Genomic DNA, 144179 nt, shown 5'->3' with positions numbered 1-144179 from the left:
AGCAATGTAGTAAAGGGTTAGAAAATGATGGAGTCTTTTAATGTATTTTTTAAAGGCTTCATATTAATGGAATAGACTCAGTAAGATGAAAAAACCTTTTATATTTTCTAATTAAGTGCCATGTCCAGGGTTTAGTTGGAGAAAATGATGTGGGGGCACTCATTTCCTCTATATGCGTTCAATATAAAATGGCTGCAGGGGTTTTGGGGTGTCAAAATTGATGGCAGAAAGAGCAAAGTGAGGTATAATATGATACATGAAATGGTCAGACATGCAAAAAAATGTACCACATCCAAAACATATTACCAAAATACAGTTATCATAAAATGTGTAAACCTCAATAAGTGTCTAAATACAATCCCTAATCTTAGTGTGACACCTGAACTGTCTTTAAACCCTAAATCTGTTTTTCAGTATGTAAGGGGGGCCCAACTTTTTCCACATGGCTATCACATGCAGCTAGGCTCCTCCTGTTCCACCCAAACCACGTACTGTATGTGCAATGGTGTAGATCCTAGACCTCCTCTTACCATCCTTCTGGTCATCTCCCATTTAACACCTTCCCCTCTGGAGTACTCGCACCCATAGGCCTATATTTGAAATGTGGTTCAGATGGAAGCTCCAGAAATCCAGCCAACCAACTGGAGCCCATGAGGCATAGGGGCACAGGTCACCTGACACGTGTTGCGTGAGGGGGTTCTCTCTGACCGTCAGATGGAGGACTCTTTTTCCTCCATCACTATTCCAGCACCAGCAAGGATTGCACCAGTAAAGTACATAACTCTCTTCTCTCTACAAATATTGACTGTATTTAGGGATGGGACTGATGTTTGTGTCGAATTTAAGTTTGACTTGAACATCGGGTGTTCGCCTGTTTGCCGAATCTCAAACATTATGGGGTGTTTGCACCAAATTCGAGTGCTGCAGAATGCCCCATAATGCACTGTGAAATTGCAGTGCATTGACATTTGATGATTGGCCAAAGCATGCACCTGAACTGCATGCTTTGGGCAATCACAATGTGCTATAGTGCGAGACCCATAATTGGCCTAAGGCAGGGTGCCTTTGGCCAGTCAGGGGGCTAAGTCCACACCCCACACTATATAAGGCTGCTTATACAGTGGCCGTATGTACTGTGTTGGAGTGGACTAAGCTAGAGATAACTTGAGCTAGATTATGCAGGTTAGTTAGCAGTGTATTAATATCTCTCTCTCTCTCTCTCACTATATATATATATATATATATATATACATATATGTATACAGTCTAATATATATATATATATATATATATATATATATATATATATATATATATATATATATATATATATATATATATATATATATATATATATATATATATATCACAGTGCATTCAGTGCATGCGAAACATGTAAGTCACGGCAATAGAACAGTGGACGCTTACACAGCTGACTTCAGGACACCTTTCCCCTTCAGCTCCGGCACAGCAGTGACGTCACAGAAGGCGCATTGGCGCACTGAGAATATCAACCCTGCTCGGCTTTATTGTTTCCTCTGGGGCCGTTTACATCACACATGTTGCCTTTCTATCCATCCTGCTGACCACCATCCAGCCATGGCATCCATCTGGAGCTGGCAGGTTTTGCCAGCAGCCAGTACGCTCCCCCTCTGGTAACTGAATATTCTCAATATATTATTATATATCTCTTGTGCACATGCACTGACATATATAAATGTGTCACGCTATGTATGGCAGAGTAACTAACTGCGATGCAACCTTCTAATATTATAAACTTATTATGAAAATATTTCTATCCCCATAAGGTGCTAATCAATAAGGTTACAAATGCATATATGAATATACATATAAATACTTGAAAATAAAATAAAAATAAAAATAAAAATATAAATATAAATAATAAATGAAAATCAAAAATCAAAAAATCGAATAATTTATAATCCCAAGAAATGCATATATATCCAGTGCCTGATGATATAAAGTCTATATATCTCTAATATCCAATTTCCAATAATAAATTGCTCATGCTCAGTGAATATAACGTGAATGAAATCAATAAGATGCCATCAAGTCCATAAACATTTTTTTTTTAAATATTTTAAAATTATAAAAACAAAATTGGAATGAACAAAAAAGCAAACAGTCCTTCTTTAAAGTGCCCAGTGACTTCGTGCAAAATTGTGCTCTTCTCCCCCGTCAGGTGTGCCCTCACCTTAAGGGCTTAAATTTTAAGTCTGAAATGATTAGTATCAGCCAGGGGATCTTGATGCTTTCTTTTATTCCTGTAGTGGCTTCTATAGACACCTCTCACTGCAAGCCTCCTCCACACTTTGGCTGTACACCTTCCTCCAAGAAATCTCCTCCAAGCCTCCTCACATATCCCATAGGGAGAGTAATAAAGGCACACAATAGTGAATTTTCTCACTTTCATTTCCTTGGATGGTGATTGATGTTCAAACCACCTCCAGGCAAGCCTCCCAGATCATTGTTTCCCCCTTCTCCACTATGAGGTCACTGGTAACGTTCACTAACGTTTATTTTAAACTTTGACTGTTCAACCATTTTTTTACTTTATGGAATGAATAGCATTGTTTATGCATACAGTTCTATGTTGGAATTTATTTGATCATTCTTTCAGAGCGCTGCATTTTGTGTTTTTTCTTTGACTGTCACATCTCTTTGCATGCTGTGCTGGCTGCACTGGGTCCAGTTATCTGATTAGAGCACTCTACTTGGCCCCTAGACTCGCAGCTCTCAAGGTGTTCCGTGTTTTTTTAGACTATATGTACAGTCAGTGCAGGCAGTGTATTAATATTATATATACAATCTATATACATATATATATATATATATATATATATATATATATATATATATATACACACAGTATCTCATAAAAGTGAGTACATCCCTCACATTTTTTGTAAATATTTTATTATATCTGTTCATGTGAGAACACTGAAGAAACGACACTTTGCTACAATGTAAAGTAGTGAGTGTACAGCTTATATAAGCTTGTGTACATTTGCTGTTCCCTCAAAATAATTCAACACACGGCCATTAATGTCTAAACCGCTGGCAACCCGGCAGTGAGTACACCCCTAAGTGAAAATGTCCAAATTTAGCCCAATTAGCCCATTTTCCCTCCCGGTGTCATGTGACTCGTTAGTGTTACAAGGTCTCAGGTGTAAATGGGGAGCAGGTGTGTTAAATTTGGTGTTATCGCTCTCACTCTCTCATACTGGTCACTGGAAGTTCAACATGGCACCTCATGGCAAAGAACTCTCTGAGGATCTGAAAAAAAAGAATGTTTGCTCTACATAAAGATAGTCTAGACTATAAGAAGACCCTGAAACTAAACTGCACCAAGACCACACAGTGATTTAACAGGACAGGTTCCAGTAGAAAAAATCCAAACTCGTGAAGAAAATCATATATGAAACAAAAAAGAATAGCAGCTTCCCATAGTGTAGATTGGCGAGGACTGGGACTGTAGACTGGGTGAGGTTGTCAAGAGAAGCACGGATTAGGAATGCAATGATAAGGAGTGCTGGACATGACAGTGTGGATGAGGGACATAGAGGGTTAAGCTTTGTGGGTGGAGCTGATAGGAAAGGTTTGCAGGAAGAAAGTTTAGTGTAGGGGAGGGGTCATATAAAAGGGAGAGGTGTGGCTTAGAGGATCATTTGGATCCCAGCGTGACACAGAGGAGGCAGTTTTTTCGCTGCTCCTCTGCGATGGCCGACCTGGAGGGAATCTTCGCGCGACTGCGACGGGCGACGGAGGTGCACGGCGCGGACTGGCTGCGGGACCATGTGGGGGACCTGGCGGACGGCGCGGAGGATGTCGACGGGACGGGTGAGCTGCAACTGCGCGCACGGAGGTCTCGGCCTCCGGCGTGTTTTTCACCTCGGCCACCTCGTGACTCCCGGAGCCCGGGGACGACCGTTCGGTCCCCCCGGCAAAACGTCTGGTACTCGGCTCTCCCCGGTCCGGGTGGTCGTTACGCCGCCGACCGGAGGGGGGCGGGGCTTCGCGGCAGCATGGCGCTGGCTCCGGGCCTGGTCGGGGCCCGGTGGAGGGAGGGGGGCGGGTGGGAGGCTTGGGGTCTGGCCTTCATGGGGGGGAACACATGGCGGGCGATCCACGGCCTGGGGGCTCTGGGGCTGGGACCAGCGCGGTGGGGGGGCGGGGGGTGTCTCGGGGGGGCCGCATTTTTGCTGGGGGGGCGGGCGGGTCGCAGGGGGCCGCCAAGGTGCCTGGCAGGGCCGGTTTCAGACGCCGGCATGCTGGGGGCGGTGGGGGGATGCGGACCTTGCCGGCCGTTTCCGGATCGCATGGACCGGGAGGACCGCGCTGAGCACAGGGGGATGGCGGCGTCCCCGGTGCGCGCTGAGGAGGTCGGGTCCGGGAGTGAGCTGTCTCAGGAGGAGGAGCTGTCCTTTGCTGCGCCTGGACCGGTGCAGGTCGGCGGGGCCCCGGTGGGGCCAGGTAAGTTGCATGATTCTGCGTTGCTGGCGGAAGCCTTGCGTAGTCTGATGGGGGTGACACAGGGGGGTCCTGGGCCCACGGGGTCCCGGGACGGCATGGGGGGGTTTCGGCTGGTCCGTCGGGGGGGCGGGGCCAGTAGCCTCGGGGGGCCCTCGGGTCCACTGCAGGAGCTGTTGGAGGGGTTGCAGGCCCTGGTAGGTAAGTTTGCTAGGGGCTCGGGGTCGCCACAGGTGGGCCCCTGGCTGAGTCATGGGGTGGGGGCCGGGGGGTCCGGGGCTGCGCCTGTGGTGGACGCCCCGACTGCGGTGGCGTCGGGGAGTGTGGACGCGGGGGCTGGGGACTCCCCCCAGTGGCCGCGGGGGCTGGGGACTCCCCCCGGTGGCCGCGGAACCGGTGGCGCGGTCCGATATGGTTAGGCTCGCGGATGCTGCCCGGTGCGAAGTTTATGTTTGCTTCGAGGGCCCGTTGGGGGCACATTTGAAGCAGGAGGTGCGGGACAAGATCGGCAAGGGTGAGTATGTGGAGATTTTCTCTTTACTCCCCCTCGAGAAGTTTAACTTGGATAGGGTCAAGCCGGACAGTTCCAAGAAGGACAACGAGGAGAAGCGTAGGTATCGGCTGATCCCGCGCACATTTGCGAATTGGCTTCAGGCGTTCGCTATCTTGGCTAGCGTGATAGGGGAAAAGAACCCCGAGCATTGCTCGGCGTTGTTTTGTTACCTGGACGCGATTGGTGAGGCTTATCGGGTGTATGGGGGGTTGGCGTGGCTGCGCTATGATGAGCAGTTTCGTCAGCGTAAGGCGGTGCGGGCGGAACTGCGCTGGGATCACAAGGACATAAGCCTCTGGATGAGGCTTATGTCTGCGGCGCGGACGCCCACTCCGTTTCTTCAGGGGGGGGCCGGGAGTGCGTCGTCCTCGGGGCTGCCGGCCGGAAAGAAGTGGGGGGTGTGCTGGCCCTTTAATGAAGGGGCTTGTAAATTCGGGGGCGCGTGCCGATTCAAACATGAGTGCTCCGGCTGCGGCGGCAACCACCCCCTGTCCCGCTGTTTCAAAAAGGGTAAGCGCGCCGGCGATGCCGGTCACAAAAGGGATGACGCCGGTGAACCTGGGAAGGATGCTTCCTTTCCTAAATAGGTATCCGGATGGTGAGGCGGCTCGAGGGTTGATTTCGGTTTTCGGGACGGTTTTAAGATTCCCTGTTCTTTAGCGGGGGTGCCGCCGTTAGCCAGGAACTTACGCTCTGCTTTGGATCATCCGGGGGTGGTTGATGACAAATTGGGTAAGGAGGTGGCGCTGGGCCGGATGGGCGGGCCTTTCGAAGTACAGCCGTGGGGGGACCTGGTGGTTTCCCCGTTGGGTGTAGTTCCTAAGAAGGAGCCGGGGAAGTTTCGCTTAATTCATCATCTGTCTTTTCCGAAAGGGGGGTCGGTCAACGATTTCATTGACCCGGAAGCGTGTACGGTTTCCTAGACGTCTTTTGATGCGGCGGTTCGGTGGGTCAGGCGGTATGGTCGCGGGGCTCTGATGGCCAAGGCGGATGTGGAATCGGCGTTTCGGCTTCTACCGGTCCACCCAGACAGCTTCCGGCTGTTGGGGTGCCATTGGCGGGGCAAGTTCTATGTGGATTTGTGCCTGCCCATGGGTTGTTCCATTTCCTGCGCCTATTTTGAAGCTTTTAGCTCATTTTTGGAATGGGTGGTGAGGGATGTTTTAGGCCTGGAGTCGGTCATCCACTATTTGGACGACTTTCTGTGCGTGGGCCCGCCTGCCTCCAATGTGTGTGCGATTCTTCTGTCCACATTGCAGCACATTGCGGGCAGGTTCGGGGTGCTGTTGGCGGGGGACAAGACGGAAGGCCCGGTTATGGAATTGAGTTTTTTGGGGATAGTGATTGATTCGCTGGCAATGGAGTGTCGATTGCCAGAGAATAATCGGGGGCCACCGCCGGGGTGACCGGACCGTGGCATGAATTTTTGGAGTCGTATAACGGGCGGGCCATGTGGATGTCGGGGCCAGTTAGCAACTTCGATGTGGAGTTGGTCACTGACGCGGCTGGGTCTACGGGTTATGGGGCATTTTTTCGGGGCCGGTGGAGTGCTGAACCTTGGCCGTGCTCCTGGGAGGTTGCGGGGTTGTTGGGCAATTTGGTTCTGCTAGAGTTATTCCCGGTGGTGTTGGCTTTGGAGCTGTGGGGGGAGGAGTTTCGTAATTTGAAGTTGCGCATCAATTGCGATAACATGGGGGTGGTGCAGGTCATTAATCGGATGACTGCTTCCTCGTCCCCGGTCATCCAGCTGCTACGGCAGCTGGTTTTTCGATGTTTGCGGCTCAATGTTTACGTTTATGCAGTGCACATACCTGGGGTGGAGAATTCCTTAGCTGACTCGCTCTCTCGTTTTCAGTGGGACAAGTTCCGGCAGCTGGCGCCGGGAGCGGAGGAGTCGGGGGCGCCCTGCCCCGGGTGGATGTGGGAGCTGCCCTTGGAATCGCCGCAGGTTGGTTAAAGAGGTCACTGAGTGAGGCTACATGGTCCGCTTATTCTAGGGCGTGGGCGGAATGGTGGGCGTTACTGCGGGAGGTTGGCGTAGCTGGTCGGGGCTCCGACCAGCGCTGGGTGGTCTTGTACTGGGTGGCCCGGAACATAGAGATGGGACTGTCGTCTGCGTCTATTGAGCGGAAGCTGGCGGGGTTGGCATTTTTGTTTAAGATGTGGGGCAAGCCGGACGGGACGAAGGATTTTTGGGTGCGGCAAACGTTGAAGGGGTACAGGAAAGATCGGAAGGGTCGGGATGCGCGCCGGCCGGTGTCGTTTGACAATTTGGTGGCTATTTGTTCTCGGCTGGTGGACGTTTGCTCGTCTGCTTACGAGACCGTTCTGTTTACGACAGCTTTTTTGTTGGCATTCTATGGGGCGTTTAGGGTAGGGGAGTTGGTGTGTCGCTCGAAACGGGTGGCTGGGGGTTTGTTGGATCAGGATGTGCAGGTGGTTGCTGATCGGGTGAGTATACGGTTGCGCAGGTCCAAGACGGACCAACGGGGCAAGGGAGTGGCGATTACGCTGCTCGCCCTTCCGGGCTCGGCTGTGTGCCCGGTGGCGGCGGTACGGGCTTTCCGGGCGGTGCGGCCTGCGGGGTCGGGCCCCTTTCTGGTGCATGCGGAGGGCTCTTTTCTATCCAGGTTTCAGTTTGTGTCGGTTTTTCGGCGATGCCTGCGGGCGGTGGGTCTGGATGAACGGGAATACACGTCACATTCTTTCCGGATCGGGGCGGCTACGGAAGCTGCACGATGTGGGCTGGAGGAGGCGGTGGTTCGCCGGATTGGTAGGTGGGAGTCTAGGAGGTTCCGGTCCTATGTCCGGCCGCAGTTGATCCTGGGGTAATTCGGGGTGCGGCTGGGGGTGTTGTTTGTTGTTGGGATTTCTGGGGGGAGTACTGTGATTGTAGCATTACTTTGGTTGTTGTGTTATTTCTTTTGTTTTATTCCAGATGGAGGTTCTCCACGCCTCGTTTGGATCCTGGGGCATTCGTACGTGTGCTGGGGGGCCAGGAGAGGTGATTCTCTACCAGCAGGCAGGCAATTGGGTATCCCCAGGCGGGTGGCTAGGGTGATGTGGTTGGGGTTCCCGGGTATGCGGTGGGAGCGTGTTATGAGGTAGGTGGAGCGCTTCGCTTTGAGAGACAGGCCCCCGGATGTGCTGGTTGTTCATGCGGGGGGCAACGACCTGGGCGTTCGAAAGGTGAAGGATATTTTAGCGGACATTAAGGCGGATGTGTTGCGCCTGCGGGTCCTTTTCCCGGGCACCATTTTGGTATGGTCGGACATTGTGGCCAGAACGGTGTGGCGGTGGGCTAGGTCTTTGGCCAGCATTGAAAAAACGAGGATTAGGGTGAATAAGGTGGTTGGGAGGTTTGTGGTGCAGAACGGGGGCATTGTGGTTCGACATCGGGAGTTGGAGGTGAATGTTGGTCTTTATCTTCGAAAGGATGGCGTTCACCTATCGGATGTGGGTATTGACCTTTGGTCCTTGGGCTTGCAGGAGGGGATACAAAAAGCTCTTCGGGTGTGGGGTGGCCCTCAAGGTTGAGGGGGTCACCCTTTCGGGCTGTGGCGGTGTGTTTTCTGGTGGTTTCTGACGGTAGACAGGTACTCAGAAGGGATCTGAGGGTGTGGGGGGCTCATCAAACGATCGGCCCCTCTGGGTATTCCTGAACGTTGGAGGGAATACGGTTATGTTCACTGGCGGAAGTTGTCTCCGACCGGTCACAGGTGGAGGCCTTTGGGAAGTTGGTCAGGTGTACCGCAGTGATTTGGTATTGGCTTAAGTGGGGTCACCGTCAGAGATCACCAGAATGGGCAGTCAATGTTGTTTAATGTGGTTTAATGTTAATAAAGTTATTTATATTTATATATTTATATATACCGTATTTATATATATGTTTATATTTGCAAGTTATTGGAGTGAATTTTGAGTTATGTTTAATAAAGGCTGTTGTGGCCAGTTTACTCCAACCTATGGTGTGGTCTCGTTTCTAATAGGGGAAGGTATGGGTAAGGTATAATATAAGGGGAACATTCAGACTACACTAGTCAAGAGAAGCACGGATTAGGAATGCAATGATAAGGAGTGCTGGACATGACAGTGTGGATGAGGGACATAGAGGGTTAAGCTTTGTGGGTGGAGCTGATAGGAAAGGTTTGCAGGAAGAAAGTTTAGTGTAGGGGAGGGGTCATATAAAAGGGAGAGGTGTGGCTTAGAGCAGGGCTCGACAAAACCCGGGCGCCAGGTCGCATTGGCGACTAGAAATAGCGACCTCGCGCCTGGGGCAGCACAGCTGGGGGTATCCTGTCTCTGTGGACCCCCCCAGCGTGATCGCGTCGGGCCGTTCCGCCGACGGCTGAAAATTTAGGCCGCGGCTTTGAGGCCTTCTGCGGTCCTATGATTCCTTATGGAATCTGGCGCCCTCTTGTGGTCGCCGTTGGTATGACAAACCAGCAATGTTAATGAAGCTTCCTCTGCCTGTTTTATATTACCTGCCTCTTCTTCCCTTTATTTAGAACCCCCTAAACATTATATATATTTTTTATTCTAACACCCTAGAGAATAAAATGGTGGTTGTTGCAATACTGTCTGTCACACCGTATTTGTGCAGCGGACTTACAAGCGCACTTTTGTTGGGAAAAATAATTTAGTTAATAAAAAAATAAGACAACAGTAAAGTTAGCCCAATTATTTTTTATATTGTGAAAGATAATGTTACGCCGAGTAAATTGATACCCAACATGTCACGCTTCAAAATTGCACCCGCTCATGGAATGGCGACAAACTTTTACCCTTTAAAATCTCCATAGGCGACGTTTAAAAAAATTCTACAGGTTGCACGTTTTGAGTTACAGAGGAGGTCTGGGGCTAGAATTATTGCTCTCGCTCTACCGATCACGGCGCTACCTCCTATGTGTGGTTCGAACACCGTTTTTATATGCGGGCAGGACAGGGCGCGTTTAAAAATTATTATTTTTTCTGCTTATTTTAACTTTTTTTTTTCCACTGTTCTTTTAAAAAAAATGTTGTGTCACTTTTATTCTTATTACAAGGAATGTAAAAATCCCTTGTAATAGAAAAAGCATGACAGGTCCTCTTAAATATGAGATCTGGGGTCAGAGAGACCTCGGATCTCATATTTACACTAAAATGCAATTGAAAAAAAAATTGTCATTTGAAAAAAAAAAAAAAAATGTCCCTCTAAGAGCTATGGGCAATGACTTGGAGACGGGGGGGGGGGGGCGGCGACGGCGCTGCTATCTTCCCCTCACTCGTCTCCATGTCAGGCCAGGGACAGGTCCGGATCGCCGTCACGGACCTGGCTCCTAACTTTTTAAGCTGGCTCCTAGATTCCAAGCAAATTTGTCAACCCCTGGCTTAGAGGATCATTCGGATCCCAGCGTGACACAGAGGAGGCAGTTTTTCCCACCCTCCCGCCCTAATGTTATGTGTTTGTTTTGTTGTGTCGTTTGTTGCTGGTCTTTTCTTCTTTTTCAGGTTTCGTCGTTTGTCACGGCAGCTGAAGGTTTTCCTGTGTTTGGCGGTGTGTTTTCTGGTGGTTTCTGACGGTAGACAGGTACTCAGAAGGGATCTGAGGGTGTGGGGGGCTCATCAAACGATCGGCCCCTCTGGGTATTCCTGAACGTTGGAGGGAATACGGTTATGTTCACTGGCGGAAGTTGTCTCCGACCGGTCACAGGTGGAGGCCTTTGGGAAGTTGGTCAGGTGTACCGCAGTGATTTGGTATTGGCTTAAGTGGGGTCACCATCAGAGATCACCAGAATGGGCAGTCAATGTTATTTAATGTGGTTTAATGTTAATAAAGTTATTTATATTTATATATTTATATATATATTTATATTTGCAAGTTATTGGAGTGAATTTTGAGTTATGTTTAATAAAGGCTGTTGTGGCCAGTTTACTCCAACCTATGGTGTGGTCTCGTTTCTAATAGGGGAAGGTATGGGTAAGGTATAATATAAGGGGAACATTCAGACTACACTAGTCATGTTCCCTGTATTGCTCTTTTTTACTATGTGATCAAGTTTTTACTTTTTGTTTTATTGTACATGCTGGTTTTATGCCAATAAACAGCAATCTCTATATTTTTTCAATCTACACTATAGGAAGCTGTTATTTTTTTTTGTTTCATATATGATTTTCTTCACGAGTTTGGCTTTTTTCTACTGTCAAACTATTCGCTGGAGTTCCCCTCCTTTCCATTTGTTTGAACCCTTGGAGAAGAAGACTGGAACCTCCGAGATGGTGTTGATTACTCCTTTATTGGCCTGAAGACCCACAGCCCCTCCACTGGCTGACGGACCTGTTGCCGTACAACCCTCGTAGAGCTGATGATCCATCTGTACATGCTTGTATGACCTAGTGTATATACACAGGTCCAGTGGTTTCCGGTAAGAGTACCCATTCTTTTGTTCTTTTCCACTCACCTTGATGTCACTGACGTGAAATGCCTTCGGGATCACCCCTTGGTTCATACACTGTGAAATATTACATCTGAGTTCCATGTGGATTTCAAGGAATAATTCACTTGTTTATGATTTGGACTTTATAGTGTCCTTTCTGGTGTTAGTCACTTCACCTTTCTTTATTTGTAGTAATATAATACATGCATTACACAAATCCCACTTACCCCGCAACTGACTCCACCCTGAACAACCACTGCCAAATGACGGGACCGAAACAAAGTCCCTCAAGGAAGAGATTGCCTAAAAAGCGCAAGGGAAATACAGACGCCGCCTCAACTGAATCACTGCAACACCAATTGGGCACTTCCTTACCTCATCAATCACACTCAGCTCACTCCAAACAGGCACCTCCTTCACTCTCTACTATGTTTCACCCTTCATCACATGTATCTCGTGGCCCTCAATTAACGGCCTCTCACACTATCGTGTCCACGGCACCTTCTACTTTGATCACTGCTCCTCCTATGCATTTAGACACCTCCACTAAGGTGAGTAATGCTGATGTAATAATTTCTCCTTCAGGAACACCTCTACCGGCTGATATTAAGCTAGCACACATTTTTTTAGAGAAGGACCAGGATTCTATTCAAATTTAGAATCCATAGCTAACACTGAGAATCACAACCTTACTGATGAAGAACTTTCGATCATCAATCTGGCTTCCCATGTTCTTTCTGAATCTGAAACACAAGATTTCTTAAATTGGGTTTAACTTTTTGTCCTGATTCCCACATTGACAAGTTCCATATTATCAAGGACCTACATTTGTTCTTCTTTATAAGGTCATTTTTGATAAACCAGCTCAGGTACCACAACCACCAAACTTTATTCCCAACATTTCAGAAAATATTGAAGAGCATCAGGCATTGGAGGATTTGATGGATCTTTGGGAGGAGGGACATGTCACTGACGATGCTCCCTGGTTGGTTTCTCCACCGGGACTGTCGGTCGCGGGTGTGTCCTCTCCCCCAAGTCCTTCAAACCAAAATCAAGGATGTTCCCACTCTTGAATTCTAATCCCAATATTTGGGCTTTTATCCAACAAACGTCTAACGCTATTGAGGACTTAAATTTCACTTCCTCGGGACCATCTAATCTCACAACACAACAAAAAGATGCCATTAAATCATTTCAAACAAACTCCAAAATAATAATTAAACCTCCTGACAAAGCTGGAAACCTGGTAATTATGGCACTATTCCAATATGAGAACATGTGTAAAAATATTTTGTCAAATCTAGATTGGTACCGACCCATCTCTAAAACTGTTCTTGATCATTTTTATATCAAATACCGTACTATTATTCTCAAAGCCTATCAACAGCATCATTGATCAAAACACCTGGCACTTCCTAAACATCAAGGACCCTAAGACCCCAATGTTCTATGCCTTACCTAAAGTATATAAGTCCCTCACTGAACCTCCTGGATGACCGATTATTTCGGGTTGCTCCAGTCTCACCGAAAATGCAAGCTCCCTGGTGGATAGTTATCTTTACCACGTGTGACCTCACTCTTTTCCTACATCAAAGATACAATTGATTTATTAAAAACCATTGAGGGCATAACCCTCACTCCCAACACCTGGCTTTTGGCCCTTGATGTTGAGAAATGTATACAATGCTATCCCTCACAACTAGGGTATTGAAGTAATCAAAAGTCATCTAAATGAAAGAGGTCCCTCTTCATTTAAGTAAAGTCAGTTTGTACTTGACTTACTTGACTATATTTTGAAACATAATTTTAATTTTTTTTATTTTTTTGGTTTGGTTTTTTTGTTTGGTTCTTCCCACTGCCTCCAGGTGTAGGGGATTGCTATGGGGACTAAATGCGCCCCATCGTATGCCAACCTGTACCGGGGGTGGGAAAAAAATGGATTTTCAAGAGATGATTTGGCTCATTTATTGGATAACGTCATCTCATGGCATCGTTATATCGATGACATACTTATTTTTTGGTCAGAAACCGAGTTAGAACTAAGGCAATTTCTAGGGTTGATCTGTATCAATGATGAACAGAAAAATAAAAAACAGAAGAAATACTCCCGAGACACAAATGATTATAAAACTAATAATGTGTTTGGGTGGCAAAAATTATTTTTAGTACCACCTCCAAACCAAACTATCCCCTCTATGGACACAGGGACTATTTCTAATCCTGGCCCCTCCTTATCTCAGAACAACACCGTACCGTCTAGATCTTACAGTGAAGTGGTCCAGAGGTGGTCAGATAAAGGAACACAACAACGAATACAACATTATAGTCCACATACTCCGAATAATCAAAGGAGGGGTAGGGGAGGCCAAAGAGGGAAAAGAGGAGGACGAGGTCCCCCAAGGGGTTATTCCCATCAGAGGAACACTTCAACCCATAGGGATTATAATGACTCTCCTTACTATCCCCCCTCCCGAGAGTTAAATTCTTCTAATTATCAGAATCGGGTATTTCAACATCAGGAAGGTATACCATCCACACAGAATAGGTTTGCACCTTTACGAGATATGAGAGACCCCGACAGCACTTATAATGGACATGCTCCTTCCCCCTACCCCTATAATTTACCCACCATTAATTATGAACAACAGGGTTTTTACGAGGACCCGTACACCAGAAAAAGGGGCCAAGAACCAAGATAGGATGTAGAGGTGGAAGGAGACTACAAAGGCGGAAAGCGAAGAAGGCTTTGATAGGCCAGGGTGTGTTCAATTTGAGTACCAAATCTTTTACTCATGATGAGTAGGGATGAGCTTCGTGTTCAAGTCGAACGTACGTTCGAGTCGAACATTGGCTGTTCGTCCGTTCGGCGAAGTCCGAACATTTTGGTCCGTTCGCATCAAATTCGTGTGGCGCTCACGGCCCACAATGCACTGCGATGGCGCAGTGCATTGCTGGCTCATGATTGGCCAAGCATGCACTGTGACCCCGCATGCTTGGCCAATCGCAGCGCCAGCAGCGAGGAGAGCCATGATTGGCCACAGGCAGGATGCCTGTGGCCAATCATAGCTCAGGCTGTGTAGTGCACGCCCCACACTATATAAGGCCGCCATCGCGGCGGCCTCGTGTAGTGTGTTGGCGTCTGAAGCAGTGGGTGTTCTGTGTACCTTCAACACAGTACACACTGATCGTTTTCGGCCGATTTTCTATCTTGCTGTTGTGTAGTGGTTATTGTCTGCGTGCCCTGACCGCAGTATACACCGCTATATTCACCTCACCTATATAGCTAGTGATCTATCTTTTATAATAGAGCTTGCAGTCAGTAGTGTTAGGAGATAGTGCGTGCTGTCTGCGTGCTCTGAACCCAGCACACACCAGGAGAGGCTTTCCAGGAGAGCAGACGTGTGTGGAAGAGCTCTGTGGAGAACCACGGCTGTTTTGGACATCCGGCCTTATGGCGTCGGCCAGCCCAGGCTCGGGGCCTCTTTCCCGGCCTGGGTCTCAGACAACCCCCCCTGGGGTGAGAGACCTCTCCAGGGAGGAGAAATTGTTCTTGGTCACACAATCTGAGTTAATGGACTGGACCTGGGCCCAGCCGGGAGAGGGCCCAAACAAGCTCCAGAAAAGGAGAGAGAGGGTAAAAACCCTTATACAGAAGGCCGTGGCGACTTATGCACAGCGATCAGAGCGACTGGCCGACCTACGAAATCGCAGGGACCGCTCAGCCAGCAGCAAGCGTGGTGAATATAGGGAGACCATAGACGGCCTGAAGCTTGAATGCAGGGACCTCTGGCGGCTGCTGGGCGGTCTCTGCGAGCGTGGAAAGGGTGAGCGAAGTTTTTTGGCAGACGTGAAGAAAGAACTTCTAAAGACCAGCCAGGAAGGAACCCAGGCGGTGAGACGAGGAAATGCCCCCCTGAAGTCCCCCCTGAAACTCTCACCTGATGTAGCAGTACAACAGACCCCAGTGGAAGCAACATTTTTTGGAGACGACCAATCCATGGCCGGTCAGGAATGTATGACCCCCGGAGCTGTCAGTGCGGAGGGTCCCCGGGTTCCTGTGTTAACACCTGCCATGCCTATGGCCGCAGTCCAGGAGGATCCGGGTAGGGTACCCGATGAAGCACGTAAAAGCTCCGGTGGAATCGCAAGTCACAAGAAACTGATGGTGGTCCTCACCAGAGAGCCGTCGGAGGGGCCAGTGAAGGCCAATGGTCAGAGGTCCCCAGCGGATAGTGCAGTCCGACCCCCCTCCGGGGCCCCCCCGGTGACCCCAACAATTCCCGCCAGACCCATAGCGGTGCGAGGAAAACCGGCCATAATGGCGGCCCCCGCCGCGGCCTCATGGAGAGAGGGGGAGGTGCTGATGGGAACGGACACATGTGCAGTCTTGGATAGACATTGTGGACAAGCATCCTCTGCTGACACTGGGAGGAGTGGTGGGATGGGGGCGGGTGCATCACTTCCTGTTCCGGGTGACGAGACAGGAAGTGACCTCATCGACTTCCGGGAGCCGGAAGTGATGTCAGTGGTGACCCCGGAAGTCCCGGGAGGGCCTAAAACAGAAGTGGGGACACCGGGAATTCAGCCAGGGGGGCCGTTGGTGTCGCTCGTTGGGGGAGAGGAGGCGTTGGTATCGGAGACCTCCCTGGAAAAAACAGCTTTAGCGTCCTCTGGGGATTTTCTTCCAGCAGGACAAGTATGCTGGGGTGAGTCCCCAATGGGGGATTTGAGGAGCGAGTGCTCGGCCCTGGATTTCATACGGGGTTTGGAGGGGTCACAGGAGCGGGGTCCTGAAGAAATGGAGGTGGCTCCCCCCCAGGATCATATGGGTGTAGGGGGTACTGCTCCTTCCCCCGTGGTAAGGAGTGAGATGCCGGTTGGTGGGGATGCGGTGGGTAGAGGTACTGAGCCAGGGAGTCCGGTCCGTCAGGGGTCTGGCCCTTCCCCCACAGACCCAGTTTTCATCTTGGGCACACAGGAGGAGGCAAACCTCTTAGGTGCCCTGAAGGCTGGGCGCTCGTTTGCACAGGTGGCAGGTTCCTCTGTCCCCCTGGGTCCCCTGTACGGCCAGTTTGGCGCCCAGAATTTCCGGGCTCCCCCTGGGGATCAGCCCCAGGGTGCGCAGGCCTGGACGAGGGGTACGGGGGGCCCTGAGAGGCGCAGACGGAATGTGGTGCAGCTCAGGTGGGAAGGGACGTCTGCATGTCCCAGCAGGGGTCAGGTCATCGACTATCTGCTGGGGCTGCGCTTTAAAGTTTCGGACTTATTTGCAGTCATACACCCCACAAACTCGAAGGAGTTTGATGTGAGTTTCGTCTCCTTGGTCTCCATGGAGCTTTTCCTGACACTGTACGAGCTCGTCAGGAAGTCAGATCCGTGGAAAAGTTTCCGGGTGATACCTCTTTCGAGGCAGGAGGGGATAAAGAATGTGACTGTACTGGTCAGGAACGAGTCCCTCCCACCTGAGGACATCGCGACCTGGCTGGCGCGGTACGGGCAGCTCCAGACAGGGCTGAGGAAAAGTTTGGATGAGCGCGGGGTCTGGACAGGTGCGTGGTTGGTCAGGATCCGGCTCAAGCGCCACAATAATACCGTGGCGCATGTACCTGGCAGCGCCTTTATAGGTAGAGACCGGATCCTGGTCTTCTACCCTGGACAGCCCCGTCGCTGTTTCAAATGCGGCAGTCCCGCGCACCTCAGTGCGGACTGCACAATGCCCCGCTGTGTGAGGTGCAATGGTTTCGGCCATTCACCTGAGGGTTGCAGGCTTATTGTCTGCAACCTCTGTGGGGAAATGGGACACCCCTTTAGTCGGTGCCCCAAGGCGTTCAGGGGGCGCCAGGCTGAGGGGGGTGCCCCAGGCCCGGAGGGTGAGGGGGTCCCTAGACGAAGTGGGGATCCCAACCCCTCAGGGTCACAGAGGGAGGGTTCCCCCCTCCCTCAAAGGGTCAGACCCCCCAGGCGCGGATCAAGGACAGGAACTGGCGTAGTTAGGGAGCCGGCGAGTTCTCCGGCCCCGTCTGACCCTGTGTCAGATGGGGCAACGGTAACAAAAACACCTGGGAAGCCGGCCAAGGCGAAAAAGCCCTCGCCCAAAAATCACCCTCCCCCCCCTCCCCCTGTTTCCCCCCCGTCCTCCTCCCTTTCCCCTGCTCCCCCCCCTTCCCCTCTCCCCCCCCTGGTCTCCCCCCTCCCAGCTTCCCCTTCTTCTCCTTTGCCCCCTCCCCCCCCCCTCCCTTCAGTAATTAAATCTGCGGGTAAACCGCATCCACCCCTGGATCAGGCGGCTATACTAATGCCCCCTCCGGCCTCTTCGGTGGTCGTGAGTGGTCGGCAGGCTAGTGCAGGAGGGGTGACCCCGATGGACATCTCAGGGGCCGGTAAGGGGGTTAATAAGAGGATTAAGGAGATGTCCAGTGGGAGGTCCGATGAAGAGAGTGGGAGGGAACCTCCCAAAGTGGAATGGGAGAAGAAAACTAAAAAGAAGAGGAAGAGGAAGGTTTCGGGGAAGGAGGGTGGTGAGGACCCCCAGCCCAGTACGAGTTCAGGGGCAGGGGGGGGCTCCTCACTGGCCCTATGGAACAGATACGGGATCCTTTCCTCCTCGGACTCCGAGGAGGATTGATTTTTTAGAAATGTAAAATAGAGAGGAACGTAAAATTCAATCACTAAGGATGGCGGTACCCGCTCCAATACGCCTTGCGACCATTAATGTCGCAAGTGTGCGTTCTGCGGCGGCTAGATTTTCAGCCTTTGATTTTCTCGGCCGGGTTGAAGCCGACATTTTGTTTTTGCAAGAGACCTGGCTGGCATCTGTGGCAGAGATGCACCTAGCGAAGAGGGAGTGGAGACATGGGCCCTCCCTCTGGTCTCTTGCGGCTGAGCCCTGCAGTGGTGTTGCGGTCCTTTTTAAGACCGGTTCGGTGGCTTGTCGACGAGTGATTGAATTGGAAATCGGTAGGTGTTTGATTGTGGACGCAGTCGTGAGAGGGGAATCCCTCCGCCTTATCAATTTCTATGGACCTCAGTCCCAGAGGGGGAGGAAGGACCTTCTCACGCTGCTGAAACCATACCTGTTTACATCCCAGCAGGTGGTCTTTGGTGGTGACTTTAACATGGTCACCAGGTCAAAGGACCGGGCAGGCACCTCAGGCCCTCTGGGATATGATAGTATCTTTTTGAATAGAATAGTGAGGGAAGCTGGGTTGGTGGATGTGCACGTTCGCCACTTCCCCAACCTCACTGGTTTCACATATTCCAGAGGTAGTTGTAGGAGTAGGTTAGATAGGTTTTTTTTGAAGGGGGACTCGTCCTTTGCAGCTCCTGCGCTGCATGCGGTTGAGTTCTCTGATCACCGTATGGTGTCGGTCACTCTGAATGTGGCGGACACCCCTCAGAAAGGGAGGGGCCTGTGGCGACTAAACGGGTCGCTACTTGAGGACCCTGAAATCAGATCGGCCTATGAGGACTTCTTTTTGGAACAAGCCTCGCTCCTTGAGAGCGGCTGCTCCCGCCAGGAATGGTGGGAAGTGGTGAAGAAGAGGTCGGAGGGCTTCTTCCGGGAAGTCTCGGGCCGTCGGGCAGCATCCCGGTATCAGGCCTACCAGAAGTTACGCAGGCAGCTAGATCGCTTGGTTTCTGATGGTGGCCCTCAGGACCAGATCTTGGATCTGAAGCTCCAGATGAAGGAGTGTCAGTATGACCGTCTCGCCTCCCTGGTGCTGGAGAGGGATTACGGGAAGTTCACCAACCCAGATCCCTACAAAAGCTGTGGGGACGCGGTGAGTGGGAAGGTCATACATGGACTGAGAGATCCCTCGGGTTCCCTGGTAAGGTCCAAGCCAGGCATCCTGGGGATCATCAGAGCCCATTTTTCAGACATCCTTCGGAAGAAGCCATTGGATCTGAGGAGAGCCAAGGAATTTCTTGACGGGACTCCACTTGAGGTGGGGTCTGACCCCCTAGACTCCTTGGTGGAAGAGATCTCAGTGGCCGAAATTGAGCAGGCTATTGACTCGTTGTCTCTAAAGAAGTCGCCGGGGCCTGATGGGTTCACGGCAGAATTTTATAAAGCCTTTAAGAGCCTTTTGGCTCCTCCTCTGAGGGAGGTGTTCAGTGAGTGTTTGGCATCTGGCCTGCTCCCTCCCTCGATGAGAAGGTCGGCCTTGATCCTTCTGTCCAAGGGGAAGGATCCGTCCGTGGTTGAGAATTGGCGTCCTATCGCCCTTCTCTCCACGGATAGAAAGATTCTGGCAAAGATTTTGTTTACGCGTATGTCTGCGGTTGCGGGCAAGCTGCTGTCTGCCTCCCAGCACTGCACAGTTCCCGGCCGTAGCACCTTTAGTGCAGTCCTTAACGTCCGGGAGGCTGTGGAGAGGTGCAGGGCAACGGGTGATGGGCGGTATCTGCTGGCATTAGATCAAGCGAAAGCTTTTGATCGGGTAGACCACGAGTACCTCTGGCTTCTCCTGAGTAGATACGGCCTGCCTGATCGATTTATTGATTGGCTCAGGACTTTGTACAGAGGGGCCGAGAGCTTCCCTCTGGTCAATGGTTGGGTGGGTCCTACCTTTCCGGTGGACTCTGGTGTTAGGCAGGGCTGTCCGCTGAGTCCCCTGCTCTATGTCTTTGCAGTCGACCCCTTCGTAAGAAGGCTAGACTGTGGGCAGCTGAGGGGGGTCCTGATGGAGCCCGGCAGTGGCCCGGATAAGGCGGTGAAGGTGGTGGCCTACGCGGACGACGTCTCGGTGGTGGTGGCTAGCCGAGAGGAGGCCCATTTTGTGGAAACACAGATTGGAGGCTACTCCGAGGCGTCTGGTTCGTTGGTCAACTGGGACAAGAGTGAAGCTCTCTGGTTGGGAAGGGAGGGTGAGCAGTTTGCCCTCCCGGACGTTTTTCCCCCGCCCCGACCAGAAGTTAAGATCTTAGGCATTTATTTCGGCCAGGGTGATTATCCCAAGCTAAATTGGGAGCGCAGGTTGGTAAGTGCCACCCAGAAAGTCAACGCCTGGAAAGGCTGGAAGCTGTCGTTGAGGGAAAGGGTGAGCCTGGTTAAAACCTATTTGCTTCCTGAGTTCCTCTATGTCAGCTACGCATGTCTGTTGCCAGAGTCACTCTATGCGCGGGTCTGCGGTCTGTTTTTTCTGCTTTTGTGGGGAAACAGACTGAACCTGATAAAAAGGGAGGTCACGTATCGACGGAGAGGGGAGGGCGGTTTGGACATGATCAACCCCACGGTTTTCTTTACTGTGGTGTTCCTGAAGTTCAATCTGCAATCCATTTTTGTGGACGAGCCCTCTCTGTGGGAACGTTCATGTAAGAATTGGTTCCTGGTGTTCCTGAGCAGGTGGGAGGGGGGCGGTCGCCCGGGTGACCTTCGGAGGTCCCACGGGTACCTCCCCGCCTATGTCCCAACCGCCCTGAAGGTACTAAGGCGGTGGAGGATAACGGCCTTAGAGGTAGGCTCCCTGGGCCGGCGTGAGCTGTACCAGAGGGTCATGGCTTCGGACGTTTTGAGACCACTAGCCTTAAGGGACTGTCCAGACAGGGTTCTCAGGGAGGGACTAGCCCTCCTGAATTCCAAGAGAATTCCTGCCAAGTTCTGGGATCTCGCATGGAGGGCGTTCCACGGACGACTCTATGTGAGATCGAACTTGAAGTACCGGAGCCCAGAGGACAGAGGCTGTCCTCGCCCTGAGTGTGGTGGGGTGCTAGAGACCATGGACCACTTTTTGGTCGAGTGCCCCTTCAACTTGGGGGTTCTGGGGGAGGTTGGAGATGCCATTGGCTATCCCCGTCTCCAGGCCCTTGCCTATCCTGAGAGGGTGTACGGTGACTTCAGAGCCCGGAGGGGTTTTGTGTTATCATCACTGTATTTAGTTAGTGTCATATGCCTTTACTACACTTGGCACGCTCGGTGTTTAGTGTCCACTAGGGGCAAGTTCCTGCCCATGCATGAGGTGGCGGGTGATATCGTTCGGGAATTGGGTAAGGTGAGGTTTCTTGAGGGGGAAAGAATGGGTAGGGAAAGGTGTGCTAGGTTGTGGAGAGGGTTCTCTTTCCGGCCACCTTGATGATCTCCCCCTTCTTTTCCTTAGGTGGAGGTCTGTCTATCCTTTCACCCCCTTTTTTTAGCTTTTGGGCAACTTAATTTTAAAAACATGGTATGCACCGTCAGTTTCGTTACGTTCCTGCCTATAGGGGGTATGTAATATAAATGTATATAGTTTGAATAATGATTAGGAATTTTTTTTTTTTTTTTTTTTTTTTCTTCCCAGATGATCATGGGATTAAGGATCGTCTGATATGGGCAGTTTGAATAGATCCGGTCTGTCCAAAAGCATTTATGCAAGTTGTTCTTTAGTTCTTTTTTTGCTCAAGTATGAGTTTTTCTTAAGTTCTTGATTATGTAAATCAGTAGCAGTTTTATTTTAATAAAAATTTCCACCTACATAGCTGTTCTCTATTTGAGCCCACTTGCCATCTGCAGGAGTTATTGGAAGTTGTGTGTGCCTCCAGCACAGCACAGTATACATCTGTATATACCCCTTTATCTCTGGTGTTCTCTGGTTATTGTCTGCGTGCCCTGACCGCAGTATACACCGCTATATTCACCTCACCTATATAGCTAGTAGTAGTGATCTATCTTTTATAATAGAGCTTGCAGTCAGTAGTGTTAGGAGATAGTGCGTGCTGTCTGCGTGCTCTGTACCCAGTAGTGTTAGGAGATAGTGCGTGCTGTCTGCGTGCTCTGTACCCAGTACATACCGCTATATCCACCTACATAGCTGTTCTCTATTTGAGCCCACTTGCCATCTGCAGGAGTTATTGGAAGTTGTGTGTGCCTCCAGCACAGCACAGTATACATCTGTATATACCCCTTTATCTCTGGTGTTCTATAATAAAGGCATCTGCAGGAGTTAGTGGGTGTTGTGTGCCTCCAGCACAATATACACTACCCAACTGCTGTTTTACCCAACTCCCTTCAGGCCATTACCATGTCTGGAAGGCCAGCAAGGAGAGGCAGACAGGCGCGAGCCGATAAAAGAGGGCAAGCAGGCTCTGTGTCTAGAGACAACAGTGCTGGTCGTGGACGCGGTGCATTGTCATCAGCACGTGGCCATGGGACATGCTTGTCCTTCTTTTCTTTTCCCACCACGTCCTCCTGAGGAGTCTCCTGAACTCTTTGAGCACAGTGTTGGGTACATGCTCCAGGAGGATGCCCAGTGTTTTGTGGGCTCTGATGATGACACTCAGCTAGAGGAAGGCAGTAGCGTGAGCGCAGAGAGAGGGGATGCTCAAGAAGGACAGCAATCTGGCAGCCATGTTCCACAAGCTGCAGCATACTGCCAGGTTTTCTACAGCGATGAAGAGGGAGGGGATGATGAGGGCACTGACTCCACGTGGGTGCCTGGAAGGAGGGAGGAGGAGGAGGAGGAGGAGGAGGCACATGTCCAACGAGGCAGGATGCCCTCCGGGGGCCAGCTTAGGGGCAGCACACCGACTGAATCACACCGCAGAGCTCCGCCTGTGCAGAGCGCTGCCTCTGCGCGTTATTCTAAAAGTTCTTTGGTGTGGGCCTTTTTTGAGACGAGTGCATCAGATCGCACCGCTGCTATTTGCAACATATGTCTCAAGCGTATCTCACGTGGCCAAAACATCAGCCGCTTGGGCACCACATGCTTGACCAGACATACGTTGACCTGCCATGCAGCTCGTTGGCAAGCGTACCTCAAAGACCCACACCAAAGAACAAAGCGGACCTCTCCTTGCTCCTCATCAGCTGGCATCTCCAACCCCACTAGACCTTCAGTCCTCTCTGAAACCTGCTCTGAGAGGAATGAAGGTGCAGAATTAGGTGTGTCACAGCCAAGTGCTTCCGGGAACTCTGCTAGCGGTACACCCACGTCCGATTATAGCAGGCAAATGTCCCTGCCCCAGCTGCTGGACCGGCGGAAGAAGTTCACTCCCAGCCATCCACATGCCCAGCGGTTGAATGCTAGCTTGGATAAATTGCTAGCACTTCAACTGCTGCCTTTTCAGTTGGTAGACTCGGCCCCCTTCCGTGAGTTTGTACAATGTGCGGTTCCTCAGTGGCAGGTCCCCAAACGCCACTTTTTCTCACGGAAGGCGATTCCGGCTCTCTACCGACATGTGGAAGGCAATGTCCTTGCCTCGCTGGACAGGGCGGTCAGCGGTAAGGTGCATATTACCGCTGACTCATGGTCCAGCAGGCATGGACAGGGACGTTACCTGTCTTTCACGGCCCATTGGGTCACTCTTCTGGCAGCTGGGAAGGATGCAGGACAAGGTGCAGTAGTGTTGGAGGTTGTTCCGCCACCACGCCTCCAAAATGCTACTATTGGTTGTGACACACCTCTCTCCTCCACCCCCTCCTCTTCTTCTTCCTCCATGGCCTCTTCCAGTGCTCTGTCCTCAGAACCAGCGGTGCTCCGTAGGCGTTCCAGGGGCTACGCAAGTACGCAGGCAAAACGATGCCATGCCGTGCTTGCGCTGGTTTGTTTGGGGGACAGGAGTCACACTGGGGCGGATGTTTTGTCAGCTCTGCAGGGGCAGGCCGAGAGGTGGTTGACGCCACGCCAGCTTAAGCCAGGAATGGTGGTTTGCGACAATGGCACCAACCTCCTCTCCGCCCTCCGACAGGGACAACTGACCCATGTGCCCTGTGTAGCTCACGTCCTTAACCTGGTGGTGCAGCGGTTCTTGGGCAGGTACCCCGGCATACAGGATGTCCTGAAGCAGGCCAGGAAAGTCTGTGTGCATTTCCGCCGATCATTTAATGCCTGTGCTCGGCTGGCTGAGCTCCAAAAGGAGTTGAACCTGCCCAAGAACTGCCTTATATGTGACATGCCCACCAGATGAAACTCAACATTGGCCATGCTGCAGCGGCTGCACACGCAGCAGAGGGCCATCAATGAGTACCTGTGCGACTACGGCACCAGGACAGGGTCAGGGGAGCTCGGTTTTTTCTCACCACGCCAGTGGGGCATGATCAGGGATGCATGCACTGTCCTGTCACCGTTTGAGGAGGCCACAAGGATGGTGAGCAGTGACAGTGCATGCATCAGTGACACTGTACCTCTTGTCCACCTCTTGGAGAATACGCTGCGTGGAATAACGGACAGGGCACTTGAGGCAGAACAGAGGCAGGAAGAGGAGGACTTCCTTGCCTCTCAAGGCCCCCTTTATCCAGACAGTGTTCCTGCTGTGCCACCCATCACACAGGAAGAGGATGAGGAGGAGGAAGAGGAGGAGGAGGATGATTGTGTCAGCATGGAGGTGGAGGCTGGCACTCAGCAGCAGCAGCAGCAGTCTTGTAGGGATGATTTACAGTCCCAAGAAACACGTGGACTTGTACGTGGCTGGGAGGAGGTAGCTGCGGATCATGTTGTCCTTAGTGACCCAGAGGACTCCGGACCGAATGCCTCAGCTAACCTACGCTGCATTGCCTCCCTGATCCTGAAAAGCCTGCGGAAGGATCCTCGTATTCTTCGGATCAAGGAGAGGGACCATTACTGGCTGGCCACTCTCCTTGATCCACGGTACAAGGCTAAGGTTGCCGACCTTATCTTGCCATCGCAGAGGGAGCAGAGGATGAGACATCTCCGGGAGGCCTTGCAGAAAGGTCTGTGCAACGCGTTCCCAGAGACTGGGAGGTTACAAACTCCTGGTCCTGGACAACGTGTTGCTGAGGCATCGGTCAGAAGGAGCGATGGAGAAGGTGGCCGTCTGACTGATGTTTTTAGACAATTTTTTAGTCCGCAGCCCCAAGGTATGATCGATCCAGCACCCATCGCCAGCGTCTGATTTACATGGTACAGGAATATCTAGGGGCAAGGTCAGACTTGGACACCTTTCCCACCGAAAATCCTCTGGCTTACTGGGTCTTGAAGATGGATCACTGGCCAGAACTTGCACAGTATGCAATTGAGCTACTGGTCTGTCCTGCATCCAGCGTTCTTTTGGAACGCACCTTCAGTGCTGCTGGTGGCTTTGTTACCGATCACAGGGTGCGCCTGTCCACCGAATCAGTTGATCGACTGACCTTCATCAAGATGAATCAGTCTTGGATCACCCACAGCTACCAAGCACCTGAAGCTGATGTAACCGAATAATTTTTTTTGAAATACCACATCCCTTTAAGACTGCCTATGCTGATGCTGAGTGACTGTCCTGTTATGTTGATTGTCTATCCTCTTCCTCCTCCGCTGATATGTTGGAAGAACATTTCTGGTTCTGGTTGATGCCATCAGTCCAATTTTTCTGCCCCTGTTTAACAGGGGCGTTTAAGTACAATTTTTGATGCAATGCTTTACAGCAGGGCTAATTCCTGCAATCAAACAAGAGTATATGGGAGAGGTTGCAGTGTGGTGGCACCAGCACCAGTGCCTAAGGCCCAATTTTTCTGCCCCTGTTTAACAGGGGCGTTTAATTACAATTTTTGATGCAATGCTTTGCAGCAGGGCTAATTCCTGCAATAAAACTAGAGTATATGGCAGAGGTTGCAGTGTGGTGGCACCAGCACCAGTGCCTAAGGCCCAATTTTTCTGCCCCTGTTTAACAGGGGCGTTTAATTACAATTTTTGATGCAATGCTTTGCAGCAGGGCTAATTCCTGAAATAAAACTAGAGTATATGGCAGAGGTTGCAGTGTGGTGGCACCAGCACCAGTGCCTAAGGCCCAATTTTTCTGCCCCTGTTTAACAGGGGCGTTTAAGTACAATTTTTGATGCAATGCTTTGCAGCAGGGCTAATTCCTGCAATAAAACTAGAGTATATGGGAGAGGTTGCAGTGTGGTAGCACCAGCACCAGTGCCTAAGGCCCAATTTTTCTGCCCCTGTTTAACAGGGGCGTTTAAGTACAATTTTTGATGCAATGCTTTGCAGCAGGGCTAATTCCTGCAATAAAACTAGAGTATATGGCAGAGGTTGCAGTGTGGTGGCACCAGCACCAGTGCCTAAGGCCCAATTTTTCTGCCCCTGTTTAACAGGGGCGTTTAAGTACAATTTTTGATGCAATGCTTTGCAGCAGGGCTAATTCCTGCAATAAAACTAGAGTATATGGCAGAGGTTGCAGTGTGGTGGCACCAGCACCAGTGCCTAAGGCCCAATTTTTCTGCCCCTGTTTAACAGGGGCGTTTAAGTACAATTTTTGATGCAATGCTTTGCAGCAGGGCTAATTCCTGCAATAAAACTAGAGTATATGGGAGAGGTTGCAGTGTGGTGGCACCAGCACCAGTGCCTAAGGCCCAATTTTTCTGCCCCTGTTTAACAGGGGCGTTTAAGTACAATTTTTGATGCAATGCTTTGCAGCAGGGCTAATTCCTGCAATAAAACTAGAGTATATGGCAGAGGTTGCAGTGTGGTGGCACCAGCACCAGTGCCTAAGGCCCAATTTTTCTGCCCCTGTTTAACAGGGGCGTTTAATTACAATTTTTGATGCAATGCTTTGCAGCAGGGCTAATTCCTGCAATAAAACTAGAGTATATGGCAGATGTTGCAGTGTGGTGGCACCAGCACCAGTGCCTAAGGCCCAATTTTTCTGCCCCTGTTTAACAGAGGCGTTTAATTACAATTTTTGATGCAATGCTTTGCAGCAGGGCTAATTCCTGCAATAAAACTAGAGTATATGGCAGAGGTTGCAGTGTGGTGGCACCAGCACCAGTGCCTAAGGCCCAATTTTTCTGCCCCTGTTTAACAGGGGCGTTTAAGTACAATTTTTGATGCAATGCTTTGCAGCAGGGCTAATTCCTGCAATAAAACTAGAGTATATGGCAGAGGTTGCAGTGTGGTGGCACCAGCACCAGTGCCTAAGGCCCAATTTTTCTGCCCCTGTTTAACAGGGGCGTTTAAGTACAATTTTTGATGCAATGCTTTGCAGCAGGGCTAATTCCTGCAATAAAACTAGAGTATATGGCAGAGGTTGCAGTGTGGTGGCACCAGCACCAGTGCCTAAGGCCCAATTTTTCTGCCCCTGTCTAACAGGGGCGTTTAAGTACAATTTTTGATGCAATGCTTTGCAGCAGGGCTAATTCCTGCAATAAAACTAGAGTATATGGCAGAGGTTGCAGTGTGGTGGCACCAGCACCAGTGCCTAAGGCCCAATTTTTCTGCCCCTGTTTAACAGGGGCGTTGAAGTACAATTTTTGATGCAATGCTTTGCAGCAGGGCTAATTCCTGCAATAAAACTAGAATATATGGTAGAGGTTGCAGTGTGGTGGCACCAGCACCAGTGCCTAAGGCCCAATTTTTCTGCCCCTGTTTAACAGGGGCGTTTAATTACAATTTTTGATGCAATGCTTTGCAGCAGGGCTAATTCCTGCAATAAAACTAGAGTATATGGCAGCGGTTGCAGTGTGGTGGCACCAGCACCAGTGCCTAAGGCCCAATTTTTCTGCCCCTGTTTAACAGGGGCGTTTAAGTACAATTTTTGATGCAATGCTTTGCAGTAGGGCTAATTCCTGCAATAAAACTAGAGTATATGGCAGAGATTGCAGTGTGGTGGCACCAGCACCAGTGCCTAAGGCCCAATTTTTCTGCCCCTGTTTAACAGGGACATGTAATTACAATTCTTGATATAATATTTCACAGGAGGGCCCCTTCCTGTGCCCACCCAGAGTAACGGTGAGGACTTATAGTGTTGTGGCACCAGCACCACAACCACCAAAGGTAAATTTTTCTACCACTGTTCAACAATGGCATGTAATTACAATTCTTGATATAATCGTTCACAGCAGGTCGCTCCAGCGCCCACCAAGAGTCACTTTGAGGGCTTACAATGTTGTGGCAAAACCAACACCTTGTTCCGCCATTTCTGCAGAGCATATAGGGCAGGCCCCTACTTTCAAACATCCAACTTACAAACATCTCTTACTTGCAAACGGAAGGAGACAACAGCAAGTGAGATGAAAAAAGATGGACGACAAAACAAATTATACAGGGGTGATAACCCTTCCCTATGTTTTCCAAAAAGCTTAAAAATAGTTTTTTTTGACTGGAGCTACACTTTAAAAATGTACCAGTTGAAAATTACAAACAGATTCAACTTAACACAACAAACCTACACAGTCCCTGTCTTGTTTGCACCGCCTGTATACTGCTGTTCTGAGTATATAGGGCCTGGGGGCCACACGCATTTCCTTTTTTTAATATGGGTACAGGGTTCCCCTTAATATGCGTACAAGACCCAAATAGGCTGGTAATGGGCAGGGAGGGCTACCCATGCCATTTTTCTCAATGATTTTCAACCATATTGCAGGAACCAGATATAACATTAAAACCGCAAGCAGTTTTAAATGGTGTTATTTCCATTTAATGTCATTTTGTGCAGGGACTGTTCTAAACACGGGAAACACGTGGCACTTCACAGGCATACTACAGACACCCCCCAGGCACCATATTTAAAGGAATATTTCACTTTTTTTTTTCACTTTAATCGTCATTAAAATCAGTGCTCCCGCCAAAACGGCCATTTTTAAAAACATTTTAGGCATTGACCCATGTCCCCTGGGGCAGGAGCCAGGTCCCCAAACCCTTTTTAGGACAGTATCTTGCATATTAGCCGTTAAAATTAGCACTTTTCATTTCGAACGTTCGAGTCCCATAGACTTCAATGGGGTTCTAATGTTCGTTCGAATTTGGGGTCCGTTCGAAAGTTCTGGTGCGAGCCGAACCGGGGGGTGTTCGGCTCATCCCTAATGATGAGATGTCTACATTAGATAAAGGTCTCAAATTTGCACCTCCAAACAAACTTAATAAATTTACCACGTTTATAGATGTACACAAGTTTATACGGAAGATTAACATCCAGAGATATTTTATATCTAATACACATCGGACAGATTATCGCGCCAGGACATCAGGCACTGTTCATTTGGGACTATCAAATCCCTCCCTTTTTTCCCCTCCAGTACCAACTGCGCCTGCGGTGAAAATCTTTAGAGATCTGGTACTTAATGATTTGGCAAAATTACCGTATATACTCGAGTATAAGCCGAGATTTTCAGCCCCTTTTTTTAGGCTGAAAGTGCCCCCCTCGGCTTATACTCGAGTCACGCAGATCGGCGATCATTCCACTATTCAAAAGCCGCGCCTCCCTGTCTGTGATAGGCGGAACACTCAATTTCCCAGCAGTCAGTGTTCCGCCTATCACGGACATCCGCTCATTCTCATACTACGGACGAGGATGAGAGGATGTCCGTGATAGGCGGAACACTGACTGCTGGGAAATTGAGTGTTCCGCCTATCACAGACAGAGAGGCGCGGCTTTTGAACAGTGGAATGGCCGCCGTCTGTCAGACGAGGAGGAGAGGTGCGGCGCGGCGCGGCACACAGAGGCTGCAGAAGGCAAAGAGACAGGTAGGCTGCGATGGACACAGGCATGGACGGGACACAGGCATGGACGGGACACAGGCATGGACGGGACACAGGCATGGACGGGACACAGGCATGGACGGGACACAGGGATGGACGGGACATAGGGATGTAACAGTAGCTGCTGCATGTCTCACCCTCGGCTTATACACGAGTCAATACGTTTTCCCAGTTTTTTGTGGTAAATTAGGGGCCTCGGCTTATATTCGGATCGACCTATACTCGAGTATATACGGTACCAGTGAGGAAACATTACCCCACCTCTCTGCCCAAGGCAGCATTACGGTCACTTTGTGACCAGAAACAAGTCATCATACGCCCGGCAGATAAGGTAGGTGGCATCGTGTCAGACCCACGTACCTGACAGGTGAGCCCGAAATAACAGGGGAAGGTCTCCCTTACGGGTCTGGTTCACGGCCCCTAATAGGATGGACAGGAGGCACGGGAGCGCAGACGGGTATGAGAGCCTGGCGGGTTAGTTGCTGAAGGAGGGATCCGACGGCAGGGTTCAGACAGGTAGACAGTCTCTCACGGCTAGATGCAGGAGCAGATGCAAGCAGAAGGTGGGAGCAGGTCCAGCCACAGGCACAGATGACAGCAGGCAGGTAGTGCAGAAAAGGGATAAGCAAGTTCGAGTCCGGGTCACAAGCAGGGTTGGCAACAGGCGGGCAGCGTGGTACAAGGAGCAGGCAGATGCAAGGTCAGAGACAGGCCGAGGTCAAAGGCAGGCAGCAGACAGGAAAATCCAAGGGACGAGCCGGGTAAACAGGAATTCAGGAACACAAGCGAAGTCACAGGTCACAGGGCACAGGAAGCTGCAGATCGGACAGCACCGAGCACACCACGGGGGAACACTTAAGTAGGCCGATTGGCGCCAGCGCGCACCGACGCGCGTGCAAGCGCACCAGCACGCGAACGCGCACGCGATCGCGCAACCGCGCGCACCCAGCAGTGCCAGCGCGCACCAGCCCACACCGACACCCCGCAGCGCGCCCAGTGACATGTCCGCTACGGGCAACTCTCTGACAGTGCCCCCCCCCTCAAGGGCAGCCTCCGGATGCCCATCCAGGCCAATCTATCCAAGTGGGCACTTTTAAAAGCACTGAGCAGTTCCTCCGCATGTAAATTGCTTTCAGGTTCCCAGGAGTTATCTTCCGGACCGTACCCCTTCCATTTGATTAAATACTGGATTTGGTTACCCCTCCTTCTACAGTCCAAAATCGCTTCCACTTCGAATTCCTCTTCATTATTAACGATTACGGGTTTAGGTGGGCCCGAGTTCCGGCCAGTGAAAGTATTAGGAGTAACAGGTTTTAACAAAGATACATGGAAGACTGGTTGAATCTTTAGGGAACTGGGCAAGGCCAACTCATATGTAACATCGTTAATTTTCCTTCTGACTGCAAAGGGACCCAAAAACTTAGGACCCAGCTTCCTTGAGGGACAAGCCATCTTCAGATTAGCCGTAGAAAGCCAGACCTGATTGCCCGGTACAAGGATGAGTTCTCCTCGCTTCTTTCTGTCAAACATCCTCTTGTTATAATCCTGGGTCTTGGCCATAGCCTCCTGTAGCAATTTGTTGTTGGTCATAAAAAAGTCAATTGTCTCTGAAACTGCAGGAATGGCACACTCAGGAACCGAACCGGGCAAGAAGGATGGATGGTAACCATAATTTGCAAAGAAAGGCGTCTGTTTGATAGAATGCAATGAGTTATTATAGGCAAATTCGGCTAGAGGCAGAAGAGAGACCCAGTCGTCTTGTGAGAAGGCAGAAAAACAGCGGAGGTATTGTTCCAAGGTCTGATTAGTCCTCTCCGTCTGCCCATTCGTCTGGGGATGATAGGCAGAAGAAAACGCTAACTCAATCTCAAGGGAACTGCACAGAGCCTTCCAAAACTTGGAGGTAAATTGGACACCCCAGTCGGATACAATGCTTGAGGGAACTCCATGCAACCTCACCACTTCTTTAATGAACACCTTTGCAGTTTCCAAGGCCGAAGGTGTGCCTTTCATGGGCAGAAAATGGGCCATCTTAGACAGTCTGTCGACCACCACAAAGATGGTAGAGAAACCTTCCGCCAGGGGCAACTCCACGATGAAATCCATTGAAATCATCTTCCAAGGTCTTTCTGGAACTGGCAAGGGTCTTAGTAGACCCCAGGATCTTGTCCGGCTAGTCTTGTTCCGGGCACAGGTGGTGCAGGACTCTACGTACTTCCTGCAATCACTAGTTAGCTGCGGCCACCAGAATGCACGCTGTACCAAGTCCGCCGTCTTCAACGTGCCAAAGTGGCCGGCAAGTTTGTGGTCATGGCAGAGCTCCAGAACAGCCATCCTCACATCATCCGGGACTAGGATTTTGTCCCTGTACCGGAACATGCCATCTTGTGACCTCACAACATTCTCAACTGGCGGGGACCACCCCACAGAAGCTTGTCTAATCTGGGACAGGAGATCCCCCTGAAGAAGCAGAAAATTTCCAGCAGGGAGGATGGTATCTGGAAGCAAGGTATCCTGGGAGTTATGAAACATGCGGGAGAGGGCATCTGGCTTGATGTTCTTGGAGCCGGGTCTGTACGTGATGTGGAAGTGGAATCTGGAGAAGAACAATGCCCACCTCGCCTGCCGTGGTTTCAATCTTTTAGCCGTTCTCAGATACTCCAGATTCTTATGGTCGGTATAGACCAGGATTGGATGTGCAGCACCCTCCAGTAAGTAACGCCACTCCTCCAAAGCTGCCTTTATAGCCAGTAGTTCCCGGTCCCCCACATCGTAATTTCTCTCCGCTGCGGAAAGCTTGCGAGAGTAAAAGGCCACAGGGAAGAGAAGGGCCTTGGAACCTTGTCGCTGGGAGAGTACAGCCCCTACCGCGATTTCCGAAGCGTCCACCTCAAGGACAAAAGGCAGGGCAGGATCCGGGTGCTTTAGGATGGAAGCAGAAGTAAAAAGTTCCTTCAGTTTCTGAAAAGCAACTTGGGCCTTAGGGGACCAACAGAAATGGTTTCCTTGCTTGGTTAATTCAGTGATGGGGGCGATTATAGCTGAGAAGCCCCTAATGAACTTCCGATAAAAGTTGGCAAAGCCAATAAAACGCTGGACACCCTTTTTATCGGTAGGAGCGGGCCAATCCAGAATAGCGGACACTTTCCGAGGGTCCATCTTGATGCCATCAACAGAGATAACCAGGCCAAGGAACGTAAAGTCTATGATGCCTAAGGCGGGTCAACACATTTCGGACGTGTCTGCGATGGTCAGAGACTGAGGAAGAGAAGATTAGGATGTCATCCAAGTAAACGATAACATATAAATCTAACAGGTCACGGAAGACGTCGTTTATAAAGTGTTGGAAAGTGGCGGGTGCATTACACAGACCAAAGGGCATAACGAGGTATTCGAAGTGCCCGAACCGCATACGGAAGGCAGTCTTCCACTCGTCCCCCTCACGAATGCGAATCAAATTGTAGGCACCACGGAGGTCTAACTTGGTGAACACAACAGCGGATCCCAGTCTCTGGAAGAGTTCAGGCACTAAGGGTAGCGGGTAGCGATTTTTGATGGTAATTTTATTTAGCTCCCGATAATCAATACAAGGTCGAAGAGAGTGGTCTTTTTTTTCAACGAAAAAGATGCCGGCCCCAGCTGGGGAAGTAGATGGGCGAATGAAGCCTTTCTTGAGGTTTTCATCCAAATAGCCCTTCAGAGTTTCCAGCTCTTGCTCAGTTAGCGGAAAAATCCTTCCAAATGGGACCTCAGTTCCGGGTAAAAGCTCTATCGGGCAGTCGTAAGATCTGTGCGGGGGTAAGGTTTCTGCTCCTTTCTTGCTAAACACATCCGCAAAATCCCGATAGGGCTCAGGAATTGCTTGAGGGGACTCAGGATCAGAGTCCAGACTGAGAAGCTGAGTGGACGTGGAAGGGACTTCAAGAAGGCAGTGCTGTTGGCAGTAGCCGGAAAGAAACTCGACCCTCCCTGAGGCCCAGTCGATGTTGGGGTTGTGGGCTTGTAGCCAGGGCATTCCCAAGATAATGGGAAAAAGAGGGGAAGAAATGGCGTCCAAGCAAAGGAGTTCACGATGGTTAGGACCCATGGTGGCCAGCAAGGGGATGGTTTCCTGGGTGACAGGACCAGAACTTAGGATGGAGCCATCGTGTGCATTCGTTTTCGTCCGAATGCATTTTCGTCTGAATTTCAGCTATTTTCGTTTTCGTTTTGACAAACGATAACGAAAGCACAAAATCCGAAAAACGAAAGATCCGACATAAATAAATGCTTTATTTTCGTTTTCATTGTTACAACAGTTCGATATAGAATAGGAGATTCGACATGACTCTGACAACAATCTGTGTCTATAGAACCTGTGGTCGAATGTGCCTAACCTTACCTCTATTAGTCCAAGATTATATAGAGAAAATATTCGACAGAGAAAAAAGATTTGACAGAGAGAAAAGATTCTGCAAGTTACTGTCCTAAAAAGTGTTTGGGGACCCGGGTCCTGCCCCAGGGGACATGTATCAATGCAAAAAAAAGTTTTAAAAGCGGCCGTTTTTTCGGGAGCAGTGATTTTAATAATGATTAAAGTGAAACAATAAAAGTGTAATATTCCTTTAAATTTCGTAGGGGGGGATTGTCTATAGTATGCCTGTGAAGGGGCGCATGTTTCCCGTGCTTAGAATTGTCCCTGCACAAAGTGTCATTTATGCAGGAAAAAAAGTCCTTTAAAATCACTCGCAGCTATTATGAATTGTCGGCTCCGTAATACAGAGAACACTCATTGAAAGTCATTGATAAAAAAATAAATAAATAAATTAAAAAAAAAGCGTGGGGGTCCCCCAAATTCAATTACCAGGCCCTTCAGGTCTGGTATGGATATTAAGGGGAACCCTGACTCAAATTTAAGAAAAAATTTGACGTGGGGTTCCCCCTAAATATCCATAACCAGACCCTTCAGGTCTGGTATGGATATTAAGGGGAACCCCGCATCAAATTAAAAAAAAAATTGACGTGGGGTTCCCCCTAAAAATCCATACCAGACCCTTTATCCGAGCACGCAACCTGGCAGGCCGCAGGAAAAGAGGGGGGACGAGAGAGCGGCCCCCCCTCCCTCCTGAACCGTACCAGGCCACATGCCCTCAACATTAGGAGGATGCTTTGGGGGTCTGTGACCCCTCAAAGCACCTTGTCCCCATGTTGATGAGGACAAGGGCCTTATCCCCACAACCCTGGCCGGTGGTTGTGGAGGTCTGCAGGCGGGCGGCTTATCAGAATCTGGAAGCCCCCTTTAACAAGGGGACCCCCAGATCCCGGCCCCCCCCTGTTTGAAATGGTAAGGGGGTACAAAAGTACCCCTACCATTTCACAAAGAAAGTGTAAAAAATGGTTAAATAAAACAAACACACTTTTGAAAAATTCCTTTATTAAAAATAAAAAAATAAAAAAAAGATTCCAGCGGCGGTAATCCACTCTTGCTATCCAGCGACGGACGGTCATCTCTCCAGCGATGTCTCATGTCATCCAGCGCAGCGAATCCATCCTTCTTCTGTCTCCTCCACGGAGACACTGCAGGCATTCTGGCGGCTGACGTTTCTTATATACGGAGGGCGGGGCCATCCGTCACCTGACCCCGTCCCCCTCTGACGCAAGGGGAAACCCGGGGGTTCCCCGTGACGTATGGGTGACCCGCACCCCTCTGATGTAACACAGGCAGGTTTCCGTTACATCAGAGGGGGGCGGGGTCACCCATACGTCACGGGGAACCCCGGGTTTCCCCTTGCGTCAGAGGGGGGCGGGGTCAGGTGACGGATGGCCCCGCCCTCCGTATATAAGAAACGTCAGCCGCCGGAATGCCTGCAGTGTCTCCGTGGAGGAGACAGAAGAAGGATGGAGGATCGCTGCGCTGGATGAGATGAGACATCGCTGGAGAGATGATCGTCCGTCGCTGGATAGCAAGAGTGGATTACCGCCGCTGGAATCTTTTTTTTATTTTTTTATTTTTAATAAAGGAATTTTTCAAAAGTGTGTTTGTTTTATTTAACCATTTTTTACACTTTCTTTGTGAAATGGTAGGGGTACTTTTGTACCCCCTTACCATTTCAAACAGGGGGGGGGGGGGCCAGGATCTGGGGGTCCCCTTGTTAAAGGGGGCTTCCAGATTCTGATAAGCCCCCCGCCCGCAGACCTCCACAACCACCGGCCAGGGTTGTGGGGATGAGGCCCTTGTCCTCATCAACATGGGGACAAGGTGCTTTGAGGGGTCACGGACCCCCAAAGCATCCTCCCAATGTTGAGGGCATGTGGCCTGGTACGGTTCAGGAGGGAGGGGGGCCGCTCTCTCGTCCCCCCCTCTTTTCCTGCGGCCTGCCAGGTTGCGTGCTCGGATAAAGGGTCTGGTATGGATTTTTAGGGGGAACCCCACGTCAATTTTTTTTTAAATTTGACGCGGGGTTCCCCTTAATATCCATACCAGACCTGAAGGGTCTGGTTATGGATATTTAGGGGGAACCCCACGTCAAATTTTTTCTTAAATTTGAGGCAGGGTTCCCCTTAATATCCATACCAGACCTGAAGGGCCTGGTAATTGAATTTGGGGGACCCCCACGCTTTTTTTTTAATTTATTTTTTTATTTTTTTATCAATGACTTTCAATGAGTGTTCTCTGTATTACGGAGCCGACAATTCATAATAGCTGCGAGTGATTTTAAAGGACTTTTTTTCCTGCATAAATGACACTTTGTGCAGGGACAGTTCTAAGCACGGGAAACATGCGCCCCTTCACAGGCACACTATAGACAACCCCCCCCCCCCCCCTACGAAATTTAAAGGAATATTACACTTTTATTGTTTCACTTTAATCATTATTAAAATAACTGCTCCCGAAAAAATGGCAGTTTTTAAAACTTTTTTTTGCATTGATACATGTCCCCTGGGGCAGGACCCGGGTCCCCAAACACTTTTTAGGACAGTAACTTGCAAATTAGCCTTTAAAATTAGCACTTTAGATTTTGAACGTTGGAGTCCCATAGACTTTAATAGGGTTCTAAAGTATGCTATATACTAGCTCCGTCGAATCTTCTTTATACATTCGACAGACACCATAAGCCTTCCAAGACAGATTCGACCGTAATTCATGTGGATTTTCGGACGAATGCAATTTTTGAACGAAAAACAAAATAAATAAAAACGAATTTCGGGAGTAACTAAATAAATTAAGTTTTCGGACGAAAACGAAATTCCGAAACGAAATATTTTACTCTGCACATGTCTAATAACTTGCCCATGTGGGAAACAGTACGTTGGCCGCACAACAAGATCATTTTCCACCAGAGTAGGTGAACACATTTCCCTGATTAAGAGCAAGGTATCCAAACATACGGTACCAAGACACTATAGGGAATGTCATAATAGTGACCCACAGGGCACACAGTTTGTTGTGATAGATAGGTACACTCCACCGTGGCGAGGGGGGGCCCTTACAAGAGGGGTTTCTAGGTTGGAGACTTATTAGATCTATGAACTCCAGTCCCACTCCCCACTCGGTATGAATGTGGAGTGGGACATCAATGCATTTATCGATGACTCTTAAAAGTTTTTTATAGACTGGGTTGTTCCTTTTTTTTGGGGGGGGATTTTGTGAGTATGCTCTTTTGGGTGTCACTTCGATGGACACAATTTAGACTTAGGGGAAGTTCTTTAAGAGCTTGGGTTTTTTACTCATGAGAGAGGACCAATCAACTGTGCCCCACTCATTTAATATTGTGAAGCAATAAATAGTTGATTTGGAGCCAAGGATTTTTTTTTTGGGTCTTCCCTTTATTGCTTTTTGGTCATATATATGCATATATAAACCACTATTGACTAGAGTATAATATTATTTTATTTTTTTAAGTAGAATATAATAATAACATAATAGCAGAGGATCGGTCCTATTTAAGGATTCATTTCCAGCTTTTTCTATTTTTTTTTCACAGTTTTTAGATTTATATGTTTTTAATCTTTTTTTTTCCAAAAATAAAATTAAAATAATATTTACTATATAATTTCTTTCAAGGTATTAGTATCTCAGGTATTCCTCCCATTTGTTCTGTAGCATTTCCATTTCCGGACACTAAGGGTTGCCATTGTAGTGGTTTGCATAACATGTACTCATCCTCTATGTATTAGTATGTATGTAGCAAGGCTGGTTTATATCCAAGCCTCGTTTTTAGACTACACCGGAAGTGACGTTTGTTTACTTCCGGTTGTGGATGTCTTTGTGTCTTTACGGCTGCGCGGCGGGGGGCGTGGTCCTCGGCCGTCATTGATCCCATCGGAATAGACACACTGTTTGTAGTGTGTATATCCCCGGGAATGACCAGCATTTGCGCACTTCCGATTCCAGGTGTTTGTTGTGGCATCAGGTTTGATATGGGGTTCATATTTGGTGGGATGTTTTTGGTCACCACACTGGGCTGATTTTGCCTGTCTTCCATGCCCCATATCATCATAGGACACATCACATTGGCCTCTACATTACAAGGGCTTCTGTCATTATTGAGCCATATGGGTGGAACGCAATGGGACCGAGGCGTGGAGCGCACGCCGGGCCGCCATCTTGCCCACACCGGAAGTGGGCATTTGCTACTCATATGGGATTCTTATGTTACCATTGTATTGTATGGGTGGAACGCAATGGGACTGAGGCGTGGAAAGCACGCTGGTCCGCCATCTTGCCCGTACCGGAAGTAGGTATGTGTGACACACAGGGGGGATTCAAATCACATTATTGTGTGTTATCTATATAAGGCAGTGTAACAGTGGTTGGAGCCCACCCCAGATGATGACCTGTTGGTCGAAACGCGCCGGGAAGACTCCGCCACTGCCTATTTCCTTTGACATGCTTATTAATTACAATGGAAATGTGAGTTTGATATTTTATTTCTATTAAAGTAATTTTTTTAAACGTTATTATACTATGTCGGCTCTATCCTTTCACTTTCATGCCTGAATTGATGCCGGAGCTGTCTTTACAAAAAAAACGGTGATTGTACGCAGTCCGCCATATTGAATGAACCACTTGCTTTGGGACCCCTTTAATGATGGAATGCTGAATCCAGAGTCGCAGTAGCTGGGATTACAAGCCATTACCGACCCCTTAGATATAAGTCAATTCGGGTCATTTCCATCTGGTAAGCCTGTGCTTCTTAAGGTGGTGGGAGCTACACTGCGGTGGAATTACCTTTTGTCACAGTAGAGTGGGACTCTCGTTGATACCGTAGCTTATTGGGACTCACACCTGCACGTTTAGTTTTATTAATATATGGACTTTATTGCCTATATATTTACCACTTTGTTTTCTTTATACTTTATGGTTATCCCCATATTTGGGGTTATGTCACAGTAAGGTGGGACTCTCATTGTCACCGAAGTCTGCTGGGACTCACATCTGCACGTTTAGTTTTATTGATATATGGACTCTATTGCCTATACATTTACTACTTTGTTTTCTTTATATGTTGTGGTTATCCCCACAGTTGGGGTCATGTCATATTAATTTGTTATAGTTATATGTACACATTAGTTTTTTGAAGTTTTGTCACTTTGAGCCACTTTCTTCAGAGTTATAGTCACATATGCTTGGCACTTACACTTTACACTTTTGACGTAATCCCAATATTTGGGCTTTTATCCAACAAACGTCTAATGCTATTGAGGACTTAAATTTCACTTCCTCAGGACCATCTAATCTCACAACACAACAAAAAGATGCCATTAAATCATTTCAAACAAACTCCAAAATAATAATTAAACCTCCTGACAAAGGGGGAAACCTGGTAATTATGGCACTATTCCAATATGAGAACATGTGTAAAAATATTTTGTCAAATCTAGATTGGTACCGACCCATCTCGAAAACTGTTCTTGATAATTTTTATATCAAATACCGTACTATTATTCTCAAAGCCTATCAACAGCATCATTGATCAAAACACCTGGCACTTCCTAAACATCAAGAACCCTAAGACCCCAATGTTCTACGCCTTACCTAAAGTATATAAGTCCCTCACTGAACCTCCTGGACGACGACCGATTATTTCGGGTTGCTCCAGTCTCACCGAAAATGCAAGCTCCCTGGTGGACCGTAGAAAGGGTAAGGGGGAAGGGGGGGGGAAAGGGAAAGAGGGAAGTGAGAACCGAACCACAACCGTTAAATTTTGTTGTTTTGTGGTATTGTTATTGTTTGTAGTATGATTCAAGATAAATGGAAGTGAAAAAGGGTTGGAAAGGGCATGGGGGGGGGGGGGGGGGGGGAAGAGCGGAGATGACCATATGTGGAGACATTAAAATAAATGTCACAATCACAAAAAAAATTTTTTTTTTTTTTTTTTCTTCTCTTTCTCGCACAAAGTATAAATAATGCACCAAAGGAAGGTTATAGAAAGAGAAAGGATAAACACAAAAATTTTCTCCCCTTTTTTTTTTTTTTTTTTTTTTTCCTCCACAGAACATCTCCGCCCCAACAATGAATGTGGAGTGGGACATCAATGCATTTATCGATGACTCTTAAAAGTTTTTTATAGACTGGGTTGTTCCTTTTTTTTGGGGGGGGATTTTGTGAGTATGCTCTTTTGGGTGTCACTTCGATGGACACAATTTAGACTTAGGGGAAGTTCTTTAAGAGCTTGGGTTTTTTACTCATGAGAGAGGACCAATCAACTGTGCCCCACTCATTTAATATTGTGAAGCAATAAATAGTTGATTTGGAGCCAAGGATTTTTTCTTTGGGTCTTCCCCTTTATTGCTTTTTGGTCATATATATGCATATATAAACCACTATTGACTAGAGTATAATATTATTTTATTTTTTTAAGTAGAATATAATAATAACATAATAGCAGAGGATCGGTCCTATTTAAGGATTCATTTCCAGCTTTTTCTATTTTTTTTTCACAGTTTTTAGATTTATATGTTTTTAATCTTTTTTTTTCCAAAAATAAAATTAAAATAATATTTACTATATAATTTCTTTCAAGGTATTAGTATCTCAGGTATTCCTCCCATTTGTTCTGTAGCATTTCCATTTCCGGACACTAAGGGTTGCCATTGTAGTGGTTTGCATAACATGTACTCATCCTCTATGTATTAGTATGTATGTAGCAAGGCTGGTTTATATCCAAGCCTCGTTTTTAGACTACACCGGAAGTGACGTTTGTTTACTTCCGGTTGTGGATGTCTTTGTGTCTTTACGGCTGCGCGGCGGGGGGCGTGGTCCTCGGCCGTCATTGATCCCATCGGAATAGACACACTGTTTGTAGTGTGTATATCCCCGGGAATGACCAGCATTTGCGCACTTCCGATTCCGGGTGTTTGTTGTGGCATCAGGTTTGATATGGGGTTCATATTTGGTGGGATGTTTTTGGTCACCACACTGGGCTGATTTCGCCTGTCTTCCATGCCCCATATCATCATAGGACACATCACATTGGCCTCTACATTACAAGGGCTTCTGTCATTATTGAGCCATATGGGTGGAACGCAATGGGACCGAGGCGTGGAGCGCACGCCGGGCCGCCATCTTGCCCACACCGGAAGTGGGCATTTGCTACTCATATGGGATTCTTATGTTATCATTGTATTGTATGGGTGGAACGCAATGGGACTGAGGCGTGGAAAGCACGCTGGTCCGCCATCTTGCCCGTACCGGAAGTAGGTATGTGTGACACACAGGGGGGATTCAAATCACATTATTGTGTGTTATCTATATAAGGCAGTGTAACAGTGGTTGGAGCCCACCCCAGATGATGACCTGTTGGTCGAAACGCGTCGGGAAGACTCCGCCACTGCCTATTTCCTTTGACATGCTCATTAATTACAATGGAAATGTGAGTTTGATATTTTATTTCTATTAAAGTAATTTTTTTAAACGTTATTATACTATGTCGGCTCTATCCTTTCACTTTCATGCCTGAATTGATGCCGGAGCTGTCTTTACAAAAAAAACGGTGATTGTACGCAGTCCGCCATATTGAATGAACCACTTGCTTTGGGACCCCTTTAATGATGGAATGCTGAATCCAGAGTCGCAGTAGCTGGGATTACAAGCCATTACCGACCCCTTAGATATAAGTCAATTCGGGTCATTTCCATCTGGTAAGCCTGTGCTTCTTAAGGTGGTGGGAGCTACACTGCGGTGGAATTACCTTTTGTCACAGTAGAGTGGGACTCTCGTTGATACCGTAGCTTATTGGGACTCACACCTGCACTTTTAGTTTTATTAATATATGGACTTTATTGCCTATATATTTACCACTTTGTTTTCTTTATACTTTATGGTTATCCCCATATTTGGGGTTATGTCACAGTAAGGTGGGACTCTCATTGTCACCGAAGTCTGCTGGGACTCACATCTGCACGTTTAGTTTTATTGATATATGGACTCTATTGCCTATACATTTACTACTTTGTTTTCTTTATATGTTGTGGTTATCCCCACAGTTGGGGTCATGTCATATTAATTTGTTATAGTTATATGTACACATTAGTTTTTTGAAGTTTTGTCACTTTGAGCCACTTTCTTCAGAGTTATAGTCACATATGCTTGGCGCTTACACTTTACACTTTTGACGTAATCCCAATATTTGGGCTTTTATCCAACAAACGTCTAATGCTATTGAGGACTTAAATTTCACTTCCTCAGGACCATCTAATCTCACAACACAACAAAAAGATGCCATTAAATCATTTCAAACAAACTCCAAAATAATAATTAAACCTCCTGACAAAGGGGGAAACCTGGTAATTATGGCACTATTCCAATATGAGAACATGTGTAAAAATATTTTGTCAAATCTAGATTGGTACCGACCCATCTCGAAAACTGTTCTTGATAATTTTTATATCAAATACCGTACTATTATTCTCAAAGCCTATCAACAGCATCATTGATCAAAACACCTGGCACTTCCTAAACATCAAGAACCCTAAGACCCCAATGTTCTACACCTTACCTAAAGTATATAAGTCCCTCACTGAACCTCCTGGACGACCGATTATTTCGGGTTGCTCCAGTCTCACCGAAAATGCAAGCTCCCTGGTGGATAGTTATCTTTACCACGTGTGACCTCACTCTTTTCCTACGTCAAAGATACAATTGATTTATTAAAAACCATTGAGGGCATAACCCTCACTCCCAACACCTGGCTTTTGGCCCTTGATGTTGAGAAATGTATACAATGCTATCCCTCACAACTAGGGTATTGAAGTAATCAAGAGTCATCTAAATGAAAGAAGTCCCTCTTCATTTAAGTAAAGTCAGTTTGTACTTGACTTACTTGACTATATTTGAAACATAATTTTTATTTTTTTTATTTTTTTGGTTTGTTTTTTTTGTTTGGTTCTTCCCACTGCCTCCAGGTGTAGGGGGTTGCTATAGGGACTAAATGCGCCCCATCGTATGCCAACCTGTACCGGGGGTGGGAAAAAAATGGAAATTTTAAGAGATGATTTGGCTCATTTATTGGATAACGTCATCTCATGGCATCGTTATATCGATGACATACTTATTTTTTGGTCAGAAACCGAGTTAGAACTAAGGCAATTTCTAGGGTTGATCTCTATCAATGATTTCAACCATAGATTTACTATGAATTGCAGCCAAACTAATATTACCTTTTTAGATTTAGAAATTTCAATTGATGTAAATGGAAAGCTGAATTCTTCCCTATACAGAAAGCCCTCTGCGGACAATACTATTCTCCATGCCACAAGTTCCCACCCAGACCCACTCTTGAAAAGTATCCCTTACAGCCAATATTTATGGCTCAAGCACAACTGTAGCAAGGACTTGGATTTTCAAAAGGCTGCTAAAGATCTATACCACAGATTAAAACTTTGAGACTATAGCCACAGGTGCCTTAAAAAGCCTATAACCGTATCAATGTATTAGATAGAAATTCATTGATCTTTTCTACTAAATGTTCTACTAAAGGTAATACAGTAAGAGTCATCACTCGTTATTCAAATCAACACATGGAAATTAGACAGATTTTAATTCAATTTTGGACACTTCTTTCCGCCAATCCCATTGTATAGAAATACGTTAGAGAATTTCCAGAAATAACATTTAGACGTGTTCCCTCATTAAAAGATCGTCTTGTACATAGTTATTTGGACAATGTACCTCCATCTGGGCCCAGTGCCACCCTTGGCACATTCCCATGTGGTCAATTTGTTGACAAAAAGTCCAAAGTTAAACTTCCTAATGGTAATTGGCATTCCATCAAGTTTAGGGTCACCTGCCAGACACCAGGAATCATTTATTTGGCTCAGCGTCTGTGTGGTGGCTTCTACATAGGAAAGACCAAGCAACCTTTTTTTAAATGAATAAAGGACCACATTTAACCCATCGGGAAAAGAAAAATGGATACTGCCATCAGAAGACAAGTTGGCATTCACCATGACTTTGACTCTAATGTAATTAAATTTACAGCACTTGAACAAATTCCCCTGAGCTCCACGAGAGGCAGTGTCGATAGGACATTGCTTCAGCTTGAAGCCCACTAGATCTATAACCTCCGAGCCAAGGTATTCCCAGGATTCAATTAAAGATTGAGCTTTAAGCCCTTTCTCTAATATGCTTTATCAGAATTTGGTCCCTTCTTTCCCCCCTAGGCTTCAGACCCAGCACCAGGAGTTTGGTGTTTGTACCCCCGTCCCTTCCCCCTTTCCCTTCCCCTTGTTTATTCTAAGTGTATATGTTCAACCTATAAAAGATTTCCCCCAAAGGTGCACTGTAGAAAGGGTAAGGGGGAGGGGGGGGGAAAGGGAAAGAGGGAAGTGAGAACCGAACCACAACCGTTAAATTTTGTTGTTTTGTGGTATTGTTATTGTTTGTAGTATGATTCAAGATAAATGGAAGTGAAAAAGGGTTGGAAAGGGCATGGGGGGGGGGGGGGGGAAGAGCGGAGATGACCATATGTGGAGACATTAAAATAAATGTCACAATCACAAAAAAATTTTTTTTTTTTTTTTTTTTTCTTCTCTTTCTCGCACAAAGTATAAATAATGCACCAAAGGAAGGTTATAGAAAGAGAAAGGATAAACACAAAAATTTTCTCCCCCTTTTTTTTTTTCTTTTTTTTTCCTCCACAGAACATCTCCGCCCCAACAAACCCCCCCCCTCTAGAGCCAACATATAATGTTATTATGGATATGTAAAAGAATGTATGAATGTGAAGATACTGGGGTATATGTGTAAACCCCAAATGTTTTAAGATTGAAAGTAATGGTTTGATGTATTTGTTATAAGAAAAATAATAAAGAAGATTTAAAACAAATAAAAGATTTCCCTGTTTCCCTCTTTTTGAATGTCCTTTATTATATTACTATATAAATTTATTGTTTTTGATGATGATATTTTTAGTTTTTTCTTGTTTTTTTTATTTTCGGTTACTTAAACATTGTTATTTTATTATTATGTGAAACATTTGTGTGACATTCAGACAGATTATGGCTGTGGGTGGTCGCTTTAGGCTATGTCTGCCATTGTCCTGCTGTCTCGCCTCTGCCTCCTCTCTTTCTTCACTGCCGCCGGGTCTCTTCATCTCCCCCAAGGGACTGTCCCTGTTGGTCGTATGGACACCTAGGGCATCAAGTGATTTATACTGGCAGGGACCTTCTCAACCATGACAAACATTTTCAGCTTTCCTGTCTTTGCTTATTCCACCAGCACAGGCCTTTACATCCATCTCCTCCTTTCCTGTCCTTTCCTGTCGGTCCATGGCCTGATGTGGGAGGCTCTTGTGCCCTATGACCACCCACTGGCTGAGTCGGTTGGTGCAGGGCCCCACAGGCCACGGCCGCACGGCCTTATGGGTCTTGTAGTTGAGTGGACTGATTTGGTCCTTGAGCATGCGCATTGACGTTCACACGTCCACATTGAGCCGGTGACGTCAGATGCCGACTTGATGGAGGACACTACTTAAGAGGTCTTTCTGGCATCTTGTTTGCCAGAACCGGAGGGCTAGACTACAATAACCTGTTCAAATCATTCGGTAAGCTCATACTTATTCTGCGTATTTGTATCTTTTTTTATAGATGTATATATCTATATATGCTTATTTACTCTGGGCTCTCTATTTCCAGTTAAACAACATATACATATATTGAGACATTAGTCCTTTTACGCCTGTTTGGATTCGGCAGCACTATTATACTTTTACTCCTATATAGTATTTTTGCATTATTTCCCAAGCTACTGAAGATCACTTTAGAATCATTTACCACATTAGTCTTATTTTTAGCATCTATCCTTACACACCCCTTCTTTGTTTAATTTTTCAGTTGTTCACCTCAAGAAAGATACATTATTCAATATCTTCAAGTCTGCCCTCCATTTCATGTTTGTATATTTTTGGTTTAAAGTAAGTATATCACTTTTGTGTGTCTCAGTTTGCTGTGTTTTCTTGCACAGCAAGTTTAGGGTTTTTTTTGCCTGTATTTTCTTTTGCACTCTCTATGATTGTAAACCTTTCTTTTTTTTTTTTTATGTAGCCAGGCCCTTGTGTGTCCTTTATGACCATATGAGACACTCTTCCTTGGGGGACTTGGTTTCAGTCCTGTCATTTGGCAGTGGTTGTTCAGGGTGGAGTCAGTCGTGGGGTAAGTGGGATTTGTGTAATGCCATACACATGTTCTGATGATTTTTTTTGTTATATGTATTATATTGATTTACTATATGAATTTATGTTCATTTGTACAATTTTTGTTTCCATATCTGTACAGTTATTCTTGAAATCATGGTTTAAATCTGTACATCCCCTGAAGAAGCATCACAGCAAAACATGTCGGGATAATGTGCAATCCATTTTTTTCTCTATATGACCTGCTTGTTTTGACCACCATTTATATGAATTCCTGCCTATTTTCATACTAATTATTGTTTACATGTGCTTTTAAACTTTAAATTTATAAAAAATTAAGTGATTTTTCTAAACATTATGGTTGCAACTTTTGTCTACTTTTTGCACCGTTAAAATACCTATTCACCACCAATTTTTGATATATTTTTATTCTGGGATGTGGCGCCAATCCACTTGGGTGTTTCACCAATAATCGGTTATAACCTTGTTTTATGTACTGTGACATACTGAAGCAGAGCATGATCCCCTCCCTTTGGAGACTGGGACGCAGGGCAGTATTCCAACATGATAACGACCCAAAACAGAACTACCACTGCCTTGCTAAAGAAGCTGAGGGTCCAGAAGCTGAGCTGATGGACTGGCCAAGCATGTCTCCAGACCTAAATCCTATTGAGCATCTGTGGGGCATCCTCAAACAGAAGGTGGAGGAGCGCAAGTTCTCTAACATCCACCAGCTCTGTGATGTGTCATGGTGGAAGAGGACTCCAGTGACAACCTGTGAAGCTCTGGTGAACTCCATGCCCAAGAGGGTTAAGGCAATGCTGAAAAATAATGGTGGTCACACAAAATATTGAAACTTTGGACCCAATTGGGATATATTCACTTAGGTGTGTACTCACTTTTGTCAACGGTTTAGACATTAATGACTGTGTGTTGAGTTATTTTGAGGGGACAGCAAATGTACGCTGTTATACAAGCTGTATACTCACTACTTTACATTGTAGAAAAGTTAAATTTCTTCACTGTTGTCACATTAATAGTTTTATAATAAAATATTTACAAAAATGTGAGGGGTGTACTCACTTTTGCTAGACACTGTACATATATATATATATATATATATATATATATATATATATATATATACATATACTCTACATTAAGTGTAAACTATATATACATTGGCAGTGTACAGTATATAATATACTTCACTTTGTGGCCCTATGACCGAGAGAGATGTGGATCACATAAACACGCGATAAGACTTAAAACATAAATGGACCTGAAGTGTGCCTTGGTGGTCTGGTTAGTATGCCAAGAAAAGGGGGGCTACAGAAGACAAGTAATGGGTAGTTTGTGAAGAAGGATGTTTTGAGAAGCAACCTGAAAAAAGGGAAGAGCGGGAGGGTATCATGCACTGAAACCGACAAAGAGCATGGGCGAGTGGGCTGCTAAAATACCCTCCGAGCTCCTCCCGTAAATTCAGGCCACCATACTGGCCTTCTTATTTATGGTCATGTCCCTATGACCAGGAGAGATGTGGATTACATAATCACGCGACAATACTTACAACATAAATAGACCTGAATTGTGCCTTGGTGGTCTGGTCGGTATGCCAAGAAAAGGGGGCAAAAGACTCAGATAGGGAAATAACTCTTTATTGATTTCTTGTGGTTATTGAGCCAGCTTAGTGAAGGCTTGTACCATTTCTTCCTGAGGATTTGGGATGTATGTGGCAAAACAAGCGGACTTCCATTGGCCTAGTTTCTTGATTACATGGTCTGGTACTCTGTTTTGGGAGGCAGCTGAGGCTGCTCCAATCCAGAAGAAATGTCCAGAGAACTGACTGGGGTTGAAGCCCAAGTTGCTTAGGAGGATCCTGACATTCTTGATAAACTCACTACCACTCAGGAGGGTGGTTAGAAAGTGTAGCAATGGGTTACCATCAGATCAGACAGACAGTAGACAGTAGTCGGTCAAGGACCGTCACTGGGCACCAGGCGTTGTTAGTCTGAAACAGGTTGATGTCAACTCCTGAAGGGCCTGGTATGGATTTTGGGCAGACCCCCACGCATTTTTTTTTTGGTTCAGAGTTACCCTTAACATTCATACCAGACCCAAAGGGCCTGGTAATGGATTTTTCAATTCATTTTATTTATATTGCCGAGACCCGAAAATTTATTACAGTGGCAATCTTTTTTAATGACAATTTTTTCTTTAGAAATGTCATTTTGCTGTGGTACTGTTGTAAACAGGGGAAAAATGCATCACTTTACAGGCATACTATAGACACCCCCGCATGATATCTAAAGGAATATTTCATTTTTATTGTTTCACTTTAAGCATTGCAAAAATCACTGCTCCCAAAATAACATCCATTTTAAAAAAAAGTTTGCATTGATACATGTCCCCTGGGGCAGGACCCAGGTCTGAAAAACTTTTTCTGACAATAACTTGCATATAAGCCTTTAAAATGAGGACTTTTGATTTTTCATGTTTGTGTCCCATAGACTTTAAAGTTTTTTCCGGCGGCTTTCGAATTTGCCCAAAACACTGCATATTGTTCGATCTTCGCCGAACCGTTCACCCATCCCTAGTAAGGAACTCATCCCACATAGCCAAATCTGCTACTGCTGCTTGATGTAGTTTGAGAATCCAGTCTGGGTCTTGTACTGGTGTGAGAAAGACTAAAAGCCATGATATGAATGACCCTCCTTGAGGAATAATCCTCATTGCAAAGTTCAGCATCCCTAGTAAGGACTGTAACTGCCTCCTGGCATCCTGGTGCACCCTTGCGACTGGGTGGAGTTGTGGATAGTTGATATAAACTAGTTTGTGCAGAGGCAGGCTAGCTTGCATAGCTTGCGTGTCCAGAGTGACACCTAAAAAGGTAATGGAATGTGCCAGGCCTTCTACTTTGTGCTCAGCTATGGGCATGTTGAGGTTGTTGAAAAGTATTCTTAACCACTTAAGCCCCGGACCAATTGTCAGCCTAAGGACCAGAGGTCTTTTTACAATTCCGCATTGCACTGCTTTAACTGGTAATTGCGCGGTCATGCAATGTTGTTCCCAAATTAAATTTGCGTCCTTTTCTTCCCACAAATAGAGCTTTCTTTTTTATGGTATTTGATTGCCTCTGCGATTTTTATTTTTTCCGCTATAAATGGAAAAAGACCGAAAATTTTGAAAAAAAAAGATCTTTTCTGCTTTTTGTTATAAGAAAAATCGAATAAACTAAATTTTAGTCATACATTTAGGCCAAAATGTATTCAGCCACATGTCTTTAGTAAAAAACATGTCAATAAGCGTATATTTATTGGTTTGCGCAAAAGTTATAGCGTCTACAAATTAGAGTACATTTTTTGAAATTTACACAGCTTTTAATTTATGACTGCCTATCTCATTTCTTGAGGTGCAAAAATGACAGGGCAGTGCAAACCCCCCCCCCCCCCAAATGACCCCATTTTGGAAAGTAGACACCCCAAGGAAATTGCTGAGAGGCATGTTGAGCTCATTGAATATTTTTTTTTTTTGTCCCAAGTGATCGAATAATAACAAAAAAAAAAAATGTTTACAAAAAGTTGTCACTAAATGATATATTGTTCACACATGCCATAGTTATATGTGGAATTGAACCTCAAATATATATTCTGCTGCTTCTCCTGAGTACGGGGATACCACATATGTGGGAATTTTTGGGAGCCTAGCCGCGTACGGCACCTCGAAAACCAATCACCGCCTTCAGGATTTCTAAGGGTGCAAATTTTTGATTTCACTCCTCACTACCTATCACAGTTTCGAAGGCCATAAAATGCCAAAATAGCACAATACCCCCCCAAATGACCCCATTTTGGAAAGTAGACAAGCTATTTGCTGAGCAGCATGTTGAGTCCATGGAATATTTTATATTTTGCCACAAGTTGTGGGAATATTGCAAACTTATTTTTTTTTTGCGCAAAGTTGTCACTAAATGATATATTGCTCACACATGCTATGGGCATATGTGAAATTACAACCCAAAATACATTCTGCTGCTTCTCCTGAGTACGGGAATACCACATGTGTGGGACTTTTTGGGAGCCTAGCTGCGTACGGGACCCTGAAAACCAAGCACGCCTTCAGGATTTCTAAGGGCATTCATTTTTTATTTCACTGAGCTTGAATCTGACAGATGAGTGACTTCCTCTTCACTATCTGTCATGCTCAGAAACGTGTAGGCCTCTTCACTAGTGTACCTTCGATTTGCCATTTTGGGCTCTAAATTTAGTGGTACACTAGTGAGATTCACAGGTAAAAAAGCACCTAGGCTGTCAGCGACTGTATAAAACGCTACCAAAAAAAACTGTTAGCGATCACAGGGATCAGGCCTGACTCTGCGAATGCTGCAGTTATGCGTTTAGTGTTTTGTAAGTTACAGTGATCGATCGATGCTGCACTTGGGTGGGCTGGGGATGCTAGTATAGATCTGATCAGATCAGATATTGATTGGTTCAGATACTATACCACTAAGGGAGGTGTATGCTTTGCGCGTGGATGTTAGCGGTACTGGCACTAACCTAGCGCTGCCTGGGGCGACGCAGACCCTATCTGACCCTAAAACCTAATTGATAACACCCGCCGGGTGATCAGGGGGTTAAACCTTTGTTGGGTAGTAAATGGCGAATGCCCTGATGCTATAAAAAGCAAACTAACTAACCAGCGTCACCGTAACACTTATACGGTGATTACTGGTGAAAGGGTTAACTAGGGGCAATCAGGGGGTTAAAACCTTTATTAGGTAGTATATGGGGGTACCTGACGCTATATAAAAACCTGACGGGGAACCTAAATAACTAAATAACTAACTGGCTAACCAGCATCACCAGTGACACTTATACGTGATCACTGGTGAAAGGGATAACCCTAGGGGCAGTCAGGGGGTTAAAACCTTTATTAGGTTGTATATGGGGGTACCTAACGCTATAAAAACCTGGCGGTGAACCTAAAAAATAACTAGCTACCTAGCGGCACCAGTGAGGCCGCGTACACACGGGTGGACAGTCCGCTCGTGTGTGGGCTTTCAGCGGACAGTTTCAGCGGACAGTTTGACGAACAAGGTTTTTCGGAAATTCCGTAAAACTGTCCGCTGAAACCTTGTTTGAGCGAACAGTCCGCCCGTGTGTAGGCTTGTGCGTCAAACTAAGTTCCGCGCATGCTCAGAAAGGATTTACACGCCGAAAGTTATAATGCAGTGTATAGGACGTCGTATTTTTCGTCCCGTCGTACGTGCCGTTCACGTCATCGCGCACGGTTTCAGCAAACTGTTCGTTCGTCGTGTGTGGGCATGTCCGTCCATGCTAATTTTGAGCGGACTGTTTGCCGAAACTGTTGGACGGACAAAGTTGGGCGAACAGTCCGCGCGTGTGTACGCGGCCTGACACTAATGCAGCGATCAGAAAAATTATGGCTTAGTGGCACTGGAAAAAGGGGGTGAAAGGGTTACCTGGGGGGCAATCAAGGGGTTAAACCTTTATTGGGGGGTAGGGGGCTACCCTGGACCTAACACTAACTGCCCTGACACTTTTTACAATAACAACTGACACTAAATGCAGTGATCAGTAAATAAATGATCTGTCAGGGCTGGCTTAGGCCTTCCTCCCCTGGGCTGGCCGCTCAGCTGTCGGCTAATTGCCAGCTCTCTTCTCTTTCCACAGTTACCAGCTGTTCCCGATGATGCTCGTCTGACCTGACTATTTAAAGCCTTCCAGCTCACTCTTTCCTTTGCCTTTGCGTTGGTCACATCACTAGGAACCATCTCCTGCTGTTTGTTTCAAGACTGGCTTGCTGACATTCATCCTGGCTTCTATCCTGCTTGCAGTTTCTCTCCTTGGATCCCTGACTTCTGGCCTGGCTGATTACCTGATCTGGTTTATGAACTTTGGACTGGCTGACTACCCGATCTGGCTACTGGACTCTGACTATGCTTGACTACGCTTTTTCCTATTTACCTTTTTATTTTTATTAATAAACAAGTGTGTTTTGATTGTACTTCTATCTCTGTCTGTTTCATGGTTCCTGACATGATCACTGCAATCAGTGACACTGTGACTGGCAGGGGGGGCAGGGGGTGATTGGGGGGTGATCAGGTGGTGACTGGGGTGAAAAGTGTGCCTATGTATACCTACCTGTCAGTTTAGTGTTGGTGCACTTACTATGATGTCTTCTCTCCTCGCCGTCTGGTCAAAAAGACCGCCAAGAGGAGAGTGACATCACTTCCTCCTGCCTGTGTTTACACTACACAGGCAGGGGAAGCTTCTCATTCACCAGGATCGATCACGAGGGGATGGCCAGAAACCAATGGCCATCCCCTCATCCTCGATCGCTCCTGAAGCGAAATGGACCACTGCAGCCAGCGGGAGGGGGTCCGATCGGACCCTCCACCGGCTGGAAGGCAGGCACGTACGGGTATGTGCTTGTGCCTGTCCGTGCCATTGTGCCGAAGTATAATTACAGGCGGCAGTCCTTAACTGGTTAACTTGTCTAGATCTGCCAGGGGGTGTGCCTTTGGTTGCTCGATAAGCAGGAAGTCATCAAGGAAGTGGATGACCGCGTGACAGCGGGCCTAGTGAGACAGAAGGGCCTGAGCGAAGACGTTGAACAGCCACGGCTGTTCTTGGACTTGAAGGTCAACTTGGTGGAGAAGTAGTAGGACTCCCTCTACTTAATACCATGACACCGCCAGAGGGACGGTTCGATAGGGAGGAGCTTGAATGCATCAGATCTGTCCCAATGATGGCTTGAATGGCCAGGTCACCTGAGGTGTACTTGAGGGAAAACTCCTTGGAGGGAATCAGAGAATTCAGGCTCGGAATGTGAGAAGAATGAGGCGCAGACAAGTCAAACACTAAGCAAAGTTTATTACTGAACTTGCCCTTGACAAGCCCAATAGGGCTGACTCTCCAGTCTGGGAAAGGTGACTGTGGGAAGGGGCCAATAATAAAGTTTTTTTTTTACTTTTGACTGTAGTAAGGAATCAATTGCTTGTGTGTTGATGGCTGCTGACTGGAGGTTCCTACATTTGTGTGTAGTGAGGGTTAAAGTGATGAGGCTGGTGTGCCATAGCGTTGCTAGGCGGGTGCGGGGGGTGGTGCCACCGCTAACAACGCCCTCAGCCGGGAGCGTAACGAAGCCGCCTCCCCCTCCTCTCTGTTTACATCCACAGAGGAGGAGGAGCCGAGCCCCAGGTACACACACTGCTGTGTGTGTATGATTGTCTGCTGTTCTGAGGTATGTAAGTATGTACTGCTGGGGGTGTCTGCACTGGGGGGGTGTCTGCACAGGGGTCTGCACGGAGGGGGGTCTGCACTGAGGGGGTCTGCACTGAAGGGGTCTTCACTGGGGGGTCTGCACTGGGGGGGTCTGCACTGAGGGAGGTGTCTGCACAGGGGTCTGCACGGAGGGGGGTGTCTGTACTGAGGGGGGTCTGCACTGGGGGTGTCTGTACTGCTGGGGGGTCTGCACTAAGGTAGGGCTGTAACTGAAGGGGGTCTGCACTGAGGGGGGGTGTCTGTACTGTTGGGGGGGGGCCTGCACTAGGGAGTCTGCACTGAGGGGGGTGTCTATACTGAGGGAGGTCTGCACCAAGGGGGGGTGTCTGTACTGAGGGGGGTCTGCACTGAGGGGGGTGTCTGTAATTCTGGGGGGGGTCTGCACTGAGGTGGGTGTGTGTGTACTGAGGTGGGGGTGTCTGTACCGATGGGGGGGTCTGCACCGAGGTGGGGGTGTCTTTACTGAGGTGGGGATGTCTGTACAGATGGGGGGTCTGCACCGAGGTGGGGTGTCTGTACTGATGGAGGGGTCGGCACTGAAGGTGTGTCTGTACTGAGGGTGAGGGGGGAGGTTTATACTGAGCGAGGGGGGTCTATAGTGATGGAGGGTGGTCCGTATTGAGGGAGGGGAATCTATACTGTACTGAGGGGGGACTATAGTTGGTGGAGGGGTGACACCAATTTTTTTCGCACCGGGTGACACCAACCCTAATGACGCCACTGCTGGTGTGGAACCCTTCTGTGAAGCTGTGCACCAATAATATAGTCAGTGAGGGAGAGGGGTGTGTAGAGAGATAGAACCCCAACCAACTGACATCTATGTGGCCTAGTCAGGACTGTTTGACTTGACAGGTGGTGTTTGGGTGAGCTTTATGGCATGTTGTTCAAATATGGAATAGCCTGCACTGGCTATGGAAGTGTCTGCCGTGATTAAAGTTGCAAATGGGGGCTCCTCATAGAGAAAGGATAGGCCGTCCTAGTCTATCCACTAGTCATGGCTGACCGGAGGCCGGGGGGCCCTGACTGGTGCCAGAGGAGAAAGGAGGGTAGAAGGGGCGCCTTGTGGTTGCCTAAGAGCACCAATTTGTCATGTGGGTAGCGGACTGGCAAATGGTGCACAGCGGTGAGTGGAAGCGGGTGCCTTGGCCGGAAATGAGCGGTGGTAGTCATAAAAGGCATGCCCTCCATACTTGTACCATAAATCTGTGACTGAATGGAGATAAAGGTCCAGCTCTTCCCTCCTGCTGGGGGCGGCTGAGCAGAGCTGAGCCTGGGGTCTTTTGGCTTGATGACCTCCGTCCCCCCAGGCGTATGCTCTGTTGTCGACCACATCAGTAGAGATGCTAAATTTATGTCCTTCCTGACGCTGACAGGGATAAGGAAAACAGGGAGAAAAAGAATCTGGTGTACCTGCAGGAGGGGATGCCAGCGCCGTGACCATGACTGGTCTGCACGTCAGTAACTGTTGTAGACAGTGAGGAGATCATAGAGTGCAGCTGAGAGATGGCCACAGATATGGACTGTGGGATGCCTAATGGGCGCTGGGTCCTGTAGCAGCTGTCGGGGGGAAGAGTAGCCTGAAGAGCTCTGCCTTCTTGGCCATAGCAGGGTAGGGGATGCCCTTGCATCTAAGCTCAGCTATGATCTTGGGATTGGTCCATGTGCAGAGGAACTGCAGTCTGCAGCTCTCTGAGCCAGTAGAGGGTAGACAGTGGAATGGGTGTGAGGTCATCACTGACTGCCTGTGACATAACTTAGACTGTAAGAAAAATAAAGGGGTGCAAATGTTATGAAGAGATGTAATATTGGGCTGAAAGCAAGTGGGGGCACAAAGACAGAGTTTTTGGAGAAAGATCCGTGAACTACAGACCTGAGTGATGCCCTAGCATCGAGGTCCTGGCACGGATGGAGACTGGGTCAACCGGAAACCTGGATGAGGGTGACATAAGGGTGATATATATGTTCCTTTAGCTGAGAAGCAAAATTACCTACCCTTGCCATGTTTTTTGTTTTTTTTACCTGGGGAGAAACGACCAACCTGGTGTAGGATGAAAAAGCTGAACTCGACTGACCTGGGGAAAAGACAGCGAGGATGATGAGTAGCTGGTATGCCACTGTAGATGGTGTAAATGTATAATTGGATGTGGCTATGTGTATGCAAGGCTGATTGAGTGCCCTTGTGGTGTTTTTGTTAGTTGGTTTGTGCCCCGAATGTTTAACGCTACTGGAGATGAGATGACGTTGCATGGTTGCGAAGGTCACTATGAGTGTTTAGGCTGCTGAAACGAAAGTGCGTGATTACAAGGGTCTCAGTCTGGTCTGCTGAGACGATATTGCATGGTTGCAAGGGCCTCAGTCTGGTTTGCTGAGACGATATTGTGTGGTTACAAGGGTCTCAATGTGTGTGATGTTAGTTTTTGAAACAATATTGCATGGTTGCAAGGGTCTCAGTCTGGCCTGCAGAGATGATATTGCAATGGTCGCAAGTTCCTCAGTCTAGTTTTCTGAGTTTTCTAGTTTTTTTTTGATGAGTGAGGGGTAGCTGAGATGATATTGCGTTTTTCCAAGGGTCTCAATAAGAGTGACAGGCTGCTGATAAAGTTTTGCATGGGTGTGGGGTTTCAACAAATGGGAGTTGGGTTGGTGAGAAAGGATAGAAACACCTGGCTTGTTTGACTGTTCTCTGCATTCAGTGTAGACTACAGTTGTGCTCATAAGTTTACACAACCTGAATTTATGATTTCTTGGCCATTTTTTAGAGAATGGGAATAATAACACAAAAACTTTTCTTTCAATCATGGTTAGTGTTTTTCTGAAGCCATTTATTATTAATCAACTGTGTTTACTCTTTTTAAATCATAATGACAACAGAAACTACCCAAATGACCCTAATCAAAAGTTTACATACCCCAGATCTTAATATCATGTAATTCCCCCTTTAACATCAATGACAGCTTGAAGTCTTTTGTGGTATTTGTGGATGAGGCTCTTTATCTTCTCAGATAGTGAAGCTGCCCATTCCTCTTGTCAAAAAGCCTCCAGTTCCTGTAAATTTTTGGGCTGTCTTGCATGAACTGCATGTTTAAGTTCTCCCCAGAGTGGCCCAATGATATTGAGGTCAGGAGACTGGGATGACCACTCCAGAACCTTCCCTTTATTCTGCTGTAGCCAATGGCAGGTCGACTTGGCCCTGTGTTTTGGATCATTGTCATATTGGAATGTTCAAGTACATCCCATGCGTAGCTTCCTGGCTAATGAATGCAAATGTTCCTCCATTATTTTTTGATAACATACTGCATTTATCTTGCCATCAATTTTGACTGAATTTCCTGTGCCTTTGTAGCTCAAACATCCCCAAAACATCAGCTATCCACCTCCGTGTTTCACAGCAGGAATGGTGTACCTTTCATCATAGGCCTTGTTGTCTCTTCTCTAAATGTAGCGTTTATGGTTGTGGCCAAAAAGCTACATTTTGGTCTCATTACTCCAAATAACTTTGTGCCAGAAGGTTTGAGGTTTGTTTCTGTGCTGTTTGGTGTATTGTATGCGGGATACTTTGTGGCATTTGCGTAGTAATGGCTTTCTTCTGGCCACTCTACCATGCAGCCCATCCTTCTTCAAGCAGATCCAGAAAAAAATGTTTAAAGGCGCTCTGAGTAACAGGCCTGAGCAGATTATAGTCTGTATTGTAAATGGAGGAATTTAAACCATTGGAGTATCTTCTAACACTTAGGGCAGCAATCAAGGAGGAGAGCAGACTCTAATAACAACAAAAACAGAAAAAAAGCACCTCTAAGTGCAGTATATAAAACTATTAAAATATCCCTAAAGGGATTAAAAACACTTACAAGATTGATAGTGAAAAAAAAATGCATCATTAGTGTGGAAGGTGATCCGGCATAACATTGGTCACAGTGTGTATCAGAACGTCCCAAGAGGGTCAGTAGGGTGAGGACACAGCTCTGGAGGCACAATTGGAGCAGCCGCCCTGTCAGAATTGGTGTGGAGTGTGAAGTCGAAAAGTATATAATAGAGTGTTTACAGTTTCTAATGCACTTCAGGCGGTGAACACGGTATATAATACAGTGCAGCCGCTGTACAGTACATAATACAGTGCAGGCGGTGTACATAGTATATAATACAGTGTGTACAGTTTCTAATAAACTTCAGGTGGTTTACGCAGAAAATACAGTGCAGCCAGTGTACGGTACATAATACAGTGCAGGTGGTGTACACAGTATATAATACAGTGTGTACAGTTTCTAATAAGGATGAGCTGAACACCCCAAGGTTCGGTTCGCACCAGAACCTGCAAACAGACCTAAACTTCGTGTGAACTTTAGAACCCTATTAAAGTCTATGGGACTCGAACGTTCAAAATCTAAAGTGCTAATTTTAAAGGCTAATATGCAAGTTATTGTCCTAAAAAGTGTTTGGGGACCTGGGTCCTGCCCCAGGGGACATGAATCAATGCAAAAAAAGTTTTAAAAACTGAAGTTTTTTTGGGAGCAGTGATTTTAATAATGCTTAAAGTGAAACAATAAAAGTGTAATATTCCTTTAAATTTCGTATCCCTGGGGGGTGTCTATAGTATGCCTGTAAAAGGGCGCATGTTTCCCATGCTTAGAACTGTCCCTGCACAAAGTGTCATTTCTGCAGGAAAAAAAATCATTTAAAATCACTCGCGGCTATAATGAATTGTCGGCTCCCCATAATACAGAGAACAGTCATTGAAAGTCATTGATAAAAAAAACAAAAAAAATGTGGGGTTCCCCCGAATTCAATTACCAGGCCCTTCAGGTCTGGTATGGATATTAAGGGGAACCCTGCGTCAATTAAAAAAAAAATGACGTGTGGTGACCCCGTCCCCTCTGATTTAACGGAAATCTGCATTACATCAGAGGGGGGCGGGGTCACCCACACGTCATTGGGGAAGCCAGGCTTTCCCACTTGCGTCAGAGAGGGGCAGGGTCAGGTGACGGGTGGCCCTGCCCTCCTCAAATAAGAAATGTCAGGCTGCCGGGATCCCCGCAGTGTCTCCGCCAGTGAAGACAGAGGATGGATGTGCTGCGCTGGAGGGAGAGATAACCCATCACAGGATCAGATCAGCCATCATTGGACCCCAGAGAGATGATCATCCGTCACTGGATAGCAAGAGTGGACTACCACCACTGGAAACTTTTTAAAAAAAAAATTATTTTTAATAAAGGACTTTTGCAACGGTGTGTGTTTTTTTTAACATTCTTTTACACTTTCTTTGTGAAATGGTAGGGGTACTTTTGTACCCCCTTACCATTTCAAACAGGGGGGCTGGGATCTGAATGAATGAATGAATGAAATACTTATATAGCGCACAATGCGAACTGAATCGCCTCTAGGCGCTGTGGCGAGCTTTGATCATCTGCTAAAAGAGGAAGGTCTTGAGTTTTTTCCTAAAAGCCAGGTGATTTTCTTCCAGGCGGATGTTTATTGGTAGAGCATTCCATAGCCGAGGCCCTTGGACAGCGAATCTCCGATCCCCCTTGGATTTATACCGGGCTTTGGGCACGAGGAGGAGGTTTTTGTTGGCTGATCGAAGACTGCGGTTTGGTGTGTAATGATTTATTTTCTCCATTAGGTATTGCGGAGCTTCTCTATGCACGCATTTGTGGGTGAGGCAAAGGGTCTTGAACGTGATCCGATTTTTTACAGTTAGCCAATGTAAGCTCCTCAGTGAAGGAGAAATGGATTCCCAGGGTTTTTTTCCTGTTATCAGCCTTGCCGCCGTGTTTTGGATCAGTTGTAATCGCGCAAGTTGATATTGTGGTAATCCTATGTAAAGCGAGTTTGCGTAGTCCAGTCGTGAATTAATGATTGTTCCAACTACCACTGCTTTGTCATTCTTTGGGATAAAAGGGATGAGTCTGCGAAGCATGCGCAGCAGATGGTGAGATCGACTGACTACTGCTCCTATTTGCGCATCCATTGACATTTGTGCGTCTAAAATAACCCCGAGACTCTTGGCTTTGGTCTTTGGGGAGATAGTCTGCCCAAAGACGGTTGGTGGAGACCAGGAGGTTTTGGTTGCGGGCTTATGATTTGGGTGTAAGATAAGAAGCTCTGTCTTTGATTGGTTCAGCTGGAGGGAGTTGGTGGTCATCCAGTCCTCTATTGATTTGAGGCAGTTTTCAAGTTGTTGTTGGTGATCTTTTTTTCCATTGATCCGGAAATAAAGTTGCGTGTCGTCAGCGTAAGAGTGGAAGCAGAGATCTGAGCATCTGATGATTTGAAGGAGTGGGCGAATGTAAATGTTGAAGAGAACGGGTGACAACGGAGAGCCTTGAGGGACTCCGCAGGTGACTGCCCGAGTTTCGGAGAGGAATTTTCCTAGTTTCACTGTCTGTGACCGATTTCCTAGGAAGGACGCGAACCAATGGAGATCTATGTCTTGGACTCCGGCTACTTCTGTGAGGCGGACGAGTAGAGTATTGTGATCTACTGTATCAAACGCTGCACTTAGGTCTAGCAGTACGAGGAGACACGGCTCTCCGTCATCTGCCGCTTCGAGGGCGTCATCCCAAATCTTGAGGAGAGCTGTTTCTGTTCCATGACCCGGGCGGAAGCCTGATTGCAGCGGGTCCAGGAGTTTGTGAGTATCCAGGTGAAGTTGTAGCTGATGTACTACAGCTTTCTCCATGATCTTAGAAATGGTGTTGAGGCTTGTAATTGGCCTACGGTTGTTTGGATCCTGAGGGTCCAGGTTTGGTTTCTTGAGTAGAGGTTTGACGATGCCTTGTTTGAGGATGCTGGGAACAATCCCTTCGTGGAATGATCGGTTTATGAGGTGGGTTATGGTTGGAGCCACGATGTCGGAGCATTCTTTCAGTAGTTTTGTGGGGATGATGTCAATAGGTGAGGTACTGTCACGCAGTTTATTAATGATGTTTTTTGCGGTGTCTACGGTAATTGGGGATAGTGAAAATTTTGGCGGTTGCGGTATGTTGGTGCGGACATCCTCTTTATGTATTTGCTGGCTGAGGTCGGATGTTTTCTTCTGACAAATTGTTTCCCTGATGGTTTTGACTTTATCGATGAAAAAATCTGACAGTGTGTCACAGTAATCCTGGGATTCGCTTTCTGGGGGTTCTAGGCACACCGGATTCATTGATTGATTAACCAGTTTAAACAGTTCCCGTGGTTGGTTTGCGGCCGTTGAGATTGTATATGAGAAGTGATCCTTTTTGGCTTTGAAGATTGCTTTCCGATAATTCTCTGTCAGACCTTTGTAGTTAAATAGGTTTTCCTCGGTGGGATTTCTTCTCCATGTTCTTTCCGCTCTTCTGCGTTCTTGCTTTAGTACGGAGAGGGAGCTATTAAACCATCCAGCATTTTTCTTCCTGATGAGAGCCCTGCGTTTTGGTGCTACCGAGTCTGCTGATTGCAGTAATGCCTTGTTCAGGGAGTTGAGTGTTTCCTCCGTAGAGTGGTTTAAGGTTATTGTAGATATTTTTTTGGACAGAGTGGTTTTGAAGGCTTCGGAGTACAGTTTTTTATGCGATCTGGTCCAGTGCGTTGTTACAGGTTTCTGTTTTGCGTTGGTGATGTTGGTAGTGATTTTGAATTTGATGGCGTGGTGATCCGTCCATGGCAGAGTTATGTTGTCGCATATGTTGACGTCGATGTTCTGTTTGAAAATGAGGTCCAGGGTGTGTCCTGACCCATGCGTGGGAGTCTTTATCAGTTGCTGTAGACCCAGTTCTTCTAGTTGATTGATGCAGGCAGTCGCGATGGGGTCTTTAGGCTCATTTGCCCAAAGGTTGAAATCTCCGAGTGCCAGGAAATTTTTGAATTTTAGGGTGTGCATTGCAAAGATTTCCGTGAGGGGTGAAAGAAGATTGGACTTTGGTCCCGGTGGTCTGTAGCACAGTAGAATATGAGTGGTGTCATGGGGTGTTGGTTGAAAATGTAGCGTCAGGGTTTCCATAAAAGACACTGGGTTCTGAGATGATGGTTTAGTGAGATCCAGGTGACCTTTAAAGATCACTGCTAGGCCTCCTCCTTTTTTCCCTATCCGGTGTTCGGTTAGGATCCTGTAGTTTTCCGGCACCAATTCGGTGAGGATGGTGTTGCAGTCAGAGGTTAACCAGCTTTCGGTGATGAAGAGACAATCTACATTGTTCTCGATGATGAAGTCGTGTACTTCCAGTCTATGTTTGACTGCAGACCTGGCGTTAATCAAGGCGCAATCTAATTGTAGTGGTCGAGTAGATGTCTTCCTGTGGTTGGGAGCTGCTTGTCGTCCGGTTTTTAATAGTTGTTCTCTTTGAAGTATTTTTTGTATGGAAGATGGCAATGTGGTGTTGATGTTCCTTAGTCTGTGCAGAACTTCAGCTGAGTATTTGAAGTAGCACATGGTTTGTGGATGCTGTTGATGGTACTATGGGCCTAAGATGATGATCCTGATCAGGGTATTGATCCTGAGGTGGGGCTAGGTATCAGACTTGCCGCCGTGCTTGAGGCTATTAGCGCGCAAGTTGATCAGGGGATGCCTATATGGATGCGGAAGGAGTTGTTGTATTCGGTTGCTGGCTGTTCCAGCTGCCTTTACTTAAGGTGGAGGTCTCCGCTTAGAAAAGAAGTCTGGCTGTGATCTGGAATAGTCGTCCTAGGATAGCGTAAAAAATGGAAAGGAGGCCGGAGGTAGGGGTATGCTAACCTATGGTTGTTCCAGAGGAAGGCAAAAAACCCCCTGACAGTAGCAGCCAAATGCACCAGTGGGGCAAAAATTCCTTCCTGATCCCCGTAGGCGGTCGGACAGAGTCCCTGGAACAATCACTGGGGGGGGGGGGGGGAGTGGAGGTGCGAGCTTACCTGGCTGCGGTTGTCCCCTTAAAACACTCTGATCCGGTGAATCTGGCTTGCTGTCAGCCTGACATTTCTGGAAAGCTGTCTGGTTGCCCCTTGCAGTGGGATCTTTAAAATGGAGGGGAGGATGGATGTAGGATAGAGGTTAGAGACTCCTGTCTTAACTCCTGTTTTCAACTCCTGGTTATTAACTCTCCACTTTAGTTCAAAAAAATCCACTTATGTTCAGAAAATCCACATGCAAGCCACAATCAGGGAGCAAGCTCAAGGGGGAGTTTGTATAACTACCTTTATACACCTGTGAACAATTAACCCCTCCCCTAATTTGGGAGGAAGAAAGAGGGGAAAAAAAAATGCTGTTTAAAAAGTGTCAGCAAAAAAGGTCTTTTAAAAACTGCTAGCAAATGTATCAAATAAAGGAGGGGAGAAAATAAAACACCCCCAAAAACAACACTTGCAAGCAGAAGCAGTCAAGCAGAAGCAGTCAAAGCACAACTCCTGGTTATTAACTCTCCACTTAGTTCAAAAAAATCTGGGGGTCCCCTTGTTAAAAAATCTGGGGGTCCCCTTGTTAAAGGAGGGTTCCAGGTTCTCATAAGCCCCCCGCCCTCAGACCCCCACAACCACCAGCCAGGGTTGTGGGGATGAAGCCCTTGCCCTCATCAACATGGGGACAAGGTGCTTTGAGGGTTCACAGATCCCCAGAGCATCCTCCCAATGTTGAGGGCATGTGGCCTGGTACGGTTTAGGAGGGGGGCCGCTCTCTTGTCCCCCCCCTCTTTTCCTGCGGCCTGCCAGGTTGCCTGCTCAGATAAAGGGTCTGGTATGGCTTTTTAGGGAGAACTCTACACCATTTTTTTTTTATTTGGCGTGGAGTTCCCTTTAAAATCCATACCAGACCTGAAGAGCCTGGTAATTGAATCTGGGGGAACCCCACGCTTTAAAAAAAAAAATTTTTATCAATGACTTTCAATGACTGTTCTCTGTATTACGGAGAGCCGACAATTCATTATAGCCGCGAGTGATTTTAAATGTCTTTTTTTCCTGCAGAAATTACACTTTGTGCAGGGACAGTTATAAGCACGGTAAACATGTGCCCCTTTACAGGCATACTATAGACACCCACCAGGTACGAAATTTAAAAGAATATTACACTTTTATTGTTTCACTTTAAGCATTAATAAAATCACTGCTCCCGAAGAAACTGCCGTTTATAAAACTTTTTTTTGCATTGATACATGTCCCCTGGGGCAGGACCCAGGTCCCCAAACACCTTTTAGGACAATAACTTGCATACAAGCCTTTAAAATTAGCACTCTATATTTCTCCCATAGACTTGTACAGGGTGTTCCGCTGCTTTTCGAATTTGCCGTGAACACCCCAAATTGTTCAATGTTCGCCGAACAGGCAATGTTCAAGTCGAACATGAGTTTGACTCGAACTCGAAGCTTATTCCTAGTTTCTAATAAACTTCAGGCGGTGTACACAGCATATAATACAGTGCAGCCGGTGTACAGTATATAATACAGTGTAGTGTGGTGTGAAAAAAAAATCCCCATCATGTCCAGAAGGCCACTAAAAGAGGGCAAGCAGCCTCTGTGTCTACAGTGCAAAGTGGTGGTAGCGGATATGCGCTGCAGGTGGGTCAGACTTGTCCTTTTTTTCTGCTGCTGGCCCTGTTATTGAGCCACAACATGCAGAAGAGTTGGTGGAGTGGATAACCAAGCTGTCCTCATCCTCCTCATCCTCTGTCACCCAGGCTCATACTAGTTTGCAATTTAACCCAGCTGCCAAAGCAACCTATTCCACCGGCTCCTTGTCCACAGTTCCATAGCCCCACCATCATGCACGGAGGAGTCTCCAGAATTATTCAAACATAGCATGTCGGTTACATGCTGATGGAGGATGCGCAGCAATTTAAAGGCTGATGTTGGTTCCCAGGTTGAGGAAGGAAGTAACGTGAGCCTAGAGAGAGGGGGTGCCACAGAAGGACAAGAAACTAGCAGTCATGTTCCCCCAGCTGCAGCATACTGCCAAGTTTGCTCCAGTAATGAGAAGGGAAGGGATGATGAGGTCACTGACTGTACTTGGGTGCTTGAGAGAAGAGAGGAGGAAAGCGAGGAGGAGGAAGTATGACTCCAACGAGGCAGGATGTCTTCCAGGGGCCAGCTTAAGGGCAGCCACCCTATTGCATTACACCACAGAGATCCACAGGTGCAGGGCGCTGCTAACTGCTCCCTGACTTACAAAATGTCAATAGTGGGGTGCTTTTTTCAACACATGTGCAGATCGCACCATTGCTGTTTGCAATCTATGTCATAAGCGGATCAAGCATAGCCAGAACAGCACCTACTTGGGCACCACATGCTTGACAAGATATATGACGACCTGCCAAGCAGTCCGTTAGCAACATCACCCGAAAGACCCACATAATAATAAAAAAAGGCAGACTTCTCCTTGCCCCTCATCTGTGATCTCAACCCCTACTATACCTCCAGTCCTCTCAAAAACATGCACTGAGGAGAATGAAGGTATTGCAATAGATGCCACAAGCACTTGCAGCCAATTTTGCATCATCAGCTGATATCAGCAGGCAAATTTTGCTAGCCCAGTTGCTGAACAGTAAAAATATAATACTGTCCCAGCCATCCACATGCTCAGCATCTAAATGCTAGCTTTGCCAAATTGCTAGCACTGCAACTGCTGCCTTTTCAGCTGGTAGGCTCTGTTCCCTTTCATGAATTTGTGGAATGTGCGGTACCACAGTGGCAGGTTCCAAAGCATTTTTTTTTCTCTACCGTCTTGTGGAAGGCAATGTTTTGGCCTCATTGGACAGGGTGGTGTCAGGAACCATGAAACAGACAGAGACAGAAGTACAATCAAATCACACTTGTTTATAAAAAAAAATAAAAGGTAATAGAAAAATGCGTAGCCAAGCATAGCCAGAGTCCAGTAGCTAGATTGGGTAGTCAGCCAGTCCAAAGTTCATAAACCAGATCGGGTAATCAGCCAGTCCAGAATTCAGGGATCCAAGGAGAGCAACTGCAAGCAGGATAGAAGCCAGGAGGGATGTCAGCAAGCCAGTCTTGAAACAAACAGCAGGACATGGTTCCTAGTGATGTGACCAACACAAAGGCAAAGGAAAGAGTGAGCTGGAAGGCTTTAAATAGGCAGGTCAGACGAGCATCATCGGGAACAGCTGGTAACTGTGGAAAGAGAAGAGAGCTGGCAATTAGCCGACAGCTGAGTGGCCAGCCCAGAGGAGGAAGAGCTAAGCCAGCCCTGACAGGTGGTCAGCAGCAAGGTTCATATTACCGCTGACTCATGGTCCAGCAGCCATGGTCAGGGACGTCATGTTATCTTTCCTTCACAGAGCACTGGGTAACTCTGCTGGCAGCTGGGAAGGATGCAGGACAGGGTTCAGTGTTTTTTTTCGCCTTGTTCCACCACCACACCTCCAAAAAGCTGGTGGAGATTTTGCCACATCTCTGTTCCACCCCCTCCTCTTCTTTTTCCTCTATGGCCTCTTCTGCAGAATTGTACTCTGAACCAGCAGTGCTCCATAAGCGTTCAAAGGGTTACGCAAACAGTCAGGCTAAAAAGATTCCATGCAGTGCTTCAGTTGGTCAGCTTAGGGGACAGGAACCACGCTGGAGCAAAGATTCTGCCACCTCTGCAGGGGCAGGCTCAGGGGTGGTTGACGCCACGCCAGCTTCAGCCAGGAATGGTTGTATGCGACAATGGCACCAACCTTCTCTCTGCCCTCCCAAAGCACCCTCCCATGTTGAGGGCATGTGGCCTGGTATGGTTCAGGGGGGCCGCTCTCTCAACCCCCTCTTTTCCTACAACCTGACAGGTTGCGTGTTCTGATAAAGGTCTGGTATGGATTTTGAGGAACCCCTACGCCAATTATTAAAATATTTTGGCGCAGGGGTTCCCCTTAAATCCATACCAGACCCGAAGGGTCTGATATGGATTTTGGGGGGACTCCTATGACATTTTGTTTTTAAATTTGGTGCAGGGTTCCCCTTAATTTCCATATCAGACCTGAAGGGCCTGGTATGGATTTTAGGGGGGCCCCCATGCAATTTTTTTGAAAATTTTGGGTTACCCCTTAATATTCATACCAGATCCAAAGGGCCTGCTAATGGTCGGGGGGGGGGGGGCATGCTCTTTTTTCAATAAGTTTTATCTATGCTGAGACCACTCCCAAAATTTGCCACTTTACAGGCATACTAAAGACACCTCCCAGGCACAATATTTAATGGAATATTTCATTTTTTTTGTTTCACTTTAAGCATTAGAAAAATCACTGCTCCCGAAAAAATGTCAGTTTTAAAAAAAAAAATTGCATTGATACATGTCCCCTGGGGCAGGACCCAGGTCCCCAAATGCTTTTTATGGCAATAAATTGCATATAAGCCTTTAAAATTAGCACTTTTGATTTTTCATGTTAGTGTCCCATAGACTTTAACGGTTTTTATGATGGCTTTCAAATTTGCAGCTAACTGCGCTTATTGTTCGCTTTTCGGCAAACACCCGATGTTTCGCGTCAAACTTACGTTTGACTCGAACAGCAGGCTCATCCCTTCTTTCCAGCCCCTGGGAGGTTACCATTTCCTGGTGCTGAATAACGTGTTTCTGATGCTTCATTCAGTCAGAGGAAGAGTGGTGGAGAAGGTGGCCGGCTGACCGATGCCTTTAAACAATTTTTCAGTTCTCAGTGCCAAGGGCTGATAGGTTCAAGCAACCATCGCCAGGTTCTGCATTATATGGTGCAGGAATATCTGTCCAACAGAGCATCCACTGGGTTACTGGGTCTTGAGGATGTAGAACTTGCTCAATATGCAATTGAGCTACTGGCCTGTTCTCAATTTGTGAACTAATTTGTTCAATAAATTTGTTTAATAAATAAACCCCCCACTGCCTCCACCCACCAACTTGATACAGCTAAACAGATTGCCAACCATTTCAAAAGCAAAATCAACACCATTCGCAAGGGGATATCCAGCATTCAACTTCCTCCCCTACCCAACACATCAGGTCCAACACCACACTCAATACTCTCCTCTTTCTGCCCAGTTATCACCAATGAAGTTGATAAACTCCTCTCCATGGCCCACCTCACCACCTGTCCCCTGGACCCTGTCCCCTCACAATTGCTGCAACCACCTTCCCACTCTATCCTAAAGTCCCTAACCCACATCTTCAACCTCTCCCTCTCCTCCGGCACCTTTCCTTCCCTGCTCAAACATGCCCCCATACTTAAAAAACCCTCTCTAGACCCCACATGTTTGAATAACTTAAGACCCATCTCCCTGCTCCCATTTGCCTCCAAGCTCATCAAATGCCTTGTACATGACCGAATGAGTCGCTACCTCACGGACTACAATCTTCTCGACCCCCTACAGTGCGGCTTCTGTCCACAACATTCTACTGAAACTGCCCTACTAAAACTCATCAATGACCTACTAACTGCTAGAACCAATGGACATTACTCCATACTCAATACATATCATTTCTGCACAATTTATTTCTTCTAACAATATTTTTAGTTTGACCTTGGAGTAATTTAAAGAGGTATTAGATAAGAATCATTGCATTTGTTTGTTTACAAATAAGCAGTATTTGTTATAAGAAGCGCTGTTAGTGTTTGGTTTTTAATCAAGCATTTTTTTAAAGTTTCTAAAACTGAGCTTGTAATATTTCCTCCTTACCAGTCCCCCCCCCCCCATGACTTTACCATTAAGATCAACAGCACAACCATTGGTCCCTCCACAGATGCCAGGGTTCTGGGTGTAATCCTTGGCTCTGACCTCTCTCCTTCAGCCCCCACATCCAATCACTGGCTAAATCCTGCCGCCTTAACCTCCACAACATCTCCAGAATTCGACCCTTCCTGACTAATGACACCACAAAGCAACTTATTCACTCCTTGATTGTTTCCCGCCTTGACTACTGCAACTCTCTCATTAATGGCCTACCCTTATGCAGGCTATCCCCCTTCAGTCTATTATGAATGCTGCTGCTAGACTAATACACCTCATTAACCGATCCATGACTGCTGCTCCTCTCTGCCAATCCCTTCACTGGCTTCCCCTACCCTACCTTATAAAATTAAAAATTCTAACCACAACATACTAGCCCATCCACAACATCGCCCCCAGCTACATCACCAACTTCATCTGCAGATTTCACCCAAATCATCCCCTCCGCTCCTCCCAGGACCTCCTGCTCTCTAGCTCCCTTGTTACCTCCTCTCGTGCTCCTCTTCAGGACTTCTCCAGAGCCTCTCCCATCCTCTGGAATTCCCTGCCTCAGTATATCCGGTCAGTCCCTAACCTGTCCACCTTTAGGAGATCCCTGAAAACTCACTTATTTAGGGAAGCCTATCCCACACCAACCTAACAACCCCATCAAATCATTCCCCACCCTCCTGTCCCTTCTGTATTGAACTATACTGTAATTGTGCTGTCCCCCCTCTACATTGTAAAGCGATGCATAAACTGTTGGTGCTATATAAATTGTGAATAATAGTAATAATTTTTACAGCAGGGCCCATTCTTGTGCCCAACAAGAGTAACTGTGAGGAGTTACAGTGTTCAGGCACCACTAACACCCAAGGCCCAATGTTTCTGCACTTATTTGACTGGAACATGTAATTACAGTTTTTGAAATAATATTTAACAGCAGGGACCATTCCTTCAGGCAATTTTTTTTTTGTATTTAATTAAATATTTATTTTTTATCTCTTGCAAAGTATCTTGCTAGGAGATCCTGTCAATAACAGCATGTCCTGGTTCCAGATGAAAATGCAGAGATACAAAGACACAATTAGCAGCAGCATTGGGCTGCCTGTTAGGTCTGCAGGAGGCATGCGTAAAACTGATAGCCAGCCCAATGGATAAATGTAGGCGCTAAGCCAAAAATGCCCAACCTGCAGATTGGACAAAAACCAAAACCTCGCCTTTACCAATTCCTCTATGTGTAAGTCAATGTCTTTTTCTTTAAACACCTGTGTGCATACGTCCAAATTTCGACCATGTCTATGAAGCTTGCATATAAAAGAGGTTTAAGGGTCTCCAGTACTCTGCATCCCACACTTCCATATCTGTGTAGCCAAGATATGTGGCACCCCGCCATGAGCAGGAAAACAATAATGCTGTATTCCTATCGGACACATTTTGGCCTTCCTCTGTCTTCCTGTACTTAGAGACATCAGTACATAAAGCTCTACTCTGTTGTTGTTTTGAATAGAATGGGAAAGGGTTAGACATCCTGTTGAGTTTTAATGTTAAATGTGACCCTATTAGGGAGATTTATTGATAGCTCCTGTCCCTGTAACACAAGGGCATAAAAATTGAAGGAACAAGGCTCACTAGTACAGTAAGGCAACAATAAAAGCCTCACAAAAGTTATAACCCGGGAAGCTCTAAAAAATTGCTTTTGTTGGTGTCTGTGTCCTAATTTCATTGATTTCCCATTGCTTCCTGTTCACCTGACCAGCTGCTACTGGGGCAGAAAATAAGGTAAAATCTCCCCAGTAGAAATACAGACAGTTATTAATCATGAAAGCATTGTTAACAATCATCAATATTTCCATCCATTATTGTCCGTAGATGGAAGTAGGCATCTTTAAAATTACCTCCTGCTGCCAGTAAAGTGAAGGTAGACATTTGACATGGTCATCAAACATGATCTCATCAGTCTCCTCTTCAGTCTCCATTAACACAGCATAAGGAAGATGACAATGTAGGACTTCAACTCTTTACAGCTGCCCTGTTTCCTACTTTTCTTCAATGATCATGTACACATTACAACCTTGTTTGCCTTTTGCATAGTTATCAGTTCACCATCTCCCCTTGCACCACTTTTCCCCCAGACGTGACCTTGAGGTTGCCCTACTGACAGGTCGCACAGGTTGCCCTGACAATTGACTCCATAGAGAGAAAGTATTACAGAGTATGTCCTTAACTCCACCATCTCACATCTTCACTGAACACTTGTCTTGATATGTTCACCTTAGACACAAAAAGGAGCCACAGCACTCCTGTTCGCAAGGCCTTGCACAACATGACCACAGTCCATAGGCAAGACATGTACTGCTGTGTTCCATTATGGAGACCCTGCCACTAAATGGAGAACATGAAGTACTAAATGTTCCCTCACTACCAAGTCCCCTGTCACCTGATATCCTCACCGCTTCCACTGCCAGCTGGCTACTACTCCTTGCTGCCCCTTTGCTCCCTAACCATAAAGGATGACTAAATGTTCTCGTGAAGACACAAAACCATAAGTGTAAACCTGGTTATATTGTTACCATTTGACTGCTCTACTCTTTCAACCATTCATTGTCAATCATTCACAGATCCCTGTGAATCAATGAACTACAATGAACAACCACTAGCCTTTGTGGCTGAAGGCTTGTAGTTCTCAATGAACTATCAGGATGCAGATGAGCGCTCTATTTAGTTAATTGAGCTTGCTGTCATTCAGTAACTTCCTGCCTGTATTGGAGGTAGACAGCTACACAGACAGTCTGCAGGAGCCTGGCATTACACTCACAAACTGCTGATCATGGGTGCAATGCTTTACCGGCTCCTAAAAAGAAAATAATAAATGCACGTTTTTTACCTGCGATCTGCATTTTTTTTTTAATGAACTTATCCTTTAATGATGCTGTTCATATCTTGTAGTTTAGGAGGTTCTTAGCGAAAATCGCATGCTTGTGGTTGCCCTAAGTAATGGGTCCCATATGGAGGGAGTGCAGTATCCAAAGCAAATTACATCAGACCCAGGTCTTCTCTATACAGTTCCCACACTGGACTCTAGACCAAGTTTCTTCCTCTGTATTTCAATCCATGGAAAGTGACACACTTGCAGAGGAGCCCATGTCACAAGGATACAATAACCCTTGCTAAAAATAGCCACGTTTTAAAGGCACATTACCAGAAACAGTTTTTAACGGCAAAACATAATACATACACAGTAGGCACAAGTCAATAAACGTTCTACATTTTATCAGTAAAAATATGTTGTGGAAGGTTTGTAACCCTGCCTGATGGTTTTTAACCATCCATATCCTTTCCAAAACTAGACACCAAGTTTTGCCTGGGGTTCAGGCTTTAAATAACTGTTTTGGTAACCTTGACTTGCAATGTAAGCTATTCTTTGTACAGGGGGTGAAGGAATGGTCAACAATCAGCATGTGATCTACTAACTACTCTCTTTTACAGTTTACTGGAACAAAACTCTACTGATCACTACTACACAACATGTCCTTTATAATTGGACCAGGAGTTTTGGCCCATTACAGACCAGCTTTAAAATGAATAATTTAATGAAAAAAATCCCCACTGACTTCATCATTCTCTGAAAAAAGTGGAAAATGGTAGATCACAGATATCAGACATTATAAATTCGATTTAGGGGGCAAATATGGCAAACCACCAGTTGAGTCCAATTTAAAAGTTTCATCTAATTTAATTATGCTCATAATGGGCACCCACGGGTACAACTTTTTCTTCTTTGTGGACAAGTAGTACAGGAATGCCAATTACAGCACTCCTTTGTGTTTGGTAGCTTTATTTGTTGCTGGAAAAATAGCATAAAGACATGAAATATTTAAATGTATTAATTTTGCTTACAGCTAAGAGATTTGTTTAACTAAGTAATTAAATAACCTTGATTTATGGTGCATTTGCACACTAAACAAGTGAACAGGATATTATTAAATTGCTGGAGTTATTGGTTACAATTACAATTGCAGACACTCAGCAAAAATTTTCTAGAAATTCAAGAGGATTGAAAGTGGTGGATTACAAATGTTAAGCGATGTAGTCATATCTGTAAATATAGAAAAAACAACTCTATTTTACATCATTACCTTGTGCAAAAAAAAATCTAATTACAAAACCTCTAAGCATATGCTCCTAGTATTTTTTTATTAAAAGCCCTGGTCAAAACACAAGACATTAAAAAAAACTAATATTTTTTTTTATTTCCATGAACATACACCCTATGTCTTGTAACTCTTTTACATATGATTTTTGCTAGGATAATTCCTTAAAATATATATTTTTTTCTTGGTGGAAATGCTACTTCCTGTCCCCAAAGCTTTTTGCTTGCATAGCTGAGTATCAGCCACCCCCTATATCACAGGTGCCTTCCCACAGCCTTGCTTTGTAGAGAGGAGCAGGAAACATGTCAAAACAGTTCTACTAAATGCTGAATACTAAGTGCCATTGGTCTAATTGTGATGCCTATTTAACTGAACAGTCACGTTTAAGCACCTTGCACAACTATTATAACAGGAAAAGTCTGACAATGGAGGTTGTTAGTACAATGTCCAGCTAACTGCACATCATTCTTCATTAAGGGACAAAGGAATTCAGTAACTTAGGTTATATAGCTGCCAGCAGGAGGTTGGGACACTGGCAAGCAGAACATTTTGTAAGCCAGCCCCATATAACCTCTCCTCTATCCAGCATGTTTTCCTTTTTGGTAGTGTACTAGGGGGTTGGACACCTTTCCTACAGGTCTGCTGAACAAAAGTGTACCTAATTTTGCCAGCCCTTTTTTGTGCTATTTTTTTCTTGATGACTTCAATCAAGATTTTCAGATACACCACTGATTTTCTCATTGGTGACTTTAATCAAGAACTATTGCTTGTGTAGTGTCCACATTGACAGCTATCAAGATCAACATATCCTCAGCAATAGCTTTGGAGGCCATGTCCAGACTGGACGTGCAGGAATAGAATAAGGAACTGAACACTGACATCAGCCGCAAAGTGGAGTGCTGTGTGCACTCACTCTGATCCCTCTGTTTAATGCAGATTTAGAAGGGGTTGTTATAGACCTGATTGATGCATTAAATTCTACCATTCATCTGGAGGACCAGTTTGCTGTCACAGGCACTGAATCTTTCAGAGCTCTTATAGCTGCTGAGACCTTCCAGCTACAACTATAATTTAAGTCATTCCTCTTTAAGGAAAGGAAACACTCTGAAGTTGTCCAGGCCCCACCTGTGAAGGTGTTAGAACGTTTTCCCTTTGAAAGGTAGTCTGACTGTAGATGCATCCTTGATCCACATCAACATGCATACCAACAAGGAGGTCACAGGCGTTCTCATCTTTTGGGATTATTGTAATGGCAGAATAAATTCCTTCTCAAACTCTCAGTTTGTACTAAGTGTACTGGCTCTCCACCCTGTGCTTGTGGTGACTTTAATCTACTAAATCATGTCAGAGTGGATAGAGTCTCTAAAATAGGATCCTTCCATTGCAAGGACAAGCCCTGCTTCCATAAATGACTAGAGTTGTCATGATCAGGGGTCAGGCTCGAAGACCAGTTGCTTTATCAGTAGTGGAACTACCACCGATCAGCAGGATAGGTACACAGGCAGTCACACTGGTGAATGACGTAGGCTCACCTGAGATGCAGATTTTAAGTACTAACTGGTGTTCACCAGAACTCCTGATGGTGGAGATGGATTTTGCCACATGTTCGTGCCAGGTCGCGGCCCTCTGGATCACCCCTCCAGGAGATGAGCAAGCCGGGGCCAGTAGCGGATAAGCAGGTAGGGATCAAACAGAAGCAAAATCATTAAACAAGACAAAAGGTCAGTAACAAGTAATTGCAGGTTGGGGTTAGGCAGAAGCATAGTCGAGGAACAAGCTAAGGGTCGATAACGAGTGGTAGTAAAATATTGATGGCAGAAGGGAAGACAGGAGTGAGATACTGGCTGGAGAGAGCACAATAATCTGACAAACAGAATGTGCAGAGACATGGTTTAAATCATAAAATTCAGGGGGGGGCGTGGCTTGGTCAGCGGCGAGGATGGCGGCGCACTAACTGAGCTCCGGGGAGAGAGTCAGCAAAAAGCACAGTCTGTCCCACAACAGCGGCTCGAAATGGGCAAAAAAACTCAGCTCACTCCTCACTCGAGTGCCCGGCGGAACCCGAGCGGCGGAGCAGCCAGGAATATCACCGAGATTTTCAAATCTCAATCCTTGCAGAGGACGAGCGGCCCTGACAAGATGGCGCGGGCGCATGGCGAAGATGATGATCTCAGTGAGGACTCCCAATCCGCTCCAGAGGACACAGGTAGGAGTCTCTCACATTCCTCCAAGCCCCTCACATACGACCACATGTCGGGCTTTGCTGCGGACATCAAATCCACATTTTCAGCAGCTATAACAGATTTAAAAACGAATCTGCTGGTTCTGACAGAAAAAATCACAGCAGCAGAGGCTGCAGGGAAAAGGAGGGATAAGGACATCCGTGCACTGGAATCAGTGGCTATGGCACACTCCTCTCATTTCATAGAGATGAACCTGCCATTTAGAGGACTTGGACAATAGGGGGAGGAGGAATAACATCAGGGTACGGGGGATCCCTGAGTCTGTGGAACCTGACCAGATCGTTCCTGCCTTGCAAAGACTTTTTAACAGCCTCTTGGATAGACAGGAAGATACAGCCATAGATTTTGTACGAGCGCACAGAGCACTCAGAGCGAAGGGCCCGGATTCTGCTCCTCCTAGGGACATTATTTGCTGCCTCCAGAGCTTTCCTCTTAAGGAAGTCATAATGAGACGAGCCAGGAGGAATGACCGCATTATCTTCAATGGAGCAGCTATTATGCTTTTCCAAGATCTGTCTCAAATTACATTGCGCAATAGGAGAGCCCTGCACCCTCTGCTTGATGTCCTCAGAGAGAGAGAGATTAGGTATACCTGGCGCTTCCCCTTTGCACTGGTGGTAACGCATGGAGGTAAGCAGTTTTCCTTGCGCACTCCACGGGACCTTCCGGATTTCTGCGAGGCCCTGCACATAGAGCCAATGTCACTACCGGAATGGTACCAAGAGTTCACACTACCGGTGGGCCCTCAGGAACCTCCTGGCTCCACGTGCTCAACACCTGAAAAACGTCTGCCGAAGCGCATGAGGAGCAACAAAGGGAACCACACCGCCATGGGTACTCCTAATTCCAGACCTACTCCCTCTAGAGCCAGAGAGGGGGACCAGGATTAGACCGTTTTGTTCTACTTCAACATGTGCTGTTCGTGGGAAACTTTTGGATCACTCCTGCATGATCTGTGGCTTTTCTGGGGTGGGCTTTGGGCTGACTGGAGTTAACGGCTACAGAGGATATGCAATCAACCACCTTTGGTAAGGGCTACCCCGTCACTCAAAATGTAACCTGCCCATTCTCTGGTTTTGTGGCTAGGTCACGTTTAGTTGGAAAGTGCTGACTCTGTGAATGGGTGTGGGGACCTACCACTCCACAAACATCTATACTGCTATCCTGCATCTAGAGTGTAACTTTGTAGAGAGAGCCACAAGAGGGAATCTGCTAGGAGTGGGGGACAGGGGGTGGATTGTTACACTTTTTGTCCCGGGTGGGTACTACGCAAGACTGTCACACAATTACCAGCCGCTTCGAGGTTAACACAAGTCTTGATTACAGACTGCTTCTGTGACATCGGCTCCTTAATGCACTTTCCTCTTGCGGTTTGTATCCTGCATACACTCAGGTTGAGTCAACCTCACGATTAGTGAACACTTACTTTGCAGAGCCCCAGGGCAAAAGAGGAACACTGAGACATGGCCAAAGCTCTAACCCACTTTGCAATGTTATTCTATACCCCAGTTGCCTCAGATCCAGATGGAGGATGTCCCACGGACACTTGCTTAGTAGGGATGAGCTTCGTGTTCGAGTCGAACGTACGTTCGACTCGAACATTGGCTGTTCGGGCGTTCGGCGAATTCCGAACGTTTGGGCCGTTCGCGTCAAAATTCGAGTGACGCGCGCGCGGACCACAATGCACTGCGGTGGCGCAGTGCATTGCTGCCCCATGATTGGCCAAGCATGCACTGTGACCCCGCATGCTTGGCCAATCGCAGCGCCGGCAGCGAGGAGAGCCATGATTGGCCACAGGCATCCTGCCTGTGGCCAATCATAGCTCAGGCTGTGTAGTGCACGCCCCACACTATATAAGGCCGCCTTTGAGGCGGCTTCGTGTAGTGTGTTACTTAGCATCTGAAGCAGTGGGTGTTCTGTGTACCTTCAACACAGTACACACCAATCGTTTTTGGCTGATTTCCTATCTTGCTGCTGTGTAGTGGTTGTTGTCTGTGCCCTGACTGCAGTATACACCACTATATTCACCTCACCTATATAGCTAGTGATCTAGCTTTAACCACTTAACAACTGCCCATTGCCGATTAACGGCTTCAGGGGGGTTGTTTAACTCTGAGAGGCCGTTAATTAACGGCCTCCCAGAATTCTGCTCTCGCGTGCCCCGAGGTGTGCGCACTCGAGAGCATCCGTGACCGCCGGGTCGCATCACGGATCACGGTAAACGGCCGCTCATAGCGACCGTTTACCACGTGATTGCTCCGTCAAATGACGGAGTGATCACTTGGAAACAAACCGGCGTCATGTTATGACGCCTGTTCCTCCCTCCCCTCTCTGTACCGATCGGTACAGCGGAGGGGAAAGAGATCGGTGTCAGCAGCGATGTGGGCTGCATCTGCAGTGCCCACATCGCTGCTCACCGAATTTAACCCCTCAATTCCCTGCCAATACTCTGCAATACCAGTGCATACTCTGCAGTACCCTGCCATTACTCTGCAGTACCCCGCCATTACTCTGCAGTGCAGTACCCTGCCATTACTCTGCAGTGCAGTACCCTGCCATTACTCTGCAGTACCCCCCATTACTCTGCAGTAACCCCCATTACTCTGCAGTACCCCCCAATACTCTGCAGTACCCGCCATTACTCTGCAGTACCCCCAATACTCTGCAGTACCCCCCAATACTCTGCAGTACCCGCCATTACTCTGCAGTACCCGCCATTACTCTGCAGTAACCCCCATTAACCTGCAGTACCCCCCAATACTCTGCAGTACCCGCCATTACTCTGCAGTACCCGCCATTACTCTGCAGTACCCCCAATACTCTGCAGTACCCTGCCATTACTCTGCAGTACCCCCCATTACTCTGCAGTAACCTCCATTACTCTGCAGTACTCCCCAATACTCTGCAGTACCCGCCATTACTCTGCAGTACCCGCCATTACTCTGCAGTACCCCCAATACTCTGCAGTACCCTGCCATTACTCTGTAGTACCCCCCAATACTCTGCAGTACCCTGCTATTACTCTGTAGTACCCCGCCAATACCCCGCCAATACTCTGTAATACCCTGCCATAAATTGCCATACCCAGCCATACTCAGAGATACCCAGCCATACTCGGTGATACCCTGAAATACCCAGCCATAGACGCCCCCCACCCCTCACCGCCCTCCGGTGCTTTTACCAACTCGCCAGTACGATCAAAGCCAGAATCTTTTTTTTATTTTTTATTTCAGGCTTCCCAGCCTAGAGGTGAGATGTGGGGTCATATTGACCCCCCAGATTTCACTGTAAAGAGGACCTGTCACCCCATATTCCTATTACAAGGGATGTTTACATTTCTTGTAATAGGAATAAAAGTGATCAAAAATATATTTTTGGGGAAAAAAATGTCAAACTAACATAAATAAAGTAAAATGAACAATAAAAAAATAAAATAAAAATTAAAGCGCCCATGTCCCCATGTGCTCGCATGTGCCACACATGTGAGGTATCGCCGAGAATGTTAGAGCGAGAGCAATAATTCTAGTCCTAGACCTCCTCTGCACCTCAAAACATGTAACCAGTAAAAAAAAAAATTTAGGCGTCGCCTATGGGGATTTTTTAAGTAGCGACGTTTGGCACCATTCCACGGGCATGTGCAATTTTGAAGAGTGACATGTTTGATATCTATTTACTCAGCATAACTTCATCTTTCACTTTATGCAAACATTGGGCTAACAAGTGGTTAATAATAGAGCTTGCAGTCAGTAGTGTTAGGAGATAGTGCGTGCTGTCTGCGTGCTCTGTACCCAGTACATACCGCTATAATATAGGGCAGGCCCCTACTTTCAAACATCCAACTTACAAACATCTCCTACTTGCAAACGCAAGGAGACAGCAGCAAGTGAGATGAAAAAAGATGGACGACAAAACAAATTATACAGGAGTGATAACCCTTCCCTATGTTTTCCAAAAAGCTTAAAGATAGTTTTTTTGACTGGAGCTACACTTTAAAAATGTACCGGTTGAAAATGACAAACATATTCAACTTAACACAACAAACCTACACAGTCCCTGTCTTGTTTGCACCGCCTGTATACTGCTGTTCTGAGTATATAGGGCCTGGGGGCCACACGCATTTCCTTTTTTTAATATGGGTACGGGGTTCCCCTTAATATGCGTACAAGACCCAAATAGGCTGGTAATGGGCAGGGAGGGCTACCCATGCCATGTTTCTCAATGATTTTCAACCATATTGCAGGAACCAGATATAACATTAAAACCGCAAGCAGTTTTAAATGGTGTTATTTCCGTTTAATGTCATTTTGTGCAGGGACTGTTCTAAATACGGGAAACACGTGGCACTTCACAGGCATACTACAGACACCCCCCAGGCACCATATTTAAAGGAATATTTCACTTTTTTTTTTTCACTTTAATCGTCATTAAAATCAGTGCTCCCGCCAAAACGGCAGTTTTTAAAACTTTTTTTTGCAGTGAACCATGTCCCCTGAGGCAGGAGGCAGGTCCCCAAACCCTTTTTAGGACACTATCTTGCATATTAGCCGTTAAAATTAGCACTTTCCAATTCGAACGTTCGAGTCCCATAGCCTTCAATGGGGTTCTAACGTTGGTACCGAACGCGGGGGTCGTTCGCAAGTTCTGGTGCGAACCGAACCGGGGGGTGTTCGGCTCATCCCTATTGCTTAGATGGATCTGATCCCTGTTCTCTCTATAAGAAAAGAGGAACGAGGACGACAGACTTTTACACCTAATTGGTTTATAATTGCTGACTTTCTATCCCATTTCAGTATGTTTCTTAATTGTTTGCTTTTAGACACTGTGTTCGTTATTCTTTTTTAGAAGTGTTCTACAGTGTTTTTGTTAATCGCCTGCCTAGGTCAGCTTCACAGATAAAGCAATACGCTTTCTTGACTGACCCACGACCCTACCAGGCTCTCCCGGACCGGGAAATTCACCTGATCTAGGGAGAGGCTACTTTGCAACCCTGTGGGCTGAGTTCAGCCCGCTGAGGTTAAATATCTGGTCGCTTACCTCTCGGGAGCGGCTTCCCTCTGTCCGCTGTTCCCTGTCTCCTTTTCACCCTTTTCTAATCTTACTCCCTTTCTCACCTCTCTTCTCTTTTGACTATCTCCTATCTCCTCTTAGAATGCTAATATCATCAACACATTGCCTGACTTTGCTAGTGGGTACAATCATCTTTAGGAATTTGTCAATAACCTGATGTTCTTTGCCTTTTTCTTTTTTTTCTGTTATAATTTTATTTACTTCCTAGATTTTCAGTTCGTAGTGGGTGGGACTAAGCTGGATAAAGACCTACAGATATCGGCTCAAAGTGCCCTTTCAATGGCTTACTCGGTGTTGGGCCCCATGCCCATGGTGATCTCACATAATGTACAGGGATTGAACATTCCAGAAAAGAGAACCATAGTCCTCAGAGAACTGCAAAAAGGTAGGCCACAATGTGTTTTCCTTCAGGAGACGCATTTCCTCTCTCGCCAGACGCACAGACTGACCAATAGATACTTTACCAAAGCTTTTCATGCTACGAATGACTTATCTAAGACGAAGGGGGTTTCAATACTTTTAGGCAAGAATACTCCATTCGAAATTTCCGAGACAGTCTCAGACCCGGGAGGACGTTATATATTTCTTTTTTTTATCAATTGTATTTTTATTGAAAATTTTTCAGTGAGAATATACAGAGGGAAGTATAACAACAAATGATTGTCAGTGTCAACAATGTTACAGACCATAGGCCACAGAGCAAGAAAAGAAAAATAAGCAGAAAATAAACAGAAAATAAACAATAAACACAGCAACGTAATGGTCAGGCAATATCAAGTCACAGGCTCAGTTAAGGCAGTAATGCATCCAGCAACGGGGGGGACGGGGGGGGGGAGTCAGGAGGGGGGGTGTAGGAGAGAGTCCAATGGGTGGGTAGGCCAGATAGCTACGTGTCTGCAAGAAAAGCATAGCCAACCACTGGATCTGGGGTACGCTCATTTCCGGGAGGAGCCTATACCAGACTGAGGCATCCTCGGGGAGAGACATATACTGGCAGGGGGGGGGGGGGTAAGGAAAGACATTGGGTAATCTTTAAGGGGGGGCTGTAGGGAGTCCCGGATTAAGGTGGGAATGGTCCCATAAGTCCCAAACTCTGGAAAACCTAGGCAAAGTATCATGAATAACAGCGGTAAGGTGCTCCATCCTACGGATCTGTTCCAGCGTTTGCAATATCTGTGGGAGTGTTGGCGGGGACTGCGACAGCCATCTGACTGGTATGGCCCGTCTTGCTGCCAATAGAATATATCCTAAGAGTTTCTGAACATTGACAGGCAGGTCAGGAAAGGGTAAGCCTAACAGAAAGTGGATTGGGGTTAGAGGAAGGACGGTGTCGGACAGTTCTTGCAAATATACATGGACCGAGGACCAAAAAGGTTTAATGACCGAACATTCCCAGAAGATGTGAAAAAGAGATCCAATAGCCTTCCGACATCTCCAGCAGAGTGGGGAAGCCCGGGGATCGTATTTATGTAGGAGCTGCGGGGTCCTGTACCAAAACATCAGGATTTTATATAATGTCTCCTTTTGTTCCACACATCGAGACGATTTAGAGGCAGTCTCCAAAATTTTCAGCCACTGGGGGGTGGTAATGGTCTGGCCAAGAAGCCGAGACCACTTACGCATATAGAGGTGACCTGGGCCAGAAAGAGAGGGAGAGGCCTGTAAATACTTGTAAATCTCAGAGATGAGTCTCGTTTGGTGTGGACCTTGGGAGCAGAGAAGTTCAAAGGGGGTAGGGTTATTCAAGGTAAGGGTGGGGTTTTTGGAGCTAAAGTAATGTCTGATTTGAAGATAGGAGTAAAACAATCCCTTGGGGACCTGAAATTTACGTTGAATGTCAGCAAAGGATAGAAGCGAATGCGTAAGTGGATGTACCAGATTACGAAGTTGGAAAACGCCCGCACGTGTCCAAGGGAGCATGCGTGGGTAAGACAGGCTGTCCGGGATGTCAGGGTTGAACAATACGTTTAATAATGGCGAGCACGGAGAGGCCAGGGAGAAACGCTGGGCACATTTCTTCCAAATAGAAAGGGTAAAGAGCATGGGGCGGAGAGAAAGGTTCCTAAGTTGATGTATGGAGGTTTCCAATTCTGCCCAAATCAGCGAGCAGGGGTGGACCGGGGTAGTAAGGCTCATTTCAATGTCAGACCACACACTGGATGACATTCTATGGGACCATACTATAACCGGTTTCAAGTGCGTAGCATAATAATATTTAAGGAGGTCAGGGGCCCCCAGTCCACATCTGGCTCTGGGAGTGAGCACTACGGAACTAGCTATCCTGTGGGCCTTATAGCGCCAGATAAAGTTAAGGAAGGACCTCTGAGTCGCTTTGAGTTGGGACATGGGAACGGGGATCGGTAATGTTTCAAATAGGTATAAAAGTCGTGGCATGATGGACATCTTCAGGACATTGATGCGACCCAAGAGAGAAATGGGATACAAGTCCCATTGTCGCAAGAGTCGGTCGATGTCCCGAAAGAGTGGTGGGAAATTAGCATGATACAGGCTAGAGTAGGAAGAGGTAAGGTTAACCCCTAGATATTTGAGGGAGGCCGTACACCAACGGTAAGCGAAGTTACGCTGCAAAGAGACAAGATCTGCGGGGGGAATAAGGATAGGTAGAGCTTCCGTCTTGTTAGTGTTGATTTCATATCCAGAGATCGAGCTAACTTGGTGCAGGAGAGCATGTAGAGAGGGAAGGGAGGTGTGGGGTCTGGTTAAAGTCAGCAGAATATCGTCAGCATATAGAGACAATTTATACTCAGTTTGGCGTAGTTGTACCCCTCGAATATCAGGGTGGTTACGGATAGCCGCTGCCAGGGGTTCCAAACAGAGAATAAAGAGCAAGGGGGATAGTGGACAGCCTTGCCTAGTGCCATTACTGAGGGAGAAGGATGGCGATAAGTAAGAGGATAGTTGAACTTGCGAAGAGGGTCTGGAATACAGTGCCCTCAAGGCGGCGACGAAGGGACCTGCAATGCCAAAGTGAGAGAGCGTGGCAAACATAAATGGCCAGCTGAGTCTATCGAACGCCTTCTGAGCGTCAAGGCTCAGTATAAGAGCTGGGCGGTTCGTTTTGTTTAGTAAGTCAATCAAATCTACAGTACGTCTAGTATTGTCTCCCGCATGCCTAGCCAGTACAAAACCGACTTGGTCTTTGTGGATAAGTTGCGGTAGTAAACGGGACAGCCTGTTTGCCAATATTTTGGTGAAAATTTTGTAATCGGAATTTAGCAGCGCGATAGGCCTGTAGTTGTCTGGGAGGGAGGGGTCTTTATCTGGTTTCGGGATCACAGATACGTGAGCATGGAGAAACTGGGGGTCAGGAACGGTGCCTTTCAACAAGGAAGAGAATAGGGAAAGAAGGAGCGGACTCAGCAACGGAAGGAAAGTTTTGTAGTAGGAGTAAGGTAGGCCATCAGGGCCAGGGGCTTTTTGAGTGGGAAGATTCTCTACTACCGCAGCTAGTTCCTCAGGGGAGATAGGAGAGTTTAAAGACGGGAGGTGGTCAGGGGAAAGCTGGGGGAGGGGCAGTGATTCCACGAAGGAGTTAAATTTCTCCTGGGTGAAAGTGTATTGATCATCAGTGAGTAAACAGTTATACAGCTTATGGTAGAAGTTACCAAACGTTTTAGACATTGTAAGAGGGCAGTAAGTGGAGGAACCGTCGGGCTGTTTAAGGGAGTCAGGATAGGCTTGGAAAGGTCGAGGTTTAAGTTTGTTTACTAGTATCCGGTGGGGTTTTGACCATAGGAGGGATTTGTCTATCTTCTGAATATCAAGTGATCTAAGGAGGTTACGTAGGTAGACAACAGTCCTAAGCCCTGACACCGTGGGAGAGGAGAACAAACGGTCTTCGGCCTTGCGAAGCCTAAGAAGAGCCGAGGCTCTTTGGTGTGTGGCATCTTTTTTAAGTCGGGAGCTTATTGCAATACAATGCCCCCTGAATACAGGTTTATGCGCCTCCCACAGTGTCGAGGGCCCAGAGACGGAGCCAGCGTTAAGCTCAAAGTACTCAGTAAGGCATGTGGTCAGTTGAGCTTTAGTCTCAGGGTTACGTAGAAGAGTCTCATTGAGCCGTCAGTGACAGGTGCGGGGGAAGGCCGAGGATAGGGAGAGTTCTAAATGGACAGAGGAATGATCTGACCATGGGACAGGATTAATTTCCGAGGATATCGCAGCTGTCAAGAGGGGTGTGGAGATGAAAAAATGGTCTAATCTAGAGAAGAGTTTGTGAGGGTGGGAGTAGAAAGTATAGTGTTTCTGAGTAGGATGTTTAATTCGCCATATGTCTAATAAACGACGGGCCCTGATAAGTCTGCGGAACGATTTGGAGAGGGAGTCTACATTGGAGGGGGTCTTAGGGGGGAACAAAACATGTTTGTCTTTACCAGGGGACATGACCATATTAAAATCTCCACCAATCACTGTGAAAGGGTGTGCATATTTATCTAACATGTCAAAAACAGCACTGAGGAAGCGAACTTGACCAGAATTGGGAGCATATACATTTAGGATCGTGACAGGTTGAGACTGAAACATGCAATCCAGAATAATAAATCTGCCCTGGGGGTCCAGGTAAGTAGATTGGATTCGGAGCGGGCAGGAGCGGCCAATCAGAATTGCCACGCCCGCCTTGCCAGACGGATCCGAAGCCAGAAAGGAGGTCGGAAATGATTTGCTGGCAAATTTGAGGGAACCCCCAGGATGGAAGTGAGTCTCCTGGATCAGTATCACGTCCGCCTTAGAAGCTTTAAACTCTTTCAGAGCCAACCACCTCTTCCGAACAGAGTTTAAACCTTTCACATTACAGGTAAAAAACTTTAACGACATATCAAAGGATATTGGTGAAAGAGCATAGAAAGAAGCTTAAAACAGTCAGTGGAAGGTGAGTCCCAAGCAGTAGGGAGGAAGAGGCAAGAGGAGAAAAAGAAACAAGAGGAGAGAGAGAGCCTGACATTTTGGTAAATAGTGGTGTGACAATAATATCGACAATGACATACATCTAGAAAATTGTGGTAGTCGGTCACCAAGGAAACCAAAGGAGACCGAGGCCAGACTAAAAAGAACTTCCCAAAAGAAACTCGTGTAAAGGTGAGCGGTGTCACAAGAATATGTGAATCACCGGAAAAAGGCTGTAGACAAAAACCAAAAACGTTAAGAAAAAAAACATTGAGAAAAAAAACAAAAAGAAGCAGCCTATGGGGAGACTGCATGGGCAGCAGCCACGAAAAAGAACAACAAAAAAAATAAAAACAAAAAATAAAAATGACATCCGAAGAGAAACCCGGAGGAAAACAACCTCCAGGAAGCCTAGGTCCGAGCCCGGGACCAAAACAGGGGTCGCGAGGACCACCTAGTGTGGGGGGGGGGAGGAGCCCGTAGGCCACCCCTCGCCTTCCATAGCTGGAAAAACTAATTCAGCCAACTTTCAAAAAGCAAACGTAGTAACAGGATGAATAATAATATAACAGGCAAAAGGCAATATACTGAAGTTGCAAACAGTGGAAAAAAGAGCATTAAACAACAAACAGTGCACCCCATGGGCGTCGGGGAATAAGTGTGGGGGATCTGCCATGGCATAATGACATAAAACTGCACCATGGAAAATCCAACAAGGCCCCATCTAGGGGGGTAGATAAGCCCAGTCGTGTTCCGAGGCAGTGTCCCTCAAGTCGGGGGTCTGAAGGAAGGTCTCCGTTGAGGGGTGAGATTGGATCTAGAAGGCTTCGGTCGAACTGGGGTCCATATCCGGGCAGGAAGTGCGGACGGCCGAGGTGTAGAGGGAAGTGGAGTAGGTTCTTCGTCTGGAAGAGGGGGGAGTCCAAGACTACGCAGGAAGGCGTCGCTTTCATGTAGATCACTAAGAGAGAACTGAGTGCCTTCTCGGGTCACCGAGAGGCGGAAGGGAAAACCCCATCTGTATGGAACCTTGTAGGTTTGGAGATGAAGCGTCAAGGGATGCAGGTTTCTTCGCCTTGCCAAGGTGATGGGCGAGAGATCATTGAAGATTTGAATTTTGGCACCTTTAAAGTCCAGCTTGGATTGGTTATGAGTGGCGAGTGTAAGTGCTTCCTTACTGTCAAAGTAGTGGAACCGAACCACCACGTCCCTCGGGTTTGCACCTGCAGGGGGCTTAGGCACCAGTGATCTATGGGCCCTGTCTAATCGCCAATCAATATCTGGAACTTGGGGGGCCACCACGTTAAACAGGCTGAGAAGGTAGGAGCGGAGATCCCTGTCTTCCACCACTTCAGGAATTCCTCTAATCCGCAGGTTCTGCTGGCTTTCACGATTTTCGAGATCTTCTTGCTGCGTTTGGAGTTGAGAAACAGAGTGTTTAACAGCGACGTTATCTTCCTCTAACACTTGAACATATTGGACCAGTTCATCAAACTTAGTCTCTAGGGTGTCCGTGCGGCCGCCCAATTGGTCAATCTCACCCCTCAGCTCCTTGGCCAGCTTCCCAATTTCCTGAGTTATGGAGTGAGTGATAGCTTTGAGCAGGGATTGGAGCTTAGCGTCTAGGACATCTGCCGTCAGCAAATTGGGGGACCCCTGGTCTAGGGTGGGTGAGGGAACGTCCGGGCAGTTCAAATCTGGTTCATGGCGAGTTGAAGGATCTAATGCAGGGTCTCCCTCCAGTTGGGAGGAGGGGATGGACTTGTGTAGATAACGGTCCATGGTGGATGAAGTTTGGGGGAGAAGCACAGAAGCGTAGGACTTTCTTTGGTCTCCTATCTTCCCCATGGGGTGCACGGCCGGGCTGAGTGGGTGAGGATGCGACTCCCGGAGGTAGTAAAGCTGAAAATTGCTGAGAAGGAGCCTCAGGAAGGCGGGGGTGGGGGCATGGCCCCAAAATCACATGGTTGCCATAGTAAAGGGGTGCTCACATGTTCTGGCAGTCAATAGGCTTGGGCAAATAGGCCCAGGAGTGGAAGGGGGGGCAGGGGAAATGCAGGGAGACCCGGGGGGTGGGGGCAAAACAGTCAGCCCAGGTGGACGTGGGGGGGAGCAGGGGCACAGGGGGGGGATGATGGGGGGGGTGGCAGCAGAAAAGTACCTGATGAGATGGCAGAGCACTGCTTTGTAGATCGTGGAGTCCAGGTGGAGGCAGTCACAGTGGGAGAGAGCAGCTCGGATTCCTCCAGGGCCCTCAGCAGGTTGCACCACAGATGGGGGGCGAGGGTAAATGCAGCCTCTTTCCACAGCAGTCACCAGCACCTCCGCTGGGCTAGTAAGGCGAGTAGGCCCGAGGCCTAAAGATGGCAGCTGGCCTCGTGTAGAAGAGGCGCCGCCGTAGGCCTCAGCGCGGCCGGGGCTTTGGGAAACGGTCAAGGTCACCCCCGCTGGTCGTCGCTATCACCGATGGCCGCAGAGGGATGTCAGCCGCGTTGCAGGGCACTCGGGATGGCATGGAGGTCCAGGGATAGGGTAGGCCCCAAGATGGCGGTCCGGCGGGCGAAGGTAGGCCGCGAGCCTGGATGGGGCTCGATCGCCGAGAAGACTCGCAAAAACCTCCCGGGATGGCGCGGGAGGGCTCCGGCACCTAGCGGGGGGAGTCCAAGGCTTACCCCCCGCTGGGATCGTCCTGATGGTGGCGGATGAAGCGGCGGCTGTGTCGGAGCTCTGGCACAGCACATCCGCTCCCGTTGACTCCCGGTCACGCCCCCTCGTTATATATTTCTTAAAGGCTCCTACAGGGGCAGGCCCCTCACCTTGGCTAATACTTACTTCCCCAATAGGAACCACCTGCAATTTTGTAAACAACTTGTGAAGGAGCTACAGGGCTTCGCAGCGGGCTGCATTATACTGGGCGGGGATTTTAATATCCCTTTAGACCCGCTGGCGGATACCTCTACGGGAAATCGTGCGTCGCGTTTCAGATATTGAAAAAGATTAAGAAGCTTTTACAATCTCTGCCACTAATAGACTCATGGCGCCTGTTAAATCCAGAGGGTAGAGATTTTACACACTTCTCTACACCACATAAAAAATACTCCCGCATCGACTACCTGTTTGTGTCCCAACGTGACTTACCGGTGATCAGCGCGGCCAGGATTGGTTCGCAAGTGATCTCAGACCATGCCCCAATAGCGGTGACCATGGACCTTAGCATGCAAAGACAGAAGAACGACACCTGGAGATTAAACTCATCCCTCCTGACGGACCCCCAAACCCTACTTCAAATTGGAGAAGCGCTTAAAGAATATTTCATAACTAACGACTTACCCGACACGGACCCCTTGGTACTTTGGGAAGCACATAAGTGCACTATTAGGGGGGTATTAATTAAGCTAGGATCGAGACGCAAACGAGAACAGGAAAGGGTGGTGAGAGACCTACTGGAAAAAATAAACAGACTTGAAACACTACACAAACGCACACTGTGCGAACGGACGGCCGCAGACCTCCTGGAGACCAGGAAACACCTACATGACTTGCTACACAATAAATCCAAGCGTCTGTTATTTTTCAAGAAAAAGATATATTATGAAGGGGGCAACAAAGCTGGTCAATTGCTTGCTAGGGCTCTTCGGGAACACCATTCCGGCCAGATCATCAATGGGATTCGGAATGCAGATGGTTCCTTAGAGGTCAATAACGAATCTATTGCTGCCCACTTTCATAAATACTATACGGGGCTATATAACCTACCCCCACAACATAAACCACCTGACTTGGACGGAAATAGACCTCAAATTATTACAGAATTTTTAATAAAGAGCGGACTTCCAGCCCTTGAGGAACATGACTTGGTTTCCCTTGATGAGCAGATTTCTGACGAAGAAGTAAAGAGGGCTATTACTGAACTGAAACCTGGGAAGAGTCCTGGGCCAGATGGCTATACGGCCATTTATTACAAAACTTTTCGGGACATTCTTTCAGTCCCGCTAAAAAAAGCCTTGAACTCCCTGTCCACGCCCAGACAGGTTACCCCCGACTTTTTATCGGCTCATATAGCAGTGTTACCAAAACCCAATAAAGACCCATCTGTATGTTCAAGTTACAGGCCAATATCGCTGCTAAATTTAGATCTAAAAATATTGACAAAAATACTAGCTAACAGATTGGGTCCCTTGCTGTCGGGGTTGATCGGGCCGGAGCAGGTGGGCTTCATGCAGGGGAGAGAGGCCAAAGATAACATCATTAAAACGCTCTTGCTGGCACAGGCTGCTCGGGCGGAGAAGATCGGGGGCCTTCTCCTGTCCACGGACGCGGAGAAGGCCTTCGATCGAGTGGCATGGGACTATATGATGGCTACGTGCAGATGGGTGGGAATGAGAGCGCGGATGATGTCCTGGATCTCGGTGATATACCAAAACCCCTCGGCTAGAGTTAGGATTAATGGTTCCTTATCGGATCCAGTGATTCTTGCAAATGGAACCAGGCAGGGTTGCCCCCTGTCCCCACTATTTCTTATTCTATCCCTTGAGCCGTTTATAAGATTGATTAAAGGAGAAGATTCGATTAGAGGGTTCAGGGTTCGAGACAGGGAGTTCAAGGTAGCAGCTTACGCCGATGACCTGATGTTTTATGTAGTTGACCCACATACGACGATCCCTAATCTGCTTAAAGCTTTTACGAATTTCGGGTACATATCAAATTTAAAAATTAACTAGTCTAAATCCGAAGCTTTAAATGTAAACTTACTCCCTGAAGAGTTAAACAGGATCAAGGGAAATTGCTCGTTCCGCTGGGAGAAGGTGGCGCTTAAATACCTGGGGGTATGGGTGGCCCCGGACATTGGCAAAGTTTTTGACCTTAACTTCCCCCCATTGCTGAAAATAATAGAGGAGGATCTGCGCTCGTGGGGCACGGGTGGTTTTCCTGGTTTGGACGGGCAGCAATTCTGAAGATGTCGATATTACCTAGGCTGATTTACCTATTCAGGGCACTGCCAGTCCAAATCCTGAGAAGTTTCTTCCATAAATTAAATTCAGTGGTGCTGAAATTCTTGTGGAACAAAAAGAGGGCGAGGATTAGATTTGCGTTACTGACGAAACCCAAGGATAAGGGAGGGATGGGGTTACCGGACTTCAAGAAATATCAGATAGCAGCACACCTGACCAGGATAGTTGATTGGCATTGCCACAGGTACAACAAGGACTGGGTGAGTTTGGAAGATATGCTGACCGGGAACAGACTACGCTTCTCCCCATGGATTCCTTTAAACAGATTCAAAGAAGGGATCAGCCTAAACCCCCTAACTGAGACTACATTGACGTTACTACATGCGACGACAAAGCATCTCGCGGTGACAACCCTGTATGGTCCCCTGACTCCGCTACGAGACAATCCTGACTTCACCCCAGAGATGGGCAACGTTATCTTCTATAATGCGACTTCTGATACCCCGAGAATAATGAAGGACTGCTTCTCCCATGGCAGACTGAAAGATCTGACTGCTCTTAGGAGAGATTGGGAGGTACCCAGGCTCCCCCTTTGGACGTACTTTCAGATTAGGAGCTTTGCTAATTCCCCGAGACATAGGGAAGCATTTAAAAGACCTCTGACGGGTTTTGAGGCGGTCTGTGCGTCTGGCGAGCGACAAATCAAGGCTACCTCGATGGCATATTCCTTGCTGCAGAACCTAACTAGGCACTCTGAGGACAACTTTAGGAGTAAGTGGTCTCTCGAACTTCGAAGAAATATTACGGACTCGCAGTGGGGGGACGCTTGTGCATTGGCACATAGGTGCTCATTTAGTACTAACACACAAGAGTTGTGCTACAAATTGCTGACTAAATGGTATCACACTCCTGACAAGCTTCACAGATGGTTCCCTCAGGTGTCGGAGCTGTGCTGGAGGTGCCAAAGTGAGGTGGGGACACTTACACATATCTGGTGGAGCTGCCCAAGGCTGACACCCTTTTGGGACGAAGTGAGATCATTAATCACTCAAATCATGCATACCTCTATTTCATTGGACGCGGCCTGTTGTCTCCTGCACATTACTGATACGCGGCGGAAGAGCTATCAAAACTCGTTACTCAAGCATCTCTTGAATGCTGCTAAAGCGCTGGTGCCGTTGCGTTGGCATTCACCCAGAGTCCCCACAGTGATAGAATGGTTGAATAAGGTAGCAGATACCTATTGTGGCAGCAGGCAGGTAAAGTCACCTGGTTGTATCCAGGATGGGAAATATGTGTGCCCTAGATTCAGGCTTTATGCAGACTTGTACAACTAGAGGGGAAGAGTTAATGAGCCCAGCTGAAGTAAGTGGGCTCATTAAGACCTCTACAAAAAAAAACCCCAGCATGCTTAGGGAGATGCTCCATCCTGGAACCAGTTTTGTGTTTGTAGAGACTGGGGAGTGTGACACCTGTTTTGTGCGGTGAGTTAACGCCTGTGTGGCAAACCTCTACAACAGAGACAGGGACTGGTGCAGCAAAAGGCTGCACTCAGTTGTTAGACAGGGAATCTATGTGTGTATTTAGAGGTCAAGCTGACCAGGATTTATTTTCATGTTTTTCTTTTGTTTTGGCTGTTATATTTTTTAATGCATGTAGCATGAATAAACCGCACCTTTTGTTTTTTTTCACCTACAACGCTGTCTGCTGTGCCTGATTTTGTGTTGTGAACCCATCCAGGGGGTCACATACACCCGCTGCCGAGCTAACCCCTCACAGTTGGTGGAGAATTTTGGCAGTTTTTTTTTAAGGCCAGCATGGAGGAGATACTGAGACAGCTGGCTCTAGCAAATGCAAATCAGCAGCAAACAAATGCGGGTTTTCAAAGGAGCCTTGCAGCCCAGCAGAAGACAAATGCAACTTTGCAGCAGAGTCTGGAAGCTCAGCAGAAAGCTCACCTGCAGAGTTTGGAAGCTCAGCAACAAGCCCAGCAGCAATCTGAAGCCTGCTTCATAGACCTGTTGCAGAAGCAAGAGCAGAGTTTTCAACAGCAAATAGAGACATTAATATGTGAGCCGTTTACTGACAAAAATGACTGGAGAGGATGATCCGGAGGTGTTTTTGACCACATTTGAAAGGACTGCTGAAAGGGAAAAGTGGCCTAAGGAGCAATGGGCTGGACTGGTGGCCCCTCTGTTAACTGGGGAATCGCAGAAAGCTTATTATGACCTAGAGCCTGACCAAGCAAAAGACTATGTGGTGCTAAAAACAGAAATATTGGCACGGCTGGGTGTCACCCTGGCCGTCCGGGCTCAGCGTGTGCATAATTGGACTTTTCAGGTTGGAAAACCCCCCAGGTCTCAAATGTATGATCTCATTCACCTGAGCAGGAAGTGGCTGCAGCCAGAGACTTTGACCGCACCAAACATTGTGGAACGTGTTGTTATGGATCGTTTCCTGAGAGCTCTTCCTACTGCCATCCAAAAATGGGTAAGCCATGGAGACCCAGAAAATGCAGATAAACTTGTGGATCTGGTTGAGAGGTACTTGGCTACAGAGAACTTGACCACCTCTTCCAGGGACTCACGGACTTTCTACCCTAAGACCAGATCATCCCCAGTGGCGGGTAAGATGACTCCGGGGGGTGAGGGTGGAGAGAGTGAGAGAGTGGGAGTTCTACCTAAGGTCTGGCGGGAGCAGCCCGGGAAGCCCAGGCTGCAAGAGGCAGCGAAAAAGATTATTTGCTACCGCTGCCGCCAAGAGGGACATATTGCAGCCAATTGCCCAGTTGTGGATGAGCCTATGCAATGTGACTTTATAAGGGAGAGACGTCAGTCGCTGTTTGCGACAGTTGCATGCACTGCCATTCGGGGACCTGAGAAACATTTATGTAAAATGTGTATTAATGGTAGAAATGTTGATGTGTTGCTGGATTAAGGTAGCCTGGTAACATTGATAAAAGCTGAATTAGTTACTACAAAGTTCTCTGGGAAGAACAAGGTGGCTGTTATTTGTGTGCATGGGGACACCCGAGAGTATCCTGTAACTTCAGTGTTTTTTGAGACCCCCAAAGGTAACCTCTCTCATCAGGTGGGGTTAGTGTCTCACTTACCACATGATGCTATTGTGGGAAGGGATTTTCCAGAATTCTGGGAACTCTGGGATTGTCCTGAGCCCCCCACTGGTGCCCCTATAAACCAGGAAGATGACCAGAATTCCTCTGGGAGTGGTGAGGACTCTCCTGAATTTCCCTTGTCGGTATTGGCAGGGGAAACTCGAGAAACTGGGGAGGAGCCAACATCCTCAGATGAAAACATGCCGTCTGTGGAGTTTTCGGATCTTGAGGTTCACAGGGAAAATTTTGCCACAGAACAGTTAAAAGACCCCACCCTAATAAAGGCACGGGAAAATGTGGTGAAAATAGATGGCGAGTTAGTGAACGCAGATAAGACTTGCACTTATCCTTACTTCACTATGGAAAGGGACCTGCTGTATCGAGTGGCTCAAAGGATAGAAGAAACCATTGAGCAACTTGTGGTGCCCAAACCTTACAGGAAGTTGGTGTTAGAATTGGCCCATGGGCACATTCTGGGAGGTCATCTGGGGGCCGAGAAAACCAGAGAGAGGGTACTGCAGAGATTCTATTGGCCTGGGGTCATGAAGGAAACAGAAAATTATTGTTCCTCCTGCCCTGTGTGTCAGAAGTCGGCACCTATGCCACATTTCCGTAACCCGCTGGTACCTCTTCCTATCATTGAGGTCCCCTTTGAGAGGATCACAATGGATTTGGTAGGTCCGATAATGAAGTCCGCTAGGGGGCATCAGTACATTTTGATTATATTGGACTATGCCACCCGTTATCCGGAAGCAATTCCTCTTCGAAATACCTCGGCCAAAGAGCTATCTCTTGTTTTTAGCCGCGTGGGTATTTGTAAGGAACTGCTTACGGACCAAGGTACACCCTTTATGTCCAGGGTTATGAAGGAACTATGCAAGTTGTACAAAGTGACACAATTGCGTACATCTGTGTATCACCCCCAAACAGATGGGTTGGTTGAAAGATTCAACAAAACCCTAAAACAAATGTTAAAGAAGGTGGTGGATAGAGATGGAAAGAATTGGGACTGTCTAATACCCTATCTGATGTTTGCCATTAGAGAGGTACCCCAATCCTCTACGGGTTTCTCACCCTTCGAGTTGCTCTATGGGAGACACCCAAGAGGGCTGCTGGATATCGCCAAGGAAACTTGGGAAAATGAGAGTTCTCCTCACAGGAGCGTGATTGAACATGTCGCCCTAATGCAAGATAGAATTGCACAGGTAATGCCAATCGTAAAGGAACATTTGACCCAAGCGCAGTTAGCACAGCAGAGAGTGTACAACCGTGGGGCCAAGACCCGTACTTTTTACCCGGGGGATAGGGTCTTGGTGCTAGTCCCTACGGTTGAAAGCAAATTTCTGGCCAAATGGCAAGGTCTATATGAAGTAATTGAAAAAATTTGTGAGGTGAACTACAGGGTTAGACAGCCAGGAAGGCGAAAGCCGGAGCAGATCTATCACGTCAATCTGCTGAAAGCCTGGAGGGATAGGGAATCCCTAGTTGCAGAGACTTGGTCACAAGCCCAGTCTGATTGCTTAGTTCCTGAGGTTGGAATAGCAGACACCTTATCGAAACCCCAACAACAGGAGGTTAAAGAGTTTGTACTTCGTAACAAAGAGATTTTCTCTGAGCTTCCGGGACAAACATCTGGCGTAGAACATGACATTATCACCCCGCCAGGAGAAAGGGTAAAACTAAAACCTTATAGAATACCAGAGGCCCGACGGGAGGCAATACGTGGGGAGGTTCAAAGGATGCTGGTATTGGGTGTGATAGAGGAGTCCCAGAGTGACTGGTCCAGTCCTATCGTACTAGTGCCCAAACCTGATGGGAGCTGGCGGTTTTGTAACGATTTTCGACAATTGAAAAAAGTTACAAAATTTGACACCTACCCCATGCCGCGTATAGATGAGTTGATTGACCAGCTGGGAACAGCTCGATATATGACAACTCTTGATCTCACCAAAGGGTATTGGCAAATTCCCCTGGCCGAGTCGGCCAAGGAGAAAACTGCGTTTGTAACCCCAGATGGGGCATTCCAATATAAGAGAATGCCGTTTGGGTTACAGAATGCACCGGCAACATTCCAGCGGAAAATGGATAAGATTCTGAGCCCCCATCAGAAATATGCTGCAGCTTACCTGGATGATGTGATTATCCATAGCACAGACTGGGTCTCACATTTGCCAAAAGTACAAGCAGTCCTAGACTCTATCCGGGAAGCTGGGTTTACGGCCAATCCAAAGAAGTGTACCATTGGACAGGAGGAGGCCAAATATCTTGGGTACACTATTGGGAGGGGGGTAATAAAACCCCAAGTCAATAAAGTCGAGGCCATACAGAGTTGGCCACGTCCCAACAGCAAGAAACAGGTACGAGCCTTTCTGGGAATCGCTGGCTATTATCGACGATTCATTCCCCATTTTGCTTCTCAGGCTGTGCCCCTCACCAACCTGACAAAAGGGAAAGAGTCGGTCATGGTTAAATGGTCCCCAGAGGCTGAAGAAGCATTTCAGTCCTTAAAAACAGCCTTATGTAGCCAGCCAGTGTTGTACTCACCAGACTTCTCTAAGGGCTTGGTTGTACAAACTGATGCATCAGACGTTGGGTTAGGAGCAGTGTTATCCCAGGTCTGGAACGGGGAAGAGCACCCAGTCATTTACCTCAGCAGGAAGTTGAAGTCCCATGAGGTAAATTACGCCACAATTGAGAAGGAATGTTTAGCAGTGAAGTGGGCTCTAGATTCCCTTCGGTACTATCTGCTAGGTAGGCACTTTGACCTGGTGACTGATCACGCTCCTTTAAAGTGGATGGCTCAAAACAAGGAGACCAATAGAAGGGTAAATAGGTGGTTCCTGGCCCTACAGGAATTTAACTTTACAGTTAAGCATCGCCCTGGTGTTAAAATGGGGAATGTGGATGCTTTGTCTCGGATAAATGCGTGTCTGACTGCTTGTGTTACAACCCCAAGGTTGAAACAAGAGGGGGGGGGTATGTGGCAGCAGGCAGGTAAAGTCACCTGGTTGTATCCAGGATGGGAAATATGTGTGCCCTAGATTCAGGCTTTATGCAGACTTGTACAACTAGAGGGGAAGAGTTAATGAGCCCAGCTGAAGTAAGTGGGCTCATTAAGACCTCTACAAAAAAAAAACAGCATGCTTAGGGATATGCTCCATCCTGGAACCAGTTTTGTGTTTGTAGAGACTGGGGAGTGTGACACCTGTTTTGTGCGGTGAGTTAACGCCTGTGTGGCAAACCTCTACAACAGAGACAGGGACTGGTGCAGCAAAAGGCTGCACTCAGTTGTTAGACAGGGAATCTATGTGTGTATTTAGAGGTCAAGCTGACCAGGATTTATTTTCATGTTTTTCTTTTGTTTTGGCTGTTATATTTTTTACTGCATGTAGCATGAATAAACCGCACCTTTTGTTTTTTTTCACCTACAACGCTGTCTGCTGTGCCTGATTTTGTGTTGTGAACCCATCCAGGGGGTCACACACACCCGCTGCCGAGCTAACCCCTCACACTATACAATGGAAGAAACAGTGGCCAAGGCTCATGAGGCAGTGGATCTGTTCCATGGCACCTGGACACCTTGGATAGTGTTCAGATACTCCAGGAAATATGCTGATATTCATCAGGTTAATTAAGATGTCTTCTACTCATGCGGACTACCTGTCTTTACTTTCTATCTTCTTTCTTTGCTGCTTTTTTTCAATCCTGTCTTATTTCCTTTTTGCATAAAATTCCAGATCTCATCTGGCTATTCAGTTTGTTTGAATGTATGGTACAGCTGGCTCAGATATTTCCAAGGCTATGTTTATATGCACCGAACACATTAATTAACTGAGTAGCTTGCATTGTGCAGGTTTATATTTTCTGACAAATAGATCTGACACGAGGGTAAGACCTCATTGAATCCTACAGTGTTTCTATGTACCACTAAATTCAAATGTGCTGTTGTAATTCCTGTTTCTGTACTATTCTTTTCTCAATAAACGCTATTCATGTTAAAAAAAAAAAATTCAGGGGAGGAGCAAAGAGTTCAGGGTTTAAGACAAACAAGGTTAGAGCTGCCTGGCCTCTGATTCTTATACATTGGAAGTCAGCCTATGTCCTGGGGTGACCTGACTGGATGGCGAAGTGCAAGGACAGGTATGATAAATTTTATGCTATCTGGGCCACTTGGATACATTATATGTCTAATATGACGCAGACACCATCCACTGCCACCCCTGGATAGGCAGATTAGTGGATGATGGTACTTATTTTTTTTTTTGGAGGATGAGACCTACACACTTTAATCCAATAGGTTTTCTACAACAGTTGTTGACCCGCACCTACTGCTGTCGTTCTGTTTGATCTCTGTTTGATCACTCTGTTCTTTGTTCTTAGGTATGCCCACCCCCCCCCCCTCTTTTTTTCCTACCATTTCACTTTAGGTTATGTCGGATGCAACACGTGAGGTGTTGTATCCTAAATATATGAGAACGCAATTCTGATTTGATACAATGATCAAAGTACTCACAAGCTCCCTTGTGGTTGGGTTATAATTTGATGAAGTCATATGAGGCTAGCTAACTGAATGTAACAGGGGTTCCTATGCGCAGGTAACCTATTGTCCTCTCTGATACCCATATGTGCCCCTTGGGAATTTACTGTTTTTTTTAACTTACTTTTTCTCTGCTTTTTTGTATTCTGCTTTTCTCAAAATGTGTTATTTTGAAAATATAAAATAAAGATTATATAAAAAAAAACAAGGTTCAAGACACAATCATTCAAGGAAGAGACCCAACATCAGTTCAGCCTTCCAGGTAGCTCAGCAAGAAGAGACCTTATCTAGCACAGGCAAGGTTCTCGGTTCAAATCCAGTCCCTGACAACAGAAGATGCTTTGTGGATAAGTTTTGGTGGTCTTTCCCATCGAATATCTGACTTGGTTACCCTTCGAGCAATGTCTTCTCAAGGCTGTTTTGGACACCATCATTAGCAATGCCACAGGTGGTTGGGTGAACTCCTTCCTCAATGCAGGAGGTCTGTGTAAAGCCTCATACACACGATTGGACTTTGTACAAACTTTCCAGTGGACTTTTGTACAAAAGGCGTTGACCGTAAGTTTGTATTGCATACACATGATCTGACTTTTTAGGCAACAAACACAAACGTAGTGACGTTTGAACGTACTGACGACACTTCAAAAGAGGACGTTCAATTACTCCAGCGCCACCTTTGGTCAACTTCTCTATTGTTGTTTGATCTTTTGCATTGGTTCTGAGCAAGCGTGTTTGTACTTTGTACAAAAGTCCAATGGTTTTGTGTACATACGATCAAACTTAGCTCCATCAGACTTATGTTGTTAAAAAGTTTGTCCGTTCGCACAGCCAACAAAAGTTTTTTACATTTCAGTGCAGATTTCGATAAGCCCCCCACCTACAGACCCTGACAACCAGGGTTGTCGGGAAGAGGCCCTTGTCCCCATCAACATGGGGCAAGGTGATTTGGGGTGGGGGCACAAAGCCCACACCCCCCCCCATGTTGAGGGCATGCGGTTTGGTATGGTTCCGGTTCAGGTTTGGTATGGTTCATCCCCTCCCTTTCCTGACCTGCCAGGCTACATGCTCAGGCAAGAGTCTGGTATGGATTTTGGGGGGGCCGCACACCATCTTTTTTCAATTTTGGCTTGGGGATGTCCCCTCCAAGTCGATAGCAGAAACAAGGGTCTGGTATGGTCTTTGGGGGGGACCCCATGCCGGTTTTTTTTCGTGAATTTTTTTAGCCAGCAATTTTTTTTTTTTTACATTCAGCTGTCAGCGGGGAAGCCTACTGAAAGGTGATGACTTATCGGTTGCTAAGGACGTGGCGGCTGGCTTCTGGACCCACTCTTTAGCAACAAGCTTTATGGCGTGAATGTAAAAAAATAACAGCACAAACAAATCGCAAAACGCAAATCACTGCAAAATCGCAGTAAAAATGCAGTTACAAAAATGCAGAAAGTACAGCAAAAAGCACTGCGGAAACACTCAAAAGCAACATGCATATATTAGGTGAATCTAGCATCAATGCTTCTCATTGATTTACTTTAGCAGTAGCTGCATTTAGGCTTAAAGACCCTACTTCCCACTACTAATGTAGAGCCTTCAGTCAGAGGTCCTTTGTCCCCTCTGGTGAACCTTCTGCCTGAAGGTGCACCCCCACTTCTACAAGTGGGGGGCTGTTTGGTCATCCAGATGGCTTCCTTGGTAATTTGTCTACCCGACATTTAGGTGCTTAGCTTACTCTCTATGGCCATCAGTCTAAACTCTTGAGTTGGGCATCTTCTTCAGTTGCCTTTCTTACTCTTCTGTGTTTTATTAAAGCTGTCTGTGACTTTTCCCAGGTCTAACTGGTTTTCTCACATTCTAAGACCTTTGGTTGTCACTCTGGTAGGAACTTACCCCTGGAAGTGGTATCTCATCTGGACTCACATTCCTCCATACAAGGGAGCTTTATACCCTGAGATATGGTAGAGCCCCCTGTGGTATATGCCACCTCTCAATCCTCTCCTTTAGAGGAACCTCCCAATATGCAACGTCGACTGTGCCCAGTTATTACTATTTTTTTCTGTTGTAAGGAGCTAATCTTTCAAGGGTTTTCAGAAGCACCCATTGTTTTTCAAAGCACTGGACCTTTTCCTGAGCCTAGTTCATTCTCATGGCATCCCCAATGTGAAACACTCTCTGAGGAGGGTTAGTTTTCAGGACTCTCACAATCTGAGCTCTTTTGATGAACCTCATCTGGATATGGACTCCCAGGTTCCTCGTGTCCCTTCTTTTATCGGGTAGAAACATTTAAAAATTTCCGGTTTCATGGATTCTAAGGTAACTAGGGAGTGTCCTCCTAGCATGGTCTCGCTTGATTTGGAAGCCTAGACTCAGGGCGAGATATTCAGATGGTTCTTTCTCCACTCCTCATATAAGAGATTCTGTGACCTCTGTGCCCCCATGCTTAAGACTTTCATCTCGTTCCCCAGACAAAAAAGTTCTTGCTTTGTTGACAGACACTCCAGGGAGCTGGTTTTCTGACCTTGTCCCCACTGGATACACCTAAGTGCCACAGAGCCTTAATATCCAATCAGGTTTGGGAACTTTCACTTACACAGGTCAAGTAACTTGTTCCCTACACTGGTTGATGCTAAATGTGCCACACTGTTGACTGCACTGCTTCTACTAGAAACAAGGGAGCTTCTAAATTGAGATTGTCTACATTGAACAGTAAAGGTTCAACAGCTGGTTGCTCCTCTTTTCCTGCTTGGCAGAAAGACTATTTTTTGTACTCTCTTGGACAGTTGTCAGGCAGACTAATATCCCCTAGTATTATAGTAGGGGATAGTGTAAGTCTTGAGGCCCTCCTCAGAGTTTATCACCAGAAGCTAGAACTCCTTTTTCTGGAGCCACATTGCAGCATGTTGAGGACAGTCCCTCAGTTTCCTTCTATATTCCTGTCTGGCTCCATCCAAAAGAGGAAACTCTGCTTATTTGACTTCTCCAACCCCCCCCCCCCCCCCCAGCTGCCACATTTGGCACCTTTCAAGGGAGAGGGGGAGTGGGTACCTTGTTTTGACAGGTACCAGCTCCCACCTTCAGCTGGAAGTTTGGCCCCCCTTCTCCTTCCCCCATCGCTGGTCCATTCACAAAGCACAGTATGCTTTGCACAGTAGATAACACGTTTCCCTTACCGGCTATAGGAGCGGCAGGACCATAGAGCCGATTGAAAAATCTGCTCGGTGAAGACACCTCTGTTTGTGGACAAGTAAGTGTCCTAATATTAAAAATCAGCAGCTATAGTATTTGTAGCTGCTGACTTTAAATTTTTCTGAATGAGCCTGGAGCTCCGCTTTAATTTAAAAAAAAAGGAATGTTAAACTCCCCAGCTCTGTGCAATGGTTTTGCACAGAGCAGCCCTGATCCTCCTGTTTTGGGGTCCCCCGCTGGTGCTCGTGGCTCCTCCTCTTAAGCGAGTGCCCCCATAGTAAGCAGCTCCCTATGGGAGCACTCATAAGGGTTCAATCCCGAGTCAGATTGGCTGCATCTATGGACACAGACAGTGCAACTTGACCCCAGACAACCCAGCATGCTTTACCAACTCTGTGTTTCAATGCCTTGTGTGGAATAGCGTTTAGCTGTTAAATAAAGATGTGATACAAGTTTTAAAAATCTATAAAATATAAATGTACAAAAAAAAAAAAAGAAAAAGAAAAGGGAACTAGTTACAATAGCTTACTACACTTTGCATTCCTCGCTGCTCTTCACGTTACATTATTGACTACATTTAGCCTAAACTTTGCATTTGATCTGCTAAAGTCAGATGGACATGCTCGAAGAATAGGCAGTAGTGCATCATTTCACATTTTTGCTTATCCTCATAAATATCATCTGACCAGAGATACCAGAGCAGTATTTGCAGAAGTTCTAAAATGGGAACATAACACCAACTGTACACGGGTATGTCTGTAGTTATAATACATAGTCTTGTAGGAATGGTTTAGCAATACGCTGCTTGTTCAAACCTAGAACATGCAGTTTTAAAGCCCAACTGCAGGCTCTGGACGCAACCCCTCACCCTTCTTTTCTCCATACAATAAGACGTCGCCCCTCCTATTGCATGATGCCACAATATCTTTCTCATGTTTGATTGTTCTTCTTCTATTTAATTTAAAAATACAGACATCAGAGCTGAGTGAAGGGCATTGTGATAAAGCCCCCTCAAGGGGTGGGTCCATGATGCCCTGCACTCACAGGATTTCCTCAGTCTTCAAGGTTAAATGATGCTAGGCATATTTAACATGGAAGACTGATGACATCTAGTTGTGGAATATAATTAATATGGAGGACAGTTCAGGAGAGGAGGTGTGTTTTGCATCCAGAGCTACTTTAAAAAAAAAAAACATAGTCTGAAGATGGTGCTTAAAGCTCCATACACACTATTAGTTTTTCTGCTGAGTTTTTCCTTCAGATTTACCAAAACCATATAATATGAGGTCAAACCTTAGACCCTTTCACACCAGGGCATTTTGCAGGTGCTATAGCGTTAGAAATAGCACCTGCAATCCGCCCTAAAGAAGCTGCAACATTGTGTGTAGTGTGAAAGCCTGAGGGCTTTCACATTACAGTGGTGCGCTGGCAGGACGTCAGGCAAAAGTCCTGCCAGCAGCTTCTTTAGAGCGGTGAAGGAGCGGTGTGTTTACCGCTGCTCCCCATTGAAATCAATGGGGCAGCGCTGTAATACCACCGTCAAAATGCCACTATTGCGGCGTATTGCCGGCGGTTTTAACTCTTTCTCGGCCGCTAGCGGGGGTAAAAGCGCCCCGCTAGCGGCCGAAATTTGCCGCAAATCCGGCAGTGAAACACCCCTAAAAATAGCAGCGTTTTACCGCCCATGCTATGGTGTGAGAGGGGTCTTAGGAGTTTCAATCTGTATGCAATCAGGCAGGCCCTTGCACTGCATGGTTTTGGTAAACCGGAAGGAAAAACTGATAGTGTGTATGGGGCTTAAGACATTGCTGGAGTTCAGCTTTAAAGCTTAACCAAACTTACAGTTTAAATCCACAAAACATTGTATATTTCTGATGCATCAAAATTAAAGGTGACGGTTTATTTTCTTTCTAAAGCAGCTGCAGCCCTCACAGTAAAATAGCCCACCTGCTACCAGCAGTTGCAGAGATGGATCTAGAGCTCTGCAATCAGCAAAGTTCACACTCCTTGCTGATTGGAGACTTTTAGCTCCAAGTCAGCAGGGGGCAAGTCAGACCTCTGCAGAGAGCCCACTGCTTTCCAACAGAGGGTGAGGGTACTTCTCTGAAGCATGCTGGCAGACAACATGTTTTCCACTCAAGCTTTATCTTCTTTGTAAAGAAAACAAACTGGATTTCTTTGTGCACCTTTTGTTTTAAGGCACCTGGAATGCATTTAGCTAATTTAAACTGAAATTTCAGTTGGACTTTAAGGGATCATCCACACCAGCCTACTCAGTAAAACTCAGCATTTTTTACTTTTTAAAAAAATTATATTTAAAGTGTCACATGGTGATAGTTTTTTAAATTTCTGCACAGCAGCTCGTGGCGTTGCGATGACATGTGGTGCTGTTCACTGCAATGTGGAAAGATGCACCATATCTGCAACACTTCACACTACACATCATGCGCCATTGCGATGGCTGGTATTAATCCAGTGTGGAAAAATGTCACTCACCACACATAGTGTGAATGAGCCCTAAAGTTGTTTTTGCTGCAAGTTGTCATAAAGAAAGCAATTCAAGATTTTAAAGTAATATTCCTCCTATTTCTAGCCCATGTGTGATGTAAATGTCTACAATGTTACTCTACCACTGGACATTTAATTTTCACAGAGCAGCCTGATTACCAACCGCAATCAAAGTATTGATATGGACAAAAATCACAGAAAAAACGGATTGTTTCAAAATAAAAATTGCATTTAGTTAGAACTCAAAGATGTCTTTTTTTCCAAGTAACCATCCCTGCTGTGTATAACTTCAAAAATAATGCATTTAATGACTGTGGACATTTCACTTTACACTGCTGGCTTGGGAACTAATGTGCTCATTTGCTATCTACAAGTGCACTTTGCTGTATCTCAAAGGAGAAAAATGAAGCACAAGAACCTCGCTTAGTTTTTGGTGTCTGAGTAATATCAGTGTGAAACAGACATGCAAAATATTATCAGAGTATGAAAAAGATAATACTTATTTCATTCCAATTTACTTCAATCTGACATTGTCTCGGTTTAGTAAAACGTATAACATCTCTAACTATTTCTGCAGAGACTCAAAAATTTTATAGTTCAAAACTTACATTCAACCGCAATAGTACTCCTCTTCTATGACTCATGAGTTGACCAAGGCCACAGATAAGGGGGTACCACTGGTCCTCTTGTATGGGGCCCAGGCAACAGGGAGAATCAGGTGATTGGTCTGGCGGGAGGGCAATCACTGGAACCAGTAACCAGTCCCCTGGGCCTCTCTGTAGCAGTTGAAAGCCGGCTTCTCCTTATCTCCCTCCAGCCCATTTTCAACGGCTATATTTTTTGTGAAAATATAGTTATGATATATGGGGGACCCTGTCAAGTAGGCTGTAAGGTGCCCTGTGATTTCTAACAGCAGCCCTTGAAGTGACCATAGTGAAGCTTGGTTACAATGTACAGAAGGTAGATAAAATATCAAAAAACATTTGAAAAACTTAAAAGAACAGCAAGGAAATCATACTTCAACTCAGAGAGGGCTAGCATTACCCCAGGCGCAGCCACAGAGGCATTAGAGATAACACGACAAAGATGCTCCCCAGTAACTTTAGTCTTTTTTAAGTTTTATTGCTGACTCACAGGGAGAGAGAGTTAAGTTATAAGTCTCCTTCAGCATCAGGGTTACAGACTCCACCGGACTTTTCCTCTATCCAAGGGGGTGCCAGGGTTTTCTGAGCATGGACATCAATCTCCTTCTAGCAGGACTTCCATACACTTGCTGTTCCATTTTGGATGCTGTACCATCCTCAACCAGTCTGGACAGCTTGAGGAATTCTGTGCTAGACCCCACATGGACTCTGGCCTACACAGCACAAATCAAGGAATGCACTTCCCCAGGCCACAGGAGGAAGAGAGTGCATCAGGCTTTTTACCCAAATATTTATAGCCCTGCTTATCATGCACCACTAGTCATGAACCTCAAAGTTGTGCCCAAAGGGGAAATTAATGCCCAACAGCCCAAGATTTTCACTCCCCCCAAGAATATTGCTAGCAACACCCAGTGGTGGCAACAGGGAACAGAAGAAATCCTGAACCTAGGAGAGAAACCAGGTGAAGAAAACTACAAATTGACCTGGGCTAAACTACTACCCAGGAGTACTAAAATTACTAGACACCTCTGATGGCAGATGGCTACATGCACAAACGATAGAAACATTCTCCTTAGCCCACCAGAATTAGTGTAGACCAATGTCCTTCCAGATTCTTACTTTCACCAGAGGCAAAGCAGTATCCTGCTCTGCTGTTTACTGAATCTCCAGTAGAATCTTCTTCTCATCATCAAGGATATCTAAACCCAAGAACAAAAATGTAAAATATTGCAGCATACCAGCTTTTAGGTGTAGTGGCTAATTTGGTGTTCATTTTTCAGGCTAAAGAGAAAACTGTTGACCTTGCCAAAAAGGTATGGAAGGGGGCAGACTTTTCATTTATCTGCCCTTCCTCCGTTCATAGATTGTTTTTCATACATGGTAGCTATAGTACAGCTTCTATAACTGGATAAGGGGGCTTTAAAAATGTGGGCATAGATAGCACCCTTAATGGGTGCATGTCATAGGTGTGTGTAGGGGGTGTGCATGGGCACACCCTAATCACTCTGTGTGGGGCCGATTCCCCCTACTGCCCGGGCTTCCCCCCATGTAGTGCCTACTCCATCGCAGTGCTGCTGGCTTCCCTCCTCTCCTCTTCCCCTGGCTGCTGCAGGGGATGTTTCAGGATTGAGTGTGGGGGAAAGGGCTAAACAATATGCCACTTACCAGCCCCTTCATTTTCTGAATGAACACAGTGAACACACTCACTCAATCACAACGGAAGCATAGTAAATTGTGTTTACTATGCTTCCGTTTGTAAATGAACAGGACAACGCTCATCACAGAGCACTTCCCATACTGTAATTGTGCTGTCCCCCCCTCTATATTGTAAAGTGCTGCATAAACTGTTGGTGCTATATAAATTGTGTATAATAATAATAATTCACAGTCCAAGGCAGCTGAGGCTGCAGGGAAAAGTATGCGTGTTTGAGCTTTGGGGTACACACCCTAATGGAATATGCTGTACACACCTATGGTGCCTGTCACAAGTCCAGTACTGGACAGAGGACTTTGGATTTTCACTATGACAGCTGACACTAGTACAAAGGACACTTCGCAATAAATGTAATGTCCCTTTTTTCTGATTTTTTTTATATTTATGCAAACTTAGGCTTTAACTTTGGAATATATAAATCATTACTATACACAACTGTAGAGGTAATTTACATTGTATATTAGGATCACTTTTTCCAATCTGTCTTGTAACATATGCCAACATTTTGTTTGCTTTGCAGCTGTCTCTTGGTACTGAGCATTACTGCAAAGCTTGCTGTTCACCAGTATTTCCAAGCTCTTTTACAGCTCTGTTTTTCTCAGTCGTAATCAATTCAATGTATAGAGGGCAACACAATTCCCAGAGTGTAGATTCACATGCTTACATTTTACAGCATTCACTGCCTGTGTCATAATTGTGTGACAATTCAGTATTATTACCAGAAAAGTAGAAAAAGTTCAGCTTTGTATCACTACCTTACCCTGTCTTATAATTCTACCTAGCAAAAATGGCAAAGTTTACTGCAATGCGCATCATGTCTTGTGGTGCTCTGTGGTACACTGTGGATACGCTGAGGTGCCAAGTGAAAGGCATCGCTATGCCTTATGCATTGTGGTAATGTGTGCAATATGATGGTGTGATGTGAATAGCCTTTGTTGATAAGAAAACCCATGTGATAATTTTGCCACTCCTATGGTGATGACATGGCTTTGTTGAGACAGATGCCATTCAATTCTATGATGGTCACCTAAAAAGAAAAGTTTTTTAAAAGAATACTAATATAAGTGTAGCACTGACCCCCGAAGGAGTGGCTGGTTTTGCTTGGCTTACTGTTACCGTCTCCACCTCGTTGCTCGTCTAGGGGTTCCCGAGGTTGATGGCCCAATAAACTGTAGAGACCGACACTTGAATCCCTTTGGGAATTTTGAATTGCAAAAACCGTTGAACAGAACACAGTATCTCAGTAGGGAATATAGGGTATGGGTAGTGAAGCTCAGATACTCTTGGAACTGCCGACACTTGAAATGTCTTACTCTAAGTGATCCAGGGAATAGCCATTCGCAACTGGATATTTCAACTATCGGATAAATCCCCTTTAGTGAATTTAGCAGCCAACAGGTGATTTAAACTTAGCAAAGTCTCTGCCACAGACTTGGTTGTAGAACTTTAGAATAGAACAAGAAAAGGCTCTCATAGAACTTAGTTGTAACAGAAGAATGAAATTAGGAACTCTCTTATGGTACCAGTATCTTGCAGCCAATCCGGCGATACCGTAAGAATGCAGATTCACTTGGTGTCCTTTCAGCTTATCTTGCAGGCTCTTACCGAGCAGCTGGCCTCGTGCGTGACCCTCTTCTAAAGAGTCCTCCCCTGGTTGCATTTTCAGTTGCTGGGCCTCTCCAAACCTGAGATGGTACCGGACCACCTTAGAACCCTCCTTCCAGTTACTGTGCCTCGGGCTAGCCAGCCCAGAGACTCGGAAACGGATGGATCCGCACCCCAGACCATGAGGGCCTCTGGGGGCTGGTTAGGAGGACCAGGACTAGGGATGAGCCGAACACCCCCCGGTTCGGTTCGCACCAGAACTTTCGAACGGACCCCAAATTCGAACGAACTTTAGAACCCCATTGAAGTCTATGGGACTCGAACGTTCGAAATGAAAAGTGCTAATTTTAATGGCTAATATGCAAGATACTGTCCTAAAAAGGGTTTGGGGCTCTGGCTCCTGCCCCAGGGGACATGGGTCAATGCCTAAAATGTTTTTAAAAATGGCCGTTTGGCGGGAGCACTGATTTTAATGACGATTAAAGTGAAAAAAAAAAGTGAAATATTCCTTTAAATATGGTGCCTGGGGGGTGTCTGTAGTATGCCTGTGAAGTGCCACGTGTTTCCCGTGTTTAGAACAGTCCCTGCACAAAATGACATTAAACGGAAATAACACCATTTAAAACTGCTTGCGGTTTTAATGTTATATCTGGTTCCTGCAATATGGTTGAAAATCATTGAGAAAAATGGCATGGGTAGCCCTCCCTGGCCATTACCAGCCCCTTTAGGTCTTGTACGCATATTAAGGGGAATCCCGTACCCATATTAAAAAAAGGAAATGCGTGTGGCCCCCAGGCCCTATATACTCAGAACAGCAGTATACAGGCGGTGCAAACAAGACAGGGACTGTGTAGGTTTGTTGTGTTAAGTTGAATCTGTTTGTAATTTTCAACTGGTACATTTTTAAAGTGTAGCTCCAGTCAAAAAAACTATTTTTAAGCTTTTTGGAAAACATAGGGAAGGGTTATCACCCCTGTATAATTTGTTTTGTCGTCCATCTTTTTTCATCTCACTTGCTGTTGTCTCCTTACGTTTGCAAGTAGGAGATGTTTGTAAATTGGATGTTTGAAAGTAGGGGCCTGCCCTATATGCTCTGCAGAAATGGCGGAACAAGGTGTTGGTTTTGCTACAACATTGTAAGCCCTCAAAGTGACTCTTGGTGGGCGCTAGAGCGCCCTGCAGTGAACGATTATATCAAGAATTGTAATTGCATGCCATTGTTGAACAGTGGTAGAAAAATTGACCTTTGGTGATTGTGGTGCTGGTGCCACAACACTATAAGTCCTCACCGTTACTCTGGGTGGGCACAGGAAGGGGCCCTCCTGTGAAATATTATATCAAGAATTGTAATTACATGTCCCTGTTAAACAGGGGCAGAAAAATTGGGCCTTAGGCACTGCTGCTGGTGCCACCACACTGCAACCTCTCCCATATACTCTAGTTTTATTGCAGGAATTAGCCCTGCTGCAAAGCATTGCATCAAAAATTGTACTTAAACGCCCCTGTTAAACAGGGGCAGAAAAATTGGGCCTTAGGCACTGGTGCTGGTGCCACCACACTGCAACCTCTCCCATATACTCTAGTTTTATTGCAGGAATTAGCCCTGCTGCAAAGCATTGCATCAAAAATTGTACTTAAACGCCCCTGTTAAACAGGGGCAGAAAAATTGGGCCTTAGGCACTGGTGCTGGTGCCACCACACTGCAACCTCTGCCATATACTCTAGTTTTATTGCAGGAATTAGCCCTGCTGCAAAGCATTGCATCAAAAATTGTAATTAAACGCCCCTGTTAAACAGGGGCAGAAAAATTGGGCCTTAGGCACTGGTGCTGGTGCCACCACACTGCAACCTCTGCCATATACTCTAGTTTTATTGCAGGAATTAGCCCTGCTGCAAAGCATTGCATCAAAAATTGTAATTAAACGCCCCTGTTAAACAGGGGCAGAAAAATTGGGCCTTAGGCACTGGTGCTGGTGCCACGACACTGCAACATCTCCCATATACTCTAGTTTTATTGCAGGAATTAGCCCTGCTGCAAAGCATTGCATCAAAAATTGTACTTAAACGCCCCTGTTAAACAGGGGCAGAAAAATTGGGCCTTAGGCACTGCTGCTGGTGCCACCACACTGCAACCTCTGCCATATACTCTAGTTTTATTGCAGGAATTAGCCCTGCTGCAAAGCATTGCATCAAAAATTGTACTTAAACGCCCCTGTTAGACAGGGGCAGAAAAATTGGGCCTTAGGCACTGGTGCTGGTGCCACCACACTGCAACCTCTGCCATATACTCTAGTTTTATTGCAGGAATTAGCCCTGCTGCAAAGCATTGCATCAAAAATTGTAATTAAACGCCCCTGTTAAACAGGGGCAGAAAAATTGGGCCTTAGGCACTGGTGCTGGTGCCACCACACTGCAACCTCTCCCATATACTATTGTTTGATTGCAGGAATTAGCCCTGCTGCAAAGCATTGCATCAAAAATTGTACTTAAACGCCCCTGTTAAACAGGGGCAGAAAAATTGGGCCTTAGGCATCACCCAGAACCAGAAATCCTCTTCCAACATATCAGCGGAGGAGGAAGAGGATAGACAATCAACATAACAGGACAGTCACTCAGCATCAGCATAGGCAGTCTTGAAGGGATGTGGTATTTCAAAAAAAATTATTCGGTTACATCAGCTTCAGGTGCTTGGTAGCTGTGGGTGATCCAAGACTGATTCATCTTGATGAAGGTCAGTCGATCAACTGATTCGGTGGACAGGCGCACCCTGTGATCTGTAACAAAGCCACCAGCAGCACTGAAGGTGCGTTCCAAAAGAACGCTGGATGCAGGACAGACCAGTAGCTCAATTGCATACTGTGCAAGCTCTGGCCAGTGATCCATCCTCAAGACCCAGTAAGCCAGAGGATTTTCGGTGGGAAAGGTGTCCAAGTCTGACCTTGCCCCTAGGTATTCCTGCACCATGTAAATCAGACGCTGGCGATGGGTGCTGGAACCGATCATACCTTGGGGCTGCGGACTAAAAAATTGTCTGAAAGCATCAGTCAGATGGCCACCTTCTCCACCGCTCCTTCTGACCGATGCCTCAGCAACACGTTGTCCAGGACCAGGAGTTTGTAACCTCCCAGTCTCTGGGAACGCGTTGCACAGACCTTTCTGCAAGGCCTCCCGGAGATGTCTCATCCTCTGCTCCCTCTGCGATGGCAAGATAAGGTCGGCAACCTTACCCTTGTACCGTGGATCAAGGAGAGTGGCCAGCCAGTAATGGTCCCTCTCCTTGATCTGAAGAATACGAGGATCCTTCCGCAGGCTTTGCAGGATCAGGGAGGCCATGCAGCGTAGGTTAGCTGAGGCATTCGGTCCGGAGTCCTCTGGGTCACTAAGGACAACATGATCCGCAGCTACCTCCTCCCAGCCACGTACAAGTCCACGTGTTTCTTGGGACTGTAAATCATCCCTACAAGACTGCTGCTGCTGCTGATGCTGATGCTGAGTGCCAGCCTCCACCTCCATGCTGACACAATCATCCTCCTCCTCCTCTTCCTCCTCCTCATCCTCTTCCTGTGTGATGGGTGGCACAGCAGGAACACTGTCTGGATAAAGGGGGCCTTGAGAGGCAAGGAAGTCCTCCTCTTCCTGCCTCTGTTCTGCCTCAAGTGCCCTGTCCATTATTCCACGCAGCGTATGCTCCAAGAGGTGGACAAGAGGTACAGTGTCACTGATGCATGCACTGTCACTGCTCACCATCCTTGTGGCCTCCTCAAACGGTGACAGGACAGTGCATGCATCCCTGATCATGCCCCACTGGCGTGGTGAGAAAAAACCAAGCTCCCCTGACCCTGTCCTGGTGCCGTAGTCGCACAGGTACTCATTGATGGCCCTCTGCTGCGTGTGCAGCCGCTGCAGCATGGCCAATGTTGAGTTCCATCTGGTGGGCATGTCACATATAAGGCGGTTCTTGGGCAGGTTCAACTCCTTTTGGAGCTCAGCCAGCCGAGCACAGGCATTAAATGATTGGCGGAAATGCACACAGACTTTCCTGGCCTGCTTCAGGACATCCTGTAAGCCGGGGTACCTGCCCAAGAACCGCTGCACCACCAGGTTAAGGACGTGAGCTACACAGGGCACATGGGTCAGTTGTCCCTGTCGGAGGGCGGAGAGGAGGTTGGTGCCATTGTCGCAAACCACCATTCCTGGCTTAAGCTGGCGTGGCGTCAACCACCTCTCGGCCTGCCCCTGCAGAGCTGACAAAACATCCGCCCCAGTGTGGCTCCTGTCCCCCAAACAAACCAGCGCAAGCACGGCATGGCATCGTTTTGCCTGCGTACTTGCGTAGCCCCTGGAACGCCTACGGAGCACCGCTGGTTCTGAGGACAGAGCACTGGAAGAGGCCACGGAGGAAGAAGAAGAGGAGGTGGTGGAGGAGAGAGGTGTGTCACAACCAATAGTATCATTTTGGAGGCATGGTGGCGGAACAACCTCCAACACTACTGCACCTTGTCCTGCATCCTTCCCAGCTGCCAGAAGAGTGACCCAATGGGCCGTGAAAGACAGGTAACGTCCCTGTCCATGCCTGCTGGACCATGAGTCAGCGGTAATATGCACCTTACCGCTGACCGCTCTGTCCAGCGAGGCAAGGACATTGCCTTTCACATGCCGGTAGAGAGCCGGAATCGCCTCCCGTGAGAAAAAGTGGCGTTTGGGGACCTGCCACTGAGGAACCGCACATTGTACAAACTCAAGGAAGGGGGCCGAGTCTACCAACTGAAAAGGCAGCAGTTGAAGTGCTAGCAATTTAGCCAAGCTAGCATTCAACCGCTGGGCATGTGGATGGCTGGGAGTGAACTTCTTTCGCTGGTCCAGCAGCTGGGGCAGGGACATTTGCCTGCTATAATCAGACGTGGGTGTACCGCTAGCAGAGTTCCCGGAAGCACTTGGCTGTGACACACCTAATTCTACACCTTCATTCCTCTCAGAGCAGGTTTCAGAGAGGACTGAAGGTCTAGTGGGGTTGGAGATGCCAGCTGATGAGGAGCAAGGAGAGGTCCGCTTTGTTCTTTGGTGTGGGTCTTTGAGGTACGCTTGCCAACGAGCTGCATGGCAGGTCAACATATGTCTGGTCAAGCATGTGGTGCCCAAGCGGCTGATGTTTTGGCCACGTGAGATACGCTTGAGACATATGTTGCAAATAGCAGCGGTGCGATCTGATGCACTCGTCTCAAAAAAGGCCCACACCAAAGAACTTTTAGAATAACGCGCAGAGGCAGCGCTCTGCACAGGCGGAGCTCTGCGGTGTGATTCAGTCGGTGTGCTGCCCCCTCCTCCTCCTCCTCCTCTCTCCTTCCAGGCACCCACGTGGAGTCAGTGCCCTCATCATCCCCTCCCTCTTCATCGCTGTAGCAAACCTGGCAGTATGCTGCAGCTTGTGGAACATGACTGCCAGATTGCTGTCCTTCTTGAGCATCCCCTCTCTCTGCGCTCACGCTACTGCCTTCCTCTAGCTGAGTGTCATCATCAGAGCCCACAAAACACTGGGCATCCTCCTGGAGCATGTACCCAACACTGTGCTCAAAGAGTTCAGGAGACTCCTCAGGAGGACATGGTGGGTCTAGGGAAGGAGTCACTGATGATGACATTGAGAGGAGGGAAGACGATGCGTTGGCAGCTGCTTTGCTAGTACCCTGAGACTGGGTGAGAGAGGATGAGGAGGAGGAAGAGGGCTTGGTCATCCACTCTACCAAGTCGTTGTCATGTTGCGGTTCAACATGTCCAGCTGCCGAAAAGAAGGACAAGCGTGTCCCATGGCCACGTGCTGATGACAATGCACCCCGTCCACGACCAGCACTGTTGTCTCTAGACACAGAGCCTGCTTGCCCTCTTTTATCGGCTCGCGCCTGTATGCCTCTCCTTGCTGGCCTTCCAGACATGGTAATGGCCTGAAGGGAGTTGGGTAAAAAAGCAGTTGGGTAGTGTATATTGTGCTAGAGGCACACAACACCCACTAACTCCTGCAGATGCCTTTATTATAGAACACCAGAGATAAAGGGGTATATACAGATGTATACTGTGCTGTGCTGGAGGCACACACAACTTCCAATAACTCCTGCAGATGGCAAGTGGGCTCAAATAGAGAACAGCTATGTAGGTGGATATAGCAGTATGTACTGGGTACAGAGCACGCAGACAGCACGCACTATCTCCTAACACTACTGACTGCAAGCTCTATTATCAAAGATAGATCACTATATAGGTGAGGTGAATATAGCGGTGTATACTGCGGTCAGGGCACGCAGACAACAACCACTACACAACAGCAAGATTGAAAATCGTCCGAAAACGATCGGTGTGTACTGTTTTGAAGGTACACAGAACACCCACTAACTCCTGCAGATGCCTTTATTATAGAACACCAGAGATAAAGGGGTATATACAGATGTATACTGTGCTGTGCTGGAGGCACACACAACTTCCAATAACTCCTGCAGATGGCAAGTGGGCTCAAATAGAGAACAGCTATGTAGGTGGATATAGCGGTATGTACTGGGTACAGAGCACGCAGACAGCACGCACTATCTCCTAACACTACTGACTGCAAGCTCTATTATAAAAGATACATCACTTGCTATATAGGTGAGGTGAATATAGCGGTGTATACTGCGGTCAGGGCACGCAGACAATAACCACTACACAACAGCAAGATCGAAAATCGGCCGAAAACGATCGGTGTGTACTGTGTTGAAGGTACACAGAACACCCACTGCTTCAGACGCCAACACACTACACAAGGCCGCCGCGCTGGCGGCCTTATGTAGTGTGGGGCGTGCACTACACAGCCTGAGCTATGATTGGCCACAGGCATCCTGCCTGTGGCCAATCATGGCTCTCCTCGCTGCTGGCGCTGCGATTGGCCAAGCATGCGGGGTCACAGTGCATGCTTGGCCAATCATGAGCCAGCAATGCACAGCGCCATCGCAGTGCATTGTGGGCCATGAGCGCCACACGAATTTGGCGCGAACGGACCAAAATGTTTGGACTTCGCCAAACGGACGAACAGCCAATGTTCGAGTCGAACGTATGTTCGACTCGAACACGAAGTTCATCCCTAACCAGGACCACAGAGTCAGAACATACTTCTGGACCGGAACCCAGAACCACGTTATCTCAGCACCTTAAGTACCCTCTCCCGGAATACACAGCGAGATAACGCTGAGATTGGTACCCAAGAGAGAGAGATTGGTACCCAATGCGTCCAACCAGACTGCTTTTCAATGCCTGTCATAGGTGATAGCTACGCCTATGACCAGGCAGAACATAGTACAGTCCAGCTAAACTTATGCCAAGACCATCATTTACTGAAATTAACCCTAACACCCAACTATGGTCTTAGGAAAAACTAAATTTACAAAAACATAGCACGTGCTCTTCAGGAGCCCGGCGCTACATATGTTTAAAAAACATGTGCAAAAAAATTTAGAGGAGCTTTCATAATCCACTGGAGCCACTGAAAGTCAATTTCCACTCTAAAAACCCATGGTGGGCTCTAGAGGGTACAGTATATAGGAGCATTTATTCTTTGGTATTCAGCTACCACTAAAGCCACTTGTGGATGAAATTTGAATAATGGAACTGTTATAGATCTTTAGCAAGAACTCATTTAAATTACTGTGTCCAGTTCTAGAGACCTCACTTATCTTATTGATAAGATAGAACAAGTATAGAGGTAGGCAATAAAAATAGTGAAAGGTCAGAGGGATAAAGCATATCAGGGGAGACTGCATAAAATTAAAGAGGAATTCCAGGTATAGTTACATTAGTCCAGCTTGGACTAATCTATATACCATACCTGGTCATAAGGTGGACAATGAAGTAGACACCGCTACTCCAGTGATCTCCACTTACCGTATTTATTGGCGTATAACACGCACTTTTTCCCCTTAAAATCAGGGGAAAATCACAGGTGCATGTTACACGCCGATCCCCGCCGATCTCCCGCTGATTGTAAGGAAATGAGCGAGCGGAGCCGAGATACACAAAGCCGAAGTACACTCGGCTCCTCTCGCAGTCCCGCTCACCTTCACTGATTGCGAGAGGAGCGAGCGCCGCTGACATACAGAAAGCCGAATGTACTTCGGCTAGTCTCGGCTCCTCTTGCAGTCCCGCCCCTAACTGTGAGCAGAGCCGAGTCTAGCCAAAGTACACTCGGCTTTCTGTATGTCATCGGAGCTTGCTCCTCTCACAATCAGTGGAGGTGGGCGGGACTGTGAGAGGAGCCAAATAAAGCCAAAGTATGCTCGGCTTTCTGTATCCTGGCTCCGCTCGCTCCTCTCCATCGGCGCCAAATTTAAAACAGGGTGTAGTGTCATATTTTGCTCCCCATCGTAGAATGCTTGGGAAATGCTGCAAAGAGACTGGCAAGGCTGCAAAGGCACTGGGCAAGGCTGCAAAGGTACTGGGCAAGGCTGCAGATGGACACTGGGCAAGGCTACAATGATGGACAAGGCTCCAGAGGGACACTGACAAGGCTGCATTGATGGGCATTTTAATGTAAGTTTTTTTCCTTAAACTTCCCTCCTAAAAGTTTTTTTCCTTAAAATTCCCTCCTAAACTTAGAATACGGTACGAGTCTGGCATCCAGTGGCTACCTTGCTGCATGCTGAACAAAGGATGTCAGCCAATCAGCATGGTTGCCATTCAGACAATACTTTGCATTTTCTGAATGAAATGTTTTCTGATTGGAGAAGGTGGAGTGGTGGGGTAGTAACATCACACTGTCCACCTCATCCATTGAGAAAACTTTACATCCATTCAGAAAAATGCAAAGCATTCTCTGAATGGCACCCATGCAAAGCAACCAAACTCCTGTGTTCATAGTACAGCAGGGCATGGGACTGATAAGCAAGCGGAGATCACTGGAGTAACAGTGTCTACTTGTATATACTTGTATGTATGAATATGTATAAAATATCCATACCTAGAATCCATCTGTACAGTCATATGTAGAGCCTGGAGGAAAGAAGGGAAAGGGGGGAATAATTAAAACCTTTAAATACATTAAAGGTATGAATGATTTTCAGGAAGGCAGTATTTTTAATATGAAGCTAAGATCAAGAACATGGAGACATGACTTTAAACTATGAGGATTAGTTAAAAACTAGAGATCTTAGAAAGTATTATTTTACCAAAAGAATAATTTTTTGGAATAGACTTTAAGCAGAGATAGGGAGTCATTCAACAGTAAGTAGATTCAAACATGCTTAGGACTAACATATTGTCTATAATCAGACAAAAATAAAGTAAAAAAAATGAAAATTAAAAAAAATTATACTGTACAAATAAAAAAATAAAATAAAAAGGGACAGACCGTGATTGACCACTTGGTCTTTTTTCTGCCATAACTCTTCTATGGTCATCCTGTTCCGGTGGATCAAAAAATCTTTTCAGCAGGTGTATGGTCTCTATGGTGCTGATGTGGCTGGTCATTAGGGATGGCTGAACAGTTTGGCCCGAGCATAAGTTCAGGCCGAACTTTGGTGGTTCAGACGTTCGGCGAACAACGAACATTATGCGGTGTTTGCGGCAAATTCAAAAGCTGCAGAACCCCGTTAAAGTCTATGGGACACTAACATGAAAAAAACAAAAGTGCTACAGGCTGCTCGAGCACGGGAGGATGTCTATGGAAGCCCTCTCGGCAAAGTAGGTCCACGCTGTAGCTGTCTTTCGGCTATAGCGCGAATGGTGCTTGGCTTATCCTTAACCACTTCAGGACCGCCGTATTGCCAATGTACGTCAACACAATGGCACAGGCAGGCACAATCACGTAGATGTACGTGCCTACCTTCCAGCGGGTGGGGGGTCCGATCGGACCCCCTCCCGTTGGATACGACGGTCCGGTTCGCTCCAGGAGCGCTCCGTGATGAGGGGATGGCCGTTGGTTTTCGGCCACCCCCTCTGGATCGCTCCTGGCCAATGAGAAGCTTCCTCCCACTGTGTATTGTTTACACAGGAAGGAGGAAGTGATGTCATTCTCCTCAGGGCGGTCTTTTTGACCGGACTACGAGGAGAAGACTAATAGTAAGTGTGCACCAACACTACACTGACATGTAGGTACACACAGGCACACAAACCCCCCCCCGATCCCCCCCCGATCGCCCCCCGATCCCCCCCGCCCCCCCCCAGTCACAGTGTCACTGATTGCATTGATCATTTCTTTACTGATCAATGCATTCAGTGTCAGTTGTGACAGTAAAAACTGTCAGGACAGTTAGTGTTAGGTCCAGGGTAGCCCCCTATCACCCCCCAATAAAGATTTAACCCCCTGATTGCCCCTAGAGTTAACCCTTTCACCCCCTTTTGCCAGTGTCACTAAGCGATCATTTTTCTGATCGCTGCATTAGTGCCGCTACAGTCGCTAGGTAGCTAGTTATTTTTTTAGGTTCACCGCCAGGTTTTTATAGCGCTAGGTACCCCGATATACTACCCAATAATGGTTTTAACCCCCTGATTGCCGCTAGTTAACCCTTTCACCCCCTTTTGCCAGTGTCACTAAGCGATCATTTTTCTGATCGCTGCATCAGTGTCGCTAGTGTCGCTAGGTAGCTAGTTATTTTTTTAGGTTCACCGCCAGGTTTTTATATCGCTAGGTACCCCGATATACTACCCAATAATGGTTTTAACCCCCTGATTTCCGCTAGTTAACCCTTTCACCCCTTTTGCCAGTGTCACTAAGCGATCGTTTTTCTGATTGCTGCATTAGTGTCGCTACAGTCGCTAGGTAGCTAGTTATTTTTTTAGGTTCACCGCCATGTTTTTATAGCGCTAGGTACCCCGATATACTACCCAATAAGGGTTTTAACCCCCTGATTTCCGCTAGTTAACCCTTTCACCCCCTTTTGCCAGTGTCACTAAGCGATCATTTTTCTGATCGCTGCATCAGTGTCGCTAGTGTCGCTAGGTAGCTAGTTATTTTTTTAGGTTCACCGCCAGGTTTTTATAGCGCTAGGTACCCCGATATACTACCCAATAATGGTTTTAACCCCCTGATTGCTGCTAGTTAACCCTTTCACCCCCTTTCACCAGCGATCACAGTATAAGTGTCACTGGTGACGCTGGTTAGCCAGTTAGTTATTTAGGTTCCCCGTCAGGTTTTTATATAGCACCAGGGACCCCCATATACTACCTAATAAAAATTTGAACCCCCTGATTGCCCCTAGTTAACCCTTTCACCACTGATCACCGTATAAGTGTTACGGGTGACTCTGGTTAGTTTGTTTTTTATAGCATCAGGGCACCCACCATTTATTACCCAATAAAGGTTTAACCCCCTGATCACCCGGCGGGTGATATCAATTAGGTTTTAGGGTCAGGGTCTGCGTCGCCCCAGGCAGCGCTAGGTTAGTGCCAGTACCGCTAACACCCACACGCAAAGCATACACCTCCCGTAGTGCTATAGAATCTGAACAGATCAATATCTGATCTGATCAGATCTATACTAGCGTCCCCAGCAGTTTAGGGTTCCAAAAAAACGCATTGTTAGCGGGATCAGCCCAGATACCTGCTAGCACCTGCGTTTTGCCCCTCTGCCCAGCCCACCCAAGTGCAGTATCGATCGATCACTGTCACTTACAAAACACTAAACACATAACTGCAGCGATCGCAGAGTCAGGCCTGATCCCTGCCATCGCTAACAGGTTTTTTGGTAGCATTTTATATTTAAATCCGGAAGGCAGTGCTTGGTTTTCGGGGTCCCGTACGTGGCTAGGCTCCCAAAAAGTCCCCCACATGTGGTATCCCCGTACTCGGGAGAAGCAGCAGAATTTATTTTGGGGTGTAATTTGACTTCTGCCCATAGCATGTGTGAGCAATATATCATTTAGTGACAACTTTGTGCAAAAAAAAAAAAAAAGTTTGTAATATTCCCGCAACTTTTGGCAAAATATAAAATATTCCATGGACTCAACATGCCTCTCAGTAAATAGCTTGGGGTGTCTACTTTCCAAAATGGGGTCATTTGGGGGGGTTTTGTGCTATTTTGGCATTTTATGGCCTTCGAAACTGTGATAGGTAGTGAGGAGTTAAATCAAAAATTTGCACCCTTAGAAATCCTGAAGGTGGTGATTGGTTTTCGGGGTGCCGTGCGCGACTAGACTCCCAAAAAGTCCCACACATGTGGTATCCCCATACTCGGGAGAAGTAGCGGAATATATTTTGGGGTGCAATTCCACATATAACCATGGCATGTGTGAGCAATATATCATTTAGTGACAACTTTTTGTAAAAAAAATTTTTATTTTTTTTGTCATTATTCAATCCCTTAGGACAAAAAAAATAAATATTCAATGGGCTCAACATACCCATCAGCAATTTCCTTGGGGTGTCTACTTTCCAAAATGGGGTCATTTGGGGGGGATTTGTACTGCCCTGCCATTTTAGCACCTCAAGAAATGAGATCGGCAGTCATAAATTAAAAGCTGTGTAAATTCCAGAAAATGTACTCTAGTTTGTAGACGCTATAACTTTTGCGCAAACCAAAAAATATACGCTTATTGACATTTTTTTTACTAAAGACATGTGGCTGAATAAATTTTGCCCTCAATGTATGACTAAAATTTAGTTTATTCGATTTTTCTTATAACAAAAAGAAGAAAATATCTTTTTTTTTCAAAATTTTCGCTCTTTTTCCATTTATATCGCAAAAAAAAAATATCGCAGAGGCAATCAAATACCATCAAAAGAAAGCTCTATTTGTGGGAAGAAAAGGACGCAAATTTTGTTTGGGTGCAATATTGCATGACCGCGCAATTACCAGTTAAAGCAGCGCAGTGCGAAATTGCAAAAAGACCTCTGGTCCTTAAGGTGTTTATTGGTCCGGAGCTGAAGTGGTTAATGATCATTGTCTATGTACTGGAGCTCAAAGGCTACAGTGAGCCTTTCCTGGCAGCTACTTCACAAAAGGTGTTTTAGGAGCAGTGGATCCTAAAGGGAAAAACACATTTGATCTCCAATTAGTGTTGGCAGCTTTCTGTTATATGGGGTATGTCTGAGAGTCCCTAAGAAAATCCAAGCAATGAAGAGACCTACACAGGTTAGTTCAAGTAAAAATGTATCATTCAGGTAATTGAAACCTCCCCACACGAAAGCCATCCCTCAGAGCATACCGTACATGTTCTACCCCACCTAGCTCTCGAGCAGGTGGGAGAAGATACTGGAATCTGATGCAACACCTACCACTAATCTGTTATATATTGCCTTTCTGTTAATGTTGTAGGGACATAGGCTGTTATAACATATGTTATGTCTTTCACAACCATTATCTGTATTGTATGTTACTTTGTAACCTGCCGGCCCTTGTGGGCCCTGTTCCTGTTATAAAAAAAATAAATAATGTATCATTCATGGTAAAATGTCAGAAGAAAATCCAATGCATTTTGGGTGCCCAGGGCTCCGCCTTCATCAGGGTGGAGAAACAAGACTGCACAAGGTTATATAAAATAGAGTATCTAAAACTTGCAGACACATATTACAGTGTACTAAAAATTGTATATCAAATCTTCTAAAAGCTCTTTTTGTACATCTTTTCAAATAATTTACACAATTTACACTGAACAAAAGCCAGACATTTTTCTTTTTTTTGCCAAATACTGTATATTTCTGAAAAATAACACACTGCATTCCCAAAAACAAAGCACAATGCACATTGTTATGTGGAAACAACTGGATTAATGTTTTTGTACACGGGGCTCTTTGTATCTTAAAAATTTGATGAAAACATTTTTTTTTCTCTATTTTTTCATGTCAAGTCAAATCACAGTCTGTCATTCTTTTCTGCTCACATGAAAAATAATCTTGCTGTATCCCAGAGATTTTGTTTTAAGCGTCAATAATATTTAAGCCAGTGCCCTAGAGGAAGTAGGTCGATATTACTAGCTGGAGTCCGAATACCTTATTTGTTTTCAATCATTTGTACTGACACCAAGCCTAGTGCCGGATTTTAATAATATACTTCCTAGACCGGATCTGTATTTAGATCAAAATTATCTTTCCAATTCTCTGAAGTGGGAAATTTCACTTCAATATTTAATATATCACCATTTGTAAGTTTTTTTCATTGTGCTACAAAAGTACTGTAAAATATAATGTAAAATAGTCAATATGTATGCAATAGGATAAAACAAATGACAAGTTACATAAATTATCATTACAGCTGCACTTCAGCCAAAATTTAAAAAATGTAAATGTTTGTATAGCTGTTTTTTTCCCTTTAGATAACATTATTGGGTTAGCAAAAAGAGGCACCACATGGCACCACAACTACAAAATACACTGTCAGGAGCCACTTATTGGATCCCATGTAAGTGGAAGTGGCCTATTGATTGGGGACCCGGATATTGCCCTGGGGGACATGTATCAATGCAAACATATTTTTTTTTAAAGATAGTTTTTACAGGAGCTTTCATGAACCTGGTTGAGGCTGAGCTGACGGGAGGCCTTTCCCTTATACCTCCTGTCCTGTTTCTCCTGAAGGGGATGACAGGATATCATAGGGTACGGAGTGGCACAGGTGCCTGGTTGGAGATCCTGGACAGAAGGTACTTGCAGTAGGTGCCAAGCCGCAGACAGTTTTGTAGACTGGCAGATGTGGATACACGCCAACAGGTGCAGGACAGCAGAAAGGCTGGTAGACTGGCAGGTGCAGGTACACAGCAGCAGGACAGCAGACAGCAACCAAGCTGGAGAGCACACGGATGAAGGGTCTTGGGTGGTTCAGGCAGGCAGAAGTCGGTACCTACCAAGCAGCAGAGGTACTGAATCGGATCCAGAGAAAAGTCACAGCCGGGTCAGCAATCAGGTATCAAGAATGATCAGAGTCAACCAGGCTGGGTATACATAGAAACAAGCACAGGATCAGGTGTCAGAAAAGAAATAACCTGCTGGTGGCACTGTGACTCCCAGATCCATAGGCTGCAGTTCCAGTGTCCACCAGCGGGTGTCTCCCAGCAGCCAGAAGCTCATTAGTCATCATCTGATGCCAGTGTTGCCAACTGTCAGTATATTTACTTTCAGCCAATAAAAAATGGGTACTTTTATCCTGCCAGTAAATGCCAGTGATAGGAAAGGGTTACCATTAAAAAATCTGGCTGTGACACTTAGCTCGGAACTGCGCACGCATAGTTCCAAACAGGAGCTGGTGAAGACCATCCAAGTGCCTGCTACAGTGTGTTTGGGCAGCGCTGGTGGGGGACGGGTCTGGCGGAGGCAATGTCTGAGCGTATCATGTGATCTCATGGTGGAATGGAGCCAAGCGGAGCAGATGGAGCCTTGTGTGTGAGTCAGCTGGACAGGAGCAAGGCAAGCCGGTAGTAAGGCTTTCAGTGCTGTTTGGACTGAAGGGACCACCCAGCATGGAGAAAGACTGTCACTCTGACTCAGGAGTAGATGTGTCGTGACGGTGTCATCATCATCTGTGTAACTTTTGTAAATGCCAGTAAAAACTTGTCTGTGCCAGTACATTTTGTGTGTTGTGTCAGTAAATTTAAATCTGGTAGATTGGCAACACTGCCTGATGCTCATTGCAGATAGTACGATAATACTTTGGATTACAAGCATAATTTGTTCCAAAGCACTCGTATATCAAAGCGAGTTTACCCATGAGAAATAATGGAAACTCAGATAATCTGTTCCACAGCCACTGCTCATCTATGTAGTACCGCATGTGGCCAGAGGTGCGGGGGCACCGGAGATGCTCGGAGACACTCAGGAACCGAGTGTCTCAGAATATTTCCGAGTGTCTCAGAGTGTCTCCAAGCATCTCAGAGGGTCTCCGAGTGTCACCAGCACCTCTGGCCAAATCCGGTACTGCAACCCAGTGCTTTAATCTAGTTTTAAGAGACAATGTCAGGGTTTAAAAAAAAAAAATTGTAAACCACGTTACCCGCAATTCAAGGTTCCACTGTATATATAAATCCTGTCTGTCCTGCTCTGGTTGCCTTGGTGTTTTGGTCTCCATGTGCCCCTGACCTGTGATCCTGCAGCTTGCATCTGTTCCTAGATCCTTGCAGCCTGATCCCTTCCCACTTGCTCTCTCTATCTCCTGTTCCCCTTTTCCTGCCCTGCCTTGCTCCCAGCTCCCTCTGCTTGATCTCCTGTGTATGACCCTGGCTTGGCTACGATTACGATTTTGCATTCCCTATCTGCTGTATATACTTAGTTTAGGCAGTTGTTTATTGTGTGTCACTATTTGGTTATTTGGTTTATTTTACACAGTTTGGTAAGTTGGAGGTGCGTTTACATCTTTGTTATTCAATTATCTTTTAAATAAATTATATTATTTTACACTACTTGCACAGATACGTTAGCGAGTCAGGAATGCCTAGTTGTCCCTTGCGAACAGAACCTCTAGTTGTCACTCTGAGAATTCTTATTAGCAAGCATAATCGTTGTGCATGATTATGCATACGATTTCCCTGACAGGAGCAGTGATTTTAATGATGCTTAAAGTGAACAATACATTTTTTTATTTTTATTTTTAAATATAGTGCCTCAAAGGGGGGGTGGGGTCCCCTTAGTCTGCCTGTAATGTGGTGCATCTGTACCTTGTATAGAACCTGTTGCATCAAAACTGACATTTATAAAGAAAAAAAAATTACATTTAAATTGCTGGCAATACAATACCATTTCCGGCAATGCAAAAATGGAAAAAAACGGGCCTGGGGAGGACCCCACACTATTTTTTTTCCCACCTTTTTCTATTGCCGGCAATGTTTTTTTCATTCAGCTGTCAGTGGGGAAGCCTGTTGACAGCTGATGACTCATCTGTTGTTAAGGACGCAGCCACCGGCTTCCCAGCCTGCTCCTTAACAACCAGCTATGCACTATGCAGCGCACAGCGCATTGTGGGGTGCTTATTGGGCAAACATCCTGTCGAGCACCCCGCAAATTTGGATGTTCACCGAACGGGTGAACAGGCACGGGCTGAACTTTTGCTCAGCTCGAACTGTTCGCCGAACTCTGAAGAGTGAGAAAGAGTTAACAAGACTCTTTTTGAAAAATATTTTTATTAAGAGTTTCAAGACAAATGTCTCTTTTAGGGTCTTGTTTGTTGCAATGGCCACAGGATAGATAAGGTCTGGTAAGAACTGGTTTTGAAATGATGTGTTCAGACAAAATCAACCTAGTTAGCATTACTAGTTTTAAATTATGTCTGAGCTGTTATGTCTCATGTGATGAACTTTGTCCTTCCTCCCTCCCTCCTTTCTCTTTAACCACTTCAGCCCTGGAAGGATTTACCCCCTTCCTGACCAGAGCACTTTTTATGATTCGGCACTCGCTTTAACTGACAATTGCGCAGTTGTGCGACGTGGCACCCAAACAAAATTGACGTCCTTTTTTTCCCACAAATAGAGATTTCTTTTGGTGGTATTTGATTGCCTCTGCAGTTTTTATTTTTTGAGCTATAAACAAAAAAAGAGAGACAATTTTGAAAAAAATGCACTATTTTTTACTTTTTGCTATGGTAAATATCCCCCAAAAATGCGACCGTCGGCCATGAGCATCGGTACCCCCGCTGTGCAGCGGGCGCACATGCGCCTGCTATCCAGACCCTATGAGCCGACGTATAGCTACGACGGCTTGCACAGGGGAGCCAACCTGCGGTACTTGGTCGGGAAGCGGTTAAGTTGTGCAATCTTCTTTGTCTCTATTTTGTATAAATGTACAACCCGTACACTTAAAGCGAAGCATTCATTGAAACGACCCTCTTATGTGCATTGAATGCTTCCAGAGCTCTGAAAGAATTTCTTACTGATTAGAATTAACCCTAACAAACCCTAGTTACCGCCTCTAGATGCGCCCCCACATCCACTTGTTTGGGACCTGGGGTCTGACTGTACCTCTGCCACTACCCTCCACCTGCCTTAGTTCTTTACTTTTTGTATACACTGTAAGTACCGGTATTTGATTACCTCTTTGGTGTACAGGCTATTTATATATAATGTACAACTAATGCCGCGTACACACGATCGAATTGTCCAGCATACTTAGTCCGCCGAACAGGGGCGGACTGACCATTGGGCCACTCGGGCACTGCCCGAGGGCCCCATGCCACTAGGGGGCCCCATCAGGGTTGCCAGCCTCAGTAAAACCAAGGACAGTATGTAAAAATTTGTGTTTTTTTTTTTACATCTGTCTCTGAAATGTCCCTTACCGACATCCTTTTGGTCTAAAAATGCAGAGACGCAATATTTATCTTCTAAAGTGTGAGTAGCTTTTGATACTTAATAAAAACGGGATTTTAAAAGCTGGATTACACTATGTCTGCCTTTTTTGCTTTTAAATGAGGAAAAATTAGTGGACTATTACTGGATATTCAACCGGACCAGCTCTGCACAGCGACACAGGGGCTTACACTGTGGAGGCGCATTAACCCCCCAAGGGGAGGGGGAGCTGGTGAGTGCGGACTATTGTCTTTTTATACACACGAATCGCACCGGTTGCAATCCAGGAGTTCACTGGGGATGTGAAGCACTTTGGCACTTTTTGGTTAAGAAGAACTCTCTTATTGGAGTATTGTTGTTTTCTCTGCTGTTGGAATTTTTTATCTATTTAAAAATTACACACTTTCATCTAGCAATTTCAAAAAATCGCATGTTTTTTAAAAAATCGCATGCTTTCATTTAAGGATTTTTTTCAATAAAAAAGACCGGATTTATATATTGTGACACTTGTAGTAGCACGTAGCACTTTTTCATAATTGGTATTGATGTCTTTTTTTGCACTTTTTTAAGCACGTAGCACTTTTCATTGTAATTTTTGCATATTTGCACATTTGCACTTTTAATATTGCAATAAGTTATTTTGCAGTTCTTGTAATGTGAATTAGGGTTTCTTTATGCATATTGGCAGTGATTTTAGTAATTTATTTGTTGTTTCAAAAAATTTTTTATACATTATCATAATATTATTTGGTGTGAGTTATTGTCACGCAGGCAGCTTTTAGTCACACCGTTTATCGGCACACCCAACACTTTATGATTAAGTGCAATTAATAGCAGGTAAGCCTCCTGCAGGCACAATTAATAATAGGAGAGCGCCGTTACTACCACTTTTGTACTTATTCACAAATAATATTTTAAGTGATAAGGGTTTCTGAAAATATATGTAAGTTATATGTTCGGTGGTAAGTGATGGTTTCTGAAAGTCACACAACAGCAGATCGTATAGGGAGGAGTGGTTTTGCTGAGTAGGTATTTCTATTTTTGAGTTGGTCAGGACAATGGGTGGAGTTATGCTACTTATCTATAGACTGAACCATATTGGGTATATATGCAAATGTGGGAGTTATTAGGATATGCTGACATAACATCATGAAAAGTATAAGAAGGGAGTAAGATTATGAGAGAAAGAGGAAGATTGGTGGAAAAGAAAGAACTCTACACTTTGGAGAATGTAGATCAGATGACCCTTTCCTCCTTCTGAGGCCATCACCATGCCATATGTTACCAGATGTCAATCTTGTCTTTGCTTATCTTTCTGAACAATAAACCAACTATTGAACGGACGAAGGATTCTTCAATTATCTTCTACTCCTGAAAGTACGTTTGAAATGCCTTGGATGAAAGACATACATATCTCCGCTACACACCCTTTAGGAGAAGGGATATTGATTCACATATTACACAAAGACTTTGCTATTCATTAAGAAACGCCCCTGTGAGTATGTAGAGTTTCCACTACATTACATTCTACTACTCTACATCACTTTTTACATACATTTTAACTATTTTGTAGGTGAGGTGCCAATAAGTCCAATTAATAAGTAATTTTTTTCTAACCCAATACTGTTGTAATTAGGACATCACACATTTCACTAGTTAAGGTCCACAGTACCACCCTGAGATGACACAAAAAAAACAATTAATTCTTTACTTTTGAATACATGTAGGGAAGATTAGATCTTTGTCATGTTTTGTTGTTGTTTGTGCCCCAACTGGGTAGATTAACCCTATATGTCATGCTGTACATAGTGGCCAACACAAAAAACGATTGTAAACACAATACTTTACAGTTATCCACAAAACAAGAGTTGATAAGAAATATTTCAAATGATGTACCTTCTTTTTACTCTCCTCTCCAACCCTCACTGCCTGTAGGACATTGTATTCTGACAGCTGTGCCCGCCACTGTCTAAATACACTGATCGGCAGCTGCAGTCAAGAAGAATTTTCCAGCAGGTCCCTTCAAAAGATCAAACAATCAAATTCCGTTTCTGTTGAGCAGGGGCTGCCAAACACTGATCCAAATTCAACCAGTCCCTGCTGAACCAGAAAATTTTGATTAAAGTATGGCAGTACTTGCCACTGTCAGAACACACCGATGTAGTTTCCATTGATCGAGAAAAAATTTCCAGCATTTGAGGCATCTCGGGTCACCAACTGGTTCGATAGGGGGCACACCTTTTTATTAAAGCAGAGCTCCACCCAAAAGGGAAATTCCGCTTTAAGTATTTTCCCCCAATAACACCCCCCCCCCCCCCACCACCACCACTTTTGGCAAAGTTTTTTTTTTGGGTGGAGGAGCAGGTATCTAGTTTTGACAGGTACCCATTTCCTCTTTCACTCTTTCAATTCCCCCTCCCTCCTTGCAGACATATGGGACATGTCACAGGTCCCAGATGACTGGCGGATGATTCAGGACAAACAGCGAGACTTGAGCATGCACAGTGCGCACCTGGCTGTGCAGCCGCACAGCCGGGTACCCACACTTGAACACAGTTGCACTGGCGAGAGAAGAGCAAGAGAAGAGCGAGAGAAGTGATGGCTCAGGTGAGCACATCGCCTGATTGTGGAACAGGGGAGGGTATGTTTATTAAAAGTCAGCAGCTACACTTTTTGTAGGTAGCTGCTGACGTATATTAAAGTGGAGTTCCACCCAAAAGTGGAACTTTCCCTTTAAGCACTCCTTACCCCCTGACATGCCACATTTGGCATGTCATTTTTGGCAGGGGAGAGTTTTCACAGGTACCCAGCTCCCACTTCTGCTCGGGCCGCTTAGGTGGCTCAAGCGGAAGTTCTCCCCCTCCCTCCCTCCCTCCCTGCAATCTTCTTCATCACAGGTCCCAGAAGATTGCCCAGCCAATGGGGAGGCACTGTGCAACTTGTAGTGCACACCCAGCTTTGAAGCCGCAAGCTGTCACAGTCGGGTGCCCACACTTGCAATGCTGGCGCCGGGGACAGACGAGAGAGAGAGAGACGGAGGTTCAGGCGACCGCATCGCTGGACCATGGGACAGGTGAGTGTGTGTTTATTAAAAGTCGGCAGCTACACTTTTTGTAGCTGCTGACTTTTAATAAGTGAAAAAAGGCTGGATCTCCGCTTTAAACATAGAAACGACTAAAGCTCCTCTTTACAGCAGTAGTAAACTGCACCATTTTTTTTTTTAAATCCTGCAAGGAAAAGACATAATGTGTTAGTATGCATCGCTTACTAGCAATATATGAAATACTTACCTTAGAATGAAGCCCTCCAATGGTGCACTGTCACTGCTGAGAGGGCTTCCATCTTTACCCGGCCTTCCGTATTCACATGCTCTTGGCGTATGGCCATGTCTGTGATGACGTCACTCCAGCACATATGCGTTGGAGTCATGGACTGTACCACGGGGCTCGAAAGGGACAGCACTGGTATGCCATCCCTTCAGAGCGCATGAGGTCATCACTGGCTGCATGCAGTGTGAATATCTCCTAAACAGTGCAGGTTTGGAGATATTCACGGTACCTACAGGTGAGCTTTATTATAGGCTTACCCTGTAGGTACAAGTCCAAAAAAGTTTACTTCCATTTTAATGACACAGCACAAAGCCCTTTGCATGTGCCACATTATCAATAAAATAGCAGGCAACCTACGCTCCAGAAGAGGGCACATAGGGCCACTTCATGCTCTGTATAGGAAGAAAACTAGTAAGCTGTCCAAACAGACCCTTTACCAGCTCGTAGGCAGAGTGAATCAGCTATTGGATGGTTGCCACACTACAGTCAAATGTATGTTAAGCACAAGGGCTCTCACATCACAATTCTACAGTTTCAATAAACTGTAAAATATTATGTTGGTTGTTGGTTGTAAATGTAATATCACCAACATTTTAGGAAAAACTGCTGTTTGACTCTGAAGCACAGAAGATGATGTTCCAACGACTTTATCCATTTAATTTTAAACTCCACTTATCAGTTGCTATAGCAACTTCTAAAAAAAAATTATCTCTGCGCTGAATTTTTCCTCCATCCTCCCTTGAGATAGTAAATTTTTTTTTAAACATTATACGAATAGAATTTTTTATACAGAATAATATATTTTATACTAGTCTATGTTCTAACCGAGGATTGATAAGTGTATTTATATGTCAGAAAATGTGTACACTGTTCAAACTTTTTTTGCAGGAAAACTTAAAAAGTTTTAAATGACATTGCAATTTGTTTTTATTTTAACACATTTCAGTAAATGGAACACGATGTGTTGCACACCTATGCAGTTTGCTTTTGGTAGTTTCTGCAGTGCTTTTTTCTGTACGTTTTGACGCGATTTTTTCTTTTCTGGCCAATTAGTTGTTGGGCAGATTAACCACTTCAGCCTCGGAAGAATCCCCCCTCCTGACCAGAGCACTTTTTGCGATTTGGCACTGCATCGCTTTAACTGATAATTGCGCGGTCGTGCAACATGGCTCCCAAACAAAATTGACTTCCTTTTTTCCCACAAATAGAGCTTTCTTTTTGTGGTATTTGATCACCTCTGCGGTTTTTATTTTTTGCGTTATAAACAAAAAAATTTGTGACAATTTTGAAAAAAAAATGCATTATTTTTTACTTTTTGCTATAATAAATAATCCCCAAAAATATATAAAAAAACATTTTTTTCCCTCAGTTTAGGCCAACAACTATTATTCTTTTACATATTTTTGGTAAAAAAAAAATCGCAATAAGCATTTATTGATTGGTTTTGCGCAAAAGTTATAGCTTCTACCAAATAGAGTATAGTTTAATGGCATTTTTATCTACAATTTTTTTTTTTACTAGTAATGGTGGCGATCAGATTCTTCCAGAAGCGCATTTGTCAGGTTAGGAACTGATGTTGTGTAATAAGGCCTGGCTCGTAGTCTCCACTCTAATTCATCCCAAGGTGTTCTATTGGGTTGAGGTCAGGACTCAAGGTCAGGACAGTCACGGTTCCCTCACCCCAAACTCGCTCATCCATGTCTTTATGGACCTTGCTTTGTGCACTGGTGCGCCGTCATGTTGGAACAGAAAGGGGCCATCCCCAAACTGTTCCCACAAAGTTGGAAGAAAGAAATTGTCCAAAATGTCTTGGTATGCTGACGCCTTAAGAGTTCCCTTCACTGAAACTAAGGGACCAAGCCCAATCTCTAAAAAACAACCCCACACCATAATCCTCCCGCCCTCAAATGATTTGGACCAGTGCACAAAGCACATAAGAATTCCATCAAAGATTGAAGTCTAGGCAAAATTTTCACTTTTAACCACTTGCAGCTCGCATAACTTACTTAAACGGAGGCAAGGTGTCACTCCTGAGCCGGATCACGTACCTAGTACATAGGTCTGGAGCATGCTTACACACTGCCGATGGCCCACTGTATAATCACAGCCGGAGCTGACCTGCGGCTACCACAGACTTGATGTCCGCTGGCACCTGCCAATCATCCAGACACACAGTTAACCCTTTGACTGCCCCTGATGTTTAACCATTCCCAACCAGTGTCATTAGTACAGTGACAGTGTATATGTTTTAGCACTGATTATTATATTAGTGTCACTTGTGCCCAAAAAGTGTAAAAAGTGTAAAAAGTTGGTGTCTGTCTGCCGCAATATAATAGTCCCACTATAAGTCATTGATTGTCACCATTACTTGTAAAAAATAAATAAAAATATCTCATAGTTTGTAGACGCTATAACTTTTATGCAAACCAATCAATATACGCTTATTTTATAGCAGAAAATAAAAAATATTGTTTATCTTTTCATAATTTTCAGTCTTTTTTTGTTTATAGCGCAAAAAATAAAAATCTCAAAAGTTGATCAAATACCACCAAAAGAAAGTTCTATGTGTGGGAGAAAAGAACGCAAATTTTATTTGTGTACAGTGTTGTACGACTGTAAAATTGTCAGTTAAAGTAACTCAGTGTCATATCGCCACAATCTTCATTTTTGATTGAAACCCAACATCTCTCAACCCTTTAGACTGAGGTCTCTTGCCCTGGCTATGCCCCCCAAAAGAGCATCACTATGGTACCCTTCATTCACACTGTACTGGTGCATAGAGTGGTGCTGATGTCATCACATCAATGCCTCTTTTACAATGTTATGGACCACCAAGCCTAGAGAATAGGAAACAGCTGAAGTGAACCTTGCAGCATCATGTGACTAGCCTTAAAAACTTCAGAAAAACTTCAGAAAAAGAATGGAAAAAAGCAATAAATATGGCCACTGGAGGCCACAAAGGGGACATGTGGATCAATTTGGTAGAGCCCAAACTTGGACTTTAAAAACTTTATAGAGCAGTGCAATTTGAGTTTATGTACCACTATTATTTCTTTTCTTGATTGGGAGCTGCAGAACTACCTCTTACGAAAGGTAAAAAACCTTCTACAACCAACTTACTACAAAATAATTGAAAGAAAGAATGGAAAGAGAGTGAGAATGGTTCTTAAACTACACTGCATTATGTAAAATAGCCAGGATGTTCTCTAGGACCGGCAATGGCAGCTTCATTTCTTGCTACGAGTTCTCAAACTTTCTGGAGCATTATATTTTCAGCCAAACACTTCAACCAGAAAAAAAACAAAGTCTAAAAGCTTTTAACTTTACATATTTATCTTGAAGATGTGTTTTGCCTTTAGCAGTGGTCCATGCCAGTACAGAGAGCACAGAATATAAGAATGCCAGGCACTTCATCTTTTTGACAAATTCAGTGCTGTTAGGATTAGAAAAAAAAGTCATGAACTTTATAAAAAGCATTTATTACCTTGTTCCCTAAGGGTAGACATAGAATTTAGAGGACATTTGGACATGCAGGCAGGAAAAGTATCTGTTCTGCTGAGAACTCCATAAATGTGTATGCACAGCTCAGTCAAGCATATATATTTAAGTCAATGAACAGAGGACACTAGAGGAGGAGGTAGAAGAACACTTGTAAAAAAAAAAAATTGAGGAATTTTTCCACCTGTGCATTTTATGATTCTACAAAAGGAGAAGGAAGCTGGACTTCAGACATCTGTAGACCTGTTCTCTTAAGTCTAAAGGTGCATTCAATTTATTTATTTTTTATTTTGTCTTTATTCAATTTTAAAATATAAAATACAACAGTGCCTATTGGGCATTTGGGCATACCCAGGCTCAATATAGTACATACACTCGAAAAAGAAACTGTGTATCTTAAATTATATATTAAAAAATTACTTTTTTATCTAGTCAACCAGATTTTTATGGTTAATTATCTTTGTTCTGTCTGACATGGGGATTCAGCTGGTATGATCTAAGGGTACTTGCCTCAATAGATTTATATCAGTCGTGGGGATGCTCTGCAGAGCCCCATTGGTTTGCCATCTCTCCTTTCCCTGCCTTATCTCCCACGACCCCCCCCCCCAAAAAAAAACATCTACCACCCCCCCTCTCCCTCTCCTTCCCCCTCTCTCTCCCCTTCCTCCCCCTTTACTGGTCTCCTCTTCCATATCACATCTACTAAAATGTCATATTTTCCAATGCTGCTGTACATAAACAAATCAGTTGTCAACAAGTACCTGATATTTTGTTGATAAAGTAAAATTGTTCCATCGCAACCATGTTTTACAGAAGCGGGCTTCTTGGTTATTTAACAATGCTGTAAGTTCCTCCATTCTCATGATTTCATTTACTGCTCTGATCCATTGACCTATAGTAGGATGGGGTGGGATTTCCAATGTGTTGGTACACAGTCCCTAGCCGCATTTAGTAGATGCTTCACTACTGATTGTTGGTATTTTCTTTTAGAGAGAGGCCTAAGATGTACTGTTAGGCAAGTAAGATCCTTAATTATGATGCAAATATTTTGCCAATAGGGACGTATTTCATAATATGTCCAGAATATATGGAAAATCGTTCCCCTATGTTTTCAACAATGCCAGCAGGTAAGGTCCGCATTCGGAAACAGACGATGCAGTTTCTCTGGTGATTTATACCACCTAGTCATTAACTTATATCCTGATTCTTGCATTCTAGAGGATACGGATGATTTATGTACAAAATGAAACATAAAGGGGTTGATTTACTAAAGGCAATGAAACTGTGCACTTTGCAAAGCGCAGTTGCTCCAGAGCTTAGTAAATGAGGTAAGGCTTCACTTTACAAAGAATACCCAATCATGGTCAAGGAAAATAAAAAAAAATAGCATTTTTGCATGCACATGATTGGATGATGGAGTTTCTGCTCATTTACTAAACTCTGGAGCAACTGCTCTTGCAGAGTGCAACTGCACTTTTCAAAGTGCACAGTTTACCCCAAAGTCTCTCTGTTCAGGGGAGATTGTTGTATTTAAGTCTCTCTCCCATGCAGCAATATAAGATGAAATGTAGAATTCCAGAGGTGCGGTCAATTCTGCATATGCTCTAGATAAACCCCATCTACTACTTTGTCCAGACACGCATAATTGTTCAAATGCAGTGGGCATTTCTACTGTCATTGAGTCAAATTGTAACAACCCAAGGTATTGTCTTATTTAGATTGCCTGCCAAGAGCAGGCGTGAGTATTGATCGGATATCAGTTATAGATTTCCATCCTCCCTGGTTCCTAAAGTCCTGTATTTGGATTTTAATAATTTTAGTAAATTGGAGGAGTTTAGGATCAGATACCCCTGGTGGAAAATCTGGATTTCCAATCACTGGTACTATAGTTGAAATCTGTAGAGGATTTATCATCCTTGGTTTGGTCAAGCGGGCAATTTTATAAGTAGTACCCACAATAGGGTGTTCCTCTACCTGTATTGCACAACCACGGAATTGCCTTGAGGGGGATAGGTGTGATAGATTGTTCGATAGGTATGCAGTTCTTTACTCTCGTAAGAGTGCACCAGCCAATATTCTGGAGAGGTGTGCTGCCTGGTAGTATCTGATTGGGTCTGGAAATCCTATACCCCACAATTTTTTGGCATAATAAGTGTATCTGCATAAACCCTAGGTGGGCAGTCAGCCCATAAAAATTGTATAAACTCTCCCCTAATTTGTCTTAGAAAGTTGAATGGAATTGTCACCGGGAGGGCTTGGAAAAGATGCATTAACCACGGAAATACATTCGTTTTTAAAATATAACTTTTCCCAAACCACGTATGTATCAAATTTTGTTATCGCCTAAAATCATGTGTGATATTAGCGAGCAATTGTGGGAAGTTATGCTAGAACTTGTTTATTATAGCACGTGTGAGGTATATTCCCAGGTACTTAATTCTTTCTGTTACCCATTTAAATTGAAAATTAAGTTCTAAAACAGGAATTCTAGCTTTTGGGAATTATAAATTAGTCGCCTCCGATTTTGCTAAATAAATTTTATAGTTTGACAATTGTGAATAGCAAAATAATTCTCTAATTAAGTTAGGCAGAGATATTTCCGGGTTGGTAATAAAAAACAGTGGGTTGTCTGCAAATGCAGCTACTTTATGGGATATCTTCCCAACCTGTACACCTGATATATCTGGGTTACCTCTAATACGTCTCAATAAGGGTTCCAAAGTAAGTATGAAACTAAGCAGTGATAAGGGACAGCCCTAGCGCATACCATTTGGTAATGTAAAATTGGTGGACAGCACACCGTTAGCTTTGATCGCTGGCCGTTGGATAATCATATAGGGCAGGGGTAGTGAATTAAAATTCAAGGAGGTCCAGTAACAAAAAAAATTTTTCCGGCCGAGGTCCAAATCACAAGTCTGTGCCATGAAAGATTGTGCTCGTCATCTTTTCTTTTTTTGGCGCAAGCCGCACTTTCTGGTGCTTTTCTTACTTTTTCCTCCACACACTCTGGTAATACTCTGTAAATGTAAATTTAGGGATGATCCGAACAGCCCCTGGTTCGGTTCCCGGCAAAATATGCAAAACAGGCAAAAAATTTGTTTGAGCACGCAAACACTGTTAAAGTCTATGGGACACGAACATGAAAAATCAAAAGTGCTAATTTTAAAGGCTTATATGCAAGTTATTGCCATAAAAAGTATTTGGTGACCCAGGTCCTGCCCAAGGGGACATGTATCAATGTAAAAAAAGTTTGCAAAAAAAGACTTTTTTTGGGGAGTAGTGATTTTAATAATGGTTACAGTGAAACAATAAAAATGTAATTGTCAGGTCACCTAGAGCCCAGGTGACAGATGCACACCGTAGGATTTAGGGGTGCACCGCAAGGTTGTGGACCCTACGGCTAACTGCTGCAGATGGGGGACAGATCCCACTGGGGTTAGAGCGTAAGATTCCCGCGTAAGATTCCCTGGGGCGCGGAGTCTAAGAGCCAGCAGGTGTTCACCAGAGCCTTGAGTGGTGAGGATGGACTTGGCTGCAACTGGCTCCAGGTCGCGACCCCCAGGGTCCCCCAGCTCACACCCACAGTAGGCAACAGGAGGATAGGGATGGTGAGGGACAAAGCCAAGGTCGGGGCCACAAGCAGACAAGAATAGTCGGGTACACGCCAAAAGGTCAGGATCACAGGCAAACAGGGATAGTCAAGACACGCCAAAGTCGGTAACGGAAAACAGTAGCAGAGCACACGGCAGGAAACAGGAAGCTAACACACAAAGGTTGATCAGCAGGATAGGCTAGCAGTGCACAGGTTAATATAGAGTTGTCTGATAGGAGCTAGGGTGGAGCCATTCCAGAGGATGGATTATAAAAGCAGTCAGGTGAGGCTCGGCTGGTCTCTAGAAATGAACACATGCAGACAGTAAGCAGACAAACTCTATTGCATAACCATGACAGTACCCCCCCTCTTACGAGGCCTCCCCCTTCCCCGCCTGAGACCAGGTTTAGAGGGGAACTTCAAATGAAACTTCCTCAACAGACGAGGTGCAAAGACCTCGGAAGCCGAAATTCACGTCCTCTCCTCAGGACCAAAACCTTTCCAGTGCACGAGGTACTGGAGAATGCCCCTACAGAGTCAGGAATCCAAAATTTGGCTAACCTCGTACTCCTGATCATCCTCAGAGACCGGTGCTACGGTAGAGAGAGGACGAGAAAACTTATTGAGGACTAAAGGCTTCAGAAGGGCAACATGAAAGGAGTTAGAGATTTTGAGGCTTTTGGGAATCTGGAGCTTGAAACAAACCGGATTCAGTTTAGAAATTATGGTGTATGGACCAATGAATCTTGGGGCAAATTTGAGGGAAGGAACCCGGAGTTTGATGTTCCTGGTGGAGAGCCAGACTTTGTCTCCTGGCTGAAGAGAGGGTGGCTTACGCCTGTGACGGTCAGCAAAACTCTTGAATTTATTGGCAGCTTTCTGGAGGGAATCATGAACGTCAGCCCAGATGGAATTGAATGATTCCTGAACAGTAGCCAAAGCTGGAATGTCAGAAGAACAAGTCATAGGAAGAGGAAGCTGAGGATGTCTTCCATAAACAGTGACAAAGGGTGTTTTCTGAGAACTGACGTTAACATGATTATTGTGGGAGAACTCAGCCCACGGTAATAGTGATGCCCAATCATTATGATGGGCAGAGACCAAGGTACGGATAAAGACCTTCAACTCCTGATTAACTCTCTCAGTCTGGCCATTAGATTGGGGATGATAAGAAGAGGTAAAATCCAAGGTAATGTCGAGGGATTTGCAAAAGGCTCTCCAAAAACGAGAAGTAAATTGAACACACCTGTCTGAAACGACATGAGAAGGAACACCATGAAGGCAGAAAATCTCTCATACAAAAATGGGAAGAAAGGCAGGGGCAGAAGGGAGACCAGGAAGAGGAACAAAATGAGCCATCTTGAAGAACCGATCGATTACTACCCAAATGGCCGTATTATTCTCCGATAGTGTAAGATCAGTGATAAAATCCATGGCGATATGAGACCAGGGCTCCTTAGGAATGGGCAAGGGCATGAGAAGACCAGCAGGGGCTTGAGTGGAAGATTTAGACTGAGCACAGACGTGACAAGCCTTAACATAGTCTTTAACATCCGAGCTGAAATTAGGCCACCAGTAGTGACGACTGATGAGCAGGAAGGATCGGAGGACTCCAGCATGACCTGCCACCTTGGAATCATGTCCCCAATGAAGGATCTTAGTTCTTAGCTCCGTGGGAACAAAGGTCTTACCAGGAGGAATTTTTGATTCCAGGGTGGTAGAATGGGCAACAATGCAAAAGGTAGGAATGATCGGCTCAGGATCAGGGTTGGACTCCTCGTCCAAAGTGTCAAATGACCTAGAGAGCACATCAGCTCGACCGTTGCAGGAACCAGGTTTGTACGTAATCGTGAATTTAAAATGAGAAAATAAGAGACTCCATCTGGCCTGTCTGGGGTTCAGACGTTTAGCATTCTGTAGGTACTGTAGATTCTTATGATCAGTAAAGATTGTTATGGAGTGAGGGGAACCTTCCAAGAGATGACACCACTCCTCCAACGCCAATTTAATTGCGAGAAGTTCCCGATCACCAATGGCATCATTTCTCTCTGCCTGAGAAAATGTTTTGGAGAAGAACGCACATGGTTGACGTTTCTTCTCAAAGTCCTGAAGAAGCACAGCTCCCACCCCCATCGAAGAAGCGGTAAAAGCAGTCAGGTGAGGCTTGGCTGGTCTCTAGAAATGAACACATGCAGACAGGTAAGCAGACGAACTCTATTGCATAACCATGACAGTAATATTCCGTGCATGGGAGTGTCCTGAGTATTCCTGTAAAGCAGCGCACCTTTCCCATGTTTATAACAGTGCCACAGCAAAATGACATTTCCAAAGGAAAGAAATGTAATTTAAAACTGCTTGCGGCTGTAATGTATTGACGGATCCTGGCAATATAGATAAAAACACCAAAAATACCAAGTAAAAATGGCATGGATGTCATCCCCAAAATCCAAACCAGGCCCTTCAGGTCTGATATGGATATTAAGGGGAACCCCGCACCCAGATTTTAAAAAAAATGGCGTTGGGCTCCCCCAGGTCACCAGGCACTATCTACTCTGAACAGCAGTATATATACTATATGGCCTGTCCTATATATTCTGCACAAAATTGGGCCTTAGGTGTTGGTGGTACCAGAACAATGTAAGCCTTCACAATAACTATTGTTGGGTGCAGGGGCGTGCCTTGCTGTGAAACATTATATCAAGAATTGTATCTACATGCCCCTGTTAAACTGGGGCAGAAAAATTGGGCCTTGGGCAGTGGTGGTGGTGCCACAACACTGTAACCCCTCACAAATACTCTTGTTGGGTGCAGGAACGGGCCCTGCTGTGAAATATTAGATCAAAAATTGTAATTACAAAACCCTGTTAAACAGGGACAGAAAAATTGGGCCTTGGGTGGTGGTGGTGCCCTAAACCAAAAATATTGTTGGAAGCTAGCATCATCAAGATTGTGGAGGAATAGGATAGTCAGCATAGGCAGTCTTCAAGGAATCCCACATCCATATCAAATTCAATCAGTTACATCAGCTTCAGGTGCTTGATAGCTGCTGATCTAAAACTGATTCATTTGTATAAGGCCGCGTACACACGCGGGGACTGTTCGCCCAACTTTGTCCGCTGAACAGTGTTTCGGCGGACAGTCCGCTCGTGTGTGGGCTTTCAGCGGACAGTTTCAGCGAACAGTCCGCTGAACAAGGTTTTTCGGAATTTCCGAAAAACTGTCCGCTGAAACTTTGTTTCAGCGAACAGTCCCCTCGTGTGTAGGCTTGTTCGTCAAACTAAGTTCCGCGCATGCTCAGAAAGGATTTACACGCCGAAAGTTATAATGCAGTGTATAGGACGTCGTATTTTTCGTCCCGTCGTACGTGCCGTTCACGTCATCGCGCACGGTTTCAGCAAACTGTTCGTTCGTCGTGTGTGGCCATGTCCGTCCATGCTAATTTTGAGCGGACTGTTTGCTGAAACTGTTTGACGGACAAAGTTGGGCGAACAGTCCCCGCGTGTGTACGCGGCCTAAATGTGAGTCTAGCAACATGAATCCTAGGGTCCTTTCGCAGGCTTTTCAGAATTAGGGAGGCCATGCAGCGTAAGTTTGCAGAGGCATTAGATTCTGAGTCCTCTGGGTCACTAAGGATCACATGATCCGTAACTACCTCCTCCCAGCCACGTACAACTCCTTGTGTTTCTGGGGACTGAAAATCATCCCTTGAAGACTACTGCTGAGTGTTATCCTCTACATCCATGCTGACACAATCCTCCTCCCCTTCTTCCTGTGTGTTTGGCAGGCCAGCAGGAATGCTATCTGGATAAAGGTGGCCTTGAGAGGGAAGGAAGTCCTCCTGTTCCTCCCGCTGTTCTGCCTCAAGTGCCCTGTCCATGATTCCACAAAGTTTCTGCTCACACTGGAGGACTGGAGGGACAGTGTCACTGATGCATGCAGTGTCACTGCTCACCAACCTTGTGGACTTTTCAAATGGTGACAGGACAGAGCATGCATCCTTGATCAGTAGTCACTGGCTTGGCGAAAAGAAGCCAAGCTCCCCTGACCCTGTCTTCGTGCCATACTCGCACAGGTACTCATTGATGGCCTTCTGCTGTGTGTGCAGCCGCTGCAGCATTGCCAACATTGAGTTCCACTTGATGTACAAATGAGGTGGTTGGTGGGCAGGATACATTCCCTTTAAATGTCAGCCAGCCGAGTACTGGCATTGTATGACCAGTGGAAATGACCACAGATCCTGTAAGCCTGGGTACCTGCTCAAGAACCACTGCACCACCAAATTTAGGACGTGTGCCCAAATGGAACATGGGTCAAGTGTCCCTGTCGGAGGTCGTAGAGAATGTTGGTACCATTGTCACATACAACCATTCCTGGCTGAAGCTGGCATGGCATCAACCACCTCTGAGCCTGTCCCTGCAGAGCTGACAGAATCTCTGCCCCAGTGTGGCTCCTGTCCCCTAGGCAGACCAACTCAAGCACCACATGGCATCTTTTAGCCTGACTGCTTGCATAGCCCCTTGAATGCTTATGGAGCACCGATGGTTCAGAGGACAAATATGCAGAAGAGATCATAGAGGAAGAAGAAGAGGAGGGGGAGGAGAGTGATGGTCAGAGACTGTGTGCGGACAATGATTCAGGAGATGGTCAGAGATTGCGTATGGACAATGATACAGAAGATGGTCAGAGACTGTGTACGGACAATGATACAGGAGATGGTCAGAGATTGTGTGTGGTCAATGATACAGGCGACGGTCAGAGACTGTGTGCAGACAATGATAAAGGAGATGGTTTTATTATGGTAATGAAAAGCAAACTCTTACCTGGCTAACACGGTAACAAACGCTTGAGTCACAGACAGAGTGCTGACAGACAATCACGCCACAAAGATGCAGGAGATGGTCAGAGACTGTGTGGAAAATGATACAGGAGATGGTCAGAGACTGCCCAGCCATGATACAGGAGACGGTCAGAGACTGTGTGGACAATGATACAGGAGACAGTCAGAGACTGTGCAGACAATGATACAGGAGACTGTCAGAGACTGTGTGCAGAAAATGATACAGGAAATGGTCAGAGAATGTGTGGGAACAATAATACAGGAAATGATCAGAGACTGTGTGTGGACAATGATACAGGAGATGGTCAGAGACTGTGTGCGGACAATGATACAGGAGATGGTCATAGATCGTGTGCAGACAATAATACAAGAGATGATCAGAGACTGCACAGGATTCAGGAGATAGTCTTATTATGGTAATGACAAGTAATGACAAGCAAACTCTTACCTGGCAAACATAGTAACAAACACTGGAGCCACAGACAGCAGGGTGCAGACACCACAGACAGGGTCAGGTGCAGACATCAAAGGGTACAGACCACAGACAGAGTACAGATGCCACAGGGTACAGACCACAGACAGGGTACAGGTGCCACAGGGCACAGACCACAGATGGGGCACAGGTGTCACAGGGTACAGACCACAGACAGGGTAAAGGTGCCACAGGGTACAGACCACAGACAGGGTACAGGTGTCACAGGGTACAGACCACAGACAGAGTACAGGTGCCACAGGGTACAGACAACAGACAGGGTACAGGTGTCACAGGGTACAGACCACAGACAGAGTACAGGTGCCACAGGGTACAGGCAACAGACAGGGTACAGGTGCCACAGGGTCCTGTCAGGCAAATTAGGCAGACATGAGTCCCTTGTGTGGGTGAGGCCTAAGGCGACCACCTAATTTGCCTAATTAAAGATATGTGTTTGCGTTATTAATGAGTTACATTCTTCAAGGTGTTCCTTTTTAAAATCTTCCAATAGGAACACCTGTTGTGGGGCAGCTAAGAGGAAAATGTCTCTCATTTGCAAAATTGCCTCTAACTTTTTGTTTTCTTTCTGTTAAAGGAAATTAAGAAAAATGTCCCAAATGGTACACAGACAGCAAAAAAATTAAATGTTAGGTTTTTTACTTTTACAAACTCTACTCAAAACTAAAGAAAAAGGTTTTTGCTACACATATATTTTGAGTAACAGAGTCACTTTAAATCTCTAACTGGACATTTCATTAATTTAGCGATAACATGGGTGGGACCACCAGTAGAATCAACAGAGACAAGATACTGTATCTAATGAGAAAACTACGGTATTCTTGAGGTCAGATTCATATTTATTGTGAACATTATCTTACTTGTAACTTCAAGGAACTTTAGAAGGGCTCAGATCTCGAGCTGTGCCCCTGAACCATGCTTGAATGCAAACTAAGGCCATTTACTTCCCTTTCCGCATCTGCCCTGACCATTACTCTGCTAGAGTTAATTATTTTCCTTAGGCTTTGAGCTGTGTCTGTCCATAGCAAGAGAAGCAAGCGAACAGAGCGTGAACAGTAACACTAATTCACAAGTGATAAATTGATCCTTCTATTTTTTTCAACCTTTGGATTAATTAACAAAGAGGGTAATTTAAAGTGTGTGTAATGTATGGCTCCATATTCTTTACAGATTACTGAGCTCTATCGATAGAGCTATTAACATTTTTCAGAATGTCAGGACGAGACCTAATACTTCTCTGTAGAAAGGTAGATTTTCCATAATTTTCCCAGTAAAGACTGAAACAGCTAAGTGTTTTGAAAAAGTTAACCCTTTTGCTGATCAAGTTCTAAATGTAACAATACACGTAATGATCTCCTTTGAAGATCACACTGAAAACAACTTGGTTAACATTCAAATACAAATATATTAACCAAAATTATTGAGAGCAACCCTAAATAAGGTAAAACTACAATGTCAGCCACATGCACTTCTCACATTCCCATACAATGTGTTAAGCATGAACAAAATCCAATCAATGTGTCACGCTTCTACAAACTCTAGCTGAACATGAACAATTAAATGAAATCTAAAATACAGCTGATGTATAATATCAAACCACAACAATTAGGCCTCATGCACACGAGACGCAGTTAAACGCGCGTTCAGATGCAGTTGGACAGTTTTTTCAACTGCCCCTGAACTCATTCAATGTTATCCTATGTGTCCATGCACACAGTCTCGTTTTTTTCCGTTTTTATGCAGTTGCGTTTAACCTCGTTTTTCCAGAAGCAAAAAAATGCGTTCAGAAGCAAAAATTTCCACGTTTCAGACGCAAAACGCGGCAAAATGCGGTAAAACGCGGCAAAACGCCGCTACCGCGTTTAGCCGCGTTTGCGTTTATATGCGTTTTTAAAGGTGACCTTTTTTTTTACATTAAAAATCTCAAAAATGATTGCAAATGATGAAAAACCATTAGAAAAATATTTTAAACAATTGCAATTGCAAGTGGACAATCCACAACTTGTGGCAAGTGACATGGCAGGTGGCAAGTGACGTGGCAAGTGGACAATCCACAACTTGTGGCAAGTGACATGGCAGGTGGCAAGTGATGTGGCAAGTGGACAATCCACAACTTGTGGCAAGTGACGTGGCAGGTGAAGTGGCAAGTGACGTGGAAAGTGGACAATCCACAACTTGTGGCAGGTGACGTGGCAAGTGACCTGGCAGGTGACGCGGCAAGTGACCTGGCAGGTGACGTGGCAAGTGGAAAATCAACAACTTGTGGCAGGTGACTGGCATGTGACGTGGCAAGTGGACAATCCGGTACTTGTGGCAGGTGACGTGGCAAGTGGACAATCCACTTGTGGCAGGGGACGTGGCAAGTGACGTGGCAAGTGGACAATCCACTTGTGGCAGGGGATGTGGCAAGCGACGTGGCGAGTGGACAATCCACAACTTGTGTCAGGTGACGTGGCAAGTGGACAAGCCACAACTTGTGGCAGGTGATGTGGCAAGTGATGTGGCAAGTGGACAATCCACTTGTGGCAGGTGATGTGGCAGGGGACGTGGCAAGGGACGTGGCAAGTGGACAATCCACAACTTGTGGCAGGGGACGTGGCAAGGGACGTGGCAAGTGGACAATCCACATCTTGTGGCAGGTGACGTGGCAGGTGACGTGGAAAGTGGTGTGGCAAGTGGACAATGCACAACTTGTGGCAGGTGATGTGGCTGGTGACGTGGCAAGTGGACAATCCACAACTTGTGGCAGGTGGCATGGCAGGTGACGTGGAAAGTGGACAATCCACATCTTGTGGCAAGTGACGTGGCAGGTGATGTGGCAAGTGACGTGGCAAGTAGACAATCCACAACTTGTGGCAGGTGATGTGGCAAGTGACGTGGCAGGTGATGTGGCAAGTCACGTGGCAAGTGGACAATCCACAACTTGTGGCAGGTGATGTGGCTGGTGACGTGGCAAGTGGACAATCCACAACTTGTGGCAGGTGATGTGGCAAGTGATGTGGCAAGTGGACAATCCACTTGTGGCAGGTGACGGGGCAGGGGACGTGGCAAGGGATGTGGCAAGTGGACAATCCACAACTTGTGGCAGGTGACGTGGCAGGTGACGTGGAAAGTGATGTGGCAAGTGGACAATCCACAACTTGTGGCAGGTGATGTGGCTGGTGACGTGGCAAGTGGACAATCCACATCTTGTGGCAGGTGACGTGGCAGGTGACGTGGAAAGTGGTGTGGCAAGTGGAC

The sequence above is a fragment of the Lithobates pipiens genome, unplaced genomic scaffold, assembly GCF_037356315.1.
Source record: "Lithobates pipiens isolate NorthernLeopardFrog02 unplaced genomic scaffold, aLitPip1_a1.2 Scaffold_10, whole genome shotgun sequence".
Classification (NCBI taxonomy): domain Eukaryota; kingdom Metazoa; phylum Chordata; class Amphibia; order Anura; family Ranidae; genus Lithobates; species Lithobates pipiens.
Note: the sequence above shows the minus strand (reverse complement) of the source record.